The following is a 123,348-nucleotide window of genomic DNA, read 5'->3' on the forward strand; positions in this document are numbered from 1 at the left end:
TGCTTTCAAGGTATATTAGTTATCCCTAGTGGTAGCTACCTCTTAGATATGAGCTAGGTGCTAGGAGTAATAATAATTTATAAAAATATTATACCCTAAAAAAAAATGTACAAAGTAAATTGAGACATGACATGCCTACAGCCATGAGAAATGCTTGGTAGGACCTGGGGTTGTCTTCGCACCTTGGGGCCGATGCCTTGGTTTCCATGGGGTGAACACTGATGTCGAAAAGCTTTAGAAAAAGGCCTTTGAGGAATCTATCGCCTTGATGGATGTTGGTAGGACTCTGGGGTACACTATGGGCCCTCAAGACCGATGCCCTCATCTTCAAGGGGTACTCCTTAGGTCATAAAAGAAAGAAAAAAGGGTCTGTCGCCCTTGAGATACTTAGCGATCTTTAGATTCTCTTGGCGAAGGTCTCTTGGCCATTGCTTGGGTCTCTTTGGGATGGAACCTTAATCTTTATCACCTTCTACACACACATTTTTAAAAAAAAAAAGGAGAAAGAAAAGAAAAAAAAGAGAGAACTCCAATCACTTTTGCTCATATTTAGGAGTAGGTTTGCCACTTAGGAATAACTTACATACTTGTAGGACATTGAGACTACGGTCATAACCGGTGGTGTACAAAGCACACTTGCCTTTGCATAGCACTATCTACCACTTAAGTCTCACTTTGACTAGACTTTACTCATCTATTTTAGTACTCATTAAAACTTTAATCAGCCTTGCACTTGTATGCTCACGTGTGAAATTATCATTGCTGGTTTTTCTTTTTTTTTTTTCTTTTTTTTTTCAATAAAAGACTTTGATGTATCCATTGTTTTTTTTTGTTGCAGCTCTTGCTACTACCGCGCTCGAGGACGTGCGCAAAATAGGAAGGGGGGAGTGTTGCATGACGAATGAAGATCAATACAAGGATGCAACAAAAAAGACACTTAGGGCTCTTGAAAAGAGTTCCAAGTTGTAGATGAATGTGGAAGAGGGCTTGACAATAATCCCACATGGGAACTTTTGGGAGTTCTAGAATTTTTGTATAAAAGGTGGCCCATTTGAGAGCTAGAGGACTCTTTGGTCATTTGGTTGAGAGGCTCATAGAGAGAGCTTGCTCCATAGCTCCTTCTCAAGTACTCTCCCAAGGCTCTCCATCTCCATTCTTGCTTCAATCTTGTACTCTCTATTCTCTACATTTTCAATGATATGAGGTTTTGGTCTACCCACTTGCTAATCTAGATTTCTTAATGATGTTTTGATTTGTGAGTTGTAGAGTGCTTGTGATGAAGCTTGTGCTTGAAATAATGTGTAGTTGAGGCTTGTGTGATAGCTCTTTGCATATTAGGTTCCTTGCATAAGTTGCATTTGTGTGCTTAAGTGTAGCCTAATCTTGATGCTTTGATTATGAAAGATTGATTGCTTGAGTGATGAAGAAGGATTGAGTAGGACTAGAAGTCATTAGTGTATGGTTAACTCATCTTCTCCCATTCGGGATAGCCTCTATGCGCTAACCGGGTTGCATTCACGGATTGACAAAGTGTGTGGGTTGGAGTGTAGCCTCCGCTATGCTATGATGTCCCAAACAATTGCGATGCCCAAATCCATGCACAGAGTGATGTGAACATAGAGCAACTTCCCTAGCACAAGTCCGTGTGGTCCGTTCTCTCATGGGCTCCCAGATCCTCAACTTCTAACTGTTCCAATCCGGGTTCTCGAGAAAAAGATGCACGTACGTGCCAAATGGCGAAAATTTCCAACTGTGGCCCAAACGGTGCCGAAGAGGCATGAAAATCGAATCATGCATGGACAAATGTGTGGCAATAAACCCAGATCTTTCTTGTTGTGTTTAGATGCGATTCGGACTCATTTCAGACCCGAAACTGTGTTATGGCGATTTTGCACTATCTTCGCCGGGACCCAACTTTGATGCGCCGGGAGAAGTGATTGCGATGCCCAAATCCGTGCACGGAGTGATGTGGACATAGAGAAACTTCCCTAGCACAAGTTCGTGTAGTCCGTTCTCTGATGGGGTCCCAGATCCTCAACTTCTAACTGTCCGAATCCGGGTTCTCGAAAAAGATGTACGAGTGTGCCAAATGGCAAAAATTTCTAACCGTGGCCCAAACGGCGCCGAAGAGGCATGAAAATCGAATCATGCATGGACAAATGTGTGGCAAGTAACCCGGATCTTTCTTCTTGTGTTTAGATGCGATTTGGACTCATTTCGGATCCGAAACTCTGTTATGGCTATTTTGCACTATCTTCGTCGGGACCCAACTTTGACGCGCTGGGAGAAGTGATTGCGATGCCCAAATCCATGCACGGAGTGATGTGGACATAGAGCAACTTCCCTAGCACAAGTCCGTGTGGTCCATTCTCTGATGGGGTCCTGGATCCTCAACTTCTAACTGTCCGAATCTGGGTTCTCGAAAAAGATGAACGAGCGTGCCAAATGGCGGAAATTTCCAACCGTGGCCCAAACGGCGCCGAAAAGGCATGAAATTCGAATCATGCATGGAAAAATGTGTGGCAACAAGCAACCCGGATCTAGCTGTGTACCATGCAGATCAACAAAACCAATTACTCTAAGAAGAGACCTACTTCACATGACGAGAACCAAGGAGCTACAATTGCATCCGATCTAGCTCTACCATGTGGTGGAGCTAGAATGCATCGATCTAGCTGTGTACCATGCAGATCAACAAAATCAATTACTCCAAGAAGAGATCTACTTCACATGACAAGAACCTAGAAGTTAGAATTGCATTTGATCTAGCTCTACCACGTGGTAGAGCTGTATCCAACAACCTAGACCACATCATAGAGCTAGACTGCTTTGAGGTCTAGCTCTACCATGTGGTGGAGCTAGAATTGCGTTTGAGGTCTAGCTCTACCATGTGGTAGAGCTAGAATGCATTGATCTAGGTGTGTACCATGTGTTAGGAGTTTTTTTGAGTATGGTTTTGGGCTTGTGTATATATGGAATGCATGGCATGTGAAAAGGCTTTGCCCTGAATGCCTTGGCAGATGTATAGAGTGGATGGCTTGGTAGTAGGCTTGTACAGGCTTGTCCGAAATGTGGTCCGCTGGAGATGATATCAATCGTTTGGTTGCATGAATGTGTGTGCGTCCCCAAAATAAATGGGCACTGGTAGGTTGTATTCGAAGGTGCAGAGAACATGTGGGCGTTTAATTATTGGGATGATGCATTAGATGGTTCTGGAAGGGGAAGCAAAAAGGAAAGTAATGGATGTGTAAATGGTAAGGAGGAAGGTGGTGCAAGAAATTTTTGAAAAAAGCAAGGATACTAAATTGGGGCTGGCGGGTTCTTCCAGAATGATTGCAGACGGTGGCCGACGGTGGCTGGGTACGTCAACAAAAGAGGCCGCCTTTGGAGCTGGTAAGGAGGAGAGGGATCCCTGGGTAAATTAAGGCTGGCTGTGGTGCTGGCAACAAATGGGAGAAGCTGGTAGAGCTGGCGGGGGCTGGTACGACTGGTGGGCAATAGAAGTGTTTATGTGATCATGGTTTGTGTGTGAATTGATCTTCCATAGTCCTTGATACCTAACAATCTATGGTAGGAATCAATGTTTCAAATTTTGGGCTTGTTATAGGAATTGCATCTGTAATTGGAGGATCAGAATGATCCCCTTCTTCATCACCGCTATAGCTTTCGTTTGATCAAATTAAGTTGCCATTCATGATAGTAGATTGCAAAATAATCTTTGGCCATCGAACGGCACTCCATAATGAGTCTTGGAGAGATGAAGTATTCATTGTAGGAAAAGGTAGGACCACACCTTTCAAACATTCCTCCACTAGTATGGATACATTTCCTTGCCCTATCTTTGTACCAAAATCCCCTTGAATTTATACATATACTTTAACCTATAATAAAAGCTATAATCAAACTTATAAGCTTACAGTTATATTTATTAAATAAGCTATAATATAGTAGCATTAAAATAAGCTTTTATTAACTATAAGTTACTATAAGCTATATAGTTATAAATATATAATTTAAGTTACTATAAGTTATATAGTTATAGTTGTAGGTTAATATATAGGTTAACGTATATAATTTAAGTCACTATAGGTTATTTATAAACTTTAAATTATATAGGTTTATATATAAATAGGTTTGATTTATATAGCTATAGAAAGTTTATAAATAAGATATATAAAGTATAATTATAAACTATAAATAGACTTTAAGTTACTATAGTGAACCTATTAAACCTATAAGCCTATTTATATATATCTTTAAGTCTATTTATATAATCAAACCTATAGTTACTATAGTTAATCTATTAATCCTAATAGCCTATAATTTATATATCTTTAAGTTACTATAGTTAACCTATTAAACCTATAAGCCTAATAATTTATATATATCTTTAAGCCTATTTATATAAACAAACCTATAAGCCTATTAATTATAAACTTTAAGCCTATATATATAACTATAAAAGCTATATTTTTATAATCAAATCTTTAAGCCTATCGATTATAACTTTATATTACCTATTTATAAAGGTTTATTTATAAACTATAGGTTATTTATAAACTTAAACCCTATGTAAATGTATATATTAATATCATTTAATTTACATGTCCTACAGGCTGTCCGCAATTTCTAAAAAAAAACAAATTAAATCTTTTAATTACAAAACCTTATCCCGGCGCGTCTCTCTCTGCAGAAGATTTCGAAACATTATCCCGCATCTCTCTCTCTCTCCGAACTCTGTGGCGTGCGTTGGCCTGGCTGCTTGCGACCTCTGCGCCCTGCTCTGACTACTCTGCCACATCCTCCTGCGCCTGCAACAGCGCTGGTTCGTTGGCAAGTAGGCTTGCGATTGCTTGTGATGCGAGATCTGTGTCTATTCAGTTCCTTTGTTGAGATTGGATTGGAGTTTTTCACGCTGCTTTCTTTTGGGCCTCATACAGCTGAGGGAAGCTACAGCCTTAGTGGGGGAGAATGTGACAAGCCTGCAGGATGCTCATGAGACAGCAGCATTTAGCGCAGTTGGGCAGACAAGCATATGGGCGTAAAGCATGCCGGAGTCGCGTGGGCAGTGTGGGGTAGGCCTGACTGTGATGTGACTGACTGTGATGCTCTCCGTAGGATGCCATAGCCAGAAAAGCTTTATCATCGCGCCAGCTTCTCTTCACACTCTGTTCTATTATCTCTTCTCTTTCCCCCAAACATCATGACAAAATCATTCAAAAGGAAGAGACCATGATGCTTGACAACCAAGGCATGCACTGCAGCTCCATGCACTTGGCGGAGTGGATTCAAGTTTTTTCTCTTCAACCATTCCTGATTTTTTGAATTCTTGTGCGTACTTTTATTTTCTACTCTATATCAATGTGTATGATCTGAATTTTAATTGACATGTTCAAAACTTTAAATCTAATCATAGATAATGATTTAATATGAGACAAAAATATATGTACCTTGTGGTATCGTTGAATTTGATAATGGATGCGGTGATGTCCAAGTGCTAGTTGTTGTCTCAATGACAAGATGGGAAAGTAGGTTTGTATCACATAAGTGACATGGATGTCAAGGAAAATTTGAAAAAGAGCAATACCATTTTAAATTCTTAAAGGGCGGGATAATTTGAATTTAAAATTGGGTAAGATGAGTCCGAATCGCATCTGAACACAACAAGAAAGATCCGAGTTGCTTGCCACACATTTGTCCATGCATGATTCGATTTTCATGCCTCTTCGAAGCCGTTTGGATCCCTGTTGGAAATTTCCGTCATTTGGCACGCTCGTGCATCTTTTTCGAGAACCCGGATTTGGACAGTTAGAAGTTGAGGATCTGGGACCCCATCAAAGAACGGACCACACGGACTTGTGCTAGGGAAGTTGCTCTATGTCCACATCACTCCGTGCATGGATTTGGGCATCGCAATCACTTCTCCCAGCACATCAAAGTTGGGTCCCGACGAAGATAGTGCAAAATCACCATAACAGAGTTTCGGATCCAAAATGAGTCCGAATCGCATCTGAACACAGCAAGAAAGATCGGGGTTGCTTGCCACACATTTGTCCATGCATGATTCGATTTTCATGCCTCTTTGGCGCCGTTTGGGCCACGGTTGGAAATTTTCACCATTTGGCACACTCGTGCATCTTTTTCGAGAACTCGGATTCGGACAGTTATTAGAAGTTGAGGATCTGGAACCCCATGAGAGAATGGACCACACGGACTTGTGCTAGGGAAAATGCTGTATGTCCACATCACTCCGTGCATGGTTTTGGACATCGCAATTAGTTCTCCCAGCGCGTCAAAGTTGGGTCCCGACGAAGATAGTGCAAAATTGCCATAACAGAGTTTCGGATCCGAAATGAGTCCGAATCGCATCTAAACACAACAAGAAAGATTCGGGTTGCTTGCCACACATTTGTCCATGCATGATTCGAATTTCATGCCTCTTCGGCACCGTTTGGGCCACGGTTGGAAATTTTCGCCATTTGGCACGCTCGTGCATCTTTTTCGAGAACCCGGATTCGGACAGTTAGAAGTTGAGGATCCGGGACCCCATCAGAGAACGGACCACACGGACTTGTGCTAGGGAAGTTGCTTTATGTCCACATCACTCTGTGCACGGATTTGGGCATTGCAATCACTTCTCCCAACGCGTAGCAACAATCACATTTTTCCCATCACAACGCTCTTCATCAGCCAAATCTACATGCATACCTTCTTGAGTGTTGCCAACCCCCCTTATATCATCGTCCAAAGACTCCCCAGTTGACACATAATGCATCAAATGGAAAAACATCCACTCGCAGGTACCAGACCACCATCAAGCTGTCCAAGAAAATCCATAATAATAGGATCTTCCTCCATGCTCTCCACATCCGCATCACAAACCGTCTTCACTTCATCACAAGTCTCTACCCCATCCTCCTCCCTTGTAGAATCTAGCACAGAATCATCCTCAAAGCATTCTGTATCCAACTCGTCTTCCTTCTTATCATCAACCAATCCCAAGGCATCATCCTCTTTGCTTCCATGGCTTCCATGTGCATGCATGTCATCCAGATCCAAATGCAAATGATCTTCAATAGAACATTCCAAATCACTGTCATGTACAGCCATGACGTCCCCATCCAAAGAAGAATCCACTGGCAACTCCTCATCTGCAAAAGTCTAAAACCTTGACCCAAATTCGTCATCCTACTTCTCAACATGCACATCCTTAGCTTCAATCGCAACATCAATAGGAGAAACCTTAACTACATCCACATCATTCATCAAACACATATCTTCACTTTGCTCCTTCACCTGCTTCTCATCCAACTTCACCTGCTTTAAAGACTTGAAAAAAAATCAGAAGGCACATAAAACATCCCCCTTTGCACCTGTATAGACCTTTGAGGCTCTTGTTTAATCAAACTTTGCATAGGACTCTTATCCACCTTAGCCAAATTTACATGCATATCCCTTGCATACACAACACCTTCATACGGATAAATACCCATCTCCATCTGCTTCAAAATCTTGCCTTCCTTTTCCCTAGCAACCCTAACTGCATCATCAAATGACTTGGGATTCTTCAAGTCAACCTTGACCTTCAAATGGGGTAACAGACCATCAATAAAAAAGGTCTTCTTCAAAAACATAGGAGGAACTTCCTGCTTTAATGCCGTACACCACTTACCCCATAAACATGTAAATACCTTCACAAAATGATCTAGTGATTGCCCATGGACCTGCTTCAAGATGCTCAACTCCTGCCAAAGCACAATAGGCTCCTCCGCTTGCTGAAAATGCTCCAAAAGGCCTTCTTTCAACCTGTCTAAGGTCAAAACACCATGTAGCTCATATGCCGTGTCCTGTGCTTCAAAATCTTTAAGCCAGCTTCGGGCATCTCCCTTCAAAAAAATCTTTACTAACCTCAAAACCTGCTCTTCATCTATCACATAATTGCTAATTCATGCCAACTCCATTTGCTCCAAGAAGTCAATCACATCTTCACCCTTCCTGCCATGAAATTCTGGATAAGACCACATCATGAAAACCTGTAACAATCCCAGAGCTCTCCTCAGTGAGGACACCAGAAAGCTGTCGAAAATTCCAGACACGGAATCACCTGCCTCTATAGCTATCCCATCCAACAGCCTTGGAAATACAAGCACCAACGCCAGCCAATGGCTGGAACACTTCTCTCACGGTTCACCACACCACGCACACCAGAAAGATAGCACAAAACAGGGGCACCATAATCAAAGTAAACACCCAGCAATTAAATTCCTAGTCAACACTTCATACAAGCTTCTTCCGACACAGAAGCTTTACTCACACAACCTTACAAACACTCTGGCTTGGATTTACTGCCAAGGGAATTCAACCACGGCCTCCCTACCTCTGGAAGTACAACCTTGCGTCTGACAACCAAGCCTCTTCAACCACAAACACATCAACACTTTGACCTGTTATTGCCAAGGATACATCACATCCTCATCGGCTATAGATTTTTAGGACTAATAGAATCTGACCTTTTTTCTAGATCCTTGGTTCTCATCATGTGAAGTAGGTCTCTTCTTGGAGTAATTGGTTTTATTGATCTGCATTAGCTCCACCACATGGTAGAGCGCTAGACCTCAAATAATTCTAGCTCTACGATGTGGTCTAGGTAGAATACAGCGTGGTAGAGCAAGATCAAATGCAATTCTAGCTCCTTGGTTCTTGTCATGTGAAGTAGGTCTCTTCTTGGAGTAATTGGTTTTGTTGATCTGCATAGTACACAGTTAGATCAATGCATTCTAGCTCCACCACATGGTAGAGCTAGACCTTAAATACAATTCTAGCTCCACCACATGGTAGAGCTAGACCTCAAAGTATTTGATCTAGCTCTACCACGTGGTAGAGCTGTATTCTACCTAGACCACATCGTAGAACTTTAAGGTCTAGCTCTACCATGTGGTGGAGTTAGAATGCATCAATCTAGCTGTACCATAAACCACGTTGTAGACCTAGAATGCCTAGAGGTCTAGCTCTACCACGTGGTGGAGCTAGAATATATTGAACTAGCTCTACTATCTGGTAACTATATCATGTGGTGGAGCTAGAATGCATCAATGTAACTATATCATGTAACGGAGCTAGAATTCATTGATCTAGCTCTACCATGTGGTAGAGCTATATCAAAATAATCTATCTAGACACCATGGTATCGCTAGAATGCTTTAAAGTCTAACTCCACCACATAGTAGAGATAGTCTTCAATGGGTTCTATCTCTACCATATGATAGAGCTAGTTCTAGCTCGGCCACATGGTAGAGCTATACTTCATGGTAGAGTCTGATGTAGGTTCCAATCTTTAAAAAAATGCTTGCTAGATTTGATTACTAGTTTAACAAGTCCAACATGATTATGTGCAGGATGGATTTCCAATCTGGAGGGAGGGTCTACATGATGTTGAACAATGATTCTGTTGGTATTGGCTGCGTGTGTAGAATTGATCCAAATTCCACTTGTAGTGGAACAAAGATTGGTCAAGGAAATGTGTCATTACTTGTGGAGGAATGCTTGAAGGATGTGGAACTACCATTCCCTACAATGGATACCATTTATCTAAAAAATGCATTATGGAGTAATGTTCGTTGGCCAAAAATACTTTTAAGGCCTTTCACAAGGGAGCTGGAATTTGGAGAGTGGAGTGAAAGATGCAGTGATGCAGATCAAGAAGAGCCTGTGGAACCTCCAATTGTAGATGCAATACCGATAACATCTCCAGAACTTGACATGCAAATCCGACAATCTTGGAAGAATGAGATAGTTCTTCTAAAGGATGAGAGCATGATGCAGACTATCAATCAAGGGACTATCTTATATGTGTTTCCATTTGAATGTGTCAACTTTCAACAACTTGGTGATGATTGTGTGGGTGTGGCTATTGAAAGTGCAAATGAATTTCAAACTATGCCACAAGTGGATAGTATCACCCTAGTTAAATGGCCTATTAAACAGCTGACAATGCTGGATGGGAGCCCATTGCAACACTATGTTTTGCTTAATGGCATGCATGCTGAACATGCTGATGTATGTAATGAGGATAATGATGGAGATGTAACTAATGAGGTTAATGTTGCCCAAACCTCTGCAAAAAGATGCTACACTTTTATAAACAGGATTCCAAAGCAGAGACCACAACCAGCTTCTGCCTTTTATATGTCACGTGAATCAGTTCAAAGGATTTCATCCATTGATTGTTGTGCAAAAAAATGTTGTCAGCTAATCGATCATGATGTACTAATGAGGATACGACAAGACTTTTGGGGACAATCTCAGGAGTCTCGTACAAATTATGTATATGATGTGCTTTCTACAGCTTGGCATCGTGATTCAGCTCAAAAAATTAAATATGAATTTAGGTTAAATGGGGTGATTATTTGTTGCAGAGCATGGTATGAGGTGCATGGTATACCAAAGACATCCTCGTTACAGGGAAAAGTTTGAGTCCGGTGTGTGTCAATATCTGCATGGAAACATAGGGGTATTGAGGAGAGGCCTACAACATACTAGTGAGGCAAGAGCACTACTTGATGAATTTGTGAACATGAACTCCGAGCCTGCGCGCCACACAAAAGTAGAACAATGCTAGATGGCTCAAGGGAAACCAGGTTGTCGATTCCATCAATATTCAAGCAAGTTGACATTTTAAATGAAATCAACGCAACACTTGAGTAGTTGGGACATGAGAAGAGGCTATCAAAGTCATCGTTTAGTAGAATTTGGAATAAAGAGTACCCACAAGTGTCCCTAACAAAGGCAAGTGAGTTCTCCAAGTGCACCTTGTGTAGTGGTCTCAAGGCAAAACTAGAAGCCAAACCTAGTCTAGAAGAAAGAGCAAGGCTCCTCAGTGAAAGAGATATTCACACGCAACAACAACAAAGTTGCAAGAGCTATACTATGCATGGCGCATATTTTCAGAAACCCAACCACAAAAGTATGTATGCATCATCCATGACAAGATGGATCAAAAGAAAACAGCCATTCCCAGACTACGGGTCCTTCCCAAGGGTGTGGATTCAGGATATAATTTACCAATTGCATTGATTGGTATGATCACTCATGGCCATGCAGAAGGTCATTATGGACACTTTATTTTGAATGGTTTATGGTGGCCATCTGATCCCAATCTAACAATTGGCTCAATCGCAAGTTATTTACATAACTTAGAGAGGTTGGATAAGCATCCTCTTGGTGATCTAGTAACAAATGGGCTTCCAAGGAGCAATGTTTCACTTCTACATGCTTTAAATTCAAGGACAGCCAACATAAGGCTGCCCAGGCTAAGCCACCTGGCCTAGCTGCTCTTAGTCGACTGGCTGGCCGCCTAGCTGCGCATAGCCGCCCGCTGTCTAGGCCACTCTTGGCTTCCCTAAGGCTGGCCTCCAAACCGCATACCATCAAGCCTTCAGCCGCCTTCTGGCCCTAACTTGGGTACTCGCTACATCCCAACAACGAATCTACTCCTTGCATCCATTCTGACACACGAATACACTTGCAACCTTGACACCAACAAAAACCTTCTGACAAATGAATACACTTGCAACCTCTTCAGTCTCTATGTTAGGGGTGCTTTGATACCAACTGTAAAGTCCTTCCCTGAATCTCCCTGAACACAGCTGTAAAGTCCTTCCCTGAATCTCCCTAAACACAGCTGAAAAACTAAGGTTACTCGTAAATCAAATCATGAGGTAACAGGGGTGCTTTGATACCAACTATAAAGTCCTTCCCTGAATCTCCCTAAACACAGCTGAAAAACCAAGGCTAGTCTTAAACCAAATCATGAGGTAACATAAGTGCTCTGATACCAACTATAAAGTCTTTCTTTGAATCTCCCTAAACACATGTAGCTGAAAAACCAAGGTTAGTCTTAAACAACAGACTAGCTCAGTTCCCAACCATGACCGACATCCATGGATCTCTCCTGAGCAAAGGCTAGGCCTCCATACACAATCTCACGGACCCATGTCTAACTCAGGCATCCCAAACCACTGAAGCATTCTTGTAGGCCTTCGACATGCCAATCTACGTAATCACCATGTGCGTTGCATGAGCATGTTTGCTCTCCTGGTCCAAGCCAGACCGTTAGTGGTGCATCTGCACAATTATGTCTCACCAATAACCCAAGTTCTCACTGATATAGCGATAATAACTACATCATAAATAGTAAAGTTGCTATAAACGGCCATTAATCTTGTTTTATCAATCCACCTATTAATCCATAATCTAGGGTTCCCCCCAACCCCACCAAATTAGTCCCTAATCTTGGATCCCCCCTAACCCCACCGGATTTGTCTCCCCTAATCTTGGGTCCTCTCTAACCCCATCAGATTAGTGCCTAATCCATAGATTAGTGTCCAGGTACCTAGTTTAGACTAAGTACGTAGAATTCGGGGTTTTAGATGGAATTAACACCAAAAAAACATTATCCATTGGCTAGTTTTGACTAGAACAAGGACTTGTTGTTGTGAGTATGATGGTATCTTTTATTTTTGATTTTGCAAACATTAGGCTAGCCCTTTGAGTTGAGGTTTGACCTTGGTGTTCGGATAGAAATTTGAATACTTTAAGGTTGGGTTGGGGGAGGGAGAGTGGGAAGTTGGCCATTGCATCCATGATTGTATGCTTATGTGGGGTATGTCCTAGTGGTATGGAGATGCTAGGTGGACTTTTATGTAGGATCTCTTGAAGTATTCTCCTAAAGTATGATGGTATCTTTCATCCTTGATTTTGCATGGATTAGGCTAGCCCTATGAGTTGACCTTGGTGTTCAGAGGGGAATTTGGTTGCTTCATGATAGGGTTTTGGGGGGGGGGGGAAGTTGGTCATTCCATCCAAATTATGTGCTTAATGGGGGGGAGTATGTGGGGTATGCCCTACTGGTATAGGATGCTAGGGTGTACTCCCATGTAAGATCTCTTGAAGCTTCTAGATTATTTTGAGTCTACAACACTCTATGTTATGGCATAGTTAACCTATGGTAGCTATGTGTAGTAGTGCTAGTTTGTGGATGACAACAAGATAATGGACTTTCTTGGTTGTCTTGCAAAAAGATAAGGAAGCTTAATGGGGTTGTCTAAGCATGGCAACTCACTGGAGTGCGATAAGCTTTATGATCCATTACACACTCTATCATGATGGCCTAAAGATGTTATTGTATTACAATACATGGGGCAACCTCAAATATGCATGAGAAAGAGGAGAATTTTGTATAACCTTCTTGCTTTAGAACTCAATACCTAGGACCACCTATGCAGATACAAGGTTTTAGGATTGCTTGTGATAAATTGACCTTGTGAAGCATATGTAAGTGTCGTTACCCCCCACAAACGTTAGTGATCCTATGATGGAGTCACATGAATCATGTTGAGCCCAAGTTTTTGAAGTCATATGTATTATTCTCACATGTACTCTATGGGCTACAGACCATGGGACATGTTGGGTAGGTTATTGATTCATATAAAGGCTAGTAGCATTTAGAGAGCATGTAGTACCTGGAAGAGCTTATTGCCTTTCTAGTGGATGGCTTAGGGAATTGAAGATGACTTGAGGAGTTGGAATGACTCAAGGAGTCAGTATTTTTTAGGCCAAGAAGGTTACTTTGGTAGAATGTCGAAGAACAAATTCCTTCAGTTGGTAATCTTTTGTGAGCAAGAAGCTCAGTGGGGGTTGAAGAAGGATCCCTTGCTTCTTCTAGTGGATTTGGACCACCTTTCTCACAGTTGTATGACCCTATTGGCATTCATAGGAGAAGCTCAGAAGAATCCCTTGCGTCTAGTAAAATTAGACCACCTTTCTCACAGTTTTACGATCTTACTGGCACACATAAGAGAAGTTAGGATTTTGTGTAGGAGTCAAGATAGGTAAGGTTAATATGCACTTAGGAATTTGCATAGGAGATATGATAGGTAAGGGTAATTGACAGTTAGGATAGCTCGGTGTTTGAAGAAGGATATCTTGCTTCTAGTGGATTTAGACAACCTTTCTATCTTAGTTGAAACATATATAAGAATCCCCTCAATCCCTTGCCTAAATAATCTCATTCTTTCATAGATTCACAGTTTAAAATTATGTGTGCTTCAGTCTTAGGACTTGTGTATACATCATCTTAGCCAAGGACTTAATTTTGCTATAGAGCAAGGTAGTCTGAAGATATCTTTAGCATTCAACCTTCACTCTTGAATCTCCCTTAGTAGATCTGGGTGTGCATAAGGCTTCCAAGTGGCTTCATAGTTTTCTTCAACCCGTTTGATGGCTCAATTGTTCATGACGTTTTCTCTACATCATCCAATTCTTAGTCTACCATCTTCAGTGCACTCTTGTTATACTCATGTGTCTTGTGGACACTTGCTGCACTAGTGTGCCTTGTGGCCATTCTAGCTAGTCTTACTACCTCTAGGAGACATTTTATGATAGGCATAGTACATTTCATGAGCCCTTATAGAGACATGTCATGAGGCACCATCTAGGTCTAGTTTAAACTCCTCCACAAGATCTTCTGTAATCATCATCAAAGCTAAAATCAAGGTTAGTACAAAACCAAATCATGAGGTAGAAAGCTATCTCACCTCCCAACCATGACAAACATCCATCAATCTCCCAGAGCAGCCAAGGCTAGGGCTCTAGCACAATCCCACAGGCCCATGTCTAACTCTGATGTCCCATACCAACGAAGCCTACTTGAAGGCCTTTGACGCACCAACCTATTCACTCGCCATCTGCATGGCATGAGAAAGTTTGCTTTCCTGGTCCAAGCCGATCTTTAATGGTGCATCTTTACAATTGTGTCTCATACTAACCCATGCTCTCACTTATATAGTGATAACTATTCCTTAAATAGCTAACCTCTTATAAATAACTATTAAATCCTATTTCATTAATCCATGAACCCTAGCTAAGTATCAACTTGTTAACCTCGAATCCCCCCATTTCCCAAAGTAGAATCCTTTCCCTGATCTATATATTAGTATCTAGGTACATAACATACTTCCCCTCTTCAAGAATTTACTCTCAAATTAATTTAGGGAGGTGCTTACTCAAACTAGGTGCTACTGACTCCCAAGTTGAGTCCTCCTCCACCCTATCTTTCCATTTAATTTTAGATTCATGGTTATCATGTAGTGCTACCCATAATCTCATTTTTCACTCTCCAAGAGTGCTTCATTCCCTTAGGAAAGTAGTAGACAATAAACGCAAGCAAGCTGGAGAAACAAAGGCATATGTGATTTCAGCCAATAATGTTGGTGTGGAAAATCACCAGATTCATGCTTGGTAAACTACAAGCATGGGTTATACTCCTCAGCTCAGGCATCCATTACGTGAAGGAGGCTTGAAAAGATTTAAAGTTTTTGCTCTTGTTATACCTCTAACCATATATGAGTTGGGGTCCATGTGGCCTAAGGTAACTCTTATGTATTTTCTCAACCATCTCCAACCATGGAGCCATTGGGGCATAATGAAGTCAGGAAACCTCAAGAGGATTGAAAAATCATAAAGCTCATCTTATCCAATGTCATACCTTAAATGGCCAGGTACGATTTTTTATTTTATACTTGAAATACTTTGTTTGTTATTGGGTTTCCATTATTGGGTTGGGTCTTCATCGAGGCATTTATGAGTGTGCAAGACATATGCCAAGATTTGGAAAAAAGGGATCCTACGAATGGGAAAAATCTCATAGAGCTCGTATTGTTTAATTTCTTCTATGGTTTGCCAGAAATCTCAGTGAACTTGGAGGACATGCAAGAGTGAGTGAGTGAATCTCCTTGGACATTAATTAGACAATGGATCCATCTCTAGATCCACTTCCAACCATATAAATGACTTGGGATCTTTGTGATTTAAGGCACGATGGTTTCAGGCCTAAGGCATAATGGGGCTTGGTACCCTTAAGAAGATTGGAAACTTCTTTTATAGATTAATGTTGAATAACCTTCAACCATGTATGAGTTGGGGTCCACATTGCCTAATTTGGCATAACTGAGACGATCCCAAATCTAGCCGTATCTTAATCTAAGAAAACATTAAAACTCACTTAATTGTGCTATTTCTACATAGCAATACCATCAAATGAACCTTCTTGAATAGCAAAAAGCATGCATGCCATATCTTAATCTAAGAAAACATTAAAACTCACTTAATTGTGCTATTTCTACATAGCAATATAATCAAATGAACCTTCTCAAATAGCAAAAAGAATGCATGCCATATCCAAGATTCTTATCACACATAAGCAAAGAATCATGTAATCCTAAACAAACATTCACATAATATAAATCTCTATCAATTAAAGCATATCATCTCAATCAATCACAATGTATGTGTCTATCTCAAGATTCTATCATCATTACCATGCTCAACAAAATGGTTAGACATAATGGCCAAAATCCAGCCAACAATCTAGGGCTTTCTCCGATGCCCGTCCACCCAACCTCCACACTTGACATCGCAGCTATCCGGGGTATGTCTCTTTCTGAATCTCGTCCTCTCGGGGTTCTACCACATGACTCGCATAGGGTATAAATCTCGTTCTCTATCCGGTGTTCCCTGTCTAAGGACGGCCAGTTCCAAATCTCAAAATCTCATGTCGAGTCTCATCATACACATGTATATCAATCATTCATTTTAAAACAAAGCAATCACAAGTCATACTTATCATCTTACACTCATCCTAGTCCATAATCTTTCAAGAAAATCATATTCAAATAAATCAAAATCAACCTCAAGTATAAAAACAAGCTTTTAATTCAAATAGTCCTTAACTTCTCTTATTCTTTTAATTCTTTCAAGTCATATGCAAATCAGTATTTTTAACATAATTAATTATCACGTTCTAACCCACAAGAACATCTCTAGTCGCTATAGCTAAGTCATAACTATGCTTATGCGTTAGTCCATCTGGTCTATATAGATAAGATAATCAATCTTGATAGCAATTTCTAAGGCAAAGCTTGACAACTGGTCTCTTTGTTGGGAGAGTAGTATCTTTCAATCTATATGGAATTCGAGAAAAATCAAACTATAAAGTTTTAGGACTTCTAATGCTCTATAAAACATATCTAAGTGATGGTTCTCTAAAAATAACTTCTAAGGTCTCTTTGAGAGCATTCAAAATGGTCAAAGTTTTGTTTTGAACATCTCTAGTCGCTATAGCTAAGTCATAACTATGCTTACGCGTTAGTCCATCTGGCACCACAAGACACTGCTGCCATACACGCGTTCAATACACGCGATAAGTTACGGACGCGTGTATGGTCGCGCATGTATATGAGTAGTATCGGGCGCGTGTATATTAGCATCTAAATTCGCATGTATTGAAGTTTCAAAAACTCGTCTACCAGCGCGTGTATATTGGCATCTAAATTCGCGTGTATACTGATTTCAGAAACGCGTGTATCAGCGCGTGTATATACACGCATTATTACACGCGAGAACTTTATTAAGAAAAACTCCATTCCTTTACAAAATTAAAAACTATTTTCTTTAAACCCTCATAGTACATTATAGTATATATCATTACACAATCCCACTACATGCATTTACAACAATGAAATATATTCAAAAATAAATCATGAGATGATAATTAAAAGACAACATATACAATAGAAATGTCATCAATTTAGAACGATACAGTGATGGATTGGTTAGGGTTTGATCTCATCTTCAATAAGATCCATCCTTGCCAAACGATCAACATCAATATCCATTTGATCAATTTGTAAGGCTACAATTAAATTTATTCCACTATCGATATTCTGTCCATTGATATAATGGTATCGATGTCCTGATCATCCTAATCAACATCACCATCATCCTCAATGGGAGGGTCATTCTCATGATCATGAGAAATGGCACACTCATCCTCATTATCATGATCATCTCTTATTTCTTGATCATCGATCACAACATCTTCATTGGCATGTTCGACATCATCTTCATTGCAGCTTGTTACATCCTCCATATGCTCCATATCAGTGAATGTATTATACATCCCTTTGGAACGTGGTGCAATAGGGATGACGTACCACCATTTAATGTCATCGATCACAACATCTTCATTGGCATGTTCGACATCATCTTCATTGCGGCTTGTTACATCCTCCATATGCTCCATATCAGTGAATGTATTATACATCCCTTTGGAACGTGGTGCAATAGGGATGACGTACCACCATTTAATGTCATGCACCATTGGCAGATAGATAACCTACTCAAATACACATACTGCAGTAATTAATTAGCATATCAAAAGTCAAGGGGTACGCGAGCTTAGATATATATGTACATGAAACACATTAGTAAAAAAATGCATACCTGCTCACATTGTTGTGGCAATACGAGCCTATCTTTCTTTGTTTGCCAAAACTTTGTAGAGTCAATAGTTACATAGCCACTTGCATGGTGTTTTATCGTTGCATTAGGCTCTTTTTCCACCACGTTCATTTGCCATTTGACATCCAAAACATACACAAAGAAGCGACGAAAGTCAAGCCTAAATATGTCTTGGATTGTGCCACAATAATCATCCATTTTTTCATTAGCTCCCTCAAAGCTACTAATGACACCGCAATCTTGTGTATTCCTCTTTTCATCAATTCTTTGTGTTCGAAAATGCTTGCCTTCCATATAGCATTGAATATAGTGCACTGGACCAAAATAGAAGTAATATTTGTGTAAGCAATGTGAATAAATATTAAAAGCAAATCACTTACAACTAATGCAAAACATTAGTTCTATGTACCTTTAACATGCATCCTCGTGCATACTCCCATTCTTCCGCCGTGATATGCAGCCCCTCGCCGCTCTCTGCTCTCTCCATTTCCTCATGCAACCAATCAACATGGATATCATTCGGAAGTGTTGCTAGATGCTTAGGGTATGCCTTACGAGAGCCATGTTACCTCCGAAAGAGAGCTCTTTCTGCTTGCCTTTTTGTCTTTGCATCCTCATATCTTGTAACCCATCTGCTCATCACATCACTATTAAGGATGCAAGTGAAATTGAGATCATCAATCAATGTTCTGTCAATTACTTTACTCTGTCCTTTTTCTTGAGGCACAATAGAGGTCATCCTCAAGTCCTCTTCATTGCTCCATAGTCGTGGCGAAGAGCTGTCCACCTCACCAAGAAATTCTGAAATATATACAAGAGACTCTTGTATCAACCAACCCTCGGCCATGCTTCCTTCAGGCCTTGCACTTTGCCTCACAAAGTCTTTTAAGGTCTTCATGAAGCGCTCTAGGAAGAACATCCAACGTGCATGCACAGTGCCACATAAAGCAATTTCGTCCACTAAATGCACAATGAGATGTAGTTGACTTGTGAGAATGGTTCGCGGAAAAGTCTCCTCTACCAAACAAACCACCTCCACCGCCATAACACGCGCATCATCCAACGTGGCTGGATCAATTGCTTTGGAACTAACGTATCTGAAAAATAAATGAATAGTACGCTATACCTCATGTACGTTCATTTTGCAAGGTATAATGAAGGGTGATCTGACATGGGTTTTACATACCTCACAAGCTCGCCCATCTTATAAATACATTTTTTCAAACTCTTATTTTGCACAATGGTCGATGCTAGTAGGTAGTATGAACTGCGCACATAAGAACACATGTATGTATGGTTTATGGCATTACAAAATTTAATTTCAACATACAAGACTTGGAAAACACTTACTTGGAGCATCTTGTGCCAATCATGGGATTGCAACCCATATAGTTGCTCAACGCCTCTTTTCTTAGTGGTTGTAAAGGCTCCCTTCAATGATCTCATGCATCCAGTGAGAGTACGCAAAGTGGTGATGGCCTGCTTTACCTGCTTCTCCTCTTTCTTTGATATAATCCATGGTGCAGGCGGAAGACGAACATGCCCACCCTCCTCTCATGGCCAAGCTTGACGCATACGTCTTGCGACCCACAAGTCCTCCCGTACGCTAACATTGTCTCGTTTACCAAATGCATCCTTGGCATCGATTATACATACACTTGATCCTTTGTCCCAACCACACATCGCGATTACGATGACACATTGTCTCATTCTCACCAGAACTGCTTGAGGAGGTTGATGACATCCTATGTACAAAAGAGCAAACACAAAATCATAATCAGTTTTTAATGAAAGTATAAAAATTTCTATAAATTGCGTGTATCAGCGCGTCTACATCCTAAAAATTGCGTGTATCAGCGCATCTACATCCTGAGAATCGCGCGTATAAACGTGGCTACATCTTAAAATCGCATGTATATACGCGGCTACATCCTTAAAATCGCGTGTATAAACGCGGCTGATTTATTATACACGCGAAAATACACGCGCTGTTATACGCGACGACCTGTCTCTATACCTAAAATAACCCGCCGCCTTCTCCAAATAAACATTTTCAAACTAAGATTTCCTCTCCTTCGTCGCCCCCTCTTCCAACAGAGCACTAAACCTAAGTGCAAGGAGTAGACAAGGAGCAGATACGGGTGAAGGAAAGCAGTCAAAAACAAGACTCACTTTTTCAGAGGTGAGTCAATTTGTCCTTTGTCCTGTCTCTTTCCTTCCATTTGTTTATGCTATTGTCTCTTTCCTTTATGTGTTTGTCTCCGTCCTTCTCCTTCTCTGGTAGTACTTTTGTGAACAATTGTGATAGTGGGCTTTATTATAAGGACGATTTGTCGGAGGTCGGTCGGTTTCAAAAAAATTTCTACGCAAGCCGCGTGTAGGAACGCGTGTATGTCTGCGTGTATGCTATTTGCACAGACGTTCACGCGCATATACACGCATTTTTGGACGGGTGTATACACGCGACTGTGTTTCACCCATGCTTGCGATCCAGGTTCTTCAGAGAGATGATCCCATTTGCATGTGGCTTGCCTTCACAAAATCATATGTGCTAGCTTGCATTTGTGCTTTGATGCAATCATGTATATACTTTTATTTTTGCAGATTCTTTATGGATCTAGGTTCTTCATCCGATCCATTTGCGTACGGCACTTGGATGATGGAGATGCTAAATCATTTTGGGTGCCATCCTAGTCTAATTGAGCTTACAGAGTACATGTATGCCCATCCCCCTCCTGGATTGCCTGGTATCTATACCCCGCCCCCGAGAATCCACGTCACTCCACTGCCGTCTATGCCTGTGAGTCCGACGAGACGGCATGCAGCTTCTCCTCTTCCATGCCCACCGAGGAGACATACCCCGTCCTAGACACACTCACGCACACCCTTCCAGGCACCGTCACGTCAGGGCTCACAGCCACCATCACGTACTCCCTCACAGCCACACAGTCATGTTAGAGGAGACAGTGAGGGATGAGGAGGACGTGAGAGAGGTGGAGGGAGTGATCTGCTATGATGTGACGGATAGGGGCGGATAGTGATGGATGCGAGGGGGAAAGAGGTAATGGAGTACATGCGTGGGGTAGTATCAAACTTGTATAGAAATTATTTTATTAGATTTAAAGATCAAAATAGCCGATTAGTTGGGGAGGTGATAGATGCTGTACATAGTCGGTATCCCAATCCCCCACATGCGACATTCTCGAATGTATGGGGAAGAACGCGAATAAGGGAGATCTTAAGCAATAAAAGATCTCACCTTAAGAAACTCGCGTACGATGATGGGCTAAATGTAGCTGCGGGTGGCTATCCTACCGAGAAACCTGCCACTGCGCACAAACGCGAGTGGAAGGAGGCAAAGAAACAAGCAGAGGGTGGCGTGAAGAGCAGGCAGCATGTGGAGGCATGACGGATCCAGATGGAGACCATTGGATCTTCGCATTTTGGATCTGGCGACGTCGAGTCATGGGAGGCAGAGTTCGTAAGTATCTTGCCACTTTATTTGATTGTTTACTTAATTCATTGATTCTATGATTGTTTTAATCTTACAAATTGTGTTGATTATGATACAGCGACGGGTTACGGGGAGGAAGTCCACAGCCCACAATACTGGGTATGCTTGCCGGCATAGCAGACGTGACACGTGGACCCTCTTCAGAGCCCAGGGATGTATTACGGACGCGCAGTTTAAGATGGCCATGAGACCATACGGTCGACAGGTACTTGAAAACTCTAAACGAATGATTTTGGTTTATTGAATTACATATATATATACTTATATACTATATATTACTTGAACAGGCACAAGCTACTGCTGCACCTGCTGATGATCCTGCCACTGATGATCCACCCGCCGCCACTGCAGAGAGTGGACGTGAGCACTACTCATCAGACATTCCGACCGATGTGAGCTCATGTGATCATGGAGGAAGCGCAGCGAGTCATCATCTGGGTCTGAGTAGTACTCAGACTTATAGTATCACATTCCATATTAAGGATGTGGTTGTATATATATTTTTGTAACTGAAGCCATGGGCTACTTCGACATATGGACTCCCTTGTATATATGTGTACACATAAAATCTTGATAGTAATATTGAATCGTGAATTGATAGTATTGCATTCATGTCTGTCTTGAATCGTGTATTGACAATGTATGCATTCATGTCATTCTTGTCTTAAATCTTCCTCGTGGATGGTGCAATGCACCAAAAAAAATAAATCCAGAGAGTGCTATTGGGTGCTGGAATGCTAGAACAGCATTTAGGTACCAAATAGCACTCTCTGGATTATTTTTTTTGCTCTCTGTTCGCGTGTACAGACGCGTCAACTCTGCAAAAAGTCGCGTGTATATACGCGGATACTCTGTGAAATGCGCCTGTATAAGCGCAGCTAAACTGGCAAAATGCGTATATACACCCTCGTATCAGTGCGTCTAAGCACAGCTAAACTGACAAAATGCGTGTATACGCCCTCATATCAACGCGTCTAACTACTTCTATACACGCGCTTTTACACGCATGTCTCTGGCCGCGATGATACACGCGCTGATACACGGGCCCGTTACTTTTTAGAGGACAAGAAACTCTACAAGAGTATATGAGACTCTAGAAAGACAAATCCCTTTTGTTTTTGAGTTATTTGAGTTCAAAGTAGAGCACTTGGCTGTTTTTAACAGTTTTATGTTGAAAACAAAACTTTGACCATTTTGAATACTCTCAAAGAGACCTTAGAAGTCATTTTTAAAGAACCATCACTAAGATATGTTTTATAGAGCATTAGAAGTCCTAAAACTTTGTAGTTTGACTTTTTCCTAATTCCAAATAGATTGAAAGATACTACTCTCCCAACAAAGAGACCAGTTGTCAAGCTTTGCCTTAGAAATTGCTATCAAGATTGATTATCTTATCTATATAGACCACACTACAAGGGATCGCGGGCTCATACCCGCGCTCCTAGCCGCTAAAAATGACTTGTGGAAATCTTAGACATGGACATACGTAATGGGAGAGATTGTTTTTCCAATGAGTTTAGTGATTTCTTGAGAAAGTAGGGAATAAAGAGAGTTTACATGTAGGTACACTACTCGACTACAGAAAGGAAAAATAGACACATTGTAGAAGTGGCATGTGCCTTAATGTCTGCAAAAATATGCTAGATTATTTTTAGGGTGCCACTATTGTTTTTATAATGAACTTGACCCCCACTACAATTCATGGCACAACGCATAAACAAAAGTTTACAAACATAAAACCACATGTATCTCACTTGAAAGTGTTTGGATGTATTGCATATGTGCGTGTTCACTGGCAATGAAGTGAGAACAAAGTTGGACTACAAGGAAAATAAATGCATCTTGGTTATGCTTTGGATCAGAAATGTTATAGATATTATAATCCTACCACTAGTGAGATGGAAGTAGGCAAAGATGTTATCTTTAATAAGATGAGTAGCTGGTATACACAAGTGAAGGAAATTGAAGATGCAAACATAAGAAGTAATGATGCTATCCCACATGTAGAGCAGCAAAGCATAGATGCTTAGTAGACGTGGAGAGTCCTTTACTAGTAGTGGATCCAATCTTAGTCCATGGTCAGACATGTTAAGGACGACAGATGTAGGTACACAAAGGGAAAGAAAAGATAGATTAACCTTTTATGCATGATCTGTCATCAGGTCACTCATATGTGGATGATTACTCGAATGGCTCCAAGTACAGCAAGGTGAAAGGAGGACCAAGGGTGTTTCTAGATATATGCAGGCCTACGAGGATTAGATGCCCTATTAATAGGTTGAGATATGATGGATATATCATGTTAATAGGATTAGACACACTATTAATAGGTTGATATGTGATGGATATACAGCCCATCATTATGCTTACGTGATTAAAGGAATAATGAGTTAGAGACCACTTTTTTTGAGCAGGTGCTTAGAAATAAAAAATGGAAAGATGCCATGGATGAGAAGATGACAGTATTAGATGTAAATGCAACATGTGAGTTAGTGCCATCACTATGGATCCATCTTGTATGTTTTAGTAGAGGAGAGTACTTTTCCTTATAGTATATACTCTTAACTTTATAATATACTAGATTGAAAGAAGAAGAATATAGAAAAAAATCCAGCCATCCATCTCTCTTGTGTCTTGCTCTTTCTTATGTGCATGTAGTTGCAAAAAACTCAAGCTCTCCCACTCCCTTGCATTCCCTTTATTATATATATGTGTGAACATTCCCTAAGATGTGTGTGAACCCACTCTTAGAGTTGTTAAATATCTATAAATTATTTAGGTTTGATATAAGTAGTGATGTCATTTAGTGGAGACTCTAAGGCTATAGATGCATTGTACTTTGGATATGAACATTACACAACATCACATCAATCAAATCATATTCATTCAATCATGCAAATACTATGTGTGTCTAAAAATTTCCTCTCTTTTTCTATGAGTATCTAATATCCACCATAGGTTGCATTGCTCTCCTCACTCTAGGTGTTATAGTTAGTGTTAGAGCCATTTCTTGCCATCCCACCAATACGACGTCTCGAAGCTACTCATTGTTCGATTTGGCTTGCGCCACCATACAACCATTGTCTTGCTCGCCAAGGGTGGCAGACCTCAAGATAGCCCCGCTAGAGCTGAGCTGAGTTAAACTTGTTGCTCGCCAAGGGTGGCTGAGCCGATCGCTTATGTGTCCCTTTCTGGCTAATGAAGTTTTGCCTCTATTGGCCTTCCTGTCCAAGGTGGCTTTTTCGCCCTTTGTTGGCCTTCCCACCAAGGTGTCTTTTTTGAATTGCATTAGTGCAGTGATAAGGAAGGAGTTTGAGAGTCCCCAGGTGATGGGTTCAAATCTTCTCCTCTGAGCAAGTGATGGCATTTAGTGTGTGTGAGTAGTGTATTTTCAAATTTCCAGCCAAGCCAAGAAAAAAGAAATAAAAACCAAGGAATCGTCTTTATTTGTTTGGTTGAAAAATATGGTATTTTCGAGCAGCACTAGAGATGAGAGAAGGGTATTAACGCCGGTAGAATGCAACACGAGGACATATACGATCAACGGAGAGAGAGAGAGAGAGAGAGAGAGAGAGAGAGGTATTAACGTCGGTAGACTGCAACTAGAGGGCATATAGAATGCAACAAGAGGGCATATACGGAGAGAGTGTAAAGAAAAGGTGCTCATGCAAGCAATGTGTCACTTCAAACCTTTTTGGGCAATGGGCTGAAGTTCTTCACACGTACCGAGGGGTTGAGTAGGTGGCGTGGGAAAAGAACACCTTCTTTTTCTTCGAATTAAATTTAGCAGTCGTGGCGTGGGAAAAGAACACCTTCTTTCTCTTCGAATTAAATTTAGCCGTCGCCCGTGCCCTAATTGAATCTTTACAGATTGGTCTTCTGCGCGATTTTTTTTTTGGGTGGGGGGTCTTGCTGTCGTGTTGGGCGCCATAGTTCTCGTACCTGCAGATTGCTACAAGAGGATAGGTCTTCTGCGTGATTTTTTTTTGGGCGGGGGGGTCTTGGTGTCGTGTTGGGCGCCATAGTTCTCACACCTGCAGATTGCTACAAGAGGTGAGACACTTTCGCGCCCGCTACGTTTCTGTGTATTTTCCCAGGTAAGTTATATGCTTGGCTGAGTTTATAATCTCCGGCAAAATTTGCGGTGTGGTGTAAAGACCATGCTTGGCTGAGTTTATAATCTCCGGAAAAACTTGCGGTCTGTGCTGCTTCTTTTTCTTCTTCCTCTCTCTGAGTATGTCGCTGAGTTCTGCCTTGGGCTCACAAATATGGGCCTTTTGGTAATTTTTGGTGTGTTTTCCAGCCGGCAAGGATGGTGCGCCGGAAGATCAAGATCAAGAGGATCGAGAACGCGACCACGCGGCAAGTGACTTTCTCCAAGCGTCGTGGGGGACTGTTCAAGAAGGCCCACGATCTCTCCGTTCTGTGTGACGCCGAGATCGCCGTCATCATCTTTTCTAGCAAAGGAAAGCTCTTTCAGTTTGGTAGCCCCAGGTCAGTACGTACATCCGCTCTCGCCTTCATTTTTGGGACTGTTCCAACCTACTGACCTTAGGTCTCTACAAATTTGGGCTTCCATTTTCTGCCCGAAGTTTTTATCCTTAAAAAAAAAACCTGGAAATGGCAACGTTTTCCGATTCGAACAGCACTAGCCTAATCATTTCTCGCCCTTACAGAAGAGCCCTGTTGTAGAAAAGCAAAGAAGGCCTCGACTTTGAGATTCAAGCTTCTTGATTAGCACGACTTTTTTCAAGAAAATCATGGAGCAAGACTTCTAGAATCTATGCCGAGCTTCGATGCAGCTAAACATCAGTTACCTCAGTGTCGTAATTAAGAGGCCCAAAAAAAGAGTTTTACCATGTAGGCCATCAGTGGCATAGTGCGAGCCAATGGCCGGGGTTTGGGCAGGCTGGTGGCTCACGACCAGTCACTGGTTGCTCACAACCAGCCACTCTGGTGGCCTACGTGGGAATAACCCCCTTAGGTTCTATGAAACTTCTGACTTGGGCTTATTCTCCCAAGCAATACACATTAAGAAGTGTACTCACCTCCTGAATTGACTCCTTTATTTGCCTTGGTTTCTATATCATTGCATCCACTTTCCATCCAGGCCTAGCATTTGAAGGGCATCCCTATTTTTTCTTTTGAAGGGCTTTTCTTCCACTAGCTTTTGAGGAGATTGGAAGGGCATATAACTATTTCCCAAAACCCTTCCCTTCTTTTGAAGGGTAATTGTCTTCTCATGAAGGTTTTGACCCCCATGGAAGGGTACTGCAACCTTCAAATTCTAGCATTGGTTCCATCCATAATATAGTATTCACATCATGGCTTTTTGCATAAGGGATCTACATACATAACTTCACTATGGAGTTCATAGTCACAGATGTTCTTAACATGGGATCCTTCCCACATGGTACCAAAAACTAGAGTTCAAAAGAACTCCTATCCAATGACAAAACCCAAGTTGATATTTATGGCAGCTTGGGATTGTGGTGTGATGACAAACAATGTTGTATGCAAACATAGTAGCATGTCTTGGAACTTATTAAAAATGATTAAGAAAGGAGTTTTATATTTCATTTTCTCCCTTAATGTTTTTCTCGCTCAATTGCACCTAGGGGTTCATCATTGGTGGTTTGATGTTGGTCTCATACATAACTCGATTTGAAAAAAGTTACTTTCACCAATGGTCTCTACCATTTGCGATCATTCCCTCTTTGTTGTTTATAAACAGATTAGTTTTTTCTTGTTTGTTTGTGAAGTGGTAAATTAGGTGATTGTTTGTGTAATTTACACATCCACACACACACACACACACACACAAATCCTACGCTTACTTGCACACAGGCACCAAATTGCATGTGGCTATAATCTAGACACAATTTTACAAGAAATGATAAGTTTTGGGTTAGGAATTTGTGCTTGCCTTTTATGAGTCCTGGTTCACAAGCAAGTTGTCAATTGCCACCATGGTAAGACAGGATAAGTGTAGATAGTCATTTGTATGCAAAACATTATTTCATAGTCCAATCAAAGTTAGCATTTATACATTTGTTGTGCACTTTTGTAAGCCTAATGCAAAGCAACATCATATACATAGATAGTCACCAAGAAAGATGTTTAAGCATTAGCTCATCCAGATAAGTTCGGACTAGTCGGCAAGTGATTTCTCTTTTCGAGGATAGAGTGTGGTGGAAATGATAAATCTTGTCCAAGTACCATACTTTATGTGCAGGAAGAATATGGATTAGTGAAACTAGAAGAGCGGCCTTGATCAAAATCTTTTATAATAATCTCAAAGATGAGATGGATAAGCTGACAAAACAAAGTTATAAAACAAAGATTCCATGGCTGCTATCTCAAGGCTTTTCCAAGATGAGATGAAGAAGCTGACAAAACAAAGCAGCAAAATAAAGATTGGAGCTATCTCGAGGCTCTTCCATGGAGGAGCAATCAACAAGAGGAAGCAAAGGAATAGAAGTTGGCAAAGCATGTTGCAAAAGAAATCGATGGAGAACTCGAAAGCTTCGAGAAACAACAACATGACAAGGGATGTAGAGTCGTGAGAAGTAGGACAAGGGAAAGCAAAGCAGGTCAAAGCTAGAGTCCACTAAGCCTGTGTATATATAAACCTCATGTAGTCCAAACCAACACTATAGTTTACATCTACCAGCTCCGGGTTGTCACAAAAAAGGAAGTTTATTTTTGGAGATGAGAAATCAACCAACCAGCCAAACAAGAAGCTCAAAGAGGAGAACACCCAAGGTGCCCTCACTACATCCCAACATATAGTGCAAGGCCTCCTTACCTTGGGTGCCACAAGAAGGACAAAATATTATTGATTAATTAATAGGGTCGTCCCCGGAGAAAAAAATAGCTAGGACGCTATCACACAAGGCATACCACAAGCACAATTATGCCTCTGAAAGTTTAGTGAGGAGCCTTCAAGAGAGACATCCTTGTTAGAGAGAGAGGTGCAATGACACGACCCTTAAAGGTTGATCATGAGAGCATTCCTAAGCCTCTGCACCTCCATGGCCCTTTTGCTAAATACTTTTGCAAATAATCTAGGGCTCCCTGAGCCTAGTTTACATCCAGCTATTCCAAAAACTTCATTGCCATGCTGGGACACCACGTTAGTCGTAAGTCTTGGTAGAAGGAGAGACACTCCCAAAGACCTAATAGCCTTGATGGGATCCCTCATGGTTTTTTCTTAATGTAAAGATTAATAATAGTGACTTTATTAAGCTTAATCGCACACTCGCTTTTTGACTTACCTTTTTCAGCAACAATCACTTAATCACGCACTTGTACTTTGATTTGTCTTTTTTAGCAAGCAATCAAAGAAGACCACCCTCGTTTAGATGTTGGGTTACACCACTTGCCTTCCCTTCATTACGTGTAATATTGTACTCTGTGGCTTCTCTCTCCAGAAGCCCGAACTTTTCGATGAGGTCCTCTTCATCTTCATCTCGATCTCTCCCTTTGCAAGGACCTTGAATTCCTCTGCTACATGTGTTGGAGAGAACTTCAATTTCTTACTAAATGGTAACTTTATCATGTTTAATTTTTTTAACTTGCCCAACTGCCCCTTAGCACGTAGATTAAGGTGTAGTTTTTCCCATGGTAGCTTAACAAACTCTTTGAGGTCTACTTTTTGTTGCCATTTTGCATACTTTTGTACTTCTTTAGGGATAATAGAGGTGAAGTTTTTGATTTCCACCATCTTGCTAGGAAGGTTGATGGTATTTGTTGATGATAAAAAGCAAGGGATGTAGAGAGCACAATTGCTTGTATGCCTTCTTGTATACAAGGTGGATGAGAGGAAGTCGAATTCCACCATTTTCTTGGTGTTGGTTGCACTAGGTTTGAGAGACAAGAAGTGAGGGTGGAGCAGAGCTTACAAATAGTATATCTTAGAGCGCAAGGTAGCAAGAACTTTTTACACATTGATTTTTGAATCAAGCTTTCAACGGTGAGGTAACCAAGCCTTCCTTGGGTACAGCCATCACTACCCGACTTCTCAATGATTTTCCCAAATTTCTCCCACAATCTGGCCATGAGTGCACGCGGTGCCTTTTGCGAGGTCATTAATGGGGATGGGCCAAGAATAGGTGATGGCAACAAGACACGTGTCCCTTTCCATCTATGCACCCTTTTTCAGGGTAGCAACTTTGATTTTTCTACCACCTCCATGCTCCTACCAGTTGGCTCCTACTGAAATCAATTTACATATGTACATCCTAATTTTGGATTTTGTTTTCTTCTATTCTTGTATACTCTCGAGTCTTGTCCTGATTCCTAATCCTAACAGAACTGCAGATAGTTGCAGTGCTGCTCAATAGGCTTAAAGTCATAGTGAAGGCACATGGTGATCTACGCCACTCAAGAAGGGGCCACGGTTGTTGCCGATATCTGTTAGCGCGAGGGTAAAAAAAATTAGAAATGATATAACATTAATGGAAATGATATGCTACAATTCTAAAGACACAGAATACTTTCAATAATACATACACTTGATTGAAGAATAAATATGGAAAAATAGGTGTATACATTACTACATCAAAATGCCATTATATTGAGTAGGCCAAAAAATCATTACAATGAGTAGGAAAAATGTCATTACAATGAGTAGGAAAAATGTCATCAAATAAGTGATTATATTACATCAAAATATTATTACAATAAGTGATTATATTACATCAAAATTTTATCAAATAAGTGATTATATTACATCAAAATTTTATCAAATAAGTGATTATATTACATCAAAATGTCATTACAATAAGTAGACAAATTGCTATCTAAATACATCCTATGAACATATTAGTCATCATCATCATCGTCATCATCATCATCATCATCATCATCATGGTCATCATCAAGAGCATCGTCCTTCTCCTTGCCATCACTTAGTTCTTTGTCATCACTATCATCCTTCCTTGTCATCATCACTATCATCCTATATACACCATACATAGAGTTATCCCATAAGACAAAGATCTATATGCATAGATAGCTCTATGCATAAGACTCTTATCCATAGCTCTTATGCATAGAGCGAGCTATGCATAAGTTTCTTATACGTAGAGCTTTCTATATAAAAGCCTTTTGCATAGAGCTATGAATAAGATCCGTATGCACTAATATTTACATAAGAGCTACGCAAAATAATAAAAAAGTAAAAAATAAAAAACTAATGTACTCGAGAGATGTTACATTGCAATATGAATAAGGGATAGAGAGCACATACCTCGCAAGTAGTGTTGTGGTTGACAAACTTATTATCAAAGAATCATTTTGACTACATAAATATTAAAAAATTATCTTATTCATAGCTTTCTCTATGCATAAGCTATAATACAATTCTATGCATAGAGGACTTATACATTGTAATTTCTCTTCTTTGCATAAGCTAAATTGTCTTATAGCTCTATGCATAAGCTATAAGGCAATTCTATGATTAGAGGTCTTATACATTGCAATTTCTTTTATGCACATGAGGGTACAATATAAAATAAATAGGAGAATGTGGTCAAGCTTACCTCAAGGCAAAATAGAGCTGTTATACATTGCAATCTCTCTTATTATGCATAGAGCTCTTATACATTGCAGTCTCTAGCTCTTATAACATTGCAATCTCTCTTATGCATAGAGCTCTTTTTGCACTGGAATTGTTGCAGACAATGCGACAATAAAAATATAAATAGGATAAGGTGGTCTCGCTTACCTCAAGACAAATGCCTTGAGCATAGTGAAGAATGACCTACAAACAAAAATAATTATTAATGGCTTGAACATCAAAGAGTGCCATATGCACAAAGTGTGCATAAGAGCATGCATAGAGCTTATTCATAAGGCTTGTTGACTTGTTTCTTGTGGGCTTGTGGGCATATAATTTTGTAGGTGCTTATGGGCTTATAGACTTATGAGCTAATTACTCACATATTGGCTTGCTAGCTTGCAGATTTACTAGCTAATGGGTGGCTGATTACTAGCTTACTAGCAGGCTTATTAGCTTACACTTACTAGCTTGCAGTCTTGCAATGTTGCTGACTTAAAATTATGCAAGCTTATTGGCTTGCAAAATGTCGATTTACAATGTTTACCAGCTTGTGGGGATGCTTTTACCAGCTTATGGAATTGTGGGCTTACTAGCTTACAAACTTTTTGGCTTACGCTTTCAGCTTAACAGCTTGTGGGCTTGAGAACATGCTCACTTCTTGTAGGCTTGTGGCTTGTTGATTTATAGGCTTTCTCACTTATGGGCTATGAGCTTACAAACTTGTTGGCTTGCATTCTTATTCACTTGCGTAGTTGTTGCAAGCTTGTGGGCTTTCAAGCTTGAAAAATTGTAAGTGTGCTAGCTTGCAAAGCATATCAAAGGCCGCTCTAAAATAGCCCCTAATTTTTTCCATGATGTCAAGGTGGACAAAATCATCATCATGCTATATATGTGGATGCTTTGTTGCTAAAAGGGACCAATGAGAATAAAAATGTAGCATTGAAGAGTGATCTTGGATTTTCATTTGAGATGTCAGATCTTGGGTTGTTACACTATTATTTGAGCATACACTTGTACAGTTACAAGAGGGCATCACATGGTAAAAAGTAAGACACCTTCAACAATGTGTAAGTGTAGATGGGTGGGTGAATATGTGCTCTATAAAAACCTAGAAATTTAGAAAATTGGGCGAATGTTTTGAAATTCTTATACAAAATTGTGGTGCCTAGTGTATTTTTGGCGAATCTTTCATCATTCCCTCTAAAAATTTGGAAATAATTGGGTGAATAATCTTTTGAATGATTGGTATAAAATAGCCCAAAAGTTTTGGAGAACTCAAAAAATAGCCATTGCGCTATAAATAGTCCCCATTTTTTTCCCTGGAGGGCATTGCTTTGCTTCAGTCCAAGAACATAAAGGGGCTAACAAAGATTCAAATTTAAATATTTTAAGCCTATTTCTACTCCAGTAGAACTTGGGCATAGGCTGAGTATGTATAATGTAGGAGAGCCTTCTTGTGATGCCACTCTTTATAGCCAGCTATTGGCTGCCTCTCATACACTTGTGTAACATTAGGCTCGACATATAGTTTGAAGTGTACCAGTTGAGAAAATTTATACATAGCCTATAAACAAAGAAATGGCAAGTTGTGGAGCATGTGTTCAAGTACTTAGAGGGCACTCAATCTCTTCGTTTGTTATATGCTAGCGGGGATGATTTTCAACCCCATGCTTATAGTGATTCGGATTGGATTAGTGATTATTGCACAAGGTAGTCCCCCACAAGTGGGAATTGTTTTTTTTCTTGGGAGCTCATGAATATCATGGTTGAGCAAAAAACATCATATTATGCTACATCTTCATGTGAAACTAAGTACAAGGAAGCTTTCACTACTATAGTTGAGTGTGTATGGATGAGGAGATTGATGGTAGATCTTCATGGAAGTCAATAGACTTTGATTCTCACTAATAGTGAGAGTGCTATGGCTATAGCATAGAATGCAGTCTTCCATGATCGCAAGCACATAGAGATAAAAAAAATTATGGCTATGTCTTTCATGGATATTAGCCATATTGTCCAATCTTTGACAAATCTAGAGCTTTATATGCACAAGGGTGTGTCTTTATAAAGGTGTGGTAAAATATCTATGCTGCTGTACCAAATCTCTTATAAGGTCTTAAGATCAAGTAAAAAAGATTTGATGTTCTTTAGTAGGGAAGGTGTAGCTGCAAAGAAGGCATTGATTTGGCTTTACAGTAAATTCAAAGGCCCTCGAAAACCTAAAAGATGGATGTATTTGGATTTTCCTAGAGAACAAGCATCTCCAAAAGTAATGGCTCATTGTTTTCCTATGAAGAGAGCATTTAGGAAGTGAAGTTTATCCCTAATTGAAAGTGAAGCTTATCCCTTTTTACCAAAGCTACATTATTATTTTCCATTAAAAAATCTTTCCAAAGAAGGAGAGTGGTAAACTCCAAAGTTTCTTAAACATTCATTTTACACCAACTTAAGGCCTCACATGTTTGTAGTTATTAGATCCTAGGATATTAGTTTAGTAAAATTCTCCTTCCAAAAGATATCACTAAAGGAACAATCCCATCGCTTCCTCTTCCTGCATTTACAGGAATCCACAGCTTTCTGCTGAAAGATGATCACTCCAATTAGGTTTCCTTCGGCTTCCATTCTGTTCTATCACTACCCAGCTTCCATCGGAATCCACAGCTTGCCGTACCTTTTGGTTCATACCTGGGAAGCCAGAGCTACGCTTGCCTTCTAGTTCATCCCCCCCTAGAGAATAGTTTTAGAGTTTCTAGATTAGATGCCACATGTTAGTTGGTGATAAATTTTGGGTTTCATTATTGTAAGCCATATCTTTAATGTAACACTCAATGTTAGTGCAGTAGCAGCTTATTAGATCTTTACAACTTGTTGCGCACTCTCATCTATACAACCCGTTTTTCATATGCATGACCACTTACAACATCTAGATATGTTGTTATTAGGGTTGTGATTTTTATTATATGGGTTATTTCCCTTCTATATTCATAGTTGTACCAACCCTATATCTGTTGTCAAAATATCCAACACAACATGCTTGCTTGCTTCATTGAGTTTTGTTCTAAGTAAAGGTTTTGCTATATTTCTAGTGGTGGACTAGATCTATTATTGATTTGAGAACTTATTCCTTCTCATGGGATTGCACATACAACTATATCTCGCCGGGGGGTTCACTTAAAAATATGTAGGTCTACTACGTGCGATCATTAGGATGGGTTTTTTAAACCAAGGTTTTGAGAAAAAATTACCAAAATCTCTTTACATAAGGGGATTTTTTAATGGCATAAAAAAACTCATAAGTTTATAAAGAAGAAGGGTTATTTAATTAAATCAAAATTCACAAAATAGTATTTTTTAGTACCCTTTGAACGCACATTGTATGTAGATCTTTCTAAAAGTACATATCCCAAACTCTACAGCAACTATCTTTTAGCTACCTGTAGCATGGAGGTTTGCACCTATTGGAGATATAGAACTCAAATGGTAGTAAAATTCTCCTTGCAAAAGATATCACTAAAGGAACAGTCCCATCACTTCGGCTTCCTACATTTTTAGGAATCTAGAGCTTTCTCTTGAAAGAAGATCACTCTGATTAGGTTTCCTTAGGCTTCCACTTTGTTCTATCACTACCCAGCTTCCATCGAAATCTATAGCTTGCCGTACCTTCTGGTTCATACTTGGGAAGCCAGAGCTACACTTGCCTTCTAGTTCATCCTCTAGAGAATAGTTTTAGAGTTTCCAGTTTAGATGCCACATGTTAGTTGGTGATGAATTTTGGGTTCCATTATTATAAGCCATATCTTTAATGTAACACTCAATGTTAGTGCAGTAGCACCTTATTAGATCTTTACAACTTGGTACACACTCTCATCTATACAACCCATTTTTCATATGTAATGCCACTCAAAACATCTAGATATCTTGTTATAAGGGTTATGATTTTTATTATATGGGTTATTTCCCTTCTATATTCATAGTTGTACCAACCCTATATCTGTTGTCAAAATAGCCAACACTACATGCTTGCTTGCTTCGTTAAGTTTTGTTCTAAGTAAAGGTTTTGCTATATTTCTAATGGTGGACTAGTTCTATTATTGATTTGAGAACTTATTCCTTCTCATGGGATTGCACATACAACTATATCTCGGCGGGGGGTTCACTTAAAAATATGTAGGTCTACTACATGCGATCATTAGGATTGGGGTTTTTGAACAAGGTCTTGAGAAAAAATTACCAAAATCTCTTTACATAAGGGGGTTTTTAATGGCATTAAAAAAAACGCATAAGTTTATAAAAGAAGAAGGGTTATTTAATTAAATAAAAATTCACAAAATAGTATTTTTTAGTACCCTTTGAACGCACATTGTATTGAGATCTTTCTAAAAGTACATACCCCGAAATCTACATCAACTATCTTTTAGCTACCTATAGCATGGAGGTTTGCACGTATTGGAGATGTAGAACTCAAATGGTAGTAAAATTCTCCTTGCAAAGGATATCACTAAAGGAACACTCCCATCGCTTTGGCTTCCTGCATTTTTAGGAATCCAGAGCTTTCTGCTGAAAGGTGATCACTCCCATAAGGTTTCCTTCCGCTTCCATTTTGTTCTATCACTACCCAGCGTCCATTGAAATCCACAACTTGCCGTACCTTCTGGTTAATACCGGGGAAGCTAGAGCTACACTTACCTTCTAGTTTATCCCCTAGAGAATAGTTTTAGAGTTTCTAGATTAGATGCCACATGTTAGTTGGTGATGAATTTTGCGTTTTATTATTATAAGCCATATCTTTAATGTAACACTCAATGTTAGTGCAGTAGCTCCTTATTAGATCTTTACAACTTGGTACACACTCTCATTTATACAATCCGTTTTTCATATGTACGACCACTTACAACATCTAGATATCTTGTTATTAGGGTTATGATTTTTATTATATGGGTTATCAAAGCTACCTATAGCATGGAGGTTTGCATGTATTGGAGATATAGAACTCAAATGGTAGTAAAATTCTCCTTGCAAAAGATATCACTAAAGGAATAGTCCCATCGCTTCGGCTTCCTGCATTTTTAGGAATCCAGAGCTTTCTGCTGAAAGGTGATCACTTCGTTAAGGTTTTCGTCCGCTTCCATTTTATTTTATCACTACCCAACTTCCATCCGAATCCACAGCTTGCCGTACCTTCTGGTTAATACCTGGGAAGCCAGAGCTACACTTACCTTCTAGTTCATCCCCTAGAGAAGAGTTTTAGAGTTTCCAGATAAGATGCCACATGTTAGTTGGTGATGAATTTTGGGTTTTATTATTATAAGCCATATCTTTAATGTAACACTCAATGTTAGTGCAGTAGCACCTTATTAGATCTTTACAACTTGGTACACACTCTCATTTATACAACCCATTTTTCATATGTACAACCACTTACAACATCTAGATATCTTGTTATTAGGGTTATGATTTTTATTATATGGGTTAATTCCCTTCTATATTCATAGTTGTACCAACCCTATATCTGTTGTCAAAATAGCCAACACAACATGCTTGCTTGCTTCGTTGAGTTTTGTTCTAAGTAAAGGTTTTGCTGTATTTCTAGTGGTGGACTAGTTCTATTATTGATTTGAGAACTTATTCCTTCTCATGGGATTGCACATACAACTATATCTCGGCGGGGGGTTCATTTAAAAATATGTAGGTCTACTACATGCGATCATTAGGATGGGTTTTTTAAACCAAGGTTTTGAGAAAAAATTACCAAAATCTCTTTACATAAGGGGATTTTTTAATGGCATAAAAAAAACCCATAAGTTTATAAAGAAGAAGGGTTATTTAATTAAATCAAAATTCACAAAATAGTATTTTTTAGTACCCTTTGAACGCACATTGTATGTAGATCTTCCTAAAAGTACATATCCCGAAATCTACATCAACTATCTTTTAGCTACCTATAGCATGGAGGTTTGCATCTATTGGAGATATAGAACTTAAATGGTACTAAAATTCTCCTTGCAAAAGATATCACTAAAGGAACACTCCCATCGCTTCGGCTACCTAGATTTTTAGGAATCTAGAGCTTTCTGGTGAAAGGTGATCACTCTGATTAGGTTTCCTTCCGCTTCCATTTTGTTTTATCACTACCCAGCTTTCATCGGAATCCATAGCCTGCCGTACCTTCTGGTTCATACCTGGGAAGCCAGAGCTACACTTGCCTTCTAGTTCATCCCCTATAGAATCCATAGCCTGTCGTACCTTCTGGTTCATACCTGGGAAGCGAGAGCTACACTTGCCTTCTAGTTCATCCCCTAGAGAATAGTTTTAGAGTTTCCAAATTAGATGCCACATGTTAGGTGGTGATGAATTTTGGGTTTCATTATTATAAGCCATATCTTTAATGTAACACTCAATGTTAGTGCAGTAGCACCTTATTAGATCTTTACAACTTGGTACACACTCTCATCTATACAACCCGTTTTTCATATGTACGACCACTTACAAATCTAGATATTTTGTTATTAGGGTTATGATTTTTATTATATGGGTTATTTCCCTTCTATATTCATAGTTGTACGAACCCTATATCTGTTGTCAAAATAGCCAACACAACATGTTTGCTTGCTTCATTGAGTTTTGTTCTAAGTAAAGGTTTTGCTATATTTCTAATGGTGTGATTTGAGAACTTATTCCTTCTCATGGGATTGCACATATAACTATATCTCAGCAGGGGGTTCACTTAAAAATATGTAGGTCTACTACATGCGACCATTAGGATGGGTTTTTTAAGCCAAAGTTTTGAGAAAAAATTACCAAAATCTCTTTACATAAGGGGGTTTTTAATGGCATTAAAAAAAACCCATAAGTTTATAAAAGAAGAAGGGTTATTTAATTAAATCAAAATTCACAAAATAGTATTTTTTAGTACCCTTTGAAGGCACATTGTATGTAGATCTTTCTAAAAGTATATACCCCGAAATCTACATCAACTATCTTTTACGCACATGATCTTAGGTTTGAGCGTCACCTCCGTATGCAAAGCTAGCACTTGCAAGTGAGGCTCCAACTTAAGTTCGAGTCACAATTAGATATGCAAGTGCTACACCATCACAGAGAGGTGAGGCTTGAAGTTCAATTTCAAACCAAACTATTAAGTCTATGCAGTTTGAGAAGAAGCCTCACATGCATCTTTCTTATGCTATTGCTACACTTGAAAGTATAGATCTGTAAAAGATATTCTGAAAAGTAAAGAAGAAGTAATGTATGTCTATGATTTATCAAGATATAGCAAAGAATCAAAAGAGTACCTTCCATCTTGGGTTGATTGACACCAGGCAAAGGTTTACTAGGACGACCGTTTGCATGCCATTGTGCTCGAGCTTGTAGAAGTTGATCGAGGAATGGCTCCTTTTGCATTGACTTTGCAACAGATAAATTTGCATCCTTGGAAATGTCACGAGAAATCTTGGGCGGGCAATTTACAATTATCTTTGATCTCCTGAACCTAAATTGCTGACGCAGTTGAGGGGTCACTTTAGCCATATTTAGAGCCTGCAAGCTTTTTGCAGTACTAATGGAGTGTTGACAAGAGATAATCCAATATTCAACTTTATGAATATCTTCTTTTGTGAGTTTATTAAGGAGTTGTTTCGTAGCACGATTATAGGGCATCAAAATTGCAAGTATCTCCTCTTGCTTTGGGTCCCCAATAGAGTCTTGGGTCAAAATACGAACCCAATCCTTATTTAATCTTCTATACACATAGTTTGAAGCAGGATAACATTTCATCACATCAATGCTGAAGGCCTCATTTAGACCAAAGGGATAATATCCCTTCTTTATTTCTAATGAGATCATTGCTTTGCTGCCCTTGTTTGGAGTCTCAACCTCCATTAGCTCGTCATCGGATGCATCTCTCTCCTTTGAACCACTTGCTGGTTTTGTCCTTTGCCTCTTTGAAGAGATTTCTTAAACCTTTGTAGAGTGCTTTGCCTAACTCTACTTTGCAAGTGCTTGCTCCTCTTCTTGCACACCTGAGAGCCTGCCATGTCTTCAGCTGCTATTGTGCTTACATCAAGGTCTTAATGACATGATCAGTTGCCTTACAATAGTTACACCTCATTTTTTTCTTGCCTTTATCAAGAGCCTTCTCAGACCTATTGTTGCTACCTATGGAAGGAGAAGAAGTTGCAGACTTACTAATAGGAGAAGAAACAGTGGAAGGGGTTGCCTTACCACTTCTTCTCTGCTGGGCAGCAACAAATGCTTGATCAATTGCATGCTGCCTAGCCCTGTTTTGCCTGGACTACGCTTCTTGCAAGAGCTTGTTGACTAAAGTATCATACTTAACAACATCAGGTCTGTTCTCAGTAACAAGTCTCCACGTGGAAGCAAAAGTCTGATATGACTCAGGTAAAGCATCAAGAACAGTCTGCACAAGAGAATGATCAGGAATAATCTCACCTACAAAAATCAACTGTTCCTTAAGATCTTTAATCTCAGCAAGAAAAACATTCATGTCATCATCTTCCTGCATAATCTTCGATTCTAGCTCTTTACGCAGATAAGAGATTTTTGCCTCGTTACGACCTGCATATAAACCAGCTAGAATATCCCAAGCCTGTTTTGCTATTTTAGCTGAACGAATATGTGGGGTGATGTTACGTTTGACAGAAAGTGCAATCAAGGCATGAGCCTGCGCATCTTTACCATCCCAAAACGAGCTTGTTCAGTAGTGGGTAAAACAGCAACAACAGTAGAGCTGCTAGAACCTACAACATCCTCAACAGATCCTACATCCACAAAACCTGGACGTACATCCATACCCTGCACAATGTTCCACACTCCTTTTATAACCAAAACATGCTGCATCATGTATGCCCAAAGTGGGTAGTTGCTGTCTCCATCCAATTTGTCATTAGCAGACAACATGCGAAATACATCATTGCTGTTATCAGCCATGGCCACTGACTGAAACTGATGCAAAAGCTACCTGTAACGAAGCAAAGACTAAACAGAGAACAACTCGTACTATGTAGCACGGTCCACAATAAAATACGTATGCCTGTTTTGTAGAAAATTGCACTATCAAAATTTCTGCAGAAAATGACGAAAATACCTGTGCACAACTTGCAATGCAAAAACGGAGCCCGAAAAGACCTCAGATGCGATTTCTGAGAACGCACCCTACAGACTTATTTGCAGAGTATAGGGACCTACAAGCGCTCGTGAAAGCCCACCTCAATCGGAGAACGTGAGTCGGAGGGTGCTGGCGACGTAGCCCTGGGAGCCGATGCTTGCTCTAATACCAATTGTTGGAATTAGGGTTGCAGGAAAGCACACAAAGCTTGGAGAAGAAGAAGCAAGAATGCACACAACATAAAGTGTATTAGACCGTGTCAATGTACAAAAGATTAGTTAGCCCTAGAATAATGGATGTATATACAAGCCGGGGAAAAAAACCTCCTAAAGAGGAAAAAAGTGCCCCGGCGGTCCGAAGTGTGTTCACACACATCACTACCTATATATATGGCAACAAAGAGGAAGGGTTATTTAATTAAATCAAAATTCACAAAATAGTATTTTTTAGTACCCTTTGAATGCACATTGTATGTAGATCTTTCTAAAAGTACATACCCCGAAATCTACATCAACTATCTTTTAGCTACCTTCAGTATGGAGGTTTGCACATATTGGAGATATAGAACTCAAATGGTAGTAAAATTCTCCTTGCAAAAGATATCACTAAAGAAATATTCCCATCACTTTGGCTTCTTGCATTTTTCAGGAATCCAGAGCTTTCTGGTGAAAGATCACTCCGATTAGGTTTCCTTCGGCTTCCATTTTGTTCTATCACTAGCCAGCTTCCATTGGAATCCACAGCTTGTCGTACCTTCTGGTTAATACCTTGGAAGCCAGAGCTACACTTACCTTCTAGTTCACCCCCTAGAGAATAGTTTTAGAGTTTCTAGATTAGATGCCACATGTTAGTTGGTGATGAATTTTGGGTTCCATTATTATAAGCCATATCTTTAATGTTACACTCAATGTTAGTGCAATAGCACCTTATTAGATCTTTACTACTTGTTGCACACTCTCATCTATACAACCCATTTTTCATATGTATGACCACTTACAACATCTAGATATCTTGTTATTAGGGTTATGATTTTTATTATATAGGTTATTTCCCTTCTATATTCATAGTTGTACCAACGCTATATCTGTTGTCGAAATAGCCAACATGCTTGCTTGCTTCGTTGAGTTTTGTTCTATGTAAAGATTTTGCTATATTTCTAATAGTGGACTAGTTCTATTATTGATTTGAGAACTTATTCCTTCTCATGGGATTGCACATACAACTATATCTCAGCGGGGGGTTCACTTAAAAATATGTAGGTCTACTACGTGCGATCATTAGGATGGGTTTTTTAAACCAAGGTTTTGAGAAAAATTTACAAAAATCTCTTTACATAAGCGGGTTTGAAATGGCATTAGAAAAAACCCATAAGTTTATAAAGAGGAAGGTTTAATCAAAATTCACAAAACAGTATTTTTTTAGTACCCTTTGAAGGCACATTGTATGTAGATCTTTCTAAAAGTACATACCCCGAAATCTACATCAACTATCTTTTAGCTACCTTCAGTATGGAGGTTTGCACATATTGGAGATATAGAACTCAAATGGTAGTAAAATTCTCCTTGCAAAAGATATCACTAAAGGAATAGTCCCATCGCTTCGGCTTCTTGCAATTTTCAAGAATCCAGAGCTTTCTGGTGAAAGATGATCAGTGCGATTAGGTTTTTCTTCAGCTTCCATTTTGTTCTATCACTAGCCAGCTTCCATCGGAATCCTCAGCTTGCCGTACCTTCTGGTTAATACCTTGGAAGTCAAAGCTACACTTACCTTCTAGTTCACCCCCTAGAGAATAGTTTTAGAGTTTCTAGATTAGATGCCACATGTTAGTTGGTGATGAATTTTGGGTTCCATTATTATAAGCCATATCTTTAATGTTACACTCAATGTTAGTGCAGTAGCACCTTATTAGATCTTTACTACTTGTTGCACACTCTCATCTATACAACCCGTTTTTCATATGTACGACCACTTACAACATCTAGATATCTTGTTATTAGGGTTATGATTTTTATTATATGGGTTATTTCCCTTCTATATTCATAGTTGTACCAACCCTATATCTGTTGTCAAAATAGCCAACACAACATGCTTGCTTGCTCTGTTGAGTTTTGTTCTATGTAAAGGTTTTGCTATATTTCTAGTGGTGGACTAGTTCTATTATTGATTTGGGAACTTATTTCTTCTCATGGGATTGCACATACAACTATATCTCGGTAGGGGGTTCACTTAAAAATATGTAGGTCTACTACGTGTGATCATTAGGATGGGTTTTTTTAAACAAGCTTTTGAGAAAAATTTACCAAAATCTCTTTACATAAGGGGATTTTAAATGGCATTAAAAAAACCCATAAGTTTATAAAGAGGAAGGGTTATTTAATTAAACCAAAATTCACAAAATAGTATTTTTAGTACCCTTTGAACGCACATTGTATGTAGATCTTTCTAAAAGTACATACCTCGAAATCTACATCAACTATCTTTTAGCTACCTACAGCATGGAGGTTTGCACCTATTGGAGATATAGAACTCAAATGGTAGTAAAATTCTCCTTGCAAAAGATATCACTAAAGGAACAGTCCCATCGCTTCGGCTTCCTGCATTTACAGGAATCCAAGGATTTATGGTGAAAGGTGATCACTCCGATTAGGTTTTCTTCGGCTTCCATTTTGTTCTATCACTACCGAGCTTCCATCGGAATCCACAGCTTGGCGTACCTTCTGGTTCATACCTGGGAAGCCAGAGCTACACTTGCCTTCTAGTTCATCCCCTAGAGAATAGTTTTAGAGTTTCTAGATTAGATGCCACATGTTAGTTGGTGATGAATTTTCGATTTCATTATTATATGCCATATCTTTAATGTAACACTCAATGTTAGTGTAGTAGCACCTTATTAGATCTTTACAACTCATTGCACACTCTCATCTATACAACCTGGTTTTCATATGTATGACCACTTACAACATCTAGATATCTTGTTATTACGGTTATGATTTTTATTATATGGGTTATCAGTTGTACCAACCCTATATCTGTTGAGAAAATAGCCAACACAACATGCTTGCTTGCTTCGTTGAGTTTTGTTCTAAGTAAAGGTTTTGCTATATTTCTAATGGTGGACTAGTTCTATTATTGATTTGACAACTTATTCCTTCTCATGGGATTGCACATACAACTATATTTCGGCGTGGGGTTCACTTAAAAATATGTAGGTTTACTACATGCGATCATTAGGATGGGTTTTTTAAACCAAAGTTTTGAGAAAAAATTACCAAAATCTCTTTACATAAGGGGGTTTTTAATGGCATTAAAAAAAACCCATAAGTTTATAAAAGAAGAAGGGTTATTTAATTAAATCAAAAGTCACAAAATAGTATTTTTTAGTACCCTTTGAACGCACATTGTATGTAGATCTTTCTAAAAGTACATACCCCGAAATCTACATCAACTATTTTTTAGCTACCTACAGCATGGAGGTTTGCACCTATTGGAGATATAGATCTCAAATGGTAGTTTTGATACTATTTCTCGATTCTCTTGATTTTTTCATCAACATGTAGGTCTTGATAAATAGAGTGTTGTACATGCTCTCTATATGAAATAGTATTTTTTGACACTATAGGTGCACGTGCTAGATAGTGTATTTCTATTAGAACTTTTGTTTTTATGCCAAGGGTTAGATCTAAAAGAGATTTCTTATTCCAAGATGACAAATTTGTGGATGGCTCCAATTTCTCTTTTTGTGGAGTTTCATGTTGTGTAATCTAGTAGTTGGAAAAGGCCTCTATAACATTGTCTCAAGTAATGAAGTTACATAACTAGCCTCAAGTAATGAAGTTTCATGTTGCATAATCTACTAGTTGGAAAAGGCCTCTAGGACATTGTCTCAAGTAATGAAGTTACATTACGATACTCCTGAAAGTGGTGCTCTGTATCACTTACTGTACTCCTCAAAGTGGTACTTTGTAATACATGTTGTACTTAATTAGCCTAATGTAAAAAAGGTGGTGGGACATAAGAAATGTATAATATTTCTTTGTCTATTATACCTCATATCAAGTCTTAGGCTACATAGGATGAAGTGAAGAATAAAGCTAGATTTTTGTTGTTGAGAAATGATTGAGGAAAATCAATAATGAAAGAACATGATTCTATAATCGATCGCCTCACAAAGGTCAAGGATTTTTCTTGTTATGGATAAGGTCATCAATGATAAACAACTCATCACACTACCACTTCACACTATTCACTACTCTCTATTGCACTTTTGTAAGTTCTCTTATTATCTCTTTGATTGGTACTCCTATATCTTTTGATGATCTTGTGGTATTATTGCTTGAGTTCCCCCTATATCACTTTTGCTACTTCACTTAGTATCTCTTTTGAGTGGAACTCCTATATCTTTTAATGAGCTTAGGGGATTCTTTCTTTAGGAGGACTAGCGAAAGGCTATATTTATGGCCTTATAGTTTATAGGAGGCATTTAATGCAAAGAACAAATAAAGAGGGAATAATCTTTTATTCTAGTGACAAGAAGTAAGGCAAATAAAGGCAAGTATTACTATTGTAATATTTAAAGATATTGGGGAAGAAGACAAAGCTTGAGCTCTTTTAAAAATACACACACACTCCCACAACAATGGAGAAGACACACACACAGAGATGGAAGGCTAAAATCTTCTTCTTGTTGCTTCTCTCAAAAGGGCTCTACGAAAGATAAGTGAAAACTAACATAAGTGCTAGAATACTATGCACACGCGGTCCATCATGTGAACACACTAAGTAGGTGAGCTGGCAAGATAAGTATTCCATAACTCAGTTGCACTAGGTAGAAGTAGTCCAGGTATAAAATCATTGGTGAAGATCTGTCGTGTCATAGCTACCAAACGTGCTAGTGTTGTAAAGGTGGAACGGTCACCTAGGTACGTCATAAGTGTCAGCTCCTGTTGAGCTTCATATAACACTCCCTCTTAATCTCAACTCCATCTCTAAAACTGCACGCATAGCGTAGAATCTACGAAGCTTCTCTACTCCAAAGGCCTTGGTGAAATTGTAAGCTACCTACTTCTCTATGCTGAGGTACACAAGACCGACATCTCCTGCCAAGATCCTCTCTATAATGAAGTGATAATGGACCTCTATATGTTTGGTCCATGTATAAAGAATTGGTTTCTTGGCCAACTGTATGCTACTAAGGTTATCACCAATAGATGATAATCCACTTGTCCACATGTAGCGCCAAATCTTAAAGAAGCTTACGTAGCAAAGGTACCTCACATGTTGCCATCACGCAACACTCCTATACTCTACCGCTGTACTTGACAGGGCAACTGTCAACTTCTTGGTGCTTCATGTAACAACACGAGTTTTGAAGGAGAACATAAACCTGCTAGTAGCAGAACCCAAGCATTAGGAACTCAATGGAGTCTTCTTGGGCCCTTTAATTTGGACGTTTAGTGAAATGCTTAAAATGCTAATCCATCTTTGACCAAGCCTAGAGGCCTAGTCCTAAAAGCATATATTTGATTTTTCACAAAAACAAAAAAAAATAAAAAAAAGGAGATATTCCTAGATCTGGCCACCTAGGTGACTTTAAAGCTTTGTAATGGGCTGTCAGTCAGTTATCATAGCCTGCAGCAACCTTTTCGAACTCCAAACATTCCAAAAATTCGTCACTTTCTTCCCCCCTTTTTTGTGTGTACACCAGATCTCTTTCTCTCTCTAAATCTTCTCTCTAAAACGCCCTGCACTCCTTCTCCATGGAAAAAAGCGTCTTTCTCTACTCCAAAAGCCATAGCTAACAGATCTGTACTCCTAAATGAGCCTTCTCTCTCCAAACCCACAGCAGTAGCCATGGCTTGCAGAGAAGAAGCTTACCATGAGCATTCTCTCTACAGTACTTGGTCCTCTCTCCATAGCTAGCAGGTCTGTACTCCTAAATGAGGCTTCTCTCTCCAAACCCACAGTAGTAGCCATGGCTTGCAAGGAAGAAGCTTACCAGGAGCATTCTTTCTACAATACTTGGTTCTCTCTCCAAACCCACAGTAGTAGCCATGACTTGCACAGAAGAACCTTTTCATGATGTATTCTCTCTCTATATTGCTTAGCAGCCATAGCTTGCACTAAAGAAGCTTCCCATGATGCATTGTCTCCTTTGCATTTTCGTCTCACCATTGCCAACCCTCTCTATGTTTCTTTGGCTCCGTTTCTGGCTTCTTTCTCTATCCACAATGCAGCTCTAGAGAAGCAACCCTCATCTCCATTCTTCCCATTATTTTTTGATACCATATCCTGCTCCTTCCACTCCTATTCAACCCAAGCTTACAAGCCTACTTTCTTGTAGATGGCACTACAAGACATCACCAATAAGCCTTCTAAGATCCGCCTTCAGGTTGATTTGGAGACAGAATACGCAACCCTACGCAGTAGGCATGTTGCACCCAATATTTCATACGATCAGCTTCGAATGCAAGGAGCAAAGGCCATTGATCTTTGGATTGATGGAATTCTTTATCCACCAGATCCAATATCTGGTGCCCCTCCACCATTCAAAAGCATTACAAGTTTTCTTAAGTTTGTTGGTGATGGTTTCAATGGGCTTCTTGGCTATTGTAGGAGATTACACATGTTGCGGCTAGATGAGGCAGCTGAAAAGAGGCAAACACAATTTGCCTTCGACCAGCTTCAAGCGGCATCGACTAAGCAGATCAATAGTTTGATGCAGAGGATTAAAGAGCTCTCAGAGGAGCTTGAGGTGCAGAAGAATAATCTAGCGGATCGTGTGCGCAAGATAAATCAATTTACCGATAATTATGTTCATCTTCAACACTCCACTCGTAATCTTCGGCGTCGTGTTCACCATTTCACTCACCTTCCCATGGGATATCACGCAAGGCAAAGAAAACGTAAAGCTGTTGGGTTGCTTTCTAAGACAGCAGGCGCATGCAAGAGGCGTAAACAAACAACCAGGTAAAATTTTTTGTAGGAATTATAGCAGCTTTGAGAAGCAATTAATGAATAAAGCATCTCTCATGGGTGACTCTTGCGATTGTAGGGCTTGTGCAACAGCTATACTAGGATGTAACAACGCTGAGGACAATGTTAATGCCTCCCTTCTTCAGCATGTCCTTCAGGAGAAGGATATTATGGAAATGATAACAGGTTCTGGTAATGATAAGCTGCGGGAGATCCTTCGTCAACATTTCTTGAAGGAAATCAAAGAAATTGTCACACCCAAAGAGATGCTTGATATATGTGACTCAGCAGGTATTAGCCAGAAAGGTTACAGAGCAATGTACAGGTCAATCACTTTAGGGTTGCGAGCAAAGGGAGTTATGCAATCCTTGCTTCCAACACTTTATAGCTTACAGATGGCAAAGAAGTGTGCTAATGGTGATATTGCATCCATGTTCGAGGGTGGGTACAAGTGGGTGGAGGATATTATGCCAATGCCAACAATCAAACCCTTTGATTGAATACAATGCATATAACAATGTCTACATTGACATGGAAGTGCTACAAAAAGCAATGATTCAGTACTATGGCCTCACACTTGAAGAGACAGGTGGAAATGTCGTGTTTGTCTTGAAGCTGGATGAATGTCAAGTGGTTAAAGGTCAAAGACTGGAGCGTGTTAGTTTAACCTTGATGAGCCGAGCACTTAGAGGAAAGCCTTTAGAGACCCAAGAGTTGGATGCAACTGAAGACAGCAACAATAGGGGTCAAGGGCATAAGCAAGACTACTACGACATTCAATCAGAGAAGAACATCCGGTGGCAAGCAGCATGGGTCCTCCCAAAAGAGAACCATGATACCTTGAGGTGGTATTTTGAACGGTCTGGCATTCAACATGTCGTCTCTTGTCAGGTCAATGGTCAGAAGCTTGATGTTCCCGGAATAGGCTGCTTTAACGTTGAATGGCACTTGGGTGGCGATCTAAAAACCTTAAAGTGTATGTTGGGTTGTAAAACAGGTGCGAATACTATATTCTCATGTGTTTACTGTTGTCATTCCAAGACAGCAGTAGACTCAAGAGTAAAAGGGAAACAACCTAGCAAAGGCAAAAGTCAAAAACAGGTGGGTGCAAAAAAAGCAATCGTTTTTTATGCTGAACAGAGGAAAGGATCAAAGGTATGGCATAATGGCATATTAAGTTGTGACCAGAGCAAGCCACCTAGTCGTGACCAGGAGGACAATGCTTGGAACCCAATCTTGGAAATTCCACTATGTCAAGTGCATGTGTGCACATTACATGCAAGACTTAGGATTTTGGATAAGCTATTGATGCTCCACATAAACTATGTCTGGAACATGGAGCCCGAAGATCGACGAGAAGAGTCAATACGTGCACTAGAGGGTGTACTTTCCTCTATGGGATTACATGCTGGAGCAGTGGTCTTGACAAAGGACAGAAAATCAAACCCTACACAAGACAACCCTAATAAAATTTGCATGGGTGGATCAAAGGCAAGACACTTGCTATCAAACCACTTGGGTTATCATAGCCACACTGACTTTGAAATTTGGAAGAAGATATGTGATGTCACAACATATCGAGGAAATGATGCCAGGCTTGGCCTAAAACGTGCACATGTATGGGAGGTGTGTAATAAAATGGTCGATCTTCTAGAGCGACCTCACCTGGATGACCATGGTATTGAGGCACTTAAACAAGCCACTTGTAGATTCACAGAAGAAATGGTCGAGGCATGGGGAGAAACACACATTACTCACTACATGGTAATGTTGTATTTCTTGTGTCCTTGTAGTATGTTCTTCATACTGTTTGTTGACTTTTTGTAATTTTCTATGCAGCATATATTGTATGCACATGGGCCATACTTTCTCGATAGATATGGCTCTTTAGCACTTTGGAGCAATCAAGGCATGGAGAAATCACATTACCAAGCAAAGGCCGTGTATTTTAAGGGCACTCGCCATGGTGGTGGCAAAGTCAAGAGTAATGCACTCCATGAAATGTTCAACTGGTTCTATCGCGTTCTGGTTGGCAAAAAAAGGCAGAAAAGTCACGGTAATTTGTCTCTTAGGCGTCAAATAATGAAAACTGTTAATGCAAGAAGAACTGAAGGATACAACAGATCAAATGCTAGGGAGAGACTATGGCAGTGGGTAGCAAGCAAGCGTCGGTGTGGTTCCTCATGGGCTTAAACTCTCTGATTATAATCTTTTTGTGTTTTTAAATTTTTTAAAAGTTTTAAAAAATTATATTTATAGACATATTTAAGTCATTTTTCATTTATAGCCACCACATTTCAATTTCTTCTTTGGGCTCTACTCTCTCTTGCCCTCCCACTATCTCTTGCACTCGTACATACCTAGGCCATGCCAGAAGAACAGGAGCAAGACTTGCGGTTTTTCGATCAACTCGGCCCACTACCTGCTACAGTAAAAAGGACAAGTCTACCTATCGTAACAGAGCAAGAGGCAAAGGAGATGAGAGAAGAAGAGCGTAGGAAGGAGGCCGAAGAAGCGCAATGCAGGAAGGAAGCTGAAGAAGCAGAGCCTAGTAGAGAAGCAGAAGAAGAGCGGCGTCGAAAAGAAGCCGAAGGGCAACCACCGGAGATTGTTATTGAGGCCGACACCCTAGAACAGCTAGAGGTTATCTTACAGAACAGGGAGGTCGAGCTCTTGTCCTACGGCATCACGAAAGATACCATTGACAAAGAGTTTGCTCTTGTGAGGACAGCTTGGGAGACAGAAATGCAAAAGAGACAGCAGCCCAAAGAGGACGCAAGGAGGGCAAGCCAAGCACAGCCACAGGCAGCCACAACATCCAGACGGCCAGTCAAGAAGTGTGGTAAAAGAATGGAGGGCAAGTTTCGGGACCAACAAGAAGAGGAAGAGCGTGCACAAAAGAAAAAGAAGTTCAGGTCTGAACGACCACCGTGGGAGAATCAAAGACCACCACCGCCTCCACCAGTTACAAAGAAGAAGAGAAAATGGAGGCCAGGGACAGTCGCGCTACGAGAGATTAGGAAATATCAGAAAAGCACAGATCTTCTCATCCCCAAGGCACCATTCTCTCGACTGGTGAGAGAAACAATGGAAAAATATTCTGACAGGGTTGACCGCATACAGAGCACAGCTCTTGAAGCTCTTCAAGAAGCTGCTGAAGATATTGTAGTTTCTGTTTTTGAAGACTCAGTGCTGGCTATGGTACATGCCAAGAGAGTTACTTTGAAGCCTGTAGATATGTCCCTAGCCCTACGTCTACGTTTAGAGTGTAGCCTTCTACCTCAATAGGCTAACCCACTTTTTAATTCTCCCTACAAAATTTTGTAATGTTCCCAAATTCCTTTGTAGCTTTTTCACACATTAATGAAAGCTTTGTGAGTTGTGTTACATTCTTTGTTAAGTCCATTTTTTTTGTATGCTCAGTGCCAATGAACATTTCATTTAAAAAATATAAAAGCACTATACACACAGGAAAAAACACACACAAACACACACACACACACACACACATATATATATACACACACAAACATATATACACACACATATATATACATATACAAATATATATACATATGCACATATATATATATATATGTACACACACACACACATATATATGAATATTTATATATACAAAAAATGTAGATCCTATAAAGTCACCTAGAGACCCTTATAGAGTGCCTTATGAGCCTCAAGGCCAAAAAAATAAAAATAAAATAAAAAAAATGCCATGTGCGCTACGGCGCATTAATCACTAGTTTGACCAGATCAAAATGGCGATTTACGTGCCGTAGCGCACATGGTATTTTTTTTATTTTTTTTTGATATCTTTGGTCTGGTGAGGCTCGTAAGACCCTTTAGGTGCCCTAACAGTCCCAAAATCTTATATATTTATATAAGATATTATATATATTTATATATATCTTATAATAGCCTTAAAATCTTATAATATCTTATGTCTTATATATATATATATCCTATATATCTTATATATATATATATATGTATATATATGTATATATATATCTTTCAATAGCCCCAGAATCTTTTATATATATATAGGTACACACACACACACACACACATATATATGCATATATATACATATATATACATATATGTGAGTGTGTTTACATCTATAAATACAATATTTTTTCATACCGCTCTAACCCAATCTCGATTACTTTTTTTAATCATGATCTCAATTAAAATGAATCCTAAACAATATTTTTTATGAAGACATGAACAAAATCTTAAAATTGCGAGGCGTGAAATGGTATATCACAAGTACGCCAGGAAAAATCACAACTTACAATGCACAACAAAAAAAATTTATTAAACTTGGAAGAGAAGTTTGCATTACATCTTTTTAATAAGCTCTTGGAAGAGCTCAGGAGAGAGAGTTCTAGAGGCTGGTTTCTGGCCTAAGCTTTGGAATACATCACTCGGCTCATTGATTCCTTGAGCCTGAGAAAGGGCACAATGGCCTAAAACTGAGCCGGGATGGTTGCCCGTGAAGCAATACAAGGCAGCTTCCCTAGCTACCAAAATACATTTATTTATGTTCGAGGCTAAGGGGTTCTCCGACAAGACTACACTAAGTGCTTTACATTTTAGGAGCTCGGCATAGGCGATCTCTGCATAGTCTAAATGAAAAACCCGCACTATGTCGGCTCTGAGGGTAGGTATGTAGTGCCAAAGGGATGCATCTCGACCCTCTGACTTTGGCCGCGTTCCTCCTACGCGCATAGCAAACTTGTCCACTTCAAAAGCAGTCTGTCAACATGTCAATATAGAAGTTAGGAAGCGTGAAATGATACAACTAAAAATAATTTGCTTTACAACTAAGAAGTAAGGACATACCTCAGTTGCATCGTCACTTGCAACTAGTTGCTCATTCGTCAAGTTTATGCTTCCTTGGTCTTGAGCATCGCCAGCAACCAAGGGCATGTGTGGTTCAAAGGCAGCTACGCTCTCATAGAATTGCACTTCTTGCTTTATTTCAACGAGCGCTTTGGCCACTACAACTTTCAAGGTACTGCTACCAATATCATATGCAAGCGCTTTTGTGAGGTTGTCATCTTCAAAAGAGATTTTCACTTTTCCTTTGTCTTGACCCCCAGCATTCACGGCAATAATAGAAAGTGCCTCATCCTCACGAAACCCGAGTGTCTTGGCAATGTCATCCAAAAACAAAAACTCTTTCCCATCAATAATGATTGGATGCAAACACATGATAACAAGGTCTGGGACCTCCTTGAGTACTTCATCGCCCTCTAGAACTAGGTCCGGAACCTCCTCGGGGACATTATCTTGTAGAGCCACCAATGCCATTGAGGCCTCCCATTGTTCTGTAACATTCTCTTCCTCAGCATGGGCCTCTTGGACCTGCTCCATTAGCTTTACTTTGCCCTTTTCTTTTTCCTTGCCACTTTCTTTCGCCACACCCTCTTGTAACAGAAGGACCAAAACCATGTCCCAGCTTAGGAAAGAAGTGCCGATGTTCCCATTTGTAGATCCAGGAGTAAGTCTTCCTCCTCATTTCTGTAGTCCTTTTCTATGAGGGATTTTAAAAACCTGGATAGGCGAAATCTAAAATTCTTGTCTTCCCTGAATATGTACTTGATGAGGTCAACTGGAACCCATAAGCCCTCATCACCCTCAAACATGATGGAGTACGTGCTGATGTGTTCATCCATATACTGAATGACATCTGTAAAAGCATCCGCGTGTAGATGCATTGTTGCACGCACATCAATTGCTCCCTCAAACATAGGGATGATCTCATCAACCCTATGAAGTAACTCAAGCTTTCCTAGCTGTGCAATAAGTGCGTCAAGTAGAGGTGCCATGTCTATGAGTGATTGGAGGAAATAGAGAGTGTGTGATACAGAAAGGTGTGCGAAATTGAGAGCAAGTGTTAGGAGAGAATGATAATTGTCAATTGATGTAAATGAGTAAAGTATCGTTTATAAATGGGCGACCTTGTTATAAAATTTTTAAAAACTTTTAAAATTTGTAAGTACCAAAAAATTTTAAAAAAATGGTATGCGAAAGCAAGAACGTATCCTTCCATCGCAAGGTCATTTCCAATTTACTAGTGGCTCACGCCACAGATGCTTGTGTGACCAACCTTACACTATCACAAAAAAATAAAACTTGCACAAGACAATTGAAAAACCTTAATAAGACAGTGAGGCAAAAAAATTGAAATTGTATTTACTTCAATTCAAGATTACATATCCAATGGTTATCTGATAGCTACACAGCCAGGGAAAGTAATTTCTCTACAAAGAAAAGATCGTTCCTGCCTTTTGCGCACTACTCTACCATTGATTATCAAAGCAAAATCACCACTCAGTGAGAATCGAAGAACTAAGTAGTCACGTAAGTTGGCAAGGGACCAGTCATCATTCACAGTAACATCTTCTACATCCCCACCTTGCATGGTTATATGTAGCACACCCTGTTCTGTAGAGGTTGTGTCGGAGTCTAACGCCTCCCATTCTCCATTTGTAAGCTTCCATCGCCTGTAAGGAAACGCAATGGACAACTGTTGCTTGGCAATATGATAGCGCATCACAACCTTCTCAACAATTACTCCGCATCTCTGATGGTGTCTCCATTGTGTTGAACAACTTTTTTATCCCATGCAGGTGATAAGAAACAAGTCAGAGCTCTCTCCCCCTTTGCAATCCATAAAGTTGGGGTATGATGTGTGTCACTTGTACGGAACAGGTACACAAAGAGGTGCAGAGGTATGAAGCAGGTTATGGTTGCTTTGTGAGATCCATATGTGCACTTCATAGCATTTTGCACCTTGCTTTCGATCTGCAAACAAGCCATGGCCACTGAAGCATTGTCTGGAATTGGCCATTCAATAGATGTGAGAGTTGGCGTAGGCTTTGGAACTAATTTTCCAGTACCATTTGCTGTCGTGGGAACCACATATGTATCCTCATAGAAGAAGATGTTTCGTGCAAGAAGTTGTGCAGCTGGACACCCTCCAAAGATTAAACTACCAAGCTCCACATGGTATGCTTCAAAGGTTCCTGAAATTGCCTCCATAGGCTCCCACTCACTATAGTTTGAGGGAAAAATATCTACGCACAGGAACCCAAGAACAATCGAAGCAGTGCTCAGTATACCATTATTAGCACACAATTGATTTAAAAACAAGAATATAAAGTGGTGAAATAACTTACAATTTGCAGGAAATCGTTGACGTTGGTCATGGTCTGCTAGTTTCAGCTCTGTTGCCTTGTAAACATGTTGGACCTTGGCTAGCTTTTTTCCATCACGATCTTGTTTGAGCTCCAATATCCGCCCTTTCCAATGGTGACTTTGTATATCAACGTATCGCTTTGACACCTTGTGGCTTCCTCTTGTACTAGGCTGCATCGTAATCCAATTCCACTTCTCGTACTGTTTGATGTTCCAGTGCCCATCCTCATCTTGACCACTGCTACAAGAGAGAGATTGAATACTGATCGGAGGCCTTCGAGCTCTAGAAGAAGACATCAGATATATATATTAGAGAGATTATAAACCTTGATGGCAAAGAAAAATAGAATGGTGAGAAAAAAACTTAGACTAGGGAGATGTAAAAAAGAGAAGGAGTTGTAGGGCAAATTCCAAGGGCTTGGTTGTGCTATTACTGCACTTTGAAAGAGGATATTGGAGGGGGTGAGAGGAGAAAATGAGTAAGATTATGAGAGCCAAAGCATTTGCAACTCAAGATTCCATAACTTGGCTCCACTGTTACACTCTGTAAAAGGAGGTTGGACAAGGTAGAAGGATGTAAGTGAGGATCAAACTTCCCTAGCTTCTGAGAGGAGGTTGCAGATCAAGCTTCCATAGCTAAGCTTTGCTGTTACACTCTGTAAAAGGAGGTTGGACAAGGAAGATGGATGAAGTAAGGAAATGTAAGAGAGGATCAAACTTCTATAGCTTCTGAGAGGAGGTTGCAGATCAAGCTTCCATAGCTAAGCTCTGCTGTTACACTCTGTAAAAGGAGGTTGGACAAGGAAGAAGGATGAAGGAAGGAAATGTAAGTGAGGATCAAACTTCCATAGCTTCTAAGAGGAGGTTGCAGATCAAGCTTCCATAGCTATAGATCTAGGTTTCTGAGTGAAGAGAGAGGTAGATCAAGAGGTAGATAGCTAAAAGAAGTAGTCTAGAGAGTGAAAAACGCCCTGCTATGAGAAAGGGGGAAGAGAGAGCGTTTTGGAGGGAACGTGGGAGAGAGGGATAGTGGAAAGTGAAGGGGAATGTGCATTGAATGCATGGGAGCTCGTTTTTGGGCCTCTATCACTTTAGAGACCTTAGTTAATGATGGCTGCAGGCTGCAGCTATCCTTTTCTATTAAAAAATAGGAGAAAAATGCATATACGTTTTAAATTTTTGAGTTTTAGTTGATTTTGAAAATTTAAAAAGAGCCTATTTAGCCTATTATTCTAAGTTTGACCACTACCTTCTAGGCTCTTACAAACCATTGGTTTCAGTCCACATGTAATCTCCCTATTTGTCTATTTCTTAATCACCTCCATTAGGCAATGGCAAATTAAAGGGCCCAAAAAGACTCCATTGAGTTCCTAATGAAGCTACCATCCTAATCTGCATTACTGTACTCATACATCTGCAATTGTATACCAGCCTCATAGTAGAGGTCATAATCCATTGTGGACCTCACGTAGTAGTGTAGTCTGCACCTCACACTGTCCAAAATGCAGCTTTTGAGAAACCAACATAAACTAGCTCTCCAACGCAACTGTGTAGTTCATAACTGGCCTAGTGAATTGTCATGTAGTTCAAGCTACCCATTATCTTCATGTGTATAGTGGCATTCATGGCATTCTCTAAAATCTCATGTGTATTTGCATTGAGTTTGCTATTCTGATCCAATGGTATAAAAATGGTTTAGCCATACCATATTTGGACAATATGTACAATGCATATTATCTCTATGATAGCCATATGCCGTTAGGCATCTTGATGACCTCAATGCCGAAAAAGTACCTCAGCTCACCCAAATCCTTAATATGTCAAACTTCTTCTTTGAGGAGACCCTTTACATTCTCAATTTGCTCTTCATTGTTGTCACCCCTAACAATGAAGTCATCCACATAGATGGCGATGACCACAATACTCTTATTATCACTCTTTCGCACATAGAGTGAATGATCAACATATACCGTATGAAAGCCAATGGTGATAAGATATTATATAATCTTATTATGCCATTCTCTTGGTGCCTACTTCAAGCCATATAAGGCTGTACATAGCTTGCACACATAATTTAGGTTACTCAAATCCTCATAACTAAGTCGCTCATCCAAATATACTTAATCTTGTAACTCACCATGCAAGAACTCATTCTTTACATCCATCAAATGTAAAACCCAATCTTTTGATGTAGTGAATGATCAACATGTGCCACATGAAAGACAATGGTGATAAGATATTATGTCATCCTATTATGCCATGTTTTTAGTGGCTACTTCAAGTTATACAAGGCTTTACGTAGCCTGCACACATAATTTAGGTGACTCAAATCCTCATAATGTAACATGTGGAAGCTTCAAGGGAGATCGGCAACTTCAATGCTCAAAAATCAGCACACTTGTCATCGGCGAGACGAAATTAACGCACAAAAGTGAATGTAGATGTGCAGAAAACTAGAGAAAGAGAGAGAGAGAGAGAGGGAGAAGAGGACACACTATTGTCCCGAATACCCTCTGTAGGGTCCCCACCATGAATGGTGTATTTTCTTTTATTAGAATGATGCAAAATCTGAAAATAAAAGACTGTCTGAACCTGCTTTGGTTGAAATAGATCTCTACCCTTGACCTTCAAACCTTCACCCTTGCGTTAGCATCTCCCTTGGCTATCCTGGCCCTTGAGTAGCTATAGCACCTTGTGAATTATGAGATGAATGGAGCTGATTTATGCAATGGGTATTTATACCCCTTCAGTATGCTAGTTGGCTAGTTATTTTTTCCTCCACGACCTGTTTATCTAGCCTTAAATGCTGTTTTTTATATGTGTGTTCACACTACCTTAATGGCTAGGTAGGCTGCCCATTAAATGGGTTGCTGGGCAGTCCTGCGTAGCTTGTTTGGGCTGCCCGACCAGGTTGGCTGGCTGGCTAGCCCACAATCTGGCCAAGCCTTGAGACTAGTCAACTGGGCTACCTAGGCCTGTAATGCTAGCCGCCGCGACAGCCTGCCTAGCCCATCCTTGGGGTTGGTACGCAAGCCCTGGGGCCTGCCTGGTCCCCTTGGGGTGGCCCATAGCCTTCCCCATGCCCAGACCTGATGCATACCTACATGTACACAGCTATTTGACGTCTGGTTGGTAGTATAAACATATAGAATAACTAACATCATTCCAATGGGAGATATCTGGTTGCGCCTTGTCTTTAACTTCTGAGGTCTTGGTCAATAGCGACTGGAATGGTCTTCCAAAAATTGCCTCATATGGAGCCTTACCAATAGCTGAAGAAAAATAATCATTCAAAACCGCTTGAACTAAAGGCAAATTTGATTCCCACTTACCTTGCTGATTGTGGGCATAACACTTCAGCACATCAAAGGCCAATTGGTTGTAGATTTCTGTCTGGCCATCCGTTTGTGGGTGAAAAGACTAGAAAAATTCAATTTAGTACCAAAGTTATCAAATAATGCCTTCCAAAAATGACTAGTAAACTTGGCATCTCAATCTGATACTATGGTCCTAAGAATCCCGCCAATCGGGTACCAATGTCGACTAAACAAATGGGAAACATCCTCGGTGGTAACATCGGCCCTGTATGGAATAAGCATAACAAATTTGTAAAATTTATCAACTATAGTTAAGCACTGAGTATTATGCTTACCCGGACTGGAAGGTAGATTCGTGAAAAAATCCATCGAAATATCTTGGAAAGATCCCTCAAGAATTGGCAAGGGCTGTAACAACCCTATCTTCTTCCCACGAGGAGCTTTCACCTTTTGACAAATATCACAGTGATGTACATATGAAAACACATCTCGTCTCATCTTTGGCCAATAATATTGTTGTTCCAACTTCTCCAAAGTCGAATTCACGCCCCTATGACCACCAGTAATGGCGTCATGGGCATCATGGAGAAGAGCTACCCTGAACATCTACATGACACACAGTCCGCCTTTGTAGAAAAGCCAACCATCGCGTATTAAAAAGTAGCATGGTCTTGTGGCATCCAATGCTTGCTCCCATTGTGTACCAAATTCCTAGGAATCCGCCTACGTGTGCTTCATGTCATCTAGTCCCATACCAACAAGGTTAAGTCTAGTGGTCTGAATCAACCTTACTTGTCCCTTCCTGCTCAAAGCATCAGCCACTAGATTAGCCTTTCCAGGGAGGTACTTAATCATACAACTGAATTGCTGGAATATTTGGCTCCAGCAGTGCTGTCGGTCACTCCACTGTGCACTTGGCATTGTCTGAATCCAGCGTAATGCCTGATGGTCAATGCGAACCTCCAAGTCACGACCATAAAGAAAATGTTTCCAATGTTTTAAGGCCTATATAACTACGAGGAGTTCCCGATCGTAGACTAAGTAATTCTTTTTTGCGAGCAGTAACTTACAAGACATGTAAGTTACTTGATGACCATTCAGTTGTAATACACCTCCAATTGTGATGTTACTCGCATCAATGATCACCTGGAATGGCTCATCCCATGAGGCAAATGCTAGAAAAGGTGCCTCGGACAAAGCCACCTTGAGGTTCTTGAATGCCTCCAAGGCTCGTGGAGTCATTCGAATCCATTGCCTTCTTGTCTTGACACCCTTTAGTAGATCGATGAGATCTGTTGAGAGGTCAGAAAACTTGTCTATGTGGGTGGAGTATGCCTGGCATATACCCACAAAGGATCTGATGTCATACACAGTCTGTGGTACTTCCCAATTGACAATCTCAGCCACCTTGGCCAGATCAAGTCAAATGCCTTTTGCACTAATCATATATCCAAGGTAATGAACCCGAAACAAATAAAATTCAGACTTCTTCTCATTGACGTAGAGCTCGTTGCCTTCCATCAATTGCAAGACTTTCTCCACATCAATGTCATGCTGCTCAACCGTAATGCTCAACCGTAACTAAAAATACTAGTATGTCGTCCAAAAATATGAACACACACTTTCCAATTAATTTCTTAAACACTCGCATCATCATGCGGTTAAATGTGGCTGGGGCGTTCAAGCCAAAAGGCATGACCACAAATTCATAGTGGGCACATTCCATATGGAAGGCTATCTTGGGGATGTCCCGCTCCACAATTCTCACCTAGTGGTATCCACTCTTTAAATCGAGTTTCGAGAACACATTAGCCCCATTCAGCCTCAATATAATCTATTCAAGGCATCCGGAATCGACTCTGGATAGTTAGCTTATTGATGAGTGCACGATAATCGACACACCATCTTTCTTCTTGACAGGAAGAAACTTGTGAAACCACTCAATGCCCGATATTATGTCTGCTCCTACAAGAGGGGCAACCATAAAAGCACGCACAAACTCTGAATAACTAATTTAGCACCTATAGCTTCATACTTGAAGCTCGTTGTCATGTCTGTGCTAAAACCCTCAACTTACTTGTCCTTTGAAATTAGGACAAAACGAGCACGCCGAGCGGCCTGTTCCGTGACCACATCCTCCGTGCCACTATCAAACAAGGCAACAACTCTCTAGCCACCTATGTAGCCAAAGGTCTTGAGCAACTAATTGTGCTCATACTCCTGGTCATGGGTGCCCTTCTTCTTATGTTCGAGCTCTCGGCTACTAATGATTGCTCCAACTAAAGCATTGGGATTTAAAGAACTAGGGACAACCACTGGGGTCTATGTGGGAGTTGGGCTCACCACACGGAAGCTGTGGAGGTTAAGGCGGTGGTTTTTGGAGTTGCAGTATTCTTAAGACACTCCCAAGAAGTGTGTCCTTTTGTATGAAAAAAGAAATACCTACCCTCCTTGTACCGAGCAATCTCCTCAGCACTTAACTTGTCACCAGTCTTGTGCCTGCCTCCGCTTTCTGGTCTAGATTAAGCTTGGGCGCATTGGTCGAGTTCTTGGAGCTAGAGGCTCTCATGATTTGTCCTGGGGAGGAAGACCTCGTCTAGTTCTAGCCTTTTCCCCCCAGGTGGTAACCCTGGGAGTAGTCGGCTGGGAAGTCTTGGGCTTACCACCATTGTGCTTCATCAGCACTCTACGCAAGCGAGAGTGCATCTTCGAAGGTGGCTGACCTAAACATGCGCACCTCCCACTGGATTTACGTGTCCAGGCCATACAGGAATTGTCCTTTCTTGTCCATATCAGATAAGCCTAATTGCAAACATAAGTTTGAAATTTTGTTGGCAAATTGAAGGGGCAAATTGAAGGATTGGTTGTGCGTTCTAATGCACTTCCCTAAACTCGTCTTCGAGGCGCTCAAGGTAATGGGGCGATAGAAACCATTGCTTAAGGTCGCGAACAAACTCGTCCCAAACATAAGTTGCCATACCCAAACTCGTCCCAAACATAAGTTGCCATACCTAATCTGGTGTGGGCATGAGCCCACTGGGTCCACCGAGGAATGGCCTCATATTCTAAGTACCAACTGGCTAAGATCACCCTGTTAGTAATTGGGTCCACCGAGGAATGGCCTCATATTCTAAGTACCAACTGGCTAAGATCACCCTGTTAGTAACTGGCGGCAAAGTAAGCTTCAAATTGATGCAACCATGAATAAAGAGTTGTGGGGTCGAGTTTACCATTATACTTACTGAAATTCATTTTCTTAGGAAAATGATTTGAGGAAGCCGCTGGTGTCAATCTTGCGTCCAAAGCCGCAAGATATTGGTCATGTTCCATGCGTCGCATGGCTTCGCCTTCACGTTGTCAGATCTCCAATGTTGGCAGGTATCCGCAACTCAAGCATCGAGCTCGACTGTGGTCATGACCCTTCAAGAAGGTCCTTGTGTAGAGGATCTGGAATCTAGGAAACAGAAGGAGAGGGAGGAGATGGAAAACACGGAGTTGGAGAACAGGTGTGCTTTTCTTGAGCCAGTATTTGCGCCTTCTACTCTTCTAACTTGGTACTCTGGTCTTCGATTGCTCGCATCATCTATTGTGGAACATCTCTTTAACACTCATGCCTGATGCCCTAGCTGGTTAGGCTGCATGGTGCACTTTGGTCCCAAGGTTCTTGGTCTCTCTCGCCGTCAAAGCTCACCATAGTAGGAAAATGCACCTGCTTTTTGGAGTGCAATCTAACCATCCACTATGTGTGCGGGAGACTTCTGGAGGCTGAAAACCAACCGTCCTTCGAGGGACATGCGTCACTTCGAGAAAGGAGTGGTCCACTAGAGTCTAAAAACTAACCACACAAGCGAGAAAAAATCTATAGTTTCTTGCCGAATATTTTTACTTGAAGTAGGCTTTGATACCACTGTAACATGTGGAAGCTTCGGGGGAGATTGGTAACTTCAATGCTCACAAATCAACACACTTGTCGCTCGCGAGACAAAATTAACGCACAAAACGGAATGTAGATGTGCAGAAAACTAGAGGGAGAGAGAGGGAGAAGAGGACATAGTATTGGGTCCCGAATACCCTCTGTAGGGCCCCCACCACGAATGGTGTATTTTCTTTATTAGAACGATGCAAAATCTGAAAATAAAAGATGGACTGAACCTCTGTTGGCTGAGATAGATCTCTGCCCTTGACCTTCAAACCTTCACCCTTATGTTAGCTTCTCCCTTAGCTGTCCTGGCCCTTGAGTAGCTGCAGCACCTTCTAAATTATGAGATGAATGGAATTGATTTATGCAATGGGTATTTAGACCCCTTCAGCCGTTGGTCGGCTGGTTAATTTTTCCTCCACGACCTATTTATCTAGCATTAAATGTTATTTTTTAAATGTGTGTTCACATTGCCTTAATGGCTGGCCAGGCTGCCCATTAAGCATTAAATGTTATTTTTTAAATGTGTGTTCACACTGCCTTAATGGTTGGCCAGGCTGCCCATTAAATGGGTTGCTAGGCAGTCCTGCGTAGCTTGTTTGGGCTGCCCAGCCATGGCTGGCTGCCCATGGCTAGCCCACAGTCTGGCCAAGCCTTGAGGCTGGTTGACTGGGCTGCCCAGGCCTGCAACGATGGTGGCCGACAGCCTGCCCATCCCCTCCTTGGGCTGCTGGGCAAGTCCTGGCTCCCTTGGGGTGGCCCATAACCTTCCCCATGCCCAGACCTGATGCATACCTACATCTACATAACCGTCTAACATCTAGTCGTCGCAAACCAAACTTACAAAACAACTGACATCATTCAAGAGGGAGACTCATAGTGCGGACTCGCATTGTTTCATGTGTAGGGGACGATGCACACCTAACCCCGGATGATTGGAGTGAAACCTTGGCTGACTCGTCTCAGAGTGGGCTCACATGGGACTAGTTTTCCATCCCAAGTCCTGCACCTTCTGTACAAATGTCTACGTGGCATCTAAGTGCAGGATGCACGTGACACATAACTAGGGGGCTTGTCCAAATATACATCTTCTTGTAACTCACCATGCAAGTATGCATTCTTTACATCCATTAGATACAAAACCCAACCTTTTGACGTAGCTTCCACAACTGCAGTAATAGCTCTCACACAAGGTAAAAAATAAGATGCCTCCATGAATATATAAGTGTAGGTGGGTTGACGATTATTCCTCCTATATAAATCTAAAACTATAGAAAATGGGGTGAATGTTTTCAAAAATGCCCTGAAATGTCCAAAATTGGGTGAATATTTTCTAAAACCCTTTAAGAAGACCAAAATTTGGGCGAATGTTTTAAGATATCGGGTAATTTTTTTGCGAAACTCCCCAAAAAATAGCCAATTGGCGAAGATTAGCCCCTTATTTTTTCCCTACTCTCACGATTGTCATCTTGGAAATAGTGCTGACTATCTCCTCATTCATAATCAATGCGGTAGAGCATAACCTTTGGCAAAACCAATCTTACCTTATACCTACTAATGCTTCCATCTGAGTTGTGCTTCACTTTGTAGATCCACTTACATCCAATAGCCTTTTTATGCAAAGGCACCGATTCCTAAGTCTTATTTGCATCTAATGCAATGATTTCTTCATCCATGGCTTTCTCCCGATGTACATACCCAACATGCTCAAAACATGCGGGTTCAATCTCTTGCACAACCTTTACTATGTATGCATAATGCTAAGCTACATAAACTTTACATGTCAATCTTTGAACAAGGTTTTTGACCCTACCCAACCTCCATGGTTCTAGATCCGTCCTTGGTGTCCTTAGCCTTCCTTGCACTAGGTGTCCTGATAGATGGAATTCCCAACTCCTCATCAAGGCTCTCCTCTGAGCCACTAGACTCTCCGTCAACTTATGAATGCCCTACTGAAGGTCAAGCATACCAAGAGACTCATCAAGCTTCTTTTCACCTTTATGTGATGCACTTGCTAAACCTGTAGGATTGATTTTCTAATGTAGCCTACCACCCCATGGTCTATCAATAGACCCACTACTAAAGGACTCTCTTGATCCACTCAATGACTGTGATTATTAACCTATGTTACATACAACCACCTCTCATGTGCATTAGTCCCAATCGAATCCTTTAGAGTAGCATACCAACTGCTCATCTCATCAAAGACATCCCTTCTCACTCTCATCTCACGACGAGTGAGATGATTATAGCATGTGTACCTCTTTTACTTAAGGAAGTAACTAGTGAACACACATTTTTTAACCTTTGGATCTAACTTACACCATAGCTCATCAAGAATATATACATATGCAATGCATCCAAACACTTTTATGTGTGACAAATTTGGTTTTCTACCAGTATATTTCTCCTCTGGAGTCATACTATGCACTGCCATATGTGGGGGTCTTGTTCATAATGTAAACTACAGTCGCAACTACTTTTAGTCCAATAATGGTGAGGCATTCTCTTCTCAACCACCATCAATGCACAAGAAACCTCGGCAATGCGCCTATTCTTTCTCTTAGTAGCAACACAATTTTGTACTTGCAAGTGAATGGTCTTTTTGAATTCCATGCTTTCGAAAGTACTCATTGAACTCTTGGAGAAGTACTCTCCCCCTCCATCTAACCATGGGCACTAAACAAACATGTTTGCTTCTCAGCCAACATTATGAAATTTTGAAAGTGAGAAAACACTTCACTTTCCTCTTTCATGAAATAGACCTACATCTTCCTTGTGGTCACAGCAATGAAAGATACATAGTAGAGACATTCTCCCATTGATGTCATCTTTGTCGCGTCCCTCATACATCTGAGTGAATCACATCAAGTGCTCCCTTAACATTCCTATCTTGTGGAAATGCATTCTTTGTTTGCTTTCAAAACTAACATGCTTCGCATACTTTATGCATTCGATCCACCTTAAACTTTGGCAAACCTGTGATAATTTTTAAATTTTACATAGACTTTAATCATCATTTCTCATTCACATGACCAATACGTTTATGCCAGATATCTATATCAACCACAACAACTACACCTTGTGTGCAAACATAGTAGCTTTCACCTTAGGCATGCTTAAATCCAAAGTAAACATTTTTCCACTTTTGTGCCCTTTGCAGCCAAATGACATTTGTTGTTTTTAAAGTCCTCAACATAGTAGCCCTCAAGATTCAAGCGGACTTGAAAACCTTGCTCAATTATCTACCCAAATAGTAACCAAATTCTTTGTTATGTTAGGCGTATGAAGTATATCAGCCAAGTACCTCATCTTGCCATTTTGTATAGCCAATGGCACATTCCCAATGTGAGCACCAGAATGAGTTGTGTCATCCCCCATCTCTATATAACTTGGTTTTCCCAGATTTTTAATATCTCTAAACCACTCACTCCTTGATGGGCTATGTGGTGAGAGACTCCCGAATCCACATACCATACATAATCACCATTTGTGGATACATTTGCAATCACTGAACTCAACATGTGCTCCATAACAAAAAAATGCTCACATCTATCTTTAATTTGCTTGCTTAAAAATGCATAATTGTTTTGCTACAACTTGTCATTTTTTATGTCACTCTGCTTCTTATGATATTCTACTGCAAAATGATCTAGGTTGCTACAATAAAAGAAATTCTTTGAACCTAATCCCAATTGCTATCTTCGCAAATTACCTCTCATCGCGAATTGCCTCGACCTCTCTAGCTCTCCCTGCCTTGAGACTGGCCTCTTCCACCTTTTTGTATGTTTGCTATTTCTTTGCAAATCATTAGACTGCTTCTGTCTATAATTCATATTTTCTAAATGGCCAATCACCTTGGCCTCGATTGTGACCTCTATCTAAGTTTGAGTAAAAGGTCTATTTTGAAGTATTCTTAATTTGGGAAGACAAATACTTGCCTTCTATGATTTTACCATAGATACCAAATCTCGAAAGCTAGTGCTATGGCTCATCCTAACCCTCCTTGAAACACATCCAACAAGAGATTACCTAGTGAACCACAACTGTCGTGAGGATCTTTCCAATGGCCGAGCTTGTAACCCTTGAGGTCTCCAAGCTCTACAACTCCTTGAGAAGCAATTCCACCGCACCTCTCGTGAGCGTTGTCACACCCTTGCGTTGCACTATGGGTACTTGTCCCTCATCTCACCTCACTTCACTCACACACACTCAGTAGCAATCATGCATTAGGGAGAGATATTAACAAGAGTAAGACTTAATTGCACAATGAGAGAGTATGTTGTATTATGAGAGAAATTCACTTATATACATGGCCAAAGTGTTCACACTCACTTAAACTATGGCCAGCTGGGCAATTTAGGCTCATAAGAGGCTTAATGCTACTTTCATAATATATCCATGAGAAGTACATCACTTGGGACTTCATCCTACATGCTACCACATGCTCTTGAAGCGGGAATTGCCATAAATACTCCATCACACCATTACGGGCGCTTGTGAAAATTATAGATTTGGACATCATTACTTCATATCTTGAATGTATGACCCTTTGGTGTATCTACCTTGACTCCTTGATGATGTAAGATAATGGTAGTAGCTCTTGTTAACCTTAGGAATGGGTTAACATTCCCCCCTTCCTGATAGCGATCGCATCCTCGTCGTGATCGCGATGAAGACCTTTGTGTGGGGAGAATGGACAAGCTTTGTCGATGTATTTGATATTGATTGACATTCAATGGTCTTTGTTCCTCCGAAAGGAAGAATAAAAGCTAGTTAGTGAATGAAAAGGTTAGTGGTTTATTGGAAATTCCTAAACGGGGTGAGGAGTGGGGTTTTTTGTGAATAATTACCTTTTTATATTTCTATGAGCTTCTTTTTTTTGGGTTTTTTGCTCACTTTGTTTATGGAAATCAATGGTCTTTGTTCCTCCAGAAGGAAGAAGAAAAGCTAGTTAGTGAATGAAAAGGTTAGTGGTTTATTTGGAAATTCCTACGGGATGAGGGGCTGGGGTTTTTTGTCAATGATTGCATTTTTATATTTTTGTGAGCTTCTTTTTTTTTTGGGTTTTTTGCTCACTTTGTTCTTGGCAATCATAAGCAAGGTTATATGTGATTTATGTTAGTGGAGACGTTAAGAGATGTTAATATTGGGGAAGAAGAGAGGGAAGGATTCAGAGGAATGTAGACATTATCATGAGAATGAGATGGTGATTCTCAGTTCCTCATTTGATTCATTGAAGAGAGCGACTTCATCATTCGAAGAAATTGGCCTTCGATGATATCTCTTTATGTGGCAGGATTCTTGTCAAATGTTGTTGAGTAGGACCTATTCCCACATACTTCTTCCTATGTGCTTTTTATGTTTTTATGTATATTTAAGTGCTCTTATGAAGCATATATACATGAAGTAAAGAAGTGAGTCATATAGACTCTTATTGAACTGCTATGTGTTGAAGTTGCCACTTGTTGGCGAGGATTGAATTACATCGACTTGCAAGGCTAATATAGATATCTTCACTAAGGATTGGAGATCTTTTATTTGTGAAGATGGTAGCGTCATTTTGAGAGGTTTGTAATTTGAAGGAAAATTCCATGTGATGAGTTGTACCATCGACCAGGCTTTCGCCCACCATGGCCCTCCCATCCAGAGATGTATCTGGATGTTGTCGATAGTGAGGCTTTGGTGCAAATATTATCTAGTGCATGAGTATGGATATGTACTCATGGAGCAGTTGCTACATTAACATAGCCAAAAGAATAGTAAGCGATAAGCTTAACAAAATATAATGGCTATTGAAGATCCTTGGGAGTTGCTTGTGATATTCTACCCCTTCTAGGTAGACCATATGTGGAACTCCCTTGTGTTTGTGTTTTGTTTTGTTTTTTGTTTTTTTTTGTTACCACCTTGCGAGCAACAGGTTCTTGTGGCTACTTTCCTTTTTAAGAGAATAGGTTCTTATGTCTCCCGTGTAGCTTCTGCACTTATGCGTCACATCCAGAGGAGTGAAAATAGCATTGTGAGTTTGTCTTTGATGCAGTCATAAGTTTCCATCGTAGACGTGGGAATTGAATCTTGAATTTGTGGCTCAATTGTTGTCAAGGTGGTAGGTGAGGCTTTTGGTTGGTTACCATTGGGATTGATTGAACACACAAGCTCTTGTGTAGGTACTGAATGCATGAGAGTGGTTGAGAGAGTTGCTCGGTGTTGCTTGGGTTTCCATTCTTGTCGAACTTTAGGTGAAGCTGTTGGGGTTAAAGTTTGTGGTGAGGCTGCCTTCACTGTGTTCGATTTTGTTAACCATATGATGGGATTACCATCATAGTATCCTTGTTGAAGCATGTGCACAGGCACCCATCTTTGATGAACATTATAATTTGCTAGATGATGCTTTTGGTGGTGAGGTTTCCTTATTTGTGCAAGCTTAGGAAAATTTGTGTGATGCGCTTGGAAATCCAAGCATTGATATTTCCTTGGTAGTACCCTTGTGCTTGCAGTACTCTTTTTGGTACCCACACTTGTTGACTTGGTGAAGTTCTTTGAGGAAATCATATAGGCTTTTGTGGACGGTTTTGTGGAGCGTTTTTGCCTTTTATTGGCCTTTGAGTGCTACATTGAGGAAGAGGCTTTGATTGCCGAGGTACCTAAATTTGATTGGCATCTTCATAGAAGCCTTGAGTGACAAGTAACTGCTTCTCCACCCACATTTTGATACCATTAAGATACCTTGATTTGTGTTGTCCTGGTGGAGTTTTCTTTTTAGTGAAAGTGGAAGGTTTTGAGACCTCCTTTACATTGGTTAGCGCTGAGGCTCTATAGGTTTAAGACTCATGGGTATTCTTGATAATGATGATGAGGCTAGAGTCTCTTGTGGAGTGGCTATCGAGATGATGAGGCTTTCGAGCATGCGGTTGTCTCCTTTGGTGAGGTTTGTCGATGAAGAGGCATATGCTCCGGGATTTTCCTTTGAGTTCCTTGTTAGAGAAAGATGGGTGCGCTATGGAAACTTCTTCAGGAATAACTATTGATTGCGAGATTTTGGCATCGAACTTCTTTGGTGAGGATGGGGTTGAAGGAGTAGATACTTTATCAGAGTCTGTCATTGATAAAGATGGTAGGTCATTGTGTAGAGAAGTTTTCGTGGAAGAGTCTTGTAACTTTTTGCATTCGGTATCATAGAAATCCATTAAGCTTGGATCCTCTTCCTTGTAATATGGTACTGTCAACTTTGTGCCGTTGACCATCATGATGACCCTATCGCTGGCAAAGCACAGTGGTGCTTGGGTAGTAATAGTCCATTTACGGCCCAAAATCAAATCTTCTTCCAACACATACTCAACCACAAAAAACTTGCAAGTAAGGGGGTTAGTTTCAATACACGTTGTATGTTCAAAGTATCCCAAACATGGCATGTTCAAGTCTTGTGTAAAGGAAATTCTCTCAAGATGAGCTGTGAGTGTTGGTTGACCTAACAAATCGCATAACTCGAGGGTCATGAGATTGTGTTCTCGTGTTGGATAAAGCCGTGCTTGAGTTGTTGGTGAGTTTATTGGAAAGTTCCAATCTAACCAGAATCCTAGGAATCTTTTCAGTAAGATATGTTGGAAGTTCAGCTCCTCCAAGGTCTCTTCCTCCTGTAATAGCAATTGTACAATGCCTTCAAGAGTACTCAAGGTGACTGTTTGCATGGATTCATCAATTGAATACAACGAGTCATGTATCCAAGTTCCACCAACAAGGAAAACATCATACTCAAGGGAATCTAGAGTAACATGGAATGTAAATTTCATATCTCCACCGATTGTTTGAGTAGCATAGCTAAAGTAACCCGAAATTTTAATGTTTTGTCCATTGGCTCCTCTGGCAAGACCATTGTCTGTAGGGATGAGTTTAGGTTGTCCCAACAATGACACCCAAGTGTCTATTGTCATGATGTTATGACTAGCTCGAGGGCTAATCAATGCGTGTTTACGCTTAACATCATTGCATGTAGGGAAATCTAACCATACCATGATATAATCTTCAAGAGAAACCATGGAATTTTTAATTTTTGTTTCAGCTTCAGATCCCGTTTCGGTTTCATATTCCCATTCACTTTCGTCCTCTTTTTGGCTCTCAGCTTTTTCAAGAGTACCCAATGTGTACATTGGCACACTTGGTCCTCTGACAATTCTAAATGAAGTATGTTTGGAAACTTGTGAATCTCCATAGTCTTGTTCTATGGAGCTCTTTATGTCTTGGAATAACTCATGTTAAGCCCTTAAAGGTGTAAGTGTTGATGTTATGCTGGCTTCATTATTAGGAGAGAAGAGAAATCCTCTAAATGAGGTTTTGAGAGACTTCTTTAATTTCATAAGGGATTCATAAAATTCCTCACGTGCTTTCTCAACCTCATAATTTGTTCAATCTGTCTCTAATGACTCTTTTGTAGAGAGTATGTCTTGCTCTTGAAAGGGGAAGCGGTACTCCTCTAGGTTTTGTATTTTGGTTGTTTTTTTAGGATTGACATTATGAGGCTTAATCACAGCCAGTGATCCTGTAAGACACTCAACCATGCCAAGCATGCTCTCCTAAGCTTGCTTTTTGCATTTTGCATATGTCATATGATCATGATTTTCAATTTGGGTGGTTGGACGAGTTCTAGTTTCTTAACTGGTCTATGAGGTGCACTGAATGAAGAGTTAGAACTTGTTTTATCCTCACACTTAGTGACGTACTAGAACTTTTTTTATTTTTTGACTTTCTTTGGATCGTCTGTTTTTCATTATGTTTTTCCATGCGATGAGATCGAATTCTCATGCTTTTGAGGTGGATGCTTCTGCATCATGTGTAGCTTTTGGCTCTTTTGGATTTATGTCCTCCATAGGCTCCTTTTCCCTGTTCTCTTTTTCAACCTTATTGTCGATAGTTTGTTATCCCTTATTTCTTTTGGGTTTAAAAGGTTTTGTTTTCTCTCTTGGTTTCTGCTTTAAAGCATGTTCTTCTATCCATGTCAAGGTATTGTCTTCTGTGTTCTTTTTGGAAGAGCTAGATGTCGGCTTTTCGATGCACTAGAGCACCTTTATCGGATTCACGGTTTAGGAGATACGAGCCTCCAAACAGGGGTGTTCTTTTTGGCCGACGGACCCCCACGTCGTGAACTAGAAGGGCGCAGTTCACATCGTGAAGCAAACTTCACGGATTTTATCAAATTTGATTTTTTACGACTGTTTGACGTTGTGAAATGCTTAGGATTTCACATCGTGAACCAGACTTCACGGAAAAATTAATTTTTTCTTTTTTTACGCCGTGAGATATTTAGTGTTTCATGCCATGAATTGGACTTCATGGATTTTTTTTTAAACTTTTTCACGTCTTGAGATATTTAGTGTTTCACGCCATGAAATGCTTAGTGTTTCACGTCGTGAACCGGACTTCATGGAGTTTTTTATTTATTTTAAGTCTAGTGAAAAATACGAATTTACTTGTTTGGAGGGGGTACTTTTTTAATTTAAAATTAAGGAGACATGGGCATTTTCCAAAAAAGGTAAGTGGGAATCAAGAAAGTCAACATTTTATGACACCCCTTACACCCTTCATAAATGATTCCCAAAATGGACAATTAGTTGTTAATCATATTTTTAGATAACTCATTGAATGCTCATTAATGAGTTAGCCTTAATGAGTTATGTAAAAATATGATTAAGAACTAATCAAAGATTAATTATTTCACTAATCTTTCTTTCTTTTACACTAGTCAAGAGCTCTTATTAACCACTAATCTCTAATTTATTCACACAATTGAGCACATCATTGGATAGAGGAAGGGAATACTAAGCTATGTGTATCACCAAATATGTAAATTAATCCAAAATAAGAGATTAATTAGACTCTTAATTTTAGTCTCTTCTTTTAATAAAATTAAGCAAAGAGAGTTAAATTTCTTCAATTGATGAAGAAATTGATGTAATTAGGTGTTTTGATGCATCTAGATGCTCTCAAAATACTCAAAAACACTAATTTCAACTACTCACGATCAATGTAAACCCCAAATAACACATTTTATAATTTTTTTGTCTCTTGAAGTGGATTAATTACTCTTAATGATAAAAAACCACTCCATTAAGAGAAATTGGTTAAATTCAAGGATTTTTGATGGTTTTGAGAAATTTTTTGAAAGATTAAGCTATTCCTAATGCTTGCTAACACTCTAATGCAAATATTTTTTGCAAAAAACACACAAATTAAGCTAAAATTAATGATTTTATTTCTATGTTTAATACTTAAGAGAGCTAACATTCACTAAAAATTACATTCTATTGTATTGTTTGATGCAATGGATGCAAACTAAGCCTAATACACTCTATGTGCAAGCCCTAAGAACATGAAAAATCACATTAATAATAAGCCTAATACACTCTATGTGCAAGCCTAATACACTCTATGTGCAAGCCCTAAGAACATGAAAAACCACATTAATAATAACAACAAAAATAACAAATTAAGCAAAAAGCATTCTTTTCAAAATAAAAAAGAGAGCTATTTTACATAAAATCACACACAAATCACCATCAAATCTACATCTCCTTCATGGAAAACTATTAATTAAGGTAATGGGCAATGGGTGATGCGTAGATTAGAGAAAAAACATTGGAAAAAGCCAAGGTATGGCTCCTTGACAGGTGACGCCAGAAATGTTATGGCTCACCCTAACCCTCTGTTGAAACACACCCAATAAGAGAATACCTAGTGAACCGCAACTGTTCGTGAGGATCTTTCCAATGGCTGAGCTCGTAACCCTTGAGGTCTCTAAGCTCTATAACTCCTTGAGAAGCAATTCCACCATGCCTCCCACGAGCATTGTCACACCACCCCGTTGCACTACAGATACTCGTCACTTCTCTCACCTCACTTCACTCACACACTCACTAGCATGCATTAGGAAGAGATTAGTAAGAAGATTAGCAAGAGCAAGACTCAATTGCACAATGGAAGAGTATGTTGTATTATGAGAGAAATTCACTTATATTCATGGCCATAAGTGTTCACACACTTAAACTATGGTCGACCGGGCACTTTACACTCATAAGAGGCCTAATCCTATTACAATGACTACTCTCATAATATATCCATGAAGCACATCACTTGGAACTTCATCCTACATGCTACCAAATGCTCTTGAAGCAAAAATTGCTATAAATACTCTATCACACCACTACGGGCGCCCATCCAAATTGTAGATTTGGATACCATTGTTTCATATCTTGAAGGTATTAACCATTTTGTGTATCTACCTTAACTCCTTGATGTAAGATAATGGTGGTAGCTCTTGTTAACCCTAGGAATGGGTTAAACCATGATGATAGATTGGACAAGAGATTATGACAGCAAGAGATCAATTTGAGGTTATTGTTTCTAACTTAGGTCTAGTGATACCTCATGGATCAATAAGCTCCTACAATGGCCCTTTCGTCTTCTATAGAGGTTGAAAGGCAATATGCCATGCTTCATGGTTGAAGCAACTAGTTGAGAACTTTGGGAGACATGAGTGCTACTTAGTAGTCCAAGTGAGCGTGGAACACCAAGTTCTTCATAATTGCCATGCAACTTTGATTGTTACACAACAACTCTGGCTGATCTTGGATGGAGAGGTTGAACTGGTCTAGCAATGAAGAACTATGTAGTTATGTTCACAAAGGCTCTCAGCAGAGATCTACTATAGAGTAGTAGCATCTTCAGTGATACAATATACATATAAAGTAGTTCACCAATAGGTGGACATTGAGTGAAAATCAATGCTCCACCTTTGTCATTTTATCATTATTCTGTGGGTAATGAGTTGGTAATGCTCTGTTTCACAAGAATTCCTCATTTATAAATGAATTAAAATTAATCAATGCTTTCAAATATTAAAAAAACATACTATCTCATTCACAATTACATAAATCAAATATGAAAGAGAATAAGGATTATTTTCTTTCAAGAAACCTGGTGCCTTATTATTCGAGAAGACTCAAATAAGTTTACAGAAGGGTCACTGGTACTCCAAACGAGGCTTGATCAACTGGAAAATTAGCATTCATGGTGCCAAGAGTCGAGCATGTGCAGAGAAAGATGGAGGTACAAGCCATGATGAGTTGCTGCACATATATAGAGATATAGAGAGAGTAAGAGGGAGATAGAGATAGAGATGCGATAGCAAATATGAGAGAGAGAGAGAGAGAGAGAGAGAGAGAGAGAGAGAATGAGAGATTGCACAACTCAAATGATGCTCTTTGTATAGAACCACCCCAGTGCATGCCTTTATAGGCATCAAGTTGCCTTATCTTTTTACCAAAACCAAATAAGGGCTAGTCACAACCATAGATGGTGTTAACACCAACTACCTTCAAAATACCCAACACAGACCATCCCCCAACTCATACTAGCACTCGTACTCGTTTCTCCGTAGAGACTCTTCTAACTCCATCGAGGATTTATCACACTCGTGACTCCCTAAAGACTCTTTCAACCTCCCTAGAGGCAATTACAATCTCCATAGAGAATCAATCTTACCTCCGTAGAGGTCTCACACTCTCACTCTCACTCGTGTGTCTTGAGAGACTCAAATATTGTAATTCCAGATATTTTAGCCTCTATAGTGACTTAAATCAAGATCTCCCCTTGTCAAAGGTTCAATCATAATAATGAGAAAAACAATATAATCAAGAAAAATATTTGTATCGATCTTGATCTCCGTCTTCGTCTTTATTTAAGTCTCATTCGCACTCGTATCGCAAGGGAGAATTAATGTTGATCTGAATCTCAATCTAGATCTTAATCACCTATAACTCATGAAGAATAGATATAATCTCTCCTTCTCTCAGACTCGCTCATGATCTATCTCTTTCTCTCTCATAAATCTATCCAAACTTAAACTTAAGTATCACATTTCTAATCACAAAATTAAGTATCACGTTTCCGTTTCAATAGTTGTTTAAAAAAAAGGATAGACATATGTGCACCTTTTCAACCATTGTCTACCCTTTTGGCTACTCTTCTTCAATAGTTCTCTGAATGTGTCCACCCTTTCAATCTTTATTCACCCTTTTTATATGGACAAAAGGGCACCAATATTATTTATGCTTGTCTCTACCCTTTTTATCCTCGAACCAGACACAGTTATTATTTCAATCATCGTTGAGGCTGGTGTAGGCCTTATTTCCGTATTGATCACTTATTTGCAATTTTGCTTGCTTTCTGGAAGAAGAACTTGCTTGTTCTCTGTAAGCATACTATGAGTCTGTTTTTGCAAAGGTTTTGTGCGCAGCCATCGCGTAGCTCAGTTAATCACGTTTTTGTGGTGCTAATGATCTTTCCTACATATATGTCGGATTTCAGCATGCAAAGCATACTGGAACGGTACGTAAAGAGTCGCGAAGATTCGGAGGCTCCCGACAATATCAACTCCTCAGATGTGAGTCTGTTTCATGATGCGTAGAATTCTCAATTCTCAGATCTGGCCTGCTGAAAGAGTAGTTTGCAAGCTTCTGGCATGACTCGGAAGAGTACGATTGGATTTGTTTGTAAGTTCAACATGGGGCTTCTAGAACAGTCATGTAGAGTTCAATTAAGTTTTCTTAAAGTTGATCATAACCATCGCGAGTTTAGCGTAAGATAAAAATTGGTGTTGCGGGAATCTGACATTGTGCTGCTATAAGTGCAGAACACGGAGACTGATAGGTTGACTCGATACACTGAGAAATTGAAAACGTTGCAAAGGTATACGTTGTCAACACGAGTAGAAGTATGCTAAATTTTCTCGATTTCTATCAAAGGTATAATAATGGCCTACCCCGCGCAGAAGTCTCATCGGTGATGATCTAGAGCGGCTGACCTTGAAGGACCTCATCCACTTGGAGCAGCAAATTCATGAGAGCCTGGCACGTGTTCGTGCAAAGAAGGCAAGTGCAATGTCCTGCCTGGGCTTGTTTTTCAATTGGCAGCTCACTCTTCTTGGCTGAGAGGTTATGCCGTTCTTCCATTTTATAGGGGGAGCTACTCGTGGAGCGGCTTGAGGAGATTAAAGAAAAGGTACTTAAAAACAGTACTGATTTTGTTGTGTAATCCTCTTTCATTACCCTAGAGAGAGAGAGAGAGATTCATTTTGTTTTTAATGTGCACTGAGAGCGCTAGACTGGCCTATGAGGCCGAAAATATAGCACACCGCCTAGAGCGTCTTCAGAATGAAAATTGAAGTATAGAGCCTGAGTTGAAATGTCACACGGCGACCAAGATCATCCCTTGCCAACATCATCCCTTGTCAACTTCTTCATTGCTAGGGCTGCACTCCTTGGTGTGTGAGGACCTCCCTGTTGTTAGAGGAATAACAAGTTCATATCTTGTTCTGGACACTATATGGTCACCTTTGGGTAGTGAATTTGGTCTCACAAATCTACGGTCTATGAGATGTGGTTCTTGGAGTAACCATGTGGAGGTGAAGGGAAAAGAGGCTAAATCTACATGTGCTACTACTCTAGATGCCTCTAGCTGAAAAATGAAGGCTTTTTGATTGGCACTTTTATAGGTCAGTCTCGCTGTAGTTTTTAATTAAACTAGTGAAGTTTTTTCAAAGCTAAAGTTCTCTTCTTGAAGACTTTGACAAGTGCATGGCAAGTGATGCCACTCAACAATAACTCTTACGTGTGAACTTATTATGCTATCTCTCATATGTAGTAGAGAGATGCTAATGTTAACCTCAAAATGGGGTTAACGTCTCTTCTACTTGATGCAGATTCCATCCTTGGAATCTATTATGCAGGACATGATGTGCTAGATATTCCTTGTAGTTGCTTTTCTTGGTCTGGAGCTCGTCTAGAGCATGCAAAGGGTTCTTTGGAGAAAGTAGAGCATCTTCTAGAAGTTGGTGTCTATCATGCCTTCAAAAGTAGTATGCATGTAGGATGGAAGACAACGGAGCCTGTGGTAATAGTACATTATACCACTGTCTGAAGGCCCTATATTGAGATCAAATTTCATGCCCTCATGGTTGTAACTGTGAACATAGTCATCCTAGATATCCATTAGAAGTGTAAAGAGCTTAAGGTGTAATGACTACTAAAGATCTAGAATGGCTTTCCATGCATTCACACCGTTATGAGAATAAATTAGCATTGCTTGTTGACAGTATCAAACCTACTATGCTCAAAGTGAAGGAAGTTGTAAATGAAATGTAAATCCATAACACACCTTTCATTGAACTCCCTCTCAGTACATCTTCTTTTAATGGGCATGTACAATGGATCAATTGTGAGATTCCTTGGGGATGTTCTGTAGATGTTGGCATATTGCTTTATGGCAAGGAACAAAAATCTCCAAATTAGAAAGTGGTGGTTGGTTGGAACCTAGGCATCAGCCCATGACTCTGCTCAATGCTCTCGCTTCCATCTTTTGTACGCATGTACAATCATTAACGTGACAATGCGTATCTCCAACAGATCTGTTGGAATTAGGGTTGCAGGAAAGCACACAAAGCTTGGAGAAGAAGAAGCAAGAATGCACACAACACACAATGTATTAGATTGTGTCAATGTACAAATGATAAGTTAGCCCTAGAAGGATGGGTGTATATACAAGCCGGGGAAAAAAACCTTCTAAAGAGGGAAAAAGGGCCCCGGCGGTCCTAAGTGTGTTCACACACATCACTGTCTATATATATATATATGGCAACAAATCCTCCTTGGGAGTGATGGTATGAACGAGAGCTGGCACTCATGTATAGGGGAGTGCCATGCCCGAAGTAGATCAGTCCACAAAGGGGAGCAAGCCCAAAGCTTTGCGGAAAGCTTCGAACTTCTCACGAGAAAGCGCCTTTGTGAAAAGATCGGCGAGGTTGTCCTGTGTTGGCACATAGGCCAAGCTGATCTCTCCTGCTGAGAGTCTCTCCCTGACATAGTGATAATGCACCTCAATGTGCTTTGTGCAAGCATGAAAAACTAGGTTTCTCGCAACTGCCAATACGCTCTAACTGTGAGTGAAGATAGAGGTGGCAGACTCCTGTCCAACACCCAAGTCAGCCATTCATGACTAACCTCCATGTTTGTTGGCATCCTCCTTGTAAATCATCATACAAAAATCACCAAGTGTAGATGCATCAAACTCTTTAGACATGTACTCCCACCCTCGATCAGAACGGAGGGTGCCCACAGTACAATTAGATACATTTTTAACCATAAGAAAAAACTGTTTGAAGCACAAAACCACTTCGAACTTTGCCTTCAGTGGATATACCCATGCATGCCTTGAGTAATCATCAATGAAAGTCACGAAGTACAAGTGTTTACCAAATGACGGAGTTTGCATAGGCCCACATACATCACTGTGTACAAGTTGCAATTTGCGAGTGTCCCACACAGAACCATCCTTTGGAAACGTAGAACGCTGCATTTTGCCCAAAATACAGCCTTCACAAACATGTTTCAATGGTGCCTCAAGAGGGGGCAATGAAGCAACCATATCAAATTTCTGCAAACGCAGCAAACTAGCAAAGTTCAGATGACCAAAACGAGCATGCCATAGTTTTGCATCTGAAACTGCCTTTTCATCAGAAACTGCATTTGCTGCATCTTCCACACACTTGTCATAAGAATTGAGCCTATATAGCCCACGAAACAAGGTGCCAGATGCAATAATCGTATCACCAGAAGTCAAATCAAGAATAGTATATCTGTCATCCACAAATTTGACTACAAGTCCAAGTCTAGCAACAAGTGAAGAAACAGACAATAGATTCTTCTTTATCCCTGGCACATACAAAGCATCTGAAAGTGTGAAAGCGCTGCCGTTTGTAGCGGTAAGCATAATTTTACCAACGCCCTTCACTGGGTAAGAAGCATTATTGGCACATGTGACAGTATTTCCATTAGAGACAGCCTCAAGACAAGTGAACATATCATGATACGAGGTAGTGTGCTTTGTAGCACCACTATCAAAATACCATACATTAGAGTCAACAGAAACTGCCAAACATGCATCATGTACAGATGGGTCATACTGGCAATACACGCTAAACGCCCATTCGGTATCTTGCACAACATTTGCAGAATCTGCATTTGTAGAAGCATCCGCTATTGTGGCTGCATTTGACTCTTTCTTCTGTACCTCTTTAGCCTTTAGCTTAGGGCAATTCTTAATGACATGATCATTTGCCTTACAATAGTTGCACCTGGCCTTTTTCTTGCCTTTATCAAGAGCCTTCTCAGACTTATTGTTGCTACTTGTGGAAGGAGAATAAGTTGCAGACCTACTAATAGGAGAAGAAACAGTGGAAGGGGCTGCCTTACCACTTCTTCTTTGCTCTGCTGGCAGTAATAAATGCTTGATCAACTGCACGCTGCCTAGCCCTGTTTTGCCTGGACTGTGCTTCTTGCAAGAGCTTGTTGACTAAAGTATCATACTTAACAGTCTCCACGTGGAAGCAAAACTCTGATATGTCTCAGGTAAAGCATCAAGAACAGTCTGCACAAGAGAATGATCAAGAATAATCTCACCTGCAGAAATCAACTGTTCTTTGAGATCTTTAATCTCAGCAAGAAAAACATTCATGTCATCATCTTCCTGCATAATCTTCAATTCTAGCTCTTTACGCAGGTAAGAGATTTTTGCCTCATTACGACCTGCATACAAACCAGCTAGAATATCCCAAGCTTGTTTTGCTGTTTTAGCTGAACGAATATGTGGGGTGATGTTACGTTTGACAGAAAGTGCAATCAAGGCATGAGCTTACGCATCTTTACCATCCCAACGAGCTTGTTCAGTAGTGGGTAAAACAGCAGCAACAATAGAGCTGCTAGAATCTGCAATATCCTCAATAGATCCTACATCCAAAGAACCTGGACATACATCCATACCCTGCACAATGTTCCACACTCCTTTTGCAACCAAAACATGTTGCATCATGTATGCCCAAAGTGGATAGTTGCTGTCTCCATCCAGTTTGTCTTCAGCAGACAACATGCGAAATACATCATTGTTGTTATCAGCCATGGCCACTAATTGAAACTGATGCAAAAGCTACCTGTAATGAAGCAAAGACTGAATAGAGAACAACTCATGCTATGTAGCACGGTCCACAATAGAATACGTATGCCTGTTTTGCAAAAAACTGCACTGTCGAAATTTCTACACAAAATGACGAAAACACCTGTGCAGAACTTGACATGCAAAAACGGAGCCAGAAACGACCTCAGATGCGATTTGTAGAGTATAGAGACCTGCAAGCGCTCGTGAAAGCTCACCTCCATCGGAGAACGTGAGTCGGAGGGTGCTAGCGGTGTAGCCCTGGGAGCCGATGCCTGCTCTGATACCAATTGTTGGAATTAGGGCTGCAGGAAAGCACACAAAGCTTGGAGAAGAAGAAGCAAAACAACACACAATGTATTAGATTGTGTCAATGTACAAAAGATAAGTTAGCCCTAGAAGGATGGGCGTATATACAAGCCGAGGGAAAAAACCTCCTAAAGAGGGAAAAAGTGCCCCGATGGTCCTAAGTGTATTCACACACATCACTGCCTATATATATATATGGCAACAAGATCAATAAACTTTAGATTTGTGAGTCTTAAACCTTTTGCTATATTATCCCATAATGCTTCTTGTTGCTCCAGATGTCCAAGATCTACCACTTCTGGCCTCCTATCCCCTACCAAGGGATATGGTGAACTGGTTGCTTATGGGGCTACTTTGCTTGAATTTTTGTTGTGGGATCAAAAAACATGATTTGTAAGAGAGCTTGTCACATCAGCAGATGGGATTTAAGCAATGGATTTCCTGTGAGAATAATTTTCTCATAATCTATTGCTGGAAGATCCAAGATTGGTTCTTTGTGATAATCGGTCCGCTCCTCTTGATACTGCTGAGTAGATAGTTTAGCCTCTTGTGGTGAGGTTGATCGTCCAATGGTTCCTTGGGGTCTAGAGCGTTAGAGTTAAAATCAAAAAAAAGAAGAAGGGATGTCACTCTCAATTAATGGAAGTTTAGTGTCCCCTTTCTCAAGCTTTCTCCAGCTTGGGATTCCTGAGAGAAGAGAATTCCGCACCATTGTTGTTTACTCTTTTAGCTGGGCAGATCTCAAAGAAATCCAAATTTTTGGAGAATGGTGTTAGCTTCATGACACCATAGGTTGGCATGATTTTGCAAGCATTACTGATGATGTGGTAACCATGGTGTGATTTATAGCATTGAATGGTGATGTGGCAACAATCACGAGCATGATCTATAGCTATAATTGGATCATGGGCATGTTTGCGCATATTGCATAATCATAGTGAGAATTTGGATACATTAGGTCTCATCAAGGACCATTAGTACCTCGAATGGAAATTTAGCAAGATTGATTTTTGTGATTGCATTTTTTGGGTTTGCCACGATTCTATAGTCACGCAGCAATAGGCTAAGTACTGTGATTGTGTAGACTATAGGATCACGGTTTACCAAGGTGGGATTTTTTAAATCCCGAGGATTAGAGATGGTTGGCCTAGGTCTATTTTTAATGGTTGAGTAATGAAGCATGAGCATTTATGAGAGGAGAAGATATTAGAGGAGACACATTTTGTCTTCCAAAAAATCAACCTGTGTACCATCAGTCTTTGTCGAGATGGAAAAAGGCATACAAATAAAATGCCTCAGATCATATGGAGGGGGAGAGCATTTCTCCAATGAGTTCAGTGATTTCTTTAGAAAGCAAGGAATTAAGAGATAGTTTACATGTAGGTACACTCTGTAGCAAAATGGTATTGCAAAAAGAAATAATAGGAACATTGCAGATGTGACATGTGCCTTGATATATGAAAAGAATACACCATATTATTTTTGGGCAGAAGCAGTAGAAACTATTGTGTACATTATGAATAAGATCCCCAGTATAGCTGTTGATGGTATGATGCCTGACCATAAGTTTATAGACATAAAATTGGATATGTCTCACTTGAAAGTGTTTGGGTGTATTACATATGTGCATTTTCCCAACAAAGTGAGGACAAAGGCAAAGAAATGCACCTTCATTGGTTATGCTTTGGAGTAGAAAGGTTATAGATACTATAACCCTACTACTCATGAGATGCGAGTGAGAATAGATGTCTTTGATGAGATTAGTAGTTGGTATACACCAGTAGTAAAGGCAATAGAAGATGCAAATATAAGAAGTACTCATGTTGCACCACATATAGAGTAGTAACCACAGGTGCACAGTGGACTTGGAGATTTCTCTAGTAGTGGATCCAATGTTAGTCTATGGTCAGGTAGGTTGAGGACAGGTGTAGGTATACATATATCATGCAAAGGGAAGAAAAAGATAGATCAACCTTTTGTACCTGATCTACCAGTAGGTCACTCATATATGGATGGTCACTCTAGTGGTTCTGAGCAGAGCCTTGATGAGGAGCTTGGCATTCTGTCTATGATTACTCTTGGTGTAAGGAGAACCAAGACTATTCTGAGAACACATGACAGTGATTAGGTGTACGCAAGTCCACGAGGGTTAGGTACCTTGTTGATAAGTTGAGATATGATAGATAACGGCCCATCATTATGCTTACATGGTTAAAGTAATACAGGAGTTGGGGCCTATTTGTTTTGAGTAGACACTTGTAAATAAAAAATGGTAAAATGCCATGAATGAGGAGATGGAAGCATTGGATGCAAATGCAACATGGGAATTCGTGCCTTTGCCTAAGAAAAAGAAGGAAATTGGATGTAAGTGGGTGCATAAGGTCAAGCATAACGTAGATGTTTCAGTGAGCAGGTATAAGGTGAGATTGGCTGCCAAGGGCTATGTGTAAACCTATGGCATTGATTATGAAGAGACATTCAGCCTGGTTGCAAGAATGGAAACTGTGAGAGATGTCATTGCTATGGCTCTAGCAAAGACTTGGTCTTTACATAAGATGGATGTAAAGAATGCCTTCTTACTTGGTGATTTGCAAAGAAAAAGTATATATGATATAGCCCCCACTAGGTAAAAAGAGTGATGTACACCCAGATTTTATGTGTAGTGTTAACAATCCAAAAATGGGATTGATCATGGTGGACAATGATTAAGCAACATAATTAAGGTGCATTAAACCACACTAAGAACTCCATAAGAGAGAGAGAGAGAGATTTCACACTCAACACTCAATTCTATTGCATATCTCAAATGAACCATACAATGATATAGGCTCTCTAGCCTTATCCCACTTTACATGTCATCATCCATGTGGCACTCTCTTTTCCACTCTTTTGGTCAACACTCACACACCATACAATATTACATGTGGCATTCTTATCTTGCCACAATATCTTGCACCTCTAGGGTGCTTTCCCACATACACAACACCACGATTACATCTCTCAACACCCCCTCTTAATCGAGGTGTTCCATAACTCACCCATAATCCATCACCCATATCAATGTAGCATTGCACAAACGCAATCGCTATCTCTGAACACTCCCCCTCAATGATACATTGGAGTGTCCATCAACCAATCATGTGTGCGTGTGTCTACCATCTTAGACACCAAGTCCGTTTTGAGCCAACTCACTCACAGCGGAACCAGTGAGTTTGATTTGAACATGGACGTTTGGGTGCGAACCAACCCATGCGCATGCACCTCACACGTACATCGCTTATGCACACATCACGCAACAACCATTTCGAGCTTCTAGGTGAGCTCGGGTAGGGCGACCCTCATACCATGGGTGATTATAATTTTTTTTTTTTGTTTTGAGCATGCAGGCTCGTGGACAATTACCCCTAAGTACATGGGTGAATATCAAATTATAATTGTTTATCTCCATTTTGGTCGCAATAGGGTAGGGCACCCACATATGGAAATTATCCATGGCTTCACATTGTTAGACTAATATTTTGCCCAATTATCTAGGACACTTATAATCTTGTGTGTGTGAAAATCTCTTTGATAATACTTCTTTTCAAGCATGGGAACAAGTCAAAGGTTTAATGGAGGTCAATTAAAAAAGATTTTAAAAAAATGAATTTTCTTGGTTCATTTTTGCCCGTATTTTTTGAACCTGCCATTCTGGAGGTTGCATTGAATGTGCTCTTTACTGCGCCTGGCTTCTTGGGACCCTGCCACCTCTACCAGGTCGTCATCTTCCTCAACGGTTGTTCTGCTGACCTTGCTTTGCCAAGCTTCCATGGTGAGCTTACTTTTGCAGCAGCAGTCACCATCGCCTTGTTGTTGTGCTCCGCTGACCAGCTTCACACGCTGCACTACTGCCTCCTTTGTGCCTTTTTTCTCTCTCAAGCAGGTCCTTCCATATTGTTGTCCGGCTTTCCACTGCCATTTCTCACCGCCATAGAGTTATAGTTTCCTCCTCAAGCTACCCTTGATTCTATTCTCCATGCTCTCTACTGCAGCGGCCACCATAGCCAAGGCTTCAATTGCTCTTCTTGCTCTACAAGAGGTGTGCCTTCTGTAGCTCCCTCTACTGCTATGAGTTGCTATGCTCAATTTCCTTCTTAGCTCCAACTCTTCCTCATTGAGCTGCAATACTTTCTGTGCTTTCTACTGTGCTCCGGCGGTCCATAGCCATGCCTAGCTGCCTTTGATTCGATTTACTGCCCGTCACTTGGTTTGGTGTTCAGTCTTTGTGTAAGCCCTTGTTATGCTCCACACACCTTCTTGCTATGCATATGCTACTATGTCTACAGCCTTGCATGCCCTCAAAGCTAACTGCAATGCTCTTCTCCACCAGCACCGCCTTGCTGTGCACCAATCCCTGCTCTTTGATGACTACTCTTCATACATGGCCTCTTGGAGCGCTTCTTTAATGTAATCGTGGTGTTGTGTGTATGTGGGAAAGCACCCTAGAGGTGCAAGATATTGTGGCAAGATAAGAATGCTACATGTAATATTGTATGGTGTGTGAGTGTTGACCAAAAGAGTGGAAAAGAGAGTGCCACATGGATGATGACATGTAAAGTGGGATAAGGCTAGAGAGCCTATATCATTGTATGGTTCATTTGAGATATGCAATAGAATTGAGTGTTGAGTGTGCAATCTCTCTCTCTCTCTCTCTCTTATGGAGTTCTTAGTGTGCAATCTCTCTCTTATGGAGTTCTTAGTGTAGTTTAATCCACTTTAATTATGTTGCTTAATCATTGTCCTTCACCATGATCAATCCCATTTTTAGATTGTTAACATGTAGGTTATACAAAGCCCTGTATGCCTTGCAGGAGCAGGCACCAAGAGAATGGTTAAACAAGATCAAGGAGTATCTTATTACCATTGGATTTTAGATATCTAATGCAGATTTTTCACTTTATGTGAAAAAGAGACAAATTGAGAGATCATGCTATTAGTTATTTATGAGGATACCTTGGTTATTAGTGGGGTGGTGATAGTGATGCTAATATATATGATGTTGGGAGGCTACAACAAAGAGTTGGTCTTTACATTATATGGATGTAAAGAATGCCTTCTTACATGGTGATTTGGAAGAAGTATACATGATACAGCCACCATGATACAGCCACCAGGTTATAAGAGTGATGCACACCCATATTTTGTGTGCAGGTTATGCAAAGCCATGTATGCCTTTAAGCAGGCACCCAGAGCATGAAATAAAAAATAGTAAAATGCCATGAATGAGGAGATGGAAGCATTGGATGCAAATGCAACATGGGAAATAGTGCCTTTGCCTAAGAAAAAGAAGGAAATTGGATGTAAGTGGGTGCATAAGGTCAAGCATAACGTAGATGTTTCCAAGGTTGGATCAAAACGTATGTACAGATCCAATCCGTACCGTACATCCGTACCGTACGGGGATCCGTACGGTACGGATGTACGGATCGATCCGTACGCCTTTTTTTTTTTTTTTGCTTTGCTTGCCTGCAAGATAAACGTTCGCCTGTTCTGCGATAAACGTTTTTTTTTGGGTTTTGCCTGCGATAGCGTCTGGACTCCGTACGGCGCACACCTTCCAATAATAAGGGCCTCTACAGTCGCACTCTCTCTCTCTCTCTCTTCGCTACTGTTGCCTCTTTCCCGTCGCCGCCACCTTTCCTTCGCTTCGCCTCTTTCCCGGCGCGTTCCCCACCCACCCTTGCTCAGGCCCCCAAGGCAGCAACATAACTCTCTCTCTCTCTCTCTCTCTCTCTCTCATAGCCTTAGCCCACCCTCTGTGGACCGTGCATAGAGCTCTCAGCCTCTCTCTCCTTCAAGTCTCTCTCTCTCTCTCTCTCTCTCTCTCTCTCTCTCTCTCTCTCAGAGCTGAGCTGCCCACTAAATATTATGCATTGCATGATTACTGAATCCTGATTGAAATTGTATGGCATTGTGCATTGAATTTGTCAGAGTAATCATGCATTGACTTGTGATTCTAATTTCTCACTTTTGAATTAGTAGGTTTTTGACCTTGTTGTGTCTCTATTTCGAAAGTTTTATATGTCAATGTGGACATGGATTGAAATTTTATGTAGGTGGCTGAAATTTCTGAGATTTTATGTATTTTTACCAATGGTACGTATTTTTACGTACCTTAAAATTCTTTTCCGTACCAAACAACATACAGTACGTACGGATCCGTACAGTACATAATGTTTGGAACCACCTTGGATGTTTCAATGAGCAGGTATAAGGTGAGATTGGCTACCAAGGGCTATGTATAGACCTATGGCATTGACTAGAGAAACATTCAGCCTGGTTGCAAGAATGGAAACTGTGAGAGATGTCATTGCTGTGGCTGGAGCAAAGACTTCACGACCTCATTCACAAGATGGTACAGGTCTTTACATAAGATGGATGTAAAGAATGCCTTCTTACCTGACGATTTGCAAGACGAAGTATACATGATACAGCCACTAGGTGATAAGAGTGATGTACACCAAGATTTTGTGTGTAGGTTATGCAAAGCCCTGTATGCCTTGCAGCAGAGCAGGCACCCAGAGAATGGTTAAACAAGATCAAGGAGTATCTTATTACCATTGGATTTAAGATATCCAATGTAGATTTTTCACTTTATGTGAAAAATAGACAGATAGAGGGATTATGCTATTAGTCATTTATGTGGATGCCTTGATTATCAGTTGTGATAGTGGTTCTAGCATACATGATGTTACGGGCGAGGATTTTGAAGCAAAAGTTTAAGATGAAAGATTTGGGTAAGCTCTGGTATTTCTTGGGAATAGAGGTGGTGAGATTACTTCATGGCATTTTTTTATTATATAGGTAGTATGGCTTGGACATGTTGTCCAAGTATGGTATGACAGGTTGTAAGCCTATTTTAGTGCCATTGGAGTATAACACAAAGCTTTCCATACATACAAGTGAGCTTTTGGAGGACCCCACTACATACATGTGCATGGTGGGTAGCCTGATCTACATGATCAGTACTAGGCCAGACTTAAGCTATAATGTTAAACTTGTGAGTCAGTTTATGCAGGCCCTTAGGAAGCCACACTTGGATATTGCTAGACGGATTCTTAGGTACATAAAGTCCATAGTTGATTATGGAATTTTCTATGAGATTGGTATAGAGATAAAACTACATGGGTACACATATGCTAATTGGGCTAGTAGTGTTGCAGAAAGGAGGTAAACCAGTGGCTTTATGTTTTGGTTTGGGAGTGCTATTTTGGTTTGGGAGTGCTATTTTGCATTGGAGCAGTTAAGAAATAGCCAATAACTTTTCTTTGTCAAGTATGGAAGCAAAGTACAAAGATGCTACTATGACAACTTGGGAGGTACATTGGTTTCAGAAGCTACTTGGTGTTGAGCCCTTGAATAGGACAGTTGTCATTTATCATAACATGAGTAACATATAATTGGCTAGTAACCGAGTAAACCATTTATCATAACATGAGTAACATATAATTGGCTAGTAACCGAGTAAACCATGCTAGAATGAAGCACTTTGAGGTGGATTATCATTTTGTGAGGGAGAAGGTTCTAGAACGTGATGTAGATCTGGTATATGTCAACATAGAGGGTTCGGTGGCTAACATCTTCACAATGGTATTGGGCACAGAGAAGCTCCATAGGTTTAGGAGCTTACCCAGAGTGTAGTGTGTGGAGGTGAGCTCAAGGGGGAGTGTTGAGATATCGAGCTCAACTAGTGCTACGGACATTGATGACCCGCTTGGGTGATAGCTTCCACACTTATGCCACTGGCATGGTTGGTGAGATTATGGTATGCCACCAATGGATAACGGGGTGCATGATAGACACTTTGGAGTACTAGATATATGACATAGTTATACTGCTGCCAACTCATATAGTCGAGTTCACATTATGGACCAACCATTGTATGCTATTGTATGCTATTGTAGGAGAGTACTTTAATTCCCTTATAGTATGTACTCCTATCTTTTAGTTATATGGTTGTAGAGAAGAGAAGAAGATAGAATAAAATTTAACCATCCCTCTCTCTCTCGTGTGTGTGTTTCCTTGCAACAAGGAACTCAAGATCTCTCTCTTCCCTGCATTCTCTTTAATATAGAGTCGAACTTTAAGCAGGCTCTATGTTAAGGTCATCTTCTTTAATCACAGTTAGAGAAGCCATGCTTACTCTTAGTGCTAGCTTGTTTTGTTTTGCTTTGGCTTTATCAGCCCTTGCCTTAGCCTTCTCTGGTGTCTCTTTCTTGAGTCTCTCTTGTTTATTTTTGTGCAATTGTTCCAAAATATCATGGGTTAAGGGTTTATAATACTTTTTTAGCTTGCTACCATGTAGCCTTGTATCTCTATTCCATCAATAGTTTTGATGGACAACACACCTTGGGAGATAACCTCCACAACCCTATATAGTCATAGCCCTCGATATTTCAATTTATTTCTTTTGGAAGAACTAACCCCTTACATAAAAGTCTTCTTCGTGCAACTCTTTTGTTTCTACATTTTGGTCAAACAACCTTTTGCATCTGAGCTTTTCTACAATCATCGCATGGAGAGCTACAACTCTAGTCTCATCGAGATTTCCAACTCAATCAACCTCTTGGCTAGAGCTTTCTCCCTAAGGCATTGTTTCACTTCTATCCTCAAGCTTGGCACTAGATATTCTATAGGCATCACTGCCTCTGTTTAGGCCTACATTACTCTATTAACTTGTGCTCCCAATCATTACGACTAGCTTTTACAGTTTTGGTCAGGATGCCAGAAGAAGGAAATTTATTAATACTTTTTTATTGTCTTTTGGCTTGGGGATAGTATGGTGATGATTTTCAATGCACCACCAAAAATCGAGTCAATAGATGTCAAATGACCTCATTGATGAAATGGGAGTCCCTTGTTGCTAACTAGCTCTAGAGGACACCCAAATCTTGATACGACATGGTTGTATAAGAATTTGGCAGCTGTATGAGCATCTACCTTTTGTGTGACTTTTGCTTCCATACACTTAGTGAAATATACATGTTTTGAACCTTTCTCATTCGTAAAGCCAAACTCCATCAATACCAACAACCAGTGGTAATGCACCAATCATGCAAGGTTTATAGTCGAGATACAACAAAGCTTGATGATCCATAAAGAATACAAAATTATTAGCCAATAGATACTGTATATACTTCTTAACTATATATGCAAAAAAGCTTGATGATCCATAAAGAATATGAACTTATTAGCCACCAATAAATAGTGTATATACTTCTTAAATGTATATACAACAAAGCTTGATGATCCATAAAGAATATGAACTTATTAGCCAATAAATAGTGTATATACTTCTTAACCGCATATACCATAGCTAACCCTTCCCTTTTTGTCATGGTATAGTTCATCTTAGCTTTGTTGAGCTATCAACTTGCAGAACATATTAGATAGTCTAATTTATGCTCTCCTAGTTGCACCAAAACACACCCAATTACAAAGTTTGAAGCATCAATATGCATGTGGAACCTGAGGTTCCAATTTGGTGGTCTCAAGATAGGTGCACTGGCTAATGGCCTCCTCCATTCATCATAAGCTTCTTGACATTCCTTACTCCATTCAAAGACAATCAGAAGCTTGTACAATAGCCTGGCTATATGAGCATAGAACACAATGAATCTCCGTTTTAATAGCGTACATGACCCATAAATTGTTGCACTCCTTTGTAATTGGCAGGTGGTGGCAACTCCAATATGAGTTTCACCTTGTTGTCATCAGTGGAAATCCCATTCTTGGACACTAAGTGCCCCAATATATATAACTTCATGCTTTACCCACCGAAATTGGCATTTTAAAGCGTTCAAAGATATATGATACAATCGAAACCTTTCTTTTCTCAAGAAAGCTAAATACTACATCTAATGCAAATGCACACAAAGATCATTGATGATGAACACTTCCAACGACTTTTGCAAGTATTTCTTAAAAGTTGCTCAAATCAATCTCTAGAATGTTGGAGGAGCATTGGTCAGTGACCTTGTATGCAAAGGTTCCCCATGTGTTGGTGAAAGCTATTTTGTGTTCGTCCTCAAGGATAATGGATACCTAATTGTATCCTGAGAATCCGTCTCGAGGGAGCTCAACTTTTTTCCCAACCACTCTCCAAAACATGCTCTATGTATAGCAATGGGTAGTGATCTCTTTGGGTAGCCACATTCACTTTCTTCAAATCAACACACATGCAAAGCTTCCCATTTTCCTTGGGTATAATCACAATTGGTGTTACCCAATTAGTTTATTCAATCTCGTAAATGAAATCTGCAACAACGAGTTTGTCAATTCCTTCCTTTACAATTGCTGAGTGTACTTTGGATTTATTGTTGTTGATAAGGACATTGCTTGACTAGCATTGAGCCTTCCATGATAGGGATGGTGTGCTGAACCACTTCTGATAGCATGCCCTTCATGTCCTTGTAGTTCCAAGCAAAGTAATCCTTAAACTCTTTCAAAAGACTAATCAATTCTTCTTCCTCGTGCGAGGGTAGTTCCATGGCAATAAAGGTTAGTTCCATGGTAATAAAGGTTGGTTTGGGATCTTCACCCTTGGAGCATTACACCCTTAGGTGAACTACTTTCCTTTCATCGACGTCAAAGGTTTTGAAATGATTAAGAACCTTCCGTAAGTTTGGCTCCTCCTCATTTGCCTCCTTTTTCACCAATGCCTTTTTTTTTCTTGTTCGGCTTCAGCCAATGCTTTGTTTCTTTTCAATCTTGTGCGCTTGGGGGTTTCGTGGCTCAATTTTTGTTCTTGAGGTGCTTGTAGCATTATCCAGCTTAACTCTTCTCCCCAATTCTTAGAGAACTCCTCATGATTTTTCATGGCCTTGACATATCTTAGCCATTGAGCATCTATGGGTCTTCTTCTAATAATGTCACTGCGGGTTAGCATGATAATGCTTCTTCATCCATCTTTGAAACTTTATATTTGCAGCTAAATCCAAAGCTTCTTTCTTGCAATGAGTGTTAGACCCTTTCTCTTCCCCATGATTTGTCCATCATAGATGGTCTCATCATGCCCATTATGGTGATATTCATTTCATCCTCCCAATCTAGCTCCACATACATTGTTTCGACCTTTCCCATAACATCAATGGTTGCTAGTACATGGATCCATTTTTCACAAAAATCATCATTTGGAAGCAAGGCATCTAAGGTATCCTCTTCCTTTGATTCATTTGGTCATTCATGGGTTTCACATAGTTGTATTAAGGTAATCCTTTCCATGGTTTTAAAATCATTGCCGAGCAGTCCTCCATCCGTGGGATGATTCTTCCATGTCTGCGTGTCTACCTTCAGGATTTGTGATTCCTTTCATAGATAAATGTGTTCTGTAGCTCGATCTTGAACTAGCTTTGCACTCCTCATAAAAGGTCCACCAAGAATCACATCATACAAATCTACTTGTCCAGTAAAGTTCATGACCGCAAACATATAGCAATAGTGGAATGAGAAGAATTTCATCTTGAGGTTCTACAAAACTCCCATAAGTCATGGCATGGTAGCATCAGCCATTTTTACAATGAGGTTTATTTTCTGTAAGGCTGGCTTTTTTCACTTTCCCTAACATTGCTTCGTGAGATGATTCTTACTCTAGATCCACCATCAAGGATCGCAAGAGCTTGATAACCCTTATGCACACTGAGAGTGTTGGATTCATGACATCTCTAGGATTACAGACACGACTGACATCATTACATATAATTCTAGGTTAGGATTTATTGAGTAATACAGAGGCTATTCTCCTCCATGAGTCAAACATCCTTGAGAATAAATATTTTCTTTCCTCCTTCTTTAGAGTTGGTCTCACCCTCACTCTTTTTTGACACAAGCTCTAGCACATTCAGATGTTTTGATTCCCCTGTGGTGTTTCATCGAGGATAGACCATTTCAGTAGCCTAGGTGTCTTGTAACTGTTCCTCAAACTTCTTTTGGCTTTCTTAAACTAGGGCCCATGTGACCTCTAGTTTCTCTATTTATTTCTGAGCATTTGGGTTACCGACCCACCCCTCTAGGTATTTTGGGTTCAATAGCTAGTTCGGCTTCTTTTCAAAGTCATCACTTCCTTTTTTCCTCTATCAACACATTCTCTTGGGCTTGACTCGGTGTGGACACACTACCGACTGTTCCCTCATCCAAACCATCCTGTATCTCCGTGCGGCAAAGTCTTCTCATCCCAATTTCTTATCCCTTCTTCTTCTTCCCTGACGTACGAGTAGAAGACTTATCTAGAGATTCTCCGTTGTTTTCAAGGGTCTTTGGTGGTCATCAAAGAGTCGTCAAAGGCTCTCTAGTGCCTCTATAAGGATAATTCTTGATTAGGTGGTCACTTTTGCATTTCACACAACTCAACCCTAGGTGTGTATTAACTTATGTAGTCTGAGGGTTTGTTGCATTGACCTTGTGAGGATTCTCAGCCATGCGGTGAGGTCCTTGGTAGTGATAACATTGCCGCGTGGTGTGGCATTAATATCCTTACCTTTCCATTGCATTGTAGTCTAGAACACTAGTACTGGTGTGTTTCGGAGTTACCTCCCAAGTTTCATCTAACTTCTCCATGGTTAGTCGAGGTTCTTGTACATATTCTCCTGCTTTTGAAACCTCTTCAATGATCATTTATTGGCATTACTCTAGGTGTCGGTGGTCATGGTGGTAGGAAGAGACGGCGGTATAGACACTTTGGGTACTCTATACATTATGCTTGTTTGGTTTTACATAATTGACAAATTTTCGCCTAGAGCATGCCTAGGGTGGTGGTAAAGCTAACAGATTCCATGTATGAGGCACTTGAGGTAATTAAGGAACTTGCCATTTATACACTCCCTGCATTTGGTTTTTCACATTTGACAAAATTTTCCCTAGAGCATGCCCTTACTCAGGTGGTGGTGGTAAAGCTATCAATTGCCATGTATGAGATGATTGAGGTAATTAAGGTACTTGTGGTTGTTGTGGTTGTGACATGGGTACCTACACATTACATGTTGGTATCATGGTTTCGAGTTGCATACAAGATGCATAGTGCATCAATGGGAGAGGCCTCACCTAAGAACATTCAGTGCTCATGTGATTTTGTCGGCATATTAAACACCCTAACAACTCCTGTTTGGGATACATATTTTGGTTAATGGTCACATCCCTCACCTTATTTAGCTTTATTTTGTCTAGAAGGACAATACTTAGCTCATCTAAGGTCATATCCTTTACTCGTCTCTCCGAGGTTGTCATGCTTGTTTGACACATGCGATGGAGCTACCGAAGTGATGGATTTGGTGTTATCAGGCTGTGGCAACTCAAGCATGTTGTTATAGTCAATGGCTAATTTGCAATATTAATCATTAAGTGATGATGGCTTAGCCAACAACAAATAATCGTGCATCCTAATGTCTTTTACTCCCCTACGGAAGCAGGGTAGCAAATTGCTCATCTATTTATCTTTCTCTTGGTTTACACCTTGAATTTAGGTTTTTTAGACATGAGATATAATCTCTCATAGAATCATGCTCCTCTTGCTTAATGCTGTTTAATTGAGCCACAGGGCTCCACTTATCTCTGCTTCATACAAAATTTGGTATGAACACATTATTAAGCCTTGCAAAGTTAATTCTATTTTAGGCTTAAACAATCGATACCATTGATGCACTTTTCCTTCTAGTTTAAGGGAGAACGCAAATATTTTTGTGTGGTCTCTAATAGGACAACAAGTTTCACACACCAATTTAAATATCTTGAGGTGTTGTATGGCATCATTCGTCACCCAATAATTTCTACATCAATCTTGCCACATGGTTGGGCTTGACTGGTGTTGCCCTTTGTGGTACTTGTGTGATACCTAACTCCCTGGCAACCCCCCTTCCTATGTCTTCAGCCATTCTTAATAGGTCGAAAAGTGTTGTGACTCCCATGCAAGGGGTCACTATGATTGGCTCCCTTGGTGGGGCTTCGTGCATTATCCTTCCTATGGTTATCCCACCCCTCCCTCAACCTCTAGTGCAGCTCCAACATGTCAGTTTACATGTCTCCTTGGGTCAGGTGGTATTGGAATAGCTCCCTCATTTCTATTAACATTCTCATCCAAAACTGCTTCTCCTAAGTTCCCTTCTTGTAACAACATGCCTCTCATATATTCTTTGAACTCTGGGGTTCTCAATATCGCATCTACTTTTGCCTTGGTGTAGGTTTTCTCTGAGTTTTCAAAGAGTGGTTAGGTCTTGCTAAGAATCCTCTAGAATAGGTTCTAGAGGTTGCATGTCATCGTCCGTTACCTGTTCAATCTCTCTAGCACTGTCTCATGTGACCAAGTCTTCTTTGTGTCTCAATCCACCAAGGCTAGAAGACCCCTCCCTTCACATTGCCATGTCAAAAGGCACGTCTCTCGGCTAATTCCTTGTGGAGATCTAGGCTTACTTTCTCATGTTCAAGTCTCCTAAGTTGGGCTTGTGCTTCCCTCATTCTTTTCTTAATCCCTAGCTCCCTAGAAGTAGGAAAATACAATGCACCCGTCCTTTTGGCACTTATAGAATCCCTTCTAATTCTAGGAGTAGTTTGTATTGTGGGTTGAGGATTTCTCTCTTCCCCTAGTAACCATTCCTCCATCACAATTATTACTCTTTACTCTCGGGTATTTCAATGTCTCTTTTCCTTTATAAGCTTGATGGTTGTCCCTTGGTAGCTTGTGGAGCTTTGCTTTGAGGTTCATAATTGTATCCTGGGATTCCTCGGGCTAAGCCCATGAACCCCACAAGATAGTGTTGGAGAAGAACTATCCTTCTCACCCCGCCAATTCCTCGTTAGAGGGTTTTTCATGGTTGCCTCACTCATGATCATGCCAAGAATCACAGCAATGTTTTCTCACACTCTTAGTTATTTTTAGCTACCCCTAGTGTCACGATGACCTTAGAAACACCCCTAATACTTAGTTTGATGAAAGTCAAGGTCTCAATTTTGACGTGATTTTACAAGGTCTAGAGTCACGACCGTGATCCTTTGTAGATTCAAAATGATGATCTTTACCCTAACAAAGTCAATGAAGGTATATCTAAGTTCCATGAGGTTCCTAGTAACAATTTCAAGTGTCAATCCAATCAAATTATCAAGTTGGATCACGATGATGAATGACATGTGATCGTCATGATTGATGATGTCAGCAATCACGATCATGATTGCAAGTCAGGACCGTGAACCGTGATCACAGCTAGATAAGATAAGACAAGATGAAATTTGATGGGTCACATATAAGGCACAATTAATGCGCAATCTCAGGATCAATGGAATAACTACAATGTCTAAAAATCATGTGCGTGATAAGGCACAATCAATGTGCAATCTCAGGGTCAGTTGAACAGCTGGAATGTTTGAAAATTACAGGCATGATCAAGAATCATGGACATGATTTGCAATATGTGAAATCACATCGACATAAATCTATAGGTTTCGATGAAAAATCAATGGTTTGGGGATACAAATCTTAATTCTCCAATCTAAAGGCTCTAGTTTGGTCCTTTCCAATTTATGTGATAACCAAAAAAAGGATCAACATTTGGCTCTTTATTTTTTAAAATTTTGAAGATTGAGAAAAATGCAAAAAAGGGTATCATTGCATAATCACAATGTGATAAAATGCAATAAAAAAGGGTATCATTGCATAATCACGATGTGATAATGAGCTTCCACCATGTAAGTACATATGCAAATGATTAGTTCTTTTGCTTTTCTAACTCTTAATCAATGCAAACAATCATTCAAATGCTAAAAGAATAAAAAACAACCAATCTTTTTCTCTTTTTTCTCCTTTCTCACAACCTTATCCATAGCTTATCCTCTTCTCAATCAACCACATAGCTTCAAGAAGCCATATCTAGGGAAAAGGGACTTGTAAGAATAGAAGTGCAAATATAGTAGAAAGAGACCAATTTCTCTCCTCGACACAGGTGCTAAAAATGTTAATGGCTACACTACTCCTCTCCAAATGCAATGGATAATTACCTTAATATGTCATGGGGAACTTGTCGGCTCCAAGCTCATATCTCTGGAAGACTCCAAGCTACACTAGTGGTTGCTAGCTCCAAGCTTGTATTTCTGGAAGATTGCATAACAAGAAATGTGTGGCCCCCCTGAGGATAGGAATGAGCATATTACCATGTGCGATAAATGGAAATTATGCAAGAGAAAGGAGGAGGTAGCTAAGCAAAGCAAGTGCATTAGAAAATACTAGCGTGAAGAGAACGTGCCAAGGGAAAACATGCCTTCATTAGATATATGGTTGGGACTTGGTCCCTTAAATAATTGCACCAATATAACCATACTTGGTAACTTTACTTGCAGAGACAACCAAAAAATAAGAGACTTATGGACAACAAGACCCATATGAGTAGTAACAAGTGAGATATGTGATCTTTAGGCAGTCTTGCTTCTTATGTGCTAAGGGCATCAAATAACCAAGATTTTAGTAATTCTTTATAAATGTTGTGGACCTAAACTTGGATCAAGTGTCTCGTTATTAAAAGTATTGCTTTAAGTTTACCTAAACGTGTTGGAAATTGATGGTATCTAAGGTTGGAATCAGTCTCTTGAGAGAAGGCAAGATCTTAAGGCTCTTTCATGTTCTAGTACTGATTGTTGGAGTGTTCTAGAATGTTTCACAGGATATAAGACTAAAGAAACCCAAAAGAATATATGGAACAAAGTCTCTTGTTGTGTGATTGAGAAATTATAAAGATATCCTTACAAAAGAGATAACGCCCTCAATTAAGTCCGTAAATGTTAAGAAACCTTAGAAGATTAATTGAGTTTAAAAATTTAATTCAATGAAGAAAATAATAATAAGGGGCATTAAGAAGAGACTAAGAAATCTACGTTATGGTCTTAACTTTAGGAAAAGTAGAGAATTATTCACTCTCAGAAGAACAAGGACTCTTGAATAGGATTCAAAAATATAAGAGAAATCTCGAGATACCGAAATTTTCTCATGGTATACTGGAGATCCCTCGTGGACTACATAGTTTGAGAATCTATGACAATCGGAGTTGCGACTTGAGGACAATTGATGTCTAGTCAAACTTAAGGTTTATAAGTTTGAGAACCTGTAACAATCGGAGTTGCGACTTGAGGACAATTGATGTCTAGTCAGACTTAAGGTTTATAAGTTTCAGAATGCATGTGTGATACATGATTGTTTTATCATGTTTAACTTGTCTAACATTGTATTGATTGGATATTTTCTTTTTGTGGATGCCTATAAAGGTATCACATAGGTGTGTGGTTTACCGTGTGTATATCACCCGAGAGGTGAGCCTTGTCATGAAGGGTTGACCGAGAACTTGACCAATCTTGGTCGGACATGGGTGTGCTTCCAACACAATCTGTGTGATGGAGAAGTAGTGGCTCTGAGTGTATTACGCAAGGCAGATCTAGGGGCTAGGTTTGCACATCAACCTCATGTAGCTCCTATAATGACTGGTTGTTTAGAGTGTTCTTACTTCGGAAGTGCTATGGCTATCAAAAGTGGCTCCCTAGATTTGGGCATGACATTTGGATCCGAATGAAAGACTTGGATCCTCCGGTCATTAGCATAGTGGTCTAGGAGTATTTGGGAATACCATCCTAGTGTGAGGATCACGATCGTGTTGTGTGGAGATATTGATGAATTTTGCAAAGTGTGAGTAATGAAAAAGAGATTTCAATTATGGGTGTGTGAGTTCACATCGACTCCATAGGCCTAGTGAAGGGCAAAAGGCTAGACCCATGGCACTCAATGGGGCTCAAACACTAGCAACTGGGTGGTAGGGTGGACGTGAGTTTGCAAGTACTTTCCAAACTCAAGTCAGATGATGGGACTTACTTGCGAGAATTATGAAGGGAAACGACTAGTGGAATAATACATGTTTTCTTACGTACGGATTATTTCAATCAAACATTAGTGCTCTATTGAGATAGCCAAGCATAGGGACATTGTGATATAAGGCCCTGAGTGAGTTTCTTTACCCTTAGTTTAGTTTTTTGTTGCTAGTGGTGTAAGCATGATAAGGTGGACTGAAAACCTGTGTCTTGCATAATGGTTTACAACTAGTTGTGAAACACTTTTATAGAGAGTTAAAACATGGTTGTTTAATCTTGTTTCACATTTATTATATCTAAAAGGAACTAGATAAATTGCTAAATACATCTTATGATGATATTAAATCCACTAATATTGGTTTTCGTCAAGTCAACTGGTAGAAAGTGTACCACCTTATGATGCTTTCACCCTAGCACCATGCTATTATGTATATAGACGGTAGATTTTTAGTCTTCTGGGGACTCAGTCATACAACATGATAATCTATTTGCTTTTTTTTTTTGTTCTTGTGTATAGTTCACAGATGCTAGGAAAACAACAAATGCAAACTCAAGCCTTTTGGCTAAACTAGTGGACTCATGCCCTTCAGAAGTGACCGGATCTCATACTTCATATGCTATTAGTGATTGCACAATGCATAATGTTCAGCAGGTTCCTCAAACTGATCCAATACTACAACTTTGGTGAGTATTGCATATCTTGACATTTGAAATGGCATTATATGATAGTGTTGCATTACTTCAACCTTAGTGATTAATGCATGACATTAGTAACCAATGCATGATCATAACTATGATTTAATAGTACTACATCATTGCATCTTTGGTGTGAAATTAAGTTTTAGTGGAAGTATGTCATGTGCCGATATGGCTTTTAAATGATAAAAGGGTTTGTTTGTGTCGAGATGTCTATAAATCAACTATAGCGATGATATGTAATGATGTTGCTTTAGTATGATAGACTAAGGTGTCTTTCAAATTATAAGTGTGTAATATGTCTTTGAACCACTGTGCAGGGTTGATTCAAGTGACCAAAGCAATCCTTCAGGCCTTCCTATAGCCAAGCGGTCAAAAATAAGTGAAGACCTCAATCGATCACCACAATACATGGAGTAATTAATGAGATCAGGAGGAATTAACTAGGGGATTGTGTGTTATTTTGGTGACTCCATGGTCATTATGTATTCTCCATCAAGTATCGAGGCAATACTTTAAAATCGTTTACAAGAAGTAAAGCAACTAACATTTGATGACAAATAGTACTGGTATGAAGTATTAAAAACCTAATTCAAAAGTATGCCATATGCTTTAAGGATGCCTTTTGTATAATACATTTTCGCATGGATGCAACATGGTTGAGAATACTTTTAAGCATGCTCATTTTGTCCAAGTAGAACTATATGGAGATTGCAAAGAATCCTATGTTCCATGGTCACACAAATCACATTGAGATCGAATACCACTTTGTAACATCATAGTTCTAAGAGAAGCAATCTATTTAACGAAATCATTGCCAGAATGAAGATATTTTGGCACAATAATACGAGAGTTTCTTCAAACAACAAGGATATCTATGGGTTGTAGGTCAAACACAAGCCTTAATAAACACATCTTTTCACATGCTTGACATGACATATGTATTATGTTCCCCTCTTATATAGTTGTAATCCTAGAGAGAGAGAGAGAGAGAGAGAGAGAGATCTTGTTGTTTTCACCATCATGCTAGTTGGTAATTTGATTGCTATAGCAGCAAGCTAGCTTCATGGCTTGTTGTGTCAAATGAACATGTGCTTAGTCAAGTTACAATACCAGGCTTGTCTGGTTACCACTTCCAAGGTGGTTGAAACATCATCCATACTAGCAACGTGATTGGCCAAGAGAATTAGCCAACTGGTTGGTTTGCTTGCTAAGAAAAATATCTATAGCAGCTATTTTTTGGTGGTTGAAAAGAGTCCAAAAAAACAACTAGTTGATTGGCCATGAGAATTAGCTAGCTAGGTGTTTTTTTGGCCAAGACAAATAGCATGGTTGGGAAACCATGCTGGTTATGCCACCTGGCTAGATTGTAGGAATTCTAATTTTTTAATCTTGTACATAAACTTAAGTGAATGCAAATTGAGCTCTACTTTAGAACCCTCATAAACATGGTTTGTCTCCATCAATGATGCCCCTTTGTGACCTAAATTCCATGATAAATCTATCTCCAATAATATAGGATCTAAGGAGATGTCTAGATCAAATGCAAATCTCTCAAGATCTATGCCATATGATCTACTATGAAAATGGTCAATATGCATAATCCTGCTATGATGTCTTACATCAATGAAATCATCAGTACTCTCATGCACGATCCCTAATTGCTCAAATACATGAACTGTATCCACACGAATAGTGCTAGGAATGCTGTGAATACTAGCAGTAGTGGTCCTATCAGAGCGATATCTCCACAAATAGAAATCCTAAAAGAATAGCTCAATGCATCTAACACTAGTAATTCAAGCCTATGCTCATAGGTGTCTCCGTGACTTGTATGCAGAGTATCACTATCCTCAAGTGTGCTAATGGAGACACCCATCCCAAATGCGCTACTGGATGCATCACTAATCAAATACGCACGATCCTCTAAAATGTCACCACAATCAACTAGAATGGCCTCATGATCTGCAAGAAATATGATAGGCAAAGAAGTGTCGATACTCGGTATGCTCAGTGCCATCTATGCCCTCGAGATCATGCCCACATGATCTACCTCACACACATCACCCTTGCTATTGCTATCACATACATCATGATCATGTGCATATATGTCAGTGGCACCATGTGCACGTGTATTACTATCATCATGTGTATGTGTGTGCGATACATCAATATCATCACTGTGAGGATAGAAGCGATGAAAGTGGTGGCATGCTCGATCCATGTCCTCCAAGAATCCAAACCTGCCATGCCATAACTCGAAAAATGTATCCCATGAATGATCACTATGATCATCATCTCCCATATAATCATCTATAGTCATAGCATGAACACCATCATCATCATCCTCGGCGGAATGAAATGGATCAAACCCATACTTGCTGTCACGTAGGCTGTAATGCCTGTGATCGACGGGGCAGACCGGATGGCCATATTCGGGGTTCAGTGGGTGAGGACGCCCATGCGGAGTCATGGGCGGCCACGCTAGTGTGGACGGCAGGCCACACACTATATAGCCTGGGGGATGAGGGGCAATCCTCATTCTTCCTCTATGGCTGGGTGGTGAGCCAGAGGCCATCCCCTCTCGTGGTAACGCCCGTAGGCGTTACGGTTATCTAACACTGGTATCAGAGCATGGTTCGAAGGGATCGTGAGAGTCCGCGCCGCGCGAACGGGGGACCGGAGCCCACTCGATGGTTTTCATCCACAATCTCCTCACCCTTATCTCCACAAGGGAATGTGTGGAGGAAGGAGGGCCAAGACTTTTGAAGGGAAGAACTCTTTCTCTCTCTCTCTCATTCTCTCTCCCCGTCACACACAGCATCGAGGTAAGCAAAATTTGTTTGTTTTCATTTTTCTTTTGTTTTCTGCGTTGAATCGCTTCGAAATACTCTGCGTTGAAGGTTTTCAAAAGAAAAATCTTGTGTGGAGGTGGGGGGGGGGCGCAGACCAACCCCCACGAAATACACCGTATGCGTAAAGGGGGGCGCAGACCACCCCCACGACCAACCCGTGTGTGTGTGGGGGCGAAGCTGCAATTCCGTGTGTGAGGCGGCGAAACCCAGTAGCTTAGGCTGCGTGGGGGGCTTGCCTTGCAAACGACCTGTGTGTCGAGGTGGGGGGGCGTAGACCAACCCCACAAAATATATAAAATATTTAACTCTGTGTGGGATGGGGGGGAGAGAAGCTGTTGTGCTGCGTGGAGAATCAAAACCAGCGCAGCGCCCTGCTATACATCGCCTTGCGTGATCGAAGAAACGCGTCAGCGTTGGGCAAACCCACGGCAATGTCAGGCCAGCCGGCAAAGATCCAGGGGGAAAACCATATGGTGCGCCGTCTGAAGATACCCGACGACTAGCCTACTTAGGCGGCCAGCCCAAGCGCCTAGGCCACCCAGGCCCAGGCAGCCAGCCATGGGCGGCGGCGGCGGCCAGCCAGGCGGCGGGGCGGCCGGCCAGGAATGGCGGCCAGTCAAACCAGAACGCCGGCGACGCCAGCCAACCCACCAGCGGCCACTAACTGCCCAAAAAAAAATTATTTTTTTTAAAATTTAATTTTCATTATTCATTCCTTGAAAATTAAAAATCAGAAAATTCAAGGAAACACTCTTTCTCGGCTGGGGAAGAAAATCATCCCCGCAAGAAATAATCCCGGCAAGGGATAAGTGTTTCCGGAGATTAATTTTTGTTATGAGTTGCAGGCATATTTTCTCGTGGATCGGAGCATCCCGGAAGCGCCCTGCAACAAATCGACAGGCGACCGTAAAGGGGGGTGACTATTATTCTCTCTCCACCATTGCTCATTTTTATTAGCGTTTTTTTTAGTAATTTTCGAGTTCTCGCATTATTTTTTGCAAGAATTAAAAATGTCTGCTAGGCGTAGTGTGTCCCCACCGCCTTCTACTTCTCTAGGTTTTTCCAGTCTCTTGTCCTCGGTCGCACGGGTTTGATCCCGACCGAATTGTCAGGCCGTACACGCCCGACCGTTGTTCGGTCCGGAGCGCGCTTATCGATCACTCGTGATCCGCCACAGCGCCCTCCTCGTCTATTGACCCTGCCTTAGGACCCAGCGAGCCCGCAGCGGCCGCATTGGCTGATGACCCCTTTCTGGCCGATGAGCCAGAGGACATGAACACTGACGTCGCCGAGGGGACCGAGGAGGACCTCTTGGATTATGACGACGATGACTATGACCTATTGGACCCTGCTGATGTCCTGACAGAGACGGAGCTCTCTAGTGGACTGTTTAAATATCTTAATGCCAAATTGAACACTATGGGTAAAGTCCAGGCTGATTTAGTCACGATGCTACAAAGCATCTCCACACGGTTAGATGCACTGAGAGCCGCCTCGGCTAATACTCCGACTCCTCGTGGTAGCCGAGCTCCTGCGGCACGGGTGAGCGTAGCCTCGCCAGTGGTTGCAGGAGTACAGGCCGATGCGCCTGCGGGGCCGTCCGTAGAAGCGACAGCTTTGTCGTTGTTAAAAGACTTAAAGCCGCCTAGTTTTGGTGGCGAGGAAAAGGAGAGAAACAAGGACTCAGTCAATATGTTTCTAGCGAAGTGGTCAGATTTGCATGCGCTGCGACAGCAGCCTAGCCGTATACAGCCCGTAGAGGCTAGCCTCTCTTTAACCGGCAAAGCGTACAAGTGGTGGATGAGTCTGACAACTCGCCCTGCCACTTGGACGGAATTTGAAACAATGTTTCAAAAAGAATTTTTGCCTGTTAATGAGGCAGAGAGAAGCTGGGAGTTATGGGACAAGTGCTCGATGAAGAACAAATCCCTAACTCAGTACATCTCAAACTACAGGGAGATAGTACTCAAGCTAAAGGGAATCGATGCATTCCAGACATTGCGAGGCTTTAAGAGAGGCCTCAAAGATGATTACCTTGAGTACGTAGAACCCCTACAGCCTAAAGACTTAGCAGAGGCAATTCAATATGCACAGATATTCGATGACATCAAGCGCCGTAGTGCGCGAGGTGGTTCTAGCAGGGCCGAGGGTAGTGAAAAGAGGAGGTCAAGCCTCAAAAGAAAAGGGTTCCGCAGTGACAAACAAGGGGATAGGACGGACCAGGAAGGACAGGGTGGTCATTGGTCTAAAAAACCGCGACCATCCAGGAAAAAAAGAGACACCGAAAACCAAAAGAAAGAGCAATATATTAAAGCGTGAAAGGAAAATCGCTGTTTTAATTGCAATGAAGTAGGACACACGAAGGCTGAGTGTCCAAAGCCTAAAGCCAGTACGAGTGGCAATGAGCCCAAAAAAGATGGTAAATCTTCTAGGCAGTTGCATACAGTGCAGAGACTCCCTCTCAGTTCCGCAGAGTTCAGAGAGGTGACAGTGTGTCATTGTGATGAGCATCACGCTTGTTCAGTGACACCAGTGATGTGGCAGCCTACTGTAGATCCGCATGACATGGTGCGCATGTATGGCACCATAGGTGGCCGTAGAGTCACAGTTTTTATTGATGATGGAGCTAGTCACAACTTCTTGAACTACTCGTTAGTCAAGAAGTTGGGATTGACTGAGACCCAGAGTGATCATGAGTATACTGTTGGCCTAGCCAACGGATATGACAAAACGGTATGGAATACCGTAGTATTGGGGGTCCCATTATCTATGCAGGACTACAAGGCTCCGCTTGACTTTCAGGTCGTGCACTTAGCCAGAGCAGACGTATATCTAGGCAGGGAGTGGCTGTATGGCTTGGGCCCTAGTCTAGCTCGGAATTACTTACATAATACGCTATGTTTTGAGCATGGAGGTAGAGTCATCACCCTGCAGGGCGACCGTACTGTCCCTACCACACCACTTATTTTCTCCATGGAGTTGTGTACAGCGGTCCGCAGAGACTAGATAGCAGAGGTATATGCTTGTTACCCTCTTTTGCATTCTGTTTCCGTAGATGAAACAATAAATGATGTTTGCGTAGACAAACAAGAAAAACAAAATAACCTTGGACGAGACCCAATGTTTGAAAACCCTGTTTGGCATGCATGTGATTCAAACAAGAAAAAATCCAAGGTGAATGAGACATTAAAGAAAAAGTACGTAGATACTTTAACGAATTTATTAGAGGAATTTCAAGATGTTTTTCCTGATGATTTACCAGATGGTTTACCACCATCTAGGGAAGTAGACCATGGCATCGAAGTTATGCCAGGATCAAAACCTATAAGCAAACCTGCTTATAGATTAAGCCACTCCGAGGCACAGAAGGTGGAAAAACAATTAACGGAATATTTGAACAAAGGCTTTATTCGGCCTAGTTCAAGTCCGTGGGCATCGCCTATTCTTCTGGTAAAGAAGAAAGACGGATCTATGCGGATGTGCATAGACTATAGGGCTCTTAATCAGATAACGATTAAGAACAAGTATCCGATGCCACGCATGGATGAGTTGTTTGATCAACTCTATGGATCGAGATACTTCACAAAAATAGATCTGAGATCTGGGTATCATCAGGTTAGAATTAAACACGAAGATGTTGCGAAGACAGCATTTAGGACCCGTTTCGGGCATTTTGAGTTTTTGGTTATGCCATTTGGGCTAACCAATGCTCTAGCGACGTTTATGACGCTGATGGACAGTATTTTACGTCCATATCTGGGAAAATTCGTAGTAGTTTTCCTAGATGATATTCTTGTGTACAGTAAGACACAGAAAGAACACATAGAGCATTTGCGTCTAGTGTTCAAGTTGTTGCGAGAGCACAAATTATTTGCAAAGAAAAGCAAATGTGAATTTTTTGAAACAAAAATTCACTACCTTGGCCATATTATATCCGCCGATGGTACGCGGATGGAGCCAGAAAAAGTAGAGGCTATTCTTAAATGGCCAGCGCCGAAGAATCTCGAGGAACTGCAGATTTTTCTTGGCATGTCGGGGTTCTACCGACAGTTCGTGAAGGACTACGCAAAAATCGCAGTCCCGTTGGATGACTAACCAGTTAGGTCAAAAATAAAAAACATTAGTTGGGGGGGGGACGCCCAACAGAAGAGCTTTGACAAGCTCAAGGTGACTGTAGCAGCTGCACCTGTTTTGACAATTGTCGATCCAAATGAGCCGTTTGTTTTGGAAACAGACGCTAGTAATGAGGCCATTGGGGCCGTACTTATGCAAAGGGGACGCCCAATTGCATTTGAAAGTAAAAAGTTAGATCGTGCGCAGCGTAACTACTCGGCTTACGAGCGAGAGTTACTAGCGATAGTTCATGCACTGAAAAAGTGGAGACACTATTTATATGGTGCCACTTTTGAGGTCCGGACGAACCATGAAAGTCTGAAATGGCTTTCAAGTCAAAATGAACTGAAGGGTAGAAAAGCTCGGTGGACGGAGATTCTACAGGAGTTTGACCTTCAGATACGTTACCAGAAAGGTAAGTATAACGTGGTGGCAGATGCACTTAGTCGCATGCCACAGATTAATGAACTTAGTTTCACAGTCTTCAAGAATGATTTCTTGGAGCCCCTACATGGTTTATGTGAGCACGATCCATCTTTTACAGAGGTCTGGCGCGCTGTACGCGTACGCACTTCTTCACAGACGCGACCACCTCCCTCGTTGGCACGTATTGCTAGTCCGGAGAGACTGGCCAAAGGTGCAACGGGAAGAGAAGCGAGAGTTAGTCCGGAGAGACTAGCCGTGTCTTCTGGGTATAGTTTGGAACCGGAGAGTTCTGACGTAGGCCCTTCATCACCTTTGACTGCCACGGCTTCAAAGGGGAGTGATAAACTTCGTCGGGGGGAGAAATATGATAATTACTCCATTGACGACGGGTACTTACTCTACAAGGGTAGAATATGTGTACCAACTATTGGTGACTTTCGGGCCCAAATTCTTAAAGAAAGTCATGATAGTCCAAGTGCGGGTCATCCCGGGATTCAGAAGACCTATGCACTAGTAAAAAGACAGTTTTATTGGCCTAGTTTGTTTAAGGACGTCCAGACTTATGTGCTGAAATGCAATAAGTGCCAAGTCAATAAACATAAACGTCTTAAGGTTGGAGGACTACTCCATCCGCTGGAGATTCCTCAAGGGAAATGGGAAAGCATTTCCATGGATTTCATTAACGGTTTACCCAAGACGAGTCGAGGGAATGACTCGGTGTGGGTGGTAGTGGACAGGTTAACTAAAATGGCAAAGATTATTGCCACGAAGAAAACTGTTAAAACGCCAGAGTTGGCAAAACTCTTTATTGAACATCTCTACAAGCTATATGGCCTGCCCGCAGATATAGTGTCGGATAGAGATAGAAAGTTCAACAGTCATTTTTGGAGGGAAGTCTTCAAAAAGCTGGATACTACTCTGAGTATGAGTACGGCAGATCATCCGGAGTCTGATGGTCAAACTGAAAGAGTTAACCAAATTCTAGAGGATATGTTGCGTTCTTATGTTAGTAAGAAGCAATCTAATTGGGAAGAGTACTTACCCTTACTGGAGTTTGCCTATAATAGCTCCAAACACTCAGCAACTGGATTTACACCATTCATGTTAATGTATGGATTCCAACCGAGATCTCCAATGGCTGTAGGCCTAGAAAAGGAGAAGATTCAATCTGTCAAGGATTTCCTTGAAGATATGAATGATATGCTCAGAGCCGCATGTGAGAGCATTCGTAGCGCTCAGGATCGCGCTAAAACTTATGCGGATAAAGGACAAAGAAAGGTGACCTTTGTAGAAGGTGACTTTGTATTCCTCAAGGTTCCTGCGCAGTCAGAAACCATGAAAACGGGAAAGTGTGATAAACTTTCTCCGAGATATTGTGGTCCTTTTAAAATCCTTAAGAAGATTGGGGACGTAGCATATAAACTTGAGTTACCGGAGAGTTCTCAAGTCCATCCTGTCTTCCATGTCAGTAAACTGAAGAAATCAGTTCACGGGTTAGAGAACGCAGTTTCTCCAGAGATTTTGGTGGACTTGATAGAGCCACCAAAGATACCACATGAACCTGAAAAGATTCTACAGTATCGTGATAGACAAACCCGACATAAAGTGTACCAAGAGGTACTTGTTAAATGGATAGATAGGGATGAGGAGGTAGCTACCTGGGAACACCGTAGTGCAATTTCCAAAAGGTTTCCCCAGTTTGTTTTCGAGGACGAAAACTCTTCTTAAGGGGGGGTAATGTCACGTAGGCTGTAATGCCTGTGGACCGACGGCGGCAGACCGGATGGCCATATCCGGGGTTCAGTGGGAGAGGACGCCCATGCGGAGTCATGGGCGGCCAGGCTAGTGTGGACGACAGGCCACACACTATATAGCCTGGGGGATGAGGGGCAATCCTCATTCTTCCTCTATGGCTGGGTGGTGAGCCAGAGGCCGTCCCCTCTCGTGGTAACGCCCGTAGCGGCGTTACGGTTATCTAACACTTGCATGCATACCACTCCTCCCAGAAGTGCTGGTTATCTAACACTTTGCATGCATACCACTCCTCCCAGAAGTGCTGGTATGTGCAAAGGATCCCAAATCGATCAATGAAATCCAAGTAGGCCACATAGCTCCTCGTCTGATCCCATATAAAGGAATGGAGAGACGCACACATGTACATAGCCATGTGCTCATCAAAGTAACATGATAATGCTACCTGCTTATCTGAGCTAAACATAAGATAATCATGATATGCATATAGCTCGCCTACATGACATAGATACACAATGATGTACCTTGGCACCATCCAAGATACCCAAAATATGAGGCGTATGTGAATAAACTCATAGAGTCTCCAAATGCGGAAACAATGCACCAAGATCTCGCACAATGCATGTGAATAATCCCCAATATAAGCTCGAAGCGTGCGAACACATCACAGAACTGTACTCATGTGTGAAGAAGGCTTGTAATGCGTAAAAGCATGTGAACAAGGCTAAAAATAATCCCAAGGTTGTGTGGAAGAATCTCAAAATGTGCTATGCATACGAACAAGGGCTAGTAAAACACAAATAATCAAGGTATGTGAACACACCTCAATCATGTGAGAAAATCTCTAAACTCAAGGTGCATAGTACGTATAATCCACTATGTGAGAACAAGCCCAAACAAATCAACAAACATACACCACCATCATAATGCATGCAAACCCACCTTTGTAAGAATAATGAGCACAAAATGGAGTGGCTACCTACAATGTGAATGGCTCAAGTGTGATGCAATGTGAATGGCCACCACAAGATGGAATGGCGGCTGCCTGTAATGCGAATGGACAAGTTCCTAGTGTGAATGACTCAAATGTGTTGGGTAAAACGTAAAGTTTATACTATTTCTCATCATTTACTCTACAAGCCACGCTCGAGCCTAAAGAAGGCGATGATGGCAAATTGTTTCTAACACTATTGCGGAAAAAAAAGGTAATATTTCCTGAAAATGAGAAACATTTGGGATCTTTCAAAAGTTCCATTAAAAATGTTTAGTTTTTTTATCTCTTTTTAAAAAATGGTCTATGCATACGTACAACATTGCCAAAAAATGATAATATTTTGGGCACTTTACACGTCTCTTAAAAAAACTGACATGAAAAAAAAGACTTGGTTTTGCTTACTTTTTGAGATTATAATTGTAAATCTAATAATAAGTTTTCAAAAAATATGCCAAAATAGAGACAATGCTGATTATATCCATCTTCAATCCATTAAAAAAATGATACAACTGTAAAAAGAAGCTATTTTCTAAACATATAGCTTATGGCATAGTTATGGTTCCTTATAATCATTGCTACACCATCACTAGTTGATGTGCCTTTCCTTGAGAAGGTAGATGAGGCATCCTCTTCTTCACTATCCACAAATACATTTTTTTTCTTATATGTGTTTACTTGAAGCTTAGACTCCTTGGGTCATCTGCCATGTTAGTAGCATGATTGAGGATGTGCTACAGAGTGCAACTATAAAAACCTATTTATATGATTATATTACAAAAGCGTTATCTTGATACAGTTATTGTTGGAGCTCTATATATGGCTCACTCTACCTAACTTGGTCTCACCTATATATATGTATCTTGTCCTCAATATGAATCAGTCTTTGGGAGCGTACATGATGTGTCTCTTGTCTCGTCTCTTTCTCTCTACATTTCAACATGGTATCAGAGCATCTATGAGGGAAGCATCTATGTCTTCTTGTTAAATTCATGATTATAATTTCATGTCTTACAAGATTGTTCTTTGATTATGTGTTGCCTACATGATTTTATAGCTTAACTTGTTGTAATTAGAGTTGTTTCTTAATCGCGTCCTTAAAACCAAAACCAGGTGAATCCTATCAAAAAAGTTTGTCAAACGGAGTTGTGAGTCAAAAGTTATGACAGTTCAGGCAAACTGCATCTGTAAAACAGCAAAACAGGTTCTTTGTGTGAGCCCACAAAGTTCGTCTTCATCAAGTGTCTTTGTGAGCACACAGGTTTTGTCTTCGTCAAGCGTTTTTAGCAACCCTCGTGTCTTCTGGAGTGAAGCTCTCTTGACAGTAGTCTTTGTTCAGAATCATCTTCCTACTACTGCTCCTTCTGGTAAGATACCCATCACAGCATGGACAGGTGAAATTCCTTCTGTATCTCATTTTCGAACCTTTGGATGTATTGCTTACATTCATGTTCCTAAAGAAACACGAGCAAAGCTTGATGCTCCTGGCCTTAAAGTTATTTTTATTGGGTATTCTGACACTTCCAAAGGCTACAAATTCTATGACCCGTCCTCCAAGAAAGTGCTTGTGAATCGTGATGCTATTTTCAATGAACAGCTTATGGGCGGTACATGGTCCATGGATGATTCTGATGATACTAAATCTTTGCTTCAAGCTTTTCCATTCTTGTGTGATGATGAATCTTCTTCTATAGAGCAAATTTCCTCTTCACAACCATCTAAAGAGCAACTTTCCTCTTCACAACCATTGATTCCGAATGCTTTCATTGATGATGTTGACATTTTTATTGATCTGCCTATTGATTTTGAGCATGGTTCATGTCATGTTTATGATGAAGATTTTGAGGCTAATGTTTTCTCTACTTCTGAAGATCCAGCCACGTACAGTGATGCTATATGTTCTCCACAAAAGGATCAATGGCAAGAGGCTATGGAAGCAGAGTATGATTCTCTTATCTCTAAAGGTACATGGATACTCACTGAGCTACCTCCTGGCCGTACTGCCATTAAGTGTAAGTGGGTATATAAGACAAAATTTAAAGCAGATGGATCTTTTGACAAATTCAAGGCACGTTTAGTTGCCAAAGGTTATTCTCAAGTTGCTGGCGTTGATTATCACGAAACCTTTTCACCAGTTGTTCGCATTACTAGTATTCGGGTTTTATTGGCATTTGCTGTTCAATTTGACTTAGAAATTCATCAGATGGATGTGCGCACAGCTTTCTTGAATGGAGATTTGAATGAAGAAATTTACATGGAGCAGCCAGAAGGATTTGTTATTGCAGGGAAGGAAGATCTTGTTGCTCGTCTTCATAGGGCTTTATATGGTCTTAAACAAGCTTCACGGGCCTGGTACATCAAGTTTGATCTTTTTCTTACCTCCCATGGTTTTCTCTCTTGCTCTTCTGATCCCAACTTATTTACCAAACACCAAAATGGTAGTTTTGTAATCCTTGCCCTTTATGTGGATGATACAATCCTTGTTTCCAATGATTTGGGATTTCTACACCAAAGTAAGCAGTTGTTATCTTCGGCATTTGATATGGTGGATCTTGGAGAGCTTCACTCATGTCTTGGCATTCAGATTCAAAGGGATCGCAGTAAAGGTATTTTATTACTTCGACAGTCAAAGTTTATTGAAGATACTATTAAGAAGTTTGGTTTGGAATCTGCACATTCAGCAACTACTCCTTGTCTTGCGAGTTCCATGAAAAGCACTTCTGATGGTGGTGGCCAGCTTGTTACAAATCAACCATATGCTAATTTGGTTGGATGTCTTCAAGTTGTTGGTTTGAACACTCGTCCTGACATTTTGTTTATTGCTAACTATCTCGGGCAACACCTTGCATGTCCTTCTCTTAAGCATTGGTCTTCAGCAAAGCGCGTGTTGAAATACTTGAAAGGCACTATAGATTATGGTTTGGTTTATCAACGACAATTCACATCCGCCGACTCCATTCCATCTCTTTCTCTTTTGGGTTACACAGATGCAGATTGGGCCAGCTCACATTTATCTATGCGATCTACTAGTGGCAATTGTTTCTTCATTAATGGTTGTCTTATTTCTTGGACCAGCAAGAAACAACGTTGTGTTGCAGTTTCTACAACCGAATCTGAATATGTTGCGGCATCACTTGCAGCTCGTGAACTCATTTGGCTTCGACAAGTGTTGACAGATATCGGTCATTCTCCTCTTTCTAGTACACCCTTGCGGTGTGATAATCAGAGTGCTATTAGTCTTGCAAAAGACTATGTCCAACATAACAAGTCAAAACATATTGCTGTGCATTACCATTATGTTCGATACGAAGTACGCAAAGGCACTATCATGATTGAACATTGTCCAAGTGACCAAATGATTGCAGATATTCTTACCAAAGGTCTCAACGAGTCACGCTTCATTCTCTTGCGCTCGGAGCTTGGAGTTGCCTCGGGCTCACTCTTTCTAGATTAGGCTCTTTACTCTTATGGTAGCTTTGTACATATATCGTTGTAATCTTCTAGACACCATGCACTTTGCACATTCCACAATTGCTCACTATGACCTCTTGGTCCTTTTGTATATTTGTACATAGATGCACAATGCACTTTCACATCATTACTTCTGGTTCATATTTTCACATTTGTATAGGGGCTTGGGTTTTTCCCTTGTACTCCCCAAGGTTTTTTCATCCATAGCTAGAGACCCTTGTTTGAGTGGGGGTGTTGGAGCTCTATATATGGCTCACTCTACCTAACTTGGTCTCACCTATATATATGTATCTTGTCCTCAATATGAATCAGTCTTTGGGAGCGTACATGATGTGTCTCTTGTCTCGTCTCTTTCTCTCTACATTTCAACAGTTATTATCTTAATTATTAAACCCTATTTTGGATCTTGATGAGAGTAGTATTAAAATCCATTTTGAAGCTCTTGAGTATCACAATTTCTTAATTGATAATATATACTTTTTTTAAAAGAGTTCATTACATATAGATGAATATTAAAATATCATGAATAAGCTATTTAAAAGTTATCTAATTTTAAAAAATAATTACACACTCATTGTTAAAGAAGATGTGTCCTTGATGTGACAAAAAGGGGTTAAATGGTAATTTTAGTTATTAAATGAGTTTAGAAAGCATGAAAAAGCTCACTTTAAGAAACACGGTAAGGATGTTTTAGCTACAACATTTGCGGCCAACTTAATGCTAAGTAAGAACTTCTCAGCTAAGAGTTGATGTTTTTCATCAACTTGATACAAAATATCAACTTTTATGAAAATTTGATATTTTGAATCAAGTTGATGTAAAACATCAACTTTATATGCAAAACATTATCTTTCTATGAAAAAGATCAACTTTTTTACAATACTTAATGTTTTGTATTAACGTTATGCAAAACATCAACTTTCCACAAAATTTGATGTTTTGCATCAAAGTTGCTAAAAGTTGATGTTTTACATCGAGTTTATGCAAAACATCAACATTTCCACACAACTTGATGTTTTGCATCAAAGTTGATGCAAAACATCAACTCTACCACAAAACTTGATATTTTGCATCAAGTTTCAGATGCTCCGGAGAAGAACGTTGGAGGATCGGAGGTCGATTTTCACAAACAGCCTTTTTCAGATGCTCAAACAACCTATTCCAAAAATTTTGAGTACCAACATGACGACTATGTTTCAATGCGATTAGTAAATCGCTTTGTGACGTTTGCACATGGCATCGAAATGCTAAAGCAGGGTATTTGTGAAAATCGACCTCCGATCCTCCAACTTTCTTCTCTAGAGCATCTGAAACTTGATGCAAAACTCAAGTTTCGTGGTAGAGTTGATGTTTTGCATCAAGATAGTAGCCAATAAAATCTCAAAAAATGTAAAAAAAGTCTTATAAATCATAGAATTAAAGAAAACATATGCCTAGGATAAGGTGATATAGGCAGAACATAGGTTTAGGGCTAAGGACCTGAAAAACACATATGGTCACAATCTTTGACTACTACAAATTTGAGAGGAGGTTATTAAAAAAAATACTTGTCTATGTAACCATGTAACCTTTGTATCATAAATAATATGGCTACATATAGTAGATGCCAAAAATTCATAATAACAGAAGAGCTACATGAGATAATTCATGATGACTTGTAATCCATTGGTTTTAATCCAAATGTGCAAGGCTCCATTGATTTGGAAAACCACGAGTCGATTGATTTGCCAATCTTGATTTTTATTCTATAATTCAATTTTAAAGCTGAGGAACTATAAGCAAATACGTGGTGGGACCATCGGTGTCGAGGAGAGGGTGCATGTGAGCCTGGACTCTTATACAAAGACAATGTCACGAGAGCGAAGATTGCATCCAAATAATTATAACCAGAGTTCATTCTACACTACTCTTAGACATACCATCTCTCAACATTCTTTACATATACTCTAAATAATTATAACTAGAGATCATTCCTACACTACTCTTAGATATACCATCACCTACGTTCATGATAATGGCTATCTGGATCAAACATCAACATATGTATACTATGAATTTTTGCCACCATCGCATATGTACATGATATAGGCTACAATTTCTTCTCGCCACCTTTATCCATATTGCATAACAAAAATTTCCTTCATGAAAACAAATGCCTATGTGGGTTAAAATCTACACCCATAGACTATATGATGTCTGCCTCTAAGATTATCCTGTCGAAAAAATATTTTTATTTTCTACTCTTTTAACGTGTTTAGGTTTACTCAGAGTCTCCATAGTTACCATCTTCTACACATATATATATGAATAGAAGTCTACCTTTGTACACCTATAATTTGACCTCTTTAACCTCTTTAGCATTGGTTGTATATCATGCCCGCTATATGTGCTTTTAAATAATAGAGCAAATAATTATGTCATGCAAACTATCAAGGTAAGTATATACTAAAGGCTTTACTATTTGAGTCTAGAAATAGACTCAAGGATGTTTGTAGAATTTTTCATAAATTATAGAGCTTATATTGTTATGTATTCAAATATTTTTTGAGTGCTTGTCAAATAATGTGTATATTTATGATGTGTATATTTATGATGTGTATATTTATGCATAGTGGTAGAATTTGTCCCAAGAAAGTCCATTAAAAAAAGTGTGTCACATTCATAAAACAGATTGATATTTCTTTAAGTTATGTAAACTCCTATGTCATTTTGTAAGTCAAGTTTATTTTTATGTCACAAACAACAGCAGTTTATAAATCTACGAAGGTCACACGTGTTCTCAATCTTGAAAAAATAGCAAAATTCATGTAATTTTTAAATTTATATATGGAATTCTAGATGTGTTTTTAAAAAACTATGTTTTTAAGCCATTTTTGAGATTTCACACATTTTGGGAGGGAATCTTTTTAGGTAACCCTCGTTAGTTACCTATTTTGCTCTTGCAAGAGTGTTTTCTTCCTTCCTCTCTCCCTCTCGCGAGGGCTGGGAGCCAGTTTTGGCTCAATGAAGCTTACCCCTCTAGATGAAGAGCTGAGAGCTTGAAAGCTCAATGATGCTATATATTGTGTTTGTTTTGTCTTCTTTATTTTTGTTAAAAAAAATATACGCTGAAATGTTTATTTGGCTAAGTGTTAGTTTAATGTAGCGTTTATTGCAGTAGCTTACTTGCGCTTAGACTCAAGTTGCGATAGTGATGCATTGGCTTGGTTATGTATAGCCTCAAGTTGTGAACAATGCCTTAAGTTATTGTGTCGTGTACACAAAAAGGATTGGTTATATATGCTGAAGGAGAGGCAAAGGCCTGGTCGTGTTGTATGCGTTGAAGGAGAGGCGGAGGCTGGTCATGCACGCTGGTTGTAAGGCCTCCAACTGCTCTCTTTGCAAAATGCCAAAACCATAGCACTAGCTGCTCTCTTTGCAGAATATCATTGCTCTGATACCAATGCAAGAAAATCAATAAAATTTTAAGAAAATCAAGATCAAGAAGTTAAAGAAATCAAATAATAAAGTGTAGGGTTTTGAAAATAGTAATTAACACAAATTTCGTTACTAATCTTGTCAAAACAAGAAATTAGCAAATCTAAAAATGATATACAAATCAATTCCAAAAATGATTAACACTAATCATGACCAAGATAATGTATTATGAAAAATTAGATTAATGGTAATCCAAAAATGATTATCACTAATCAAGATATCAAGAAATTACATTTTGAAAATTAGATTAAACATAATTCAAAAATGATTATCACTAATCACTACCTAAGCAAAAGGCCAAGAGCTCTGATACCAATGCAAGAAACTAGGGTTAGCCACTCAAGGCATGGAGTGACAATATGGGTGTGGATCACCATCCTAACATCTCAAGAGGGAGAAGTCCACCATGGAAACGTAGAGCTCCAAAGAGTAAGTTTACTCATGAAAATGAATATGATCAATAAGGTAAAATGTCCATGAGCCCTATGCCTAATATAGTCCAAGGCCCTCCAAAAGTACACATGTAAATGATCCTAAGTCCAAGTGCCTAGGCCCCATTCCCCATGTGCATGTGCAATGAAAGCTACTTCATTACAACAAATATGATGTTTTGAATAAGGATGGGCTATAACCATGAGTAAATGAAGAAAAGTGTATGTAGATCATTGAAATATTTACAAGACTAACATAAGCTATCTTGCATCACTCCTCTATAAAGGTTTTAAAAACACACTTCTAACTTGCAAGTGTAGTGTGTTGAGGTTTGCATCATTATACTTATAAGGTAATAGGAAGGGCAACTTTTGTGAGTGTAAAATGAGAAAGGGTGACTTACATGAGCGTTACGATAGATTGGGCGGCAAATATATGACGTTGTGATCATTAGACAGTCTACTTAAATTTGATTAATTAAATATGTTTTAATATAAGCCACACTTACACCGCTTGTTTGTGGTGAGCGCAAACCACCCATTCAAACTTGCTGCGAATCCTGGGGAATCTCGGAGAAATGCTCGCCAAGATTAAAGAATAAAACTAAGGGTCATGACTATGATTATGATTATGATTAAGATGTCTATCTACTAAGACATCATAATACACCACTAATCAGAATTAATTATGTCCGGCATAACGAGCATATTATTCCTGAATTTGATGGCGGCGTTGAAATCGTGCGAAAGTGCAGTACGTGGCGATCATGGGTAGATTCTAAACAAGCAATTAGCTTAATGATAAATTTCGGCTACTTATATCTCCGCTGGTTCAGCTGATTTTATTATAAAGATTGCATTAACAGCCTTCAAGCTTAACACGGCTAACGCCACTGAATCTTATGAAAACCGATTTAGGGTTTGCATTCAGTTAATCTGTTTTAATCATTGCAAATTCGCTTGCGACCTTTATTAGATCCATGCAGTGTACTAATCGCCAGAATGACCTAAAATCACAGAATGACCTAAAATCACAAATGTCTGTCTAATAATCCTATCGATTCTGTTTCAATCATCTTGTATTTCAAGATGATGAATGTGTCATTAATTCATCATCGTCGCATCATCATTACCAATATCGTTAGCCTTGATCTTGTGATTATGGTGCTGTTAATGCCGACTTGCTTTTCTTATACTCTTCGACATGCGCACTATCGATATCATGCAGCAATTTCTAGAGCAAGTATCACTAGCACCACAGGTGGTGGAGATGCATCTGCGAATAATAATTTTTTTTCTGAACACCACATATCAATGGCTCAACCAAACACTCGACCACTTTGCACCTGAGGTAATTATTACTTAATCACTCTTCTTAATTGTCTTAATACGTTCCTTAGAACATATTATTATTAGTGGCTCATTAGATCACTTGCTTTATTCTATAATTAGGTAAATAAATATGCCAGAAGCAAATATTGACAAATTTCTCGTGGATTTTCATGAGCAAGTTTAAGAGAAGCGTAGAGAAACGAAGACTAAATGTTGAATTAAAGTTTATAATCATAATTATAAATTTCTAATACAGTTTATATAGTGATTAGTTTACATTAATCTGGTTTGTTGTTTTTACTGATTACATTTCAAATCTGCAATCACAGGGCTCTCCCAAATTCTCACAGAGGTACTATGAGTTCTTGGACTATTTTGATGCACCCCATGGCCCCATCTTCCTCACCATTTGTGGAGAGAGCACATGCGGTGGCATTTACAATGACTACATAGGAGTATGGACATACTTAATACTCTGAGATCATGCATGCACCTACATATACATGGTTGCATATGAACATAAATAAACATTGCTTAATGTTAATGTGTATGTATATATTAGCATACATATACATAACTGAATGCACCTACAAGAACAATATTCCAAGACCATAAGCGTATGTACATATAAGCCTATCATACGTATATGTTGCAGACTCAATTCCTGCTGGAGGAAGTGATGAGGTTTTGCCCCAAAATCCCACTAAAAATGAAAAAAATGCATATGCATACTCTAAGATCACCACATATACATCGATGATGGTGTGTATGTTATATCTGAACTTCAATTTGCACAGGTCTCAGGCCGCCTCAGCCAAGAAGCTTATTGAACAGGCCATTTGCTATTTATAAGCATGTTAAATATAATTAAGAGTTAGGAAACCCAACATGTAGAAGCTAGCTCAAAAGACCATCCATTTAGATTGCATAGCCTATTTGGTGCTGCTTGTCTGTTGAGCAAAACATCAATCTGGGATTTGATGAGTCCTTAATGTATGGTCCTTTCTAATAAGCTCAAAGTGAACTGCAACATTATGTCCAAACATATGTTGAAACGTGAACATCAAAAGTTTGATGTTTTTGGGTTGAACGCAGGCTCTAGCTGAGCATTTTGGGGCTGCTTTGGTTACATTGGAGCACAGGTACTACGGTCGCAGCTCCCTCTTCTCGAACCTAAGCACACATAACCTCCGTTACCTCTCCTCCAAGCAAGCCCTGTCTGATTTGGCAACATTCTCTTTTGCTTTGCATAGTGTTGCAGCTGTCGTGTACAATTTGCATGTCATCCTATGTTGTGTGGAAAGTGCCTAAACTTTGAACTCGTCTTGGTGGCAAGCCATATGTACGGCCACACGTGGGAGTAATCTTAGACCTCCGCACTCTCAACTCTCAATACCTCCAAGACACAGCTGTATGCATTCTTTAACAGTGCATGTTGGTGCCTGCAATTGGCCGTCCATAAGGCTCATAATGTCTTGGCCTTCATAACACGTCATCCTGAATGTGACCCAAAGAACGTCATCTCTAAAGATGTACTGTGCAGCAGTGTACAGAACATGCACATGCATTGCTGTACAAATGTGTACCAGCTCTTTTCAGCAAGCCATATCAAGTCCTGTACAGTTTACCATGCCCCTTTACTCTGGGTATCCCATGCAGGCATGTGTTTGTGTGTGTGTGCGCATGCGCGTCCACATGGTTTGTTTTACTTGGCTGTGTACATGCTTGTACATGTGTACAGAAGAGTGAAAAAACCATCAACAACCATGTGTGTACGGCCAAATTAACAACCATGTGTGTAGCTGGGGGCATGCTGGGTAAATGTAGAGGTTATTAAAGGAAAATCATATAACATCCTGCCTTGCCTAGAATTGCAGGTTCTAGAATCTTTTTTGCAAATGGATCGCAAGATCCTTGGCGGCGCCCTCAATTCCCTTTCAATCCTGGAGGTAGGTTTGTAGCCGTACAATGTTTGAACTAATACAAAGCTAATATACTCTTTTCACAAGCCCTTTTTCAAATCTAATGAATCCTTAAGAGGCCTTTCTAATCTTCATTTCATGTCCTTCACGTCTGTGCAAAAATTGAAAGCCACTTATATAAATGCAGATCAGCTACCATGGCCTTTGTTTGTTTCCAAACAACTCATAAAATTGCACATGATGTGCGGGCAGCTGCATGAGAGTAGTTCTAATCCTCAACCTTGATAGTTCTTATGTCCTATACGCCCACTTGATGTATGCTGCTATTTGTGCAGAGCTGCATTGCCCATGTGTTTTCTTTCCCACATCAACGGTGCTTCTTTACACACTGAGGGGAAAAAGCGAAAAAGCATAGACAAGGGGGAGATCTCCCCCGCCCATTCTAATGGACAGAGATTTTCCCTGTCCGTTTCTCTGCCCATCCGAGAAAAAGGGGGGAAGCTGGCATCAATGACCCTTAGCATTTAGATGAGAATACACATACCTGCAGGTTAGGCAAAGTTTCAAATTAGTGTCCCTTGGCCTTTAACTTAGATCAAATAAACAAACCTTGGCACATTGCAAGTTTTGCACACACTTATGCAAAAGGATGATGAGAGAAGGTTTGACATTATCAGACAAGATTCTGTCCGGGTCTAATATGAGATTCGAAGACCATGGGTGCTTGCTGCTCAGCCCCCATCGTCCGGGCGGTCAGTCGGGTGGTGGTGGTGGTGGTGGTAATGGTGAAGTAAATGGGTTTTGGGTTGTTAATGCAGGTAATGCAACTTTGTGCGAGCCAAAGGACAGTATAGATGAAGCTCGGAAGCGCATTACAGAGAGCATTGAGTTGTGGCTTCAGGAAGTCTAAAGAGACAACGGATCTACTCCATCAACTTTACGGGCTCTCCAAGATTTCATCAACTTTCGATGCAGCATCAAAATTACTTACTAATCTTTTCACACTTCAATTAATCCATACCTCAAATCTACCCAGATGTGGAAGAGTTTAAAAAGGGCCCAGATGTGGAGGCTCGTACAAGCATACAAGGAAAGAAGCAGTGAATAATATATTTCTTTGTAACGCCACATGTCGGCAAGCTCATAATGTTCGAGTAACACTTTAATTAACTAACAAAATTACTTACTAATCTTTCCACACTTCAATTAATCCATACCTCAAATCTACCCTCGTGATCTAGCAAGCAGTAGACTTTGGATAAATCTAGTGTCCTGAAGCAAGAACAAGGAGTGCAAAATTTTCCTCCGCTTCTATTGTTCTTATTTTCTCCCACGTAGCCGTTTTGTATGCTATGCAAAGTGCAAGTATTGTATTATGAATAGTGTCAAAGACACGTGTTTTTCTTTTCTACCTCATGGAACACTTTGTGCACTAAAGTGTTTGTTTGGCTTTGCTTGCTATATGTTGATTGTGCCCTTGTAGAGAGGTTCTAACTACAAGCCATGTTACTACATAGTGGGCACCCTACAAGCAGTCTTGAGGGCATTCTTATTGCTTTATTATAGCTACACCACATTCATGTTCACTATTGGACCCAAGTCTTGAGGGCTTTCTTATTGCTTTCTTATAGCTACACCACATTCATGTTCACTATTGGACCCAAACAGATTTCACATCATGTTTAGACTAGGCAAGGATTTGAACTCGTATATAAAGTAGAATCCACGAGCTAATTTAAACTGAGATGTACCGTCTAGCCACGCCCAATCTTGGGGCAACTGTTTCTTGTACTTGAGGACCATCTATTTGTAACTTGTCATATCCAAAACAAGGATTTGAACGAGGACAAAAAGTAGAATCCATCTATTTGTAACTTGTCATATCCAAAACAAGGATTTGAACGAGGACAAAAAGTAGAATCCATGGCCTAATTTAAACTGAGATTGCTTTCCCATTTGAACAAGGCATGTTTTGGATGGTTTCTCTTGCCAACAAGCTGTGAAATTGTGAACCATGTATTTTGGGATGGAATTGAGTGGGTGATGTATAAGACCTATGGTGGCGCGGTCTTATTGATAATACCCATCTCTTCTTGTTTGATCCCTTGATATTAGCTTATTCAAATCTCCTCCATATGGTCATGATATGGTTCTCTAGGTTAAACTCATGAGGGCAAACAAGTTGCTCATTTGTTTACATCATAGTCTTTGCAAGCCCCACAAATGCATTCAATTCATGCCACTCATCATCACCCTTTGGGTAAACAACTAGCTCCCACAATAAATTTAGGTTGTGAATCCTTTCTACCCTTACAAAACACAATGAAGATCCCGGTGTCCAAAATAAAAGGCATTAACCAAGGAGATATGGGCATCTAACTAGCATGACCACATCTTAAAAGATTAGATCGAAGCCTATGTGCATTTTGTAGCAACAGACATTGTTGACTTTGAGTTTTTGGACATATAGGGTGTGCTATTCTTGACACTCTTCTACCCAATATTTATCTTCTTTGAAGTATTGAAACTTATCAAAATTTTTGCTTTTATTTTTCAAAAAAAGGATTTAAACATTCCTTGAATAGTCATCAATAAGGGTAATATAATATCTTACTCCTCCAATTCTTTGTGTATCATTACAAGAAAAGGGGGGTCTAAGTGTCACTCCAAACATTTTCCTTAAGCGTGTAACTTAATGGGAGTTACGGGTGTCGTTGGAGTGACTCATCAGACACGTTCAACGTCCCTAAATGTCACTTTTTATGATGTTTAATGTCACAATATCAAGTGACGTTTAGCGTCACAAAAGTACAATTGGAGTGAGTAAATGTCACTTTTGTGACACTAGGAGTGACATTTAGTGTCACTTTTGTGACACTTGGAGTGACATTAAACGTCACTTTTGTGACACTAGGAGTGACGTTTAGTGTCTGTGACACTAAAGGTCACTTTTGTCACATTAAATGTCACTGCTAGTAACACTAACGTCAGTCAAACAAAGACCATATTAGGAAGTTTGGGAAAATCCCATTATTTTGGGAATTTTTTTCTCAATCTATTTTTTGGTGTATCCTGAGTATACCAACTCAAAAGTTGTCAAAGAATTTGGATTTAGAACCTACTCTTCAAGAGTTTTCCAACAATATGTCACATGAGGGGGTTTTGAAAAAATCTTAAAAGGGTTTACCATGTCCCCCATTTTTTTATCTTGCAAAATGGAAATTGGGATTTTCCCAAACTCCCTAATATGGTCTTAGTGCTCCTAGTGTCACAAAAGTGACCTTCAGTGTCACACCTAGTCCCATTTCTGTGACGCTAAATGTCACGTATATTATCATTTTTGTGACATAAAATGTCACTCTAACTCCACCTAAGTATGAATGACGTTATTTTTAACAGATATAAACAGCTCTATTCTCACTTACAATCTTATTCTTTGCTCTCTCTCTCTCTCTCTCTCTCTCTCTCTCTCTCTCTTTGTGGCTAATTCATTTTGTGCATATCTTTGTTGGTGCTCACACTTGGTGATTTTCGTATCGTGGTTTATAAGGAGGTTGTTAGTGAACATGGAGGTTAGTCATGAATGTTAATTCCAAGATTCAATTTAGAATGTTAATTAAATTTTATTTAAAAATTCAATGACCTTGTATACAAAAGAGACTCAACATTGCAAT

General features: G+C 40.1%; 1 protein-coding gene across 2 annotated transcripts; it reads left to right on the forward strand.

Annotated features, from left to right (window-relative positions):
• Positions 1-25,647: 25,647 nt before the first annotated feature.
• On the forward strand, positions 25,648-99,537 carry LOC147621233 (MADS-box transcription factor 23-like). Of its 2 annotated transcripts, none has more exons than XM_086824524.1 (8): positions 25,648-25,968; positions 26,175-26,365; positions 75,355-75,430; positions 75,680-75,735; positions 75,818-75,917; positions 76,006-76,047; positions 98,726-98,892; positions 99,225-99,537. In XM_086824524.1, exons 2-8 carry the CDS (start codon positions 26,184-26,186, stop codon positions 99,322-99,324), a joined length of 723 nt encoding a protein of 240 aa, XP_086680650.1. In that variant the 5' UTR covers positions 25,648-25,968; positions 26,175-26,183; the 3' UTR covers positions 99,325-99,537. The 2 variants fall into 2 exon arrangements, with proteins under 2 accessions (XP_086680650.1, XP_086680649.1); XM_086824523.1 differs by having other exon boundaries at positions 25,650-25,924; positions 99,225-99,535.
• The last annotated feature ends 23,811 nt before the right edge of the window (positions 99,538-123,348 follow it).

The sequence above is a fragment of the Cibotium barometz genome, chromosome 30 (assembly GCF_041138505.1).
Source record: "Cibotium barometz isolate CiBa-2024 chromosome 30, ASM4113850v1, whole genome shotgun sequence".
NCBI lineage: Eukaryota > Viridiplantae > Streptophyta > Polypodiopsida > Cyatheales > Cibotiaceae > Cibotium > Cibotium barometz.

What these genes read in the sequence shown, in the direction of transcription:
- LOC147621233 (XM_086824524.1), top strand. Translation starts at nt 26,184, where the DNA reads ATGGTGCGCCGGAAGATCAAGATCAAGAGGATCGAGAACGCGACCACG. An exon ending in ACAATATCAACTCCTCAGAT is followed by an intron (nt 75,431 to 75,679) that starts GTGAGTCTGTTT and finishes CTATAAGTGCAG; the next exon opens with AACACGGAGACTGATAGGTT. An exon ending in GATCCAATACTACAACTTTG is followed by an intron (nt 98,893 to 99,224) that starts GTGAGTATTGCA and finishes ACCACTGTGCAG; the next exon opens with GGTTGATTCAAGTGACCAAA.